Below are 130,786 nucleotides of genomic sequence, written 5' to 3' on the forward strand. Positions count from 1 at the left end.
ATGTCTTTGCAGAGAAAATAAACCCCCAGCATCACTCATCCTCATCATTCGTATCTCATCACACGATAGTTTCTAAAAAGACTTTATGATTTTGGTTTAATTCTAGCAAAGCACACAGCTCCAGTTAAAGTCTCAGCAGCATTTAAGCGAAGAAGGAAAGCTCCCCAAAAACAGAATGAAACAAACTGATATTATTAAAACCTACATTAAAATATAACATATAAACAAATGCAGTGAAATAAAAAAACATTAAATATGGGTGTAATTCCAGGCGTCAGCGGCTCAGTGGTGTCAGATGCATGTGGAAGGTTGTGTATACCAAGCCCCCCCCACAGAGATGCTCAGCAGGCTCTACCTCGCCACATCCTCCTGAGGGAGAACGCTGTAGACCGTCATCATATCCAGAGCGTCGGCATTCTCCCAGCCCGTCTTCAGGAAACGTTCCCTCTGCAAACACAGCAGAGAGCTCGTTAACAGGTGGAACAGCTCGTTATCTAGCTCCTTAACGAGCTCTTTTTAATTAGCGGCTGCGGTTCTGTGTGGTTGGAGAGAAGCTGGAAGTTACCTGAGAGTCCAGAGACTGACAGGCCTCGACTCCAGCCAGCGAGCACTGGCGCCTCTGCAGGTTCTCCACCATCACCTGGCCGAAGCGGTCGCTCATGTTCACCTGGACGACAGAGCAAAGGTTCCACACGGTTCCACACGGTTCCACAGCAAAGATCTCACATGCTGCTTCAAATCCTTTCAAGACACAGTGCTGTGAAAAAGTATTCACTCCCTTACTGGCGCCTCCCTTTCTGCCTTGCTTCAATCTTTCAGATCTTCAAACAGATTTTAATATCAAAGAGAAACTGACTAAATACAAAAAGCAGTTTTCAAATGACCGTTTTTTAAATAAAAATAGCTCCAAATTAACGTGTCCCTGAATGGAAAAGTTATCACACCCCTTGCAGAATGCTGAATTTCCTGATTAAACATGTTTTTCTGGTTCTACTGAGGTCAGTTAGTGTTTTCCCATGAGGCTCAGCGCTTTATACGCACACAGTGAGCGCCCCCATGTGGTCAGATAGCGGTTAATGGAGGGCACGGTGTGATCTGAAAGCCCCGGTCACCAGAGAGCAGCCGGGATGCGTTTTTACCTGTTCGTAGTTTATAAACATGGCGGTGTGAAAGGTTTCTGCCGCCCAGCGAATCAGGCTGGAGGACTGCGCCGGGGTCATGTAAACCAGCACACACTCTGATAAGAGCAACGTGGGCAACCTGCAGCCGAGGGAAACATCATTAGATCCCATTTCACACACGGCCCGCGTTTCTGCCGCCGCCGTCACCCAAATACAACTTCCTATAAATAGTTTCCAAATGGGAATAAACCCATAAGGCCTTTCCTAAAAGAGCAGATTGAGTTGCATTTTGTTTAACTATGACTCAGCACACAGGAGGTTTGGTGTTTGGGCTGAAAACACACAGAGTGGGTGTGGCATCGCCTCCAATCAGCCTCCAGATGGCTTTGGACCATCTGCGCTGCAGCCAGTCGCTCCTTCCTTACTGTGAGCGTTATCTGCAGCTGCTTACAGCCAGAGATAAGCTGCAGTTCCTGGACCTCTGCAGACGTGCTGAGAACCCGTCTGACAGCTAACAGGCGGCGGCAGAGACGCGGGTTCCATCAGCCGTGACTCAGCTCAGCGTCATTTTAGCTTCTAAAGGTCTTCACACACTCCGGGTCCAGCTGGAACTTCTTCAGCTTTTCATCCAGGCCGGAGACGTCTCTGAGGTCTGCGCCGATGATGCAGTAACGGTCCGAGTCGAGGGCGTGCGGCTCTGAAGGGAGGCGAGCACAACCACACGTTAGGTCCAGAAAACACGGCCTTTAAACCCACGCAAACCTTAGATTCACTGCAAGAAGAAGTCACACCTAGCAGCAACGTGTCGCTGGAGTGCTCGTCGATGATGGGTTTGGACAGCGGTGGTTTTGTCCTAGTCAAAGACCGAAACAAAAGCATGAGCTGAGACCGAGAGAGAAACCGGGTCATAAACCATCACAACACCAACATTCTGCTTCCAAGTGTCAGAAACACGTCACCTAATTATAAAGTTTATAGACTTAGGGCTTTATATCTACAGCAGAAACTGCTGAGAAAATGTCAGTTACTGACTCCTGGCAAAAGTATTCACACCCCTTGAACCTTTTCACATTGTATCACATTATGCTGATGTTTCTTAACATCAGGATTTATTGAGAAGACCCCACCAACATGCCTGAGGAGGAGGGAGAGGACACACAGTGTGATGTGAATATGTAGAAAGTCCCTTCACTATGAAACCTCTAAATAAACAACCAAAATAAATTAAAGGATTCAAAGGAGTCCTGCTTGCAGTTTACCACAAGTCTACTGGAGACAGAAACACGGAGAAGAAGGCGCTCTGCTCAGACGACACCAAAATCAGGCTGACGTGCAAAACTAGTCTGAACACGCTGCACCTCTGCAAATACGGCGGTGGAGAAATTTAATTTGTGTATTTAAACCACCGATTCACAACATAGCCTCAACATTTCTGCCTCTAGATGAGCAACGCTGCTAGAAACAGAAACCTGTGACTTAAATTACATTTAAAGGTGAATCTACTACGGAATAAAACACGTTAAAAATGAATCTAGAGGGCTTTTTATTTTATTTACTGCCACATAAAATGCAGGGAAGCCTGTAGAGTCTAGCTATAACCTGATCAAATGTGAAACAGCTCAAAGGGGTTTGAATAATCTTCAGGACACCATAGAGGAGAAATTAATAATTTTCATTCATGGTTATTAATTGCTTCACGTTGCTATAGAGAACTACTGAATCACAATCCTAACCCTGGTGTTCAGGACCTCTGAAGAACTGGATTGGTCCATCTCCTCCTGCAGCCTTTGCTTTGCACCACAGCCAGCAGGGGGCGCTGTCGAGCTGCTGGTTGGAAACCAGGGGGATGTGCTAGCTACCAGAAACACACGCCCATCAGTCCTGGTTCTGTGAGCTCAGCCTGTTTGGGGACGATGTCACACCAACGTGATGCAAAGCGTTTTGGTGCCATTAGCAGTAACAAGACGATTCCAGGGCGTCTCTCTCCACTTTTAGCTCCTCTAAAGTTGAAATATTTAGATTTTAAATGACTGCAGGCTGAGGGACACCAGCTGGGGCCTTATTCCTCACTCAGGTGCAACCAGAGATGATTCTGATCGGATGCATTCAGCACATCTTGACAACCAGAGGCAGGGCTGCAGACTCTCATCCCGCCTCCCTCACTCTGCTCAGATAAACCTCCAAGATAAGGAAGTTGTTGGTGCGACGCCCTGCCCTCGTTTCTGGTGATTTTCCTCTAAGCGTTTTAGCTCAGGATGCTGCAGAGGCTGAGCATTTTAAGTCTCTCTGGGAAGACCGGATGCTGCGTATCTTCCAGGAGGCTCACCTACTGACCGTCTGGCTGGGTTTTCTCACACATGCTGGGTGGAGTGGCAATAAAAGGAAAACAGAGGGACCAGCAGCAGCAGCCTTACTTTATGTAGTGTATTTTCCGGGCCACAACGGTTGGAAAGTCAACTTCAAAGAACTTGCGTGGCAGCAGGTTTTCCTCCTGATGCACAAACACACAGACGGAGTCGGATGAACAGGAGGATGTGGCTTTCAGCAGCCAAGCAGGAGATGATGACGAACCTTTAGTCTCCAGAAGGTGGTGTCCAGGCCGGCACCAAGGTTGATCACTTGACAGAGACATTGGGTTTTCTTCAGAAACGCATCGAGCAGAAGGTTGACGCCTTGAACGCGGGCGTAGTAACCTGTCAGAAAGGGCACTGTGTGTTAGCCTCTTTATATTTACGCAGCTAAAACTGTGATGATAAACGGACGGCAGTGGTGCTGGGAGGAAACAGGAAGAAGCTACTTGCCTCTGTTGATTTCGGGCGCCTTCCGTTCCCCTACGTTTCTCACAAAGTACTGGAGACACGAGTCCTTCCAGTAGCCTTTACTGGTGGCAAACCTAAAAAAGGATCATAAAGCAGATCAGTTTATTTCACAACACGACGTCTCTAGGCTCTTTATTTTAGGTCAATCCCATCAATGACTTGAAAGAGCGTGCCGCCATAGTGGACAGTTGCTGACATTGAGTGGTTGACTTTGCAGCAATCCCTCGTAGCGAGCATACCTGTAGCAACAGCAGCTTCCTGACTGGCTGGCAGCAGCCGCTGAGGCTGGGGAGCATCGTCTACCGCTTATGAATCACTTCAGATTACTTCAGAATAGTTTAGTTTAATTTGATCTAGTTCAGGTTTATTTAGTTTAGTTCAGTTCACATTAGATCAGGTTACGTCAGTTTAGTTTAGTTTGGTTAATTTCTGTTCAGTTAAATTTTGTTTAGTTCAGTTCATTTCAGTTTAATTTAGTTCTGATTAGTTCAGTTTAATTTAATTAAATTCCGTTCGGTTCACATCAGTTCAGTTCAGCTCAGATTAGATCAGGTTACGTCAGTTTAGTTTAGTTAATTTCTGTTCATTTTAATTTAGTTTAGTTCAGTTCAGATTACTTTATTTTAGTTCAGTTAATTTCAGTTTAATTTAGTTCAGTTTAATTTAATTTAATTCAGTTCAGCTCAGATTAGATCAGGTTACATCAGTTTAGTTTAGTTTAGTTTAGTTTAGTTCATTTGAGTTTAATTTAGTTTAGTTCCGTTCAGATTACTTTATTTTAGTTCAGTTCATTTCAGTTTAATTTAGTTCTGATTAGTTCAGTTTAATTTAGTTCTGACTAGTTCAGTTTAATTTAGTTAAATTCAGTTTATCTTAGTTCAGTTCAGCTCAGATTAGTTCATAATAGTTCAGTTCAGTTTAATCTAGTGTCGTTTAATTTAGTTCAATGTAGTTCTGTTCAGATTAATTTAGTTCCATTTAGTTAAATTCAGTTCAGTTTAAATTAGTTCTGATTTGTTCAATTTAGTTAAATTCAGTTTAGTCAAGTTTAGTTCAGTTCAACTCAGATTAGTTCTGAATAATTTAGTTTATTTTAGTTCAGTTCAGATTAGATGAGATTAGGTCAGTTTAGTTTAGTTAATTTCAGTTCAGTTTAATCTAGCGTCGTTTAATTTAGTTCAATGTAGCTCAGTTCAGATTAATTTAGTTTAGTTCCATTTAGTTAAATTCAGTTCAGTTTAATCTAGTTCTGATTCGTTCAATCGAGTTAAATTCAGTTTAGTTTATCTTAGTTCAGTTCAGCTCAGATTAGTTCTGAATAGTTTAGGTTAATTTAGTTTAGTCCAGCCCAGTCTATTGCCTCTAAGGGGAAACTTGTTCTCAGCAGGTGAAGTTGCACTAAATGTAGAAACAGTAATAATTGTGCTTTTCAAAAATCAAATAACAGTAAAAAAAAAACAGTAAAAAAAAAAAAAAAAACAGTAAAAACATACATAGATCTAAATATTATTCCAGCAATTTAAAAACATTAGAAAGTATTGTAAACAATTTTACAAATTAAAATATTAAAAATAGAGGAAAACCTGCATACTAACCCTGTTCAGAGTTAAATAACTCCACTCTCTGGGACAAAGGAGTTTTTAAAAAGGTTTAATTTTTTTCCAGCCTGCATCTCTTATGTGAGGGAAGCAGCTCCTATAATATACTCAGGACTGATGATCTTTCATATTTTAGAGCAGGTGGTGTCCAAACTTTTAGATGAATGGGCCAAAATTGTCAAGTCAAAGGAACTCGAGGGACAAAAAAAATAACAAATTTTTTAAACCAAAAAAAATCATGTAAATTTTTTACCTTCTCTGTAAAAGATGATCATTTTAAATAAATAAGTCAGATTTTTTGTAGAAAATGAATGTCTAAATCAATTTAGATCCAATGGTTTAAAAAGAAAAAGAGTTATGCTCATTTGTTGAATTAAAAGATGGTCATCCAGTTTGCAAATTATTTTGAATAATTTAATTTGACTCTTTAACAATAACAAGAACCGGCGCTCATTAGCAGGATGGCAGATATTCCATCTGCACCGGGGATCCTTAGGTTAGGCTAACCCTCCTGATAGACTGTAGTGGTTTTCCTTGGTAACATCCTGGTTCTCATACTGCAGCAATATGTCATTTAGTTAGTTGGTTTTATCTGCTCTGACTGATCACGTTTTCTGTGGAGTTTAATGTTTTTATTCCTTTGCTAAAGTGAAATTCTGTTCATCTGTGGCCTGTTGTCTCTCCCTGGCCCCATTCAGCAGCTGACTGAGTTGTTTTTCTGTCTATTTTAACTGGGCTCCATTGTTGTTCCTCAAGTACTGTTTGTTTTTGTTTGTTTTTTTAAGTTAAGACAAGCTTTCGACAAGCCCAGGAAACAGGGTTATCAACACAGAAAGTCATTTCAGCCTAGGCTTATCTGTGGGATGCTCGCCTCTGTTAAACATCTCCCACATTTGTCCAGGATTTTATTGTCTCCTGTTTTACATGAAACATATTGATTGAATCAAGGGAGGAATGTCTCCAGCTTGCAGTGAAAGGATGAAGGTCCTGGTGTCCTCTGGAGCTGCCAGTGGACACAGCAATGGCCTAGTCAAAGTACAGACCTAAGTCTATTTAAAAGTTTGTGACAAAATGTTAATTACTTCTCACAGACGCTTTCTGCAGCAGCTTGAACAAGTGACGCATTCTAAAAGAAAAATGTTGGTCTCTGCTGGAATGGTCCAGTCAAAGTCCGGACCTAAAACCATGTTTCCTTTATAATTACGCTGTACTTTGATCTGATCTGTTGCATAATCCCCAATTAAGTAAGTTAACGTTTGCGGTTGCAACGTGAAACAATATGAATGATTAGAGAAACGCCTGAGAAGCATAACTGTTATATTTGAAGCTATGAGCGGATCAAGGTGACAGCATCTCCTGCTGCTTTGCCGTCTTCTTACCTTTTGCAGATGGTTGCATCGTCACAGGTCGTCCTCACCGCTTCATCCGCAGTGTCAGAGTCTGTGAAGGAACGCCGAGCTGCCATTGGTGATCCTGGGGCCACAGTTATGGAGCCAGCATTAAGATCCACCTGCTCGGTTACCAGCCGCTAACAAGCTAGGTGGCTAACAGGCTAGCAGCTAACTAGCTGCTGCAGCAGCACAGCGGAGGGCCGAGGAGCTGAGAGCAGTCCTGGAGGCAGGAATTCCTCCCGAGACGCGATCTATCCACGAAATGGACCAAAATCACTGCATCAGGACGGAAATATTAGTCCAAGAGCTAATAAATAACATTCTGTTAATGAAAAACAGCAACCGGAAACACAACATGCTGTACTTCCGGTAGGCGAGTTTTCATTTCAAAATAATAACTCTTATTTCTATATCGTCAATAAACTCAGTAAATATTAGTATATGTTTGGCTTTTTGTTTTTTAAACTGCCAGATAAAAGCTGGCTTTATTAATTAATCATGGTTATCGTGACTGTGAAAACGAGTCGTGTTTTTAATATACGTATAGGTCTTTTAATCTGAAAATACCCTCATTAAAAAGAGAACACGGAACAGTTTATTAAAACATTTTTATAAAGTGTAACATGCATTACTCCGAATTATTTCCCTACTTTATCTGCAAATAGACTATGAGCAATGATGTCTCTTGATATTTGAGGCAGAAAAATATTTACCTTGCATTAATTAAATTGTTTTTTATTATGCTAATTTGTGTTCTTAATTTCGATATGTATGCACCATTTACTCTGAATATTTTTAGTAAGCATTGTATACCCAACTATCGTCGTCTTTTCTAAAATGTTCATTAAATTGTTAAGATAATAGTGAGTTATAGGAAGCACGCAGGTTTACTAAAATCAACCATGTTGAAATTTCTCTCAACAAAGATTTCAATGGATTGAAAACTGTTGTTTTAATAATTTAGAGAGGGAGAAATAATCTTTAACCGCAAAACATAAAATATGCTGTTTGATTTAAATAAGTGTATTGTACATGAAATATGCGTTTATTGTTTACATGAAATAAAGTGGAGCCAACAGCCTGTTAAAATGTCTGCTTAAATAAAAAAAATGTCATGGTAAAATTTTTATGTCACAAAAAGCTAACATTTTAAGAAGGGTGTGTTTGGGTTTATGATCCACAGTCACAAAATAAAAATTTTATAATTTAAAAAAAATATTTAAAATAATAGAAATCGAGCAAAAATGACTGAAAAAGTACTGTAATGTAGGCAAAGAGGGCCGGAGAGGCAGCATGGAGACCAAAGGTCACCATGAAGGAGCTGCAGAGGTCCACAGACTGGACGATCTGTCCATAAAACCACAATAAGCCGTACGCTCCATAGAGCTGGGCTCAATGGAAGAGTGATCAGAAAAAAAGCCCTTAGTGTTAAAAAATAAGAAGGCACGTTTTGAGTTTGCCAAAAGCCACGTGGGCAACTCTAAATATATGAAGGAATGTGCTTCAGTCAGACAAGACTAAAGCTGAACTTTTCAAACATGGCGGTGGCAGCATCATGCTTCGGGGAGGTTTTTCAGCCGCAGGTACTGGAAAACTATCCTGGGTGGTTGAAGCGATGGATTGTGTTGAATACAGGGATATTCTGGAGGAGAACCAGCGCCAGTCTGCCTGTGATTCGAGACTGGGATGGAGCTTCACCTTCCAGCAGAACAATGACCCGAATACTGATAAAGCAACATTCGATTGGTCTAAGGGAAACCTTTAAATGTGTTGGAATGGCCTAGTCAAAGTCCAGACTTCAATCCAACTGAAAATCTGTGGTTAGACTTGAAGATTGCTGTTCATCAGTAAAAAGAAACATCCAACATGGAGGAGCTGGAGCAGTTTAGCCTTGAGGAATGGATGGAAATCCCTGAAGCCAGTTGTGACGAGATCATAGAGATCGATCCAAGGACACTTGCAGCTGGAATTGCAATCCTATTTGTAGTTTGCTTCACAACAATAATTATAATATAAAACCTGGTAAAAATCTTATGTTACAAAAACTCAGTGTCTAATTCTGCTAAATGTCATTGTTTTGTTAGTGATGGTTATTGTTACTGACTTTTAATTCATGTAACATACGTATACGTATGTAAACTATGACATTTATTAGCTGAAAAGAGAATTTGTTAATTAACCTTAAGCCTTACCCTATGTCAAGAATAAGGTCAGTAGTTTGAACTATAATAAGACTCATTCATAATGTATCTGAAGAACCTAATTTCCACCTTCAAGCAGCAGAAGTGCAGATAAATTTTGAGACGTTTGTAGAAACTTGTGGTGCATTTTCCTTTCTGGCCAGTAGATGGCAGTGTACTCCTAAACTAGCAACGCTCAAAGCCAAGCATGCGTCTAAAACGTTTTCCAATGAAGTCTCCATCTTCCATACCCGCTTGTCCTTGCAGGGCGCGGTACACCCTGAACAGGTCACTGGGCAACATCAAGTCTTTGTATAAAAATTAAAATGTTTAATCAGATAAACTTGATGGAATTGGCCTACAGGTGCTTTACAAAAACACTTATCAGAGGGCTGTTTCACAAAACCAAGATAGAGGATTAAGCCGGGATTTAGATTAGAATAAATAGAACTTTATTGATCTCACAATGGAGAAATTCCCTTGTGACATCGTCTCTATTAGGCAACAGAAGGTGCACAAAGTAGGAAAAGGTGCATGAAGTATAGTGGACAGGGAAAAAGAAGAAGATATTTAAGGTGATTTAAATACAGTAAAGATGTTCCTGGTATCCTGGTTTAATTAAGAAGCAGCACATCAGTAATCATGGTGATTTATTCTGTGCAGATATCTGCTCCAGACCAGACTAACAGCTAGGTTTAGTTAATCCTGCTGCCTTCTCTGTTCAGTCAGCAGTCGCTGATCAGAAACCAACATGGTTGGTCAGTAAGAAGACTGATATGTTTCTAAGTTTGACAGAAAGCTCTTCATTAGACTACTGCTTGTATTGAGGGATAAATGGCTGATAACAAAGCAAAGGTGTTGTCAATAAAGCCTGATAATGCATCATTTTCCTGGAAATTCTGCAACTCTAGGGGACGCTTTTTTACTGACTCCTCCGGTAAACATATTTCTCCTCAAGTGCACAAAATATGTAATCTCACAGCCCCAAAAGGAAATAAATAAATTAAATAAAACTATACAAACCATACGGTTCAGTGACTTAACAACTGTTAAGGGAAAGAATGTCGTTATGTTTAATATATTTTATCATGAACAGGTAATTTCATTGTATATAAGGTGTCTTACATTAATTCTTTCGATTTGTTTTAAAGCCTATGTTTAATGTTTTAAAGACAAACAATCCTTGCATTAAATATTAGTGCCACTATTAAAATCTGATATGAGATGCTGAAAATGTTTCATCCTTCTACTGCTTTTCTTTCAGTTTTGAAAGGGTCAGTGAAACAGCGCCTTGTAGAGTTATAGAATCGGATAAATCAGAATAAATGGTTTAACACTTTTTTGCCATATAAGTAGCTCCAAACACGTGTCTTCCAGTATAATAGCAGCAGTCTTCCTTTCTTCAGTCTGATGTGCTTCGGTTACTCATAAGCCTCCATTAAAGGACGTTGCTTGCTTAGTTTTAATTGTTATGCACATAAGTCATCTTTTGTAACATCAGTGAATCTGTGATCAACCTCATGGTCTCCCGAAAAAAGCTGTGGGCATTTAGCTGAATTATTCAAACCTGACTTGATGTAGTCGGACCTCCTGACCCGGGATTGGCCTTCATTAAACGGATAAAGCTGGATGCACTGATCGCTAGTTAAAGCTGAGCTTTATCTCGATGTTAGTGATTATAGATCCTCAACTAAACAATAGTTTTACACATTACCTTTCTGTTCAAATGTCTTTTTTTGGTTTACAGCTACATTCATGACAAATGACAAATACTGTCAGCAGGTAACTTTACATCAGAGAGGACATAAATCACATGTGGGGTTCTCCAAGGTTCCATCCTGGGTTCCTCCTGTTCTAGATCTACATGCTCCTCCAGCTCAGATCATAAACATCATCAGCTACCATCACTATGCAGACGACACACAGCTCTACATCACCATGTCACCAGGTGACTATGAACCAGTTCAGCCTCTGAGGAAATAGAAGAAATCAATGCAGGATGAGACAAAATGTTCTTTAACTGAATAAAAACTAAAGTGAAGGAATAATTTCTGGACCAATAGAGGAGAGATCCAGAGTTAGCTCACAGCTTCAGCTGCTTCAGCTAGGAACCACTGATCAGGCCTGAAACCTGGGAGTAGTGATGGACTCACACCTGAACCTCCATCTGAAGACAAAGTGGACCTTCTAGAACCTGGAGAACATTTCCAGGATTAAAGGACTGATGTCTCAGCAGGATCTGGAAAAACTAATCCATGTTTATCTTTAGTAGAATCTGCTCTGCAGAACCAGAACCAGAACCAGACATGGAGAAGCAGCATTTAGTTCCTATGCTCCACTGATCTGGAACAAACTCCCAGAAAACTGGAAAAGTGCTGAAAGCCTGAGTTCCTTTAAATTAAAGTTAAAAACATGTTAGTTTAGAGTTGCCTTTAAATGTTAATGTTTATTTAAAAGGTTGTAGTTCCATGAAACTTCATTATATTTAGTTTGTAGCTCAACTGCTCTGATACCTTTACCTGCTGCTACTATTCCACTAAATGTGTTTTCCTCTCTCTGTTTTCTAAGTTCTGTTCATGTTCAGCACTTTGAATCATCTTGTTACTGAAACCTGCTACAAATAAACTGGCCTTGCCTTATAGTTATAATGTTTTTACTCTGAGCTTATTGCAACGAGGTTTTTCTCAAATGAAGACTACATTGTGAATGTGCAGATGAATGACAATAAAGTCTAAGTCTGAATAAAGACACCATGACAGAAAACTCAAAGCAGTGTCTCCTTATAATAAAATAAAAAAATCACAGCAAGACAAGGGAAGTCAGTGTTTGGGACTAAAGAGTGTAAACCTCCATCAGAGGAAAACCAGCTGACAGGAGGAAATGTTGGACACTTTTCTCATATGTCCACCCAAAAGTCCAACCTGGGGCCAGCAGGGAGGACATCAGGACGTGTCCTCCAGCATGGAGACCATAAAGGTCTTATGAGAAGGTTTATCTCTGGACAGTGATGGGTATAAATGTCCATCTATGGGCAGCGCCGAGGGTCATTTCCAGGTGTGGGAACCGCCGCCGCAGCCTTGTCCCCCTGCCTGAGGAAATGCCAAGCCTCCCTGCGCCTTAGCCGGTTCCTCCTGCTGGGCTCCAGAAGGAGGAGGTGCTGCCTGCACAAGCCGAGGAGCACCGAGGCCACTTCCTGCGGTGGAACCCAGCCGAAGCCCCCCTCCTCCCGCTCGGATCATCGGGCTCATCGTCGCTAGCGCATCGGCTAACGGTCTGGACGGCGGCCATGGAGAGCCGCTGGAGCCAGTGAACGCGGGCCGCCTCTGACTCCTGGACGCTGACGTACGTAACGATGCCCGAAAGGAGCCGCTGCCTTCGGGCTGAGAGCGGGAACCTTCCCCCGACTTTCTCCTCCGGGAGGAGCGGCTAGCGGCGCCGCTTCTAACGGGCTTTAGCTCCAATGGCTGTCGCTTGTCTCTCCCTGTCATAGCGGCGGCTGGGCGAGGTTCTGGAAGAGGTTCTGGGAGAGGTTCTGGAAGAGGTTCTGGAAGAGGTTCTGGGCCCTTCAGGAGCCACCAAGGCCTGGTGCCGAAGCGCGACGTGGGAAGATCGGCTGGCGGAGCAGCGACCATGAAGAAGCAGTTCAACCGCATGAAGCAGCTCGCTAATCAGACGGTCGGCAGGCAAGTAGCCGCTCTCCTCCCCGCAGCTGGACCGGGACCAGAACCGGGACCAGAACCGGGACCAGGCGCGCTTTCTCTTTGTGTTGGGCAGAACAGTCGCTCAGGTTTATCTTCCAGTTCTTACCGTCCCAACATAAAGTTAGAGAGCAGCTTCTGATGAGTTTTAACCAGGCAGATTCATGGAGATGACCTGACCAAGATGGAGGGATGGTTCACTAAAATGTGTAAAACTGTCCCTGGGTTCTGATGAAGCCCATTTAGGGGACTGGTTTCCTGGAGCTCTGCATCCCAGCATCATCCTCCTGCTGGAAAACTGGGATTTTATCAGAACATTTTTAGACAAGTTTATTAGTAAAGCACATTTCAGTACAATGACAACACAAAGTGCTTTACATGATTAAAACAGAGGAAAATAAAAGCAAGTTGGAATAAAATGTAGAGAAATTGAACAAAATAGAACTTGAGAAAATGGAAAGTAAAAGCACATATTAATGATTTTAAAAACAGTTGGACTACAAAGTTGAACTAATGATGTTTCAGTAAAAAAGTTGAACTAGAACAGTTAAAATCCTAAATAAATGTGTTTTTAACTTTTATTTTGAGGAACTCAGGCTTTCAGCACTTTTCCAGTTTTCTGGGAGTTTGTTCCAGATCAGTGGAGCATAGGAACTAAATGCTGCTTCTCCATGTCTGGTTCTGGTTCTGGTTCTGGTTCTGCAGAGCAGGCTGGAGCCAGAAGACCTGAGTGGTCTGGAGGGTTGATGCCCTGATAACAAGTCTGTGATGTATTTAGGTTCTAATTCAGGGATTTATAGACTAACAGAAGGATTTTAAAGTCTATTCTCTGAGATCCAGGGAGCCATGGAAGGACTTCAGAACCGGGTCCATGTTCTCTACGTTCTTAGTCTTAGTGGAAGGACTTCAGAACTGGGTCCATGTTCTCTATGTTCTTAGTCTTAGTGGAAGGACTTCAGAACCGGGTCCATGTTCTCTACGTTCTTAGTCTTAGTGAGGACTTCAGAACCGGGTCCATGTTCTCTATGTTCTTAGTCTTAGTGAGGACTTCAGAACCGGGTCCATGTTCTCTATGTTCTTAGTCTTAGTGAGGACTTCAGAACCGGGTCCATGTTCTCTATGTTCCTATAACCTTATGGCGTTACTGTTGTTTCTTCCAGCCCTGAAACGATGATCTAGAATGTGAAGTCTGTATCAGTGTTGAAGCTCCAGGACTAGAAGGATGCAGGTTTAGCAGACGAGGACCGTTTCTGCTGTTCAGCCATCGTGCTGCAGTGAGAAGTCAGATCTCCCAGTGGAACCGGGAATAGTAGCAGACTTCATCCATTCTGTCAGAACATGAAGGCGAGGCGCGTCAGAGGAGGTTTTCATCACCGTGTTTGGAGCCACGTCTGTGTTTGGTGGAGAGGTGTAGACATAAACAGGGTTTGGCTCTTCATGCAGACAGGCGGTGCATCCTCAGAGACAATAGGCTGCTCATTATCACTGGAGGCGCTTTGGTCTCTTTTTATCCATCAAACATAAATATGCCTCTGAGCTTTTTCTTTAAGGAACATGTGCAATATCTTGGTGATTTTATTGAATCCTTCAATTGACTTTGAGAACCAGATAAAGGACAAAACATTACTGATTACAATGTAGTTTAACTCATTTAATCTGTTCGTCCATCTATCTATTTAATGCAGTACAGTTCATCACGTCATCTCAAGACTCTTTGCCTATAGAGGTAGCTCAGGGTAACATGAGCCGCTCTGACTAGAAGCTTTGTCACAAAGGAAAGTTTTAAGATTAGTCTTAAAAGTAGACGGGGTGTCTGCCTCACGGACCAAAACTGGGAGTTGGTTCCACAGGAGAGGAGCCTGATAGCTAAAGGATCTGCCTCCCATTCTACTTTTAGAGACTCTAGGAACCACCAGCAGACCTGCAGTCTGAGAGCGAAGTGCTCTGTTAGGAACATACGGGGTAATCAGAGCTCTGATATATGATGGAGTTTGATTATTAAGGGCTTTATACGTTAGAAGGAGAATTTTAAATTCTATTCTTGATTTAACAGGAAGCCAATGAAGGGAAGCTAAAATATCCATCTAGCATCTATGAGGTTAATGGACTAAACCACAGGGGATATCTACAAAATTAAATTATAATGTAAGATGAAGAAACGTTGCTGCTAGTCTGAGGCTACCAGGATGGCGCCTCTGATTTTCTATGTTGAACTCTTTTACCAAAGGTGTAGAGAGAAAAGCAGCTTCCCAAAGTTTCCCAACGTTAAATCAAACACCAGCAGAAGGTGAACATCTGGAATCCTCATAGTTTTTTTTTTTTTACCAGCAGTAAATTACAACAGGAGAGCATAATGCAGAAAACAGACGCATGTTTTCCTGCAGCAGCTCTTTGCTCCTCTGTCAGCATTAGTGGGGTTAACGTCTTTCAGCAAACGCTCCTTCTCAGGCTACATTCAGGGCAAACGGGCTTCATCCATCATGTAGCGATGGCCGCCTGTCTCTCTGCGCAGCGAGAACGGCCCTCCTCGCTGCCCCCTGGGTTCCTGTGATTGTGCGAAGGCAGAACATTGTGTCCAGAGAGCAGCGGCTCGGAGGAAATCTCTCCTCTTTCTTCCACAAACAGGAAGCTGTCTCCCAGAGACGTGTTTTCTAGGGAGAGGGGGGGGGGGACTGGGACGCCTGATGTAAGCAGACATGGAAGTTGACGTGTGTGGAAACAAACGGCCTGTGGTTGAGATCGGCCAACATACGAGGATCGTTTTGATTTCTCCATGTGAGGCTGCTGTGATTTCCTGCGTTTGAACTCTGCTGTGATGGCGGCGGGTTGATGTAGTCGGCTTGTAACGGCTTTACGGCCTAGAAGCACCATCTGCATCACCATCTGCGTGGTAATGAAAGCCAGAAGTCATCTGCAGCGGAGTTTCAGAACGCAGCAGTTTACGGCACGTTTAATGGCCTCTGGCTGTCATGTGGAGGCTGAGGGGACCGGCTGTCTGGGCCTCAGAACCGCCTCAGAACCGTCTCAGAACCACAGTCGGCTTTACGGCTGGAGAGCAAACCTAAGCCTGTGTGGACGCAGCCCCCTGAAGGACTCGCTGAAAGCTCCACATGTGAGGACGGAGACCTGAGAGCTTCTCAGCATCAGCTCAGCGCCTCAGAGTGACCAGACAAACCCATTTCCAGCTCGCTTTAACCGACACTTTCCACTCAGACTGCCAGTTCTCACCGCCAGCAGCTTCCTGCTTTATACACGACTTACTTAGAGAGAAGAAGAGCTGTTTTGGTTTCCTTTTCCCTCTGATAGAAACGATCCAAATGTTGAGAACAGCAGATGTTTCCTCGCTGTCTTTGTGAAAAATAAGCGTTTTATTGGCTCTTCTTCTGCAGGTGATCCTACCTGCCGTCGTTTAGTGTCACCGTTTGGGCCGCAGGATTATAGCCGCGGTCACTAGAAGCTGGGCTTTGATTTCACCGTCCAGGATGAATTTGGCCGTCCAGCCCAATAAGTGCTGATGCTGCATAAGTTGGTCAATGAGTGGCTGGAAAAAGACGAAAATCTTTGCGTGATCTCTAACCTTTGTCTGGTTTTAAAGGAAAAACTCAAGTGTGGATAAGATCTAGAGCCCCAAAACACACAAACGGCTTAAAAAATGAAACTTACCCATAATCCAGTGGGGCTCTGAGGCTTCTGGCCCGCGTAATTTTCAAACATGCAAACCGCCTCAATGCTGCCGTGGAACAAACGGTGAAAAACTGGCTAAAGCAGACCAAACTATGGGATTTCTACGTTTATAAATGATCAGTTCATCGTTGTCGCCGTTTGATCGTTTGTTTTTTCATGTTTTGCCAAAAACTGATGTGGATGTTAATCAAAGTTAGAATAATTATCAGCTAGCAGAGCTGCTTCTAAATGCTAACAGAACAAAGCGAAGCCCACCAATGACCCAAAAACCGCATTTCAGCTCAAACATCCCGTTCTTTTCCTGGTTTAGGTCTTTTAAGACAATAACCTGAAACAGCCCAAATGTGTGCGTCAGTCTGGCCGTAGCGGTACTTTCTGCATCTTTCGTTCTCACACGCCGTCCTCCTGTTTCCGTTATCCGCGTCAAACTTTCAGCACCAGCCAAATTCTTTCTTCGCTTTTAAACTCTGAGTAAAATGCCCAGAATTGCCAAGATAGGAGGGTTACTTCTATTAGACCAAATAAAAAAAGTACAGAAAAAATAGATTTTATTAATGGGTAGATCTCTACAGTTTTCATCAGATCCTGCAGCTGATCAACCCTTCAGAATAATTCGCTGTGATCTCTGCTCCTCATAAAAGCCTTTATGCTCTGACACGTCAGAAAGTCGTCTGCTGGCCATGACGGGGCTCCAGCTGAACACAGACCCCCCCCCCCCCCCCCCCAGGCCTGAGGGGACGGCTGAGATGTCAGGCGGGAGCTGAAAGCTGATGCTGGGCGTTCCCGTGCGTCCCAGCGGACCTGGCTGCTGCTGCAGCAGAATGACGTCCATGATGCAAAGCTTCAGACACTCTGGATGTTCTCTGACACCAGCAGGACGTTTTCCTCGTGACAATTACAGGAAATTATTCACTGCTGGAGAACTTTGACTCATCCGACATAATTTAGTTTGAGATGCCCTGAAATAGTCGCAGTTCTTTGGGAAACTAAGGATCCTGATTGGAAACCAGCTTTCTGAGCTCGTTTTCTCCACTTTCTAAAGCTTTACCATCAAACATCTGGATTAGTTTTAATTGAATGTAACAGTATTGATAGTAAAGAGACACTCATGGTTTCTGTCTCCTTTCCTAACATTATCTCCTACTTGGACTTAATGCTATCTTAGCAGCTCGTATAACCAGTGGAGTTACTCCTGTTATCCTGCTTTGATCCGGGGCCAGGATCATTACCTCCTACCTGAGCTGTTGGCCACAGAGGAGAATCTTTCTCTTCAGCTGCTGATTAGAGGGCAGCAGGCCGTCCACCGTGCCTCAGTATTCACCGCCTGCCTCTGTAGCTGCACCATGGTGCCGCTCAGACCAGGCCAGGCTCAGAGTCTCTAGCTCAGCATGGCGGCGCGCTTTCTGCAGAAGGTGCTGCTCCGCTGAGGCGTGACGTGTCGGCCATCTTTTCTCTGCATCAGCTGACGTCTCTGAGCGTTTCACAGCGTTGCATCCGAATGTTTATGGAGGGGATTTTGTTCCAGTATCGTTGCAAACATGTTTTGTAAATTTGAAGATGTAAAATGAAATCCACAATTTAAACTTTGAAAAACCTTTTTGTTAAGTTTTTCAGAGTAACTTTGCTGTTTTTCTATGATTTTATTTAAAAAATAATTGTTTTCAGATTTAATTTTTTTTTATTTTTTTCACATTTCTCTTTTTCAGATATAGTTTTTTTTTAAAATTGCATTCTCTTCATTTCTCAGTGTTGACCCTCATTGACCAGTAGAAACGCTTCTTGGCTCCTCACGCCTCAAACCTGAAGAGAATGCAGTTTGTAAAACTATCAGGAAAATTTTAAAAATGAAATATGAAACTTTTTCTAATTGATTTATTTTTTAATAAAATCATAGAAAAACAGCAAAGTTACTCTAAAAACCTTTTTTAACTATTTACAAAACGTGTTCTTTGCAACAATGTTGGAACAAAATTTCTTCCATAAATGAGTTAGATTAGTGAGAAGAGCCTGAGATGGGTCACCGTTAGCATCGCAGTTAGCATCGACGTTAGCATCGCCTAAAATAAACATTGCATATGATGCATGTTTATTTTAGGCCTCTTTACTACCACCCTTAATTAAAATCTGGTTCAACTAACTGGTTTCAGAAGTTAAGCTGATTTAGTCAGACTGCAGCGGTTCTGGTTCTGGCCTCAGAGGTTCTTCAGGGAACAACCAGCATGAACACCCAGGAACCCAGCAGACGGGTCAGGGAGGAGGTTCTGGTCCAGTTTACAGCATGTCAGGTTCTACAGAACCTCCCAGAGTTCTGATCATCATGTGGACCTGGAGAAAGGATGGACCACCTGCAGACCTACCAGGACATGGACGTCCACCTGGACTGACAGGCTGGACCAGGAGAGCATTGATCAGAGAAGCAGGAGGACCATGGTGGCTCTGGAGGAGCTGCAGAGATCCACAGCTCAGGAGGGAGGAAGAAGAAAGACGTTAGTCGCGTTTGTGTAAAACGTTGCTCTGGTCTGATGACGGCGAGTTTCTCGTTGTGGCGGTGAAGTAATTCTGCTCATCGACATGAACACAATGTCCCCACGTTGAAACACGGTGGCGGCAGCATCATGCTGTGGAAACGCTCTTCTTCCAGGAAGCTGCTCAGAGCTGAAGGGGAACTGGATGAGCATGACGACGAGGCTCACTGCTCAACACCTTCTGTCCATTCCTGGCATGTTTCCGTCTGTTTTCAGGGAGCTTGCAGCTGCGGATTAATCCCACGCTAATCAGTGGTGCTGGTGCAGATCAGAGCAGTGGAAGGGGTATGAATACTTTAGACCATAGAACTGAAGTTGTTTGGCTGAGTTCCAGAGAGGAACAGAAACATTTGTTCTGAACTGAGGCGCTCTGGTTTAGATGAACTGGACCTTGTAGTCTGCAGCAGAACGTTGGTTACATGCTGGGCTTTAGTCACCCCCCCACAGCTATCTGAAAGTCTCATTTCTGTGGTTAATAAGAGCCTAGCTGCTCCTGAGCGTAGCTGTGCCTCCCTCTCATCTCTAAGCTGCAGCTCATTGCTGGGCACGTTCTGCAGCTTCCTCCTAAAACACACGGCGTCTCTTTCCCTCGCCGTCTCCAGCCATGAAGGCTCCTCTATCAGCCTCTCTGCTGCTCTGTGTCTGTATTGTAATTGGAAGCAGCTGTGAGGGGTTACTGCAGTTCATGGAGGCCGGGCCGGCTGCATGCAGAGCTGCAGCACCAGCATGCAGGCAGGCAACCGTCTCCATGTCTCCAGGATTAAAGTGGGAGGTTTGCACAGCGGTTAGCTGCAGGGATACGGCCCAGCTTCCTGTAGAGAAGGGCTAGAAACTCAAGTGTTTCTTTAGGGAAACCTCCTTTTCTAATTTAGGCATTCATTAAAACACATTCCTGTTGGTATGCTCATTCAGTTTAACCACTATTGCATCAAATGTTAGAAGTATGAGACTTGGCTCATGGCGCACTAACAGCTGCCTGTCAGAGGTCTGCAGCACGGACTGCAGTGTTGATGAGCAGCTGAGAGGAGCCCGGCTTTCCCAGCCCGCTGCTTTTAACTGGATCTAATCTGTCTGACCTCTTCAAGTTCAGCCGTTAGTTTACTATTAATAGGTTCAGGCACGGCTGTTTGGCCGCTGTGTGCACAACACCGAGAGCGTGAGTAGCTGCTGCTTACTGCACCCACAGCCTGTTGAATATGGAAACAGCATCTGTGCTCTTTTCTCTGAAAATATCCCTTTCATTTCTTCCTTTTAAGCTTTTATAAGTGATGAGAAAAATGCTCCCAGACCCTTGAGGACGTTGTTGGTGTTTTCCAGCTGGCTGTCAGCCATGCAGCAGGTTCAGTTAATGCCATTAATCATTTCTGCTGCCGCTGATCTGAATCCTCTTCGTCTTGTTTGCCCCACAGAGCAGAGAAGACAGAAGTCCTCAGTGATGACCTCCTGCAGGTAAATCATTAATCACACATTAATCACACTCCTGGCCTCCTGGCCTCTGAACGCCGCCGTCTCTGCACTTCCTCTTTAGGCTCCCTTTCTGCTCTTTACTGATGGGAGTTTAGAAGATGAGAGAGAGGATACCTCTGTAGAGCCTTTCCTCCTTTATTAATTAGTTTTTCTGTATTAACATTTGTTAACCACCTGTATCTTACACTTTGTTGCTTTGCCACTTTAAATAAGGAGTCATGTCCTAACAAGGTTCCTCTTCGTCTCTGTTTTACCTCAAAGCGTTTTATTTCTCATGTTCTCTTTATAGATGACTATATTTTTATGAAACCTTTCCTTATCTGGACAAAAGCAACCTGAAAACCCTCGTTTCCTAATGTTTTCATCGGGTTAATTAACTGTTGCATTGTCCCAGATTGGAGCCGTGGTGGAGGAGCTCCGTCTGTCTGTCTGTTTTACTGGGGGGGGGGGGGGGGGGGGTAACTCCAGCACTGAGCGATCTGCAGCTGTGCCAGCATTACCACGCCGTCCTCTGATCAACAGACATAAACCAAGATAGTGTCCATTATTTGTGTGACCCCCCCTGTCTGAGGACTAGCTGGACCTTTCAGAACCTCGGTTCTGCTGACTACAGAGAAATCAGCCGGATGGAAGCTCAAAGATCCCAGCGTTGGACAGACCGTTGTCTGCAAAGACGTTCCACTGATCAGGAAGTCATTGTGATCTAAACACACACCTGTGTTTGCATTATCCCTTATTCTAATATCGGTGCTGGGCACTCCCAGCAGGACCTGCTGTGGTGCAGACGGACCGTTGAACAGAAGCAACTAGGAGGAATGTTTTCACTGAAGGAAGGATTTTAATGTCATGATTCCTCATATTCAATTGTGCTGATTATAAGCAAATCAGTCTAAAGCAGTTAGAAAACGTTAGATAGTATAATGATGATGATGATGATAATTAATAATGAATATCTTATTGGACTGAAAGTGGATCAGGCCTTCAGGTACACTAAGTAGCACATAACCGTTTTAGTTAATCACTCTTTATAAAGCGTTAGACACGTTACCGGTATCCGTTAAATTAAATCAATTAATCCAGAATGAACGGGGGTTCCTCAAGGATCACATCCTGAGCCCTGGCTGTTTCCATCCATGCAACAGGAGCCATCAGACCTCCTCGATGCTGCAGGGAGCATCCCTCCCCCACTTGTTGCTGCACGCTACTACAGTTTCTGGCTTTTAGCAAATATCTCTGCTCATGAACAACAGATGATGACGGTGTAGAAATGAGGCCTGATCATCATCAGTGGTATTAATGTTACGCTGCTTTAAAACGATGAGCGGCGTGTCTGTCGGCTCTGCAGCTTTTACCAAAGCAGAACCAGATCAGCAGCTGTTGCTCTGTAGGAGCAGAATAACAAGCCTGTTTGGTAGAAAACTGTTTCTGCATTTAGCTGCTAGTTTTATTTATTAATATCTGTATAAAAACAGTTAGCATTGCTGTAATAATCAATGTTTCATTACTTTAGGTCCCGTATGAATATTTGCTGCTTTTCCATTTTAGATCAGAGCCGGTATGTTTAGTGCATTTTTGGTTTTAGGTTTTATGAACATGGTGAACTCTGATAATTTTCCCCGGGTTGTCACACACATCCTGATTCTGGGCCTGGACTCGTTCCAAACAGATAAAAGCAGCTAAAGGGTTCTGCTCACAGCTTTGTAGGTTCTAGAGGTTCTAGAACCTACAATCCTGCAGCTGATTGGTGCTGGTTGGTGCTGTTGAAGGTTTCTGACCCCCACCCAGTTATTCCTGCCTCCACCTCCCCGTCCCTGCGGCGTCGCACCAACTGTCTGCATATCTGATGTAAAGAAGTAAAGAAGTAAAGACGTTTATCTTTGTCATTTCTGCTCACTTGTTCTTATTTAACAGTGGAGAGACCAAACGTACATTTATTACCACTAAAATAGTTCTTTGCTGATTCTCTCTGTGGTTTTTCCACTTCATGGTAATAAAAAGACCTTCTGATGTTATATTGGACCATTTAACATGTGAGGTGGGTTTAAACAGCAGGACAGGCCGGCCCATGCTACAAGCAAACTTTGCTACTATCTATGGCCCCATACGTGAATTCCCATTGGACAGGTATAGTTTAAAGGTAATTTTATGGAGGATCTCCGACCCATCAGCTGTAGATCAGGATCAGAGATTCCTCCTTTGATTGGCTCTAAACAGCAGCAGGTAAATGCCTCTATTACATCCATCCTTTACCTTTACCTGCTGTCTTCAGCGGTGATTGGACGAGAGGCGGGGTCCGACACAAAGACGCACAGAACAACCATAAACACTCACCTAACTGCACTTTATTAATCTCACAGTGATGTTCTGGACTATGGAGTCACTGAGGAGAAGCAGAGGGAGAGGAAGCAAAGTCTAGTCAGAAAGACCCGGTCAGCATTTGAAGGTCAGACCTTCTTGCTGCAGGGCGACATGTTTCCTTAGCCGCTCGTTATCTTCAGCCAGAGCTAGGGTCTCCCATCCATCCCTGGTTAGGAGCGACTCAGCCAGGCTGGGCACAGCGTAATCTGACCCGACGCTGACGTTACGCTGGAGGTAGAGGATGGAGCCTCGTCTGAGACGAAGGTTTCCAGCAGCGTGTTGCTCCTAGTCCAACTTGTAATTGTTCTGTCTCGTTAACTCGTGTCCAGAGACGTAGAGGAATGTGATTCTGTGAAGATGATCAGTCATGTGAGGTAGATGCTGCGTCAGGACTTTCTCCATCTGCCTTTCTGGAGCCTAAATAACCACAAGCCACGTAAAAACCTTTTAGTGAAGTTAAGGAAGTTGTTTGAACATCAACCTTTTCTAACGCGATACTTTAAAATGCTTTTAAGGCGCTGATGGAAACGCTGCTGCTGACTTAATGCATCAAACAGCAGCATGTTGGTGAAGGTTCATGAAATGTTTCCTCTCTAAAACTTTATCAAAGCACCTGATGCACGTTTTGCTCCTCCTGGTCTCCTCACACCACCACAGTCTCCAGAAACACCTCCTGCCACGCCTGGAGGCTAAATCCCTCTGATGCAGCGACCAATAACAAGCGTTTCATTTTTCTCTCCTTTGTGACACACTGAGCCTGATGCTGTCGGCTCAGTTTACATCCAGACGTCTTTTAAATGTTTTAAACGTTTTAGGTGAGAATAAAGCAGCTGCTGGGATTCCCTGTCCTCTGACTAACCTCATCACGCAGCGTGAGGAAGAACACGCCCTGCCGCTTTGGCTCAGCGTTACTCTCTGCGTGTCTGAGCCGTTTATCGTCACAATGAGAGGAAGAGGAATACGGCCATATCTCCCCCCCCCCCACTGGATCTCAGAACCGCCTGAACGGGTCGGTGGATCCTATGCTGCCATGTGTGTCTGCGGGGCTGCAGAGGTTCCAGCTGTTCTGGGAATGCAGGGCCGGCGTGGGGGTCAGGAATGACTTACGCCGCGGGAACAGAACCGAGGAGGGGGGGGGGGGGGCAGTGAGCTGAAATTCCTGACTTCAGACTGTTTTTGGACACAATTGTCTGGTGTTCAGTTGATCCTCCCTCACCATTCCTCCTCATCCAGTTTTCTCAGGACGCCCTCTGGACTTTGGTGTTCCCGTTTATATTTAGAGGCCGTTTGGTCCAGTTAGCATGTTAGCCGTTAGCGACTGTAACACCCCCCCCCCCCCCCCTCCTCTGGCCGGACCTCTGTTCATCAGATGGTGAGCGACGCCCTGGCAGGACGGAGACGGCCATTTATTGAGCCGGAACTAGAACCTGGTGCCGGTCCAGCCTGGGAACACTTCTTTACTATTCTTTGTAGTTTAGCACAGACGGACGTTCTTCTTCTGTGGTTTTGTGATAAGTGCATGTCAGAGCGGTTCTGTTCTGAATGAAGGTGCATAGAAACGCACATTATGATCAGATTGATTGTGTGCCTGTATAAAGGGTATAATCAGATTATTTAATCTGAATCCACTTTAATCCGATGGTGGAATGTCGTGCATGTAAACGTGGCTACAGGCCTCAGTGTCTCTGGTCCTGCAAGCTGTTTGCTCTCCGCTGTGTAAAACATGATGGAGCTGGAAGATGCTGGATACCTTGGTCTCCTCCACCTCCGCTCTGAGGGTTTAGGTCAGGCCAGCAGCTCTGCCCTCAGCCTCTTTAGCAAGGCTAATGCATGCAGGTTATATACCCGTCAAAAGGATTCACCCCATGTATCATTATAATATGACTTAATTACATCCCACTGATGTAAAATCCCTACAAAATGTGCTGAAGCTCCAGGTTTAACGAGGGAAAGGTGAATATTTAACACTTGGTGAAGCTCCTTTGTCTCCTGAAGCGTCTCTGTGGCTCGTCTCGTTGGCAGATTGAGCGACGCATGGAGTTGGTGCGTGTCGTCTCCCACAACACGCACAAAAAGATGGCGTCGTGCCTGCAGGGACACATCGGCGCAGAGGCAGAGAAGAGACACGTAAGTTATCTGGCAGCAGCTTTATTTATTATTTAGTTCAGAGCGCCCGGCACCCTGCCGTGTTTTCTAGATGATATCAGCTGCCACAGCTCTAACGATGATGTAAAGCTGCTCCATGATGTCTGTTCTCTTTGTTTTCTGACCCTCCACCTCCCAACAGTCTGTGCCACGCCTCTATACAGGAAACGGTCAGGTAAAAAGCCTTTCTCAGCGCCTCGCTCCATTTCCTCTCAGCGTCTGCTTACCATGCATGACACTCTGGGCTTTGGGAAGCTCTGGATCAAAACGTGGACCTCCTGAATCCTCTCCATCATTTGACTGACTGTCTTCATCATGGCACATCTCAAAGCTCATTGGCCACCTTGTTTCCTCCTCTGCTGCTCTGCTCAGCTGTCCAGTAGAAGCTCTGGGAGATTTCCTCACCGTTTATGTCCTGATGTGAGTAGTTTCTGATGGCTGCCTCTGTTCTCTCACCGCAGAAGAAGCTTCCTCTCACTGCGCTGTCCCAGGCGATGGTGGAAGGAGGAAACCAGCTGGGAGAAGACTCTCTGATCGGGTGAGTTGGTGAGGGAGGGGCCGCCGTCCGTCCGTCGCGTCTCTTCTGCTGCAGACGGAGTCTCCAGGTTCAAACGTCTGCCAGCTGGGGTGTCGGGTCGGGGCTTTCAGCATATTTAGACTTTCAGGAGCTCCAGTGTGTCTGGAGAAGGAAGAGGGAGTACGATGTGCCTCAGTTCCCCCCCCTGTCCTGTGCGCAGTGTGATCATAAGCCATACCTGCCTCATTTCCACAGCGCCAGCTTAAACGCCGTCGGCTAAAACCTTTGTCTCCATTCTTATTAGTTCTGGTTTCCTTTGGAAACTCGACTCTAATGAGCACATTTTGTCATTTTTTTCAATCGATTAACAAAATGAGTGAAAAGTAGCCAGAGCAGCAGGTGACTCTGACCTAACGGCGTGGATTTATAGTTCATCATTTTCATTTTAAATGTGATGTTTCTCCTGACAGAATCGTCCATCTGGCTCTAGACTGGGGCAGTTTATAGCCACTTATTTAGCCATTTCCTGTTATAATGGTCAGCCTCCTTCTGCCTTAACGGGTGGTGGTGTTATCTTGTCTTTCCCGTGTTGAAGAGTGGCTAAAAATGGCCTCATCTTGTATTTACTGCCTAAGCAAACAGGAAATGATGGACAGCTGCCTAAAGCTTCACTCTAGAAAGAAAGGATCCAGGTGATGTAGGACCGGTGAATAAATGCCACCTGGGGTTCTGTAAAGGCACATTAATAACCAGGTTGTCTGAGATCAGAGCTTCTGATTGGACTCGGTGGAGGAACCAGTAACACAGACTGTAGCGCTGATGTTTTTCTCCGTCTGGTGTGTTGCTGCTGCTCACAGGAAGATGATGGAGGTGTGCGGAGAGGTGGAGAACCGTCTGGCCACGGAGCTGATGCAGCACGAGCTGCAGATGGAGAAGGAGGTTCTGGACCCACTCAGCCAGCTCGCAGAGGTCCGACTCGTTAAGAGCGTCGTTAAATACGGAGGCGCTGGATAAAAGCAGGCGCTGGCTAAGCCGTGTTTCTGTTTGGTCGTCGCAGGTCGAGATCCCCAACATCCTGAAGCAAAGGAAGCAGCTGGCCAAGCTGGTACTGGACTACGATTCTGCCAGAGCGAGGTTTGTCTGGTTCTGTGCAGAGAGCCTCATTCTGCTCCAAACGCACCATAAAGTCTAGATTTCACCTGTTGCACCTGTGGATCCAGGTGGTTGCAGGCAACCAAGTCGATAATCTCAGGAACAAACACTCAAGCACTGACGGCCAAGGCGGACCTGCTGAAGGAGGAGGTGGATGAAGCCATGAACAAAGTGGAGCTCTGCAAGGTAGCCCGTCCAGACCCGCTGATTTTAACCTGTAATATTACAGAGTTATTATTATTATTATTATTATTATTATTATTATTATTATTATTATTATTATTATTATTATTATTATTACTTACTGTCAACTTCTCATCTGAGGGCTCCAGCCCTGAGGAAGCTTCCTAATGATGCAGGTTACCTTTTAAAGCTTTCTGGCATTACTAAATAATCTCCTCTGGAAGCTGAAGGACTTCTCTAGCCTCCAGGATCTGTTGGCGACACAAACTAGAAATCCTGCCGGCTGTTGCAGATTTTCCCAGAACTAAAGCAGAACCCTGACGGGCAGAAAGGACTGAGCTCTGTTTGGTCTGAGGCATCAGGAAGTTTAGCGTCTGAACGGTCAATGACGCCGTGTTTATAGATGCTCCACTTTATTCACAGCTTTTAAACTGTTTTTACGTTTTGGAAACGAACGCAGAATAGCAGAAAATTGTGAAGTGAATGAAAACGTTAAATGTTTCTGAACCTTTGGTTAGAAACTGTTTATTTTCCGTAGAGCGGCTTCTCCCTGCTGGTCCTCCATTATTTATCACCAGTGGTCGTCCCCACAGCTGCTCTCTGATTGGCCATCAGGGGAGAAGTCTGAGAAATCCCTGTAAAACAGGCTGTAAAAGTTTTGAGTTTAATGACCTTTGCAGTAAGGCCGCTATCATCTAGGATGAGGCGATTTGTTCACGATACACAGATCAGCTTGATTTGACTCCAATATCCATATTTCTTACTTTCATATTAATGCTCAAAGTCATTCAATCACCAAAACCAGCCAACTATTATATTTATTGAACACTGATATATTAACAGAAACATAAAGTGCATTTGGTTCAAAGCATTTATCACAGAAACCAAAAATGTGCCAAACTTCTGATTTTAAATGGTAAATACACTGAACTTATATATATATATATATATATATATATATATATATATATATATATATATATATATATATATATATATATATATATATATATATATATATATATATATATATATATATATATATATATATATATATATATATATATATATATATATATAGCACTTACTGTCAACTCAAATGTTGGCTGTTCTGCAAATTCGTCTCACTTCCTCGCTGTGAACCGTAACGGCTGTAATAACGCCCCCTAGTGGTTGGGAGGTATATTGATATTTAAAGCCAAAATATCGATATTAAATCATTTTTAAAAACATGGATATTAATCTTTGTATGGATGTTTATGCACAGCCCTACTTTACAAGGCTCTCTTAATTGGAATTAGGCATTTTTCTGGTATGGTATGTTTAGATTAATGATGGTGACTTCTGTCTTCACCAGGACCAGCTCGCTGCAGATATGTACAGCTTTTTCTCTAAGGAAGGCGACTATGCCCACTACTTCATAACGGTGAGTGCTGTGGGTGGGCGTGGCCAAAATGATTGTGCAGCAGCTCATGTGGGAACATTTGCAGCTGTCTGTCCTTCATGCTGCTGTTATTCTGCGTGGCCCACTCATGGCTCTGTCTGCAGCTCCTGGAGGCCCAGGCTGATTACCACAGGAAGTCTCTGGCTGTGCTGGAGAGCGTGCTGCCCACCATCCAGGCTCAGCAAGGTAGAGCAAACGCTGCAGCTGCTCTTATTTAACAGCCTGAATCCTCCACTTTGAGCTCCTAAAATAGACAGAAACATTTTTATATCCTCGTTCAGAACATAATGGCTGATTGTCTCTGTCTTTGTGCTGTTTTCTCTGCACCGAACACATGTGGTCCTAACCAGACCCAGCATGAAGCCATGACTCAAAAACTCCACGCACACTTAAACCTCGGCTTTACTCACATTAAACCCACCTGGTTTTCCAGCACCCCCCCCCCCCCGCTCATTCTTTGCACTAAGGTCCAAACATGGAGCTAATCTGGCTGCGGCTGAAGGGCGAGCCTGCTACCCAGACGCCTGCTGCAGATCTACAGGTGGACAGAAATGATCTGCTGCTGCTCTCATGTTTCTGCTCAGACTCCTGGATGGAAAAACCCGCCTTTGGAACGGCGCTGGATGATCACCTGAAGAGGAGCGGGAGAGAGATCGCTCTGCCCATGGAGGCCTGCGTCATGATGCTGCTGGAGACCGGCATGAAGGAAGAGGTGAGGGAGGACCGGGCCTGCTCTTCTCTGGCCTCCTCTGTGGTTTCAGAAAAGCTGAACTTGTGAACAGAAAGGCTCCAAACTTTAGTCAGAGCTGCTGCTGGTTTGGCTGCAGCTTTTATCCGGTTCAGCGTTCTGCTCAGAATATGGACCAACAACTAACACTGCCTCTATAAGTAGTGCTGCACACAGAAACCAGGCCTGGATGCTGTAGCTGAGGGAAAACGCTGACGTTTTACAGCCTCTGTGAGGCGTTTCAATCACAGTCAGAGGAAGAGCAGAGATGCCAGCGGCGGCTCTTTGACTTGCAGAGTCATCCAGCCAATAATCAGCTGCTTTTTAATTAAATAAAAAGCATCTGCCAGCAGCTACGTCTACACAGACAAAGGTAATCATCGGATTAAAAGAGCGTCACGTAAACAAGGTGATGGAATTAAACTCAATCAGAGTGAAACTATAATCTGAATGAGGCGTTGGTTTATGCCGGATGATAATCTGATCTATTTGCATATAAACTCTGGTTATTCAGAATGTGCACCTGACGTAAACGTGACGTATTTCTGCTTTAACTGGCAAAAACACGTCGGGAAGCGAAACCATCGGAGCTTCTGATGCAACCTTTCTGCTTTTAAAAGCTAAAAATGTTGCTTAATTTCAGCCGTAATTAGAAGCTGGTGTCAGTCCTGTCTGGGCGCTACGAGGACAAATGAACTTATAATAATCCGCTTTGCTATTTTTGTTCTTCAGCAAAGATGGAAGTTCTTCTTCTGTGGTTTTCTAGGGGAATGTGATAACTGCACATGTCAGAGTGGTTCTATGCTGAATAAAGCCAGATGCATAGAAACGCACGTCCTGATCAGATTAATTGATCCGTTTCTATGGGTAAACGATCTGATTATTTAATCTGAATACATCTTAATCTGACGGTGGAAGTGTGTGCAGGTAAACACAGCTGTAGACTCAGCCAGATGTGGAGACCCAAAGGGATAAATATATAAAATATATAGATTTACAGCGTTTTGTTTTCCTCCCAGTTCAGCAGAAACAGTCGGTTTTGCAGGTCCAGCAGCAGCTCTCGCCTGATACCCCCCCCCCCCCCCCTACTTTCTCATGATAAGATCAAACTGAACAGAGGAGCTTTTTCATCAGAACAATGAAGGAAACACTGTCCTGTTCAGCGCTGGCTCTGCTTTCAGCAGATCTGGACATGATCTACAGGCAGACTGGAGAGTTAAACATGGCTGCAAACGTTTTATAAAGATTAAAAATAAATAAAAAGAACAGATGGTTTGTTGAATCTTCATTGAAAATAATATAATTCAGATTAGATTAGCCTGCTTCAGGTTTCTAAATGCAGATGTTTGCTACTAAATTGGTTATTTCAGTCAGCTGCTGCTGCTTCCTGCTGATCTTCAGTAAATCTCCTGTTTTAGACGCATTAAAGCAGTTTTATAAACTCTGACCCGTTTCTTCTTTAAAGGTGAAATACATGCCAGCAGACCTATAAGTTCTCCCCCGGCTCTCTGCTGTAACTGGACCTCCTTTGTGTTCCTGATCAGAACCTCTGACGTAGAAAACGTCCTAACGCGACCCATTAGCAGCTCCATGGAGCAGCGCTAAGCGGCAGCAGAGATGCTGACGGGTTAAAAAGCAGCTGGAAATGTTTTCAGCCTCACACTAAAGACTAAAGTCAATGAAAAGGAGGCAGACGTGACGCTGGAGCCGAGGATTAATGTCTGCGACGTCTCCTCTCTGTCAGATGCTCCCGTCAGTAAATCACATCCCTTTGTGTTGTGTCTCACAGACAGAAAGTGAAGCGGGGGGGGGGGGACCGCTGTATTTGTTGCCTTCCTGTGTCCCGGCCTATCGCTCTCTGTCTTTATGACGGCAGCACAGAGCCGCTCTGTGTGAAGGCTGCAGGCTGTTTGTTGTCCTGATGCTTCATTATGAGCAGCTGCAGCTCACAGCACAGGTCCAGACTTTATCTGTTCACAAAGTCAATGTTGGTCTGTCTGCACATGGATCTATGCTTCTGCTCATTTTCTCTGTCTCTCTCTGTGTGTGTTAGGGTCTATTCAGGATCGCAGCTGGGGCGTCCAAGCTGAAGAAGCTGAAGGCAGCCCTGGACTGCTCCACGTCACAGCTGGAGGAGTTCTACTCAGACCCCCACGCCGTCGCTGGTACGTCCCACACTGACCACACAACGCTGAGCTTCAGCTCACCGCACCGCCGGGTTTAAATAGTCACAGCTTTGGACGTTTTCATCTTTATTCAACCAAAAACATCACAATGTGAAGCAGAGTCAGGTTAGAAAACGGTGGAAATGTAACTCTGGCCTACAAACAGCTAATTCTGCACATTGACCTGAGATAGTATCCCTACGCTGAGACACGGTGGAGGCAGCATCATGCTGGGGGACGATGGATGGAGCTGAAGCAGGACCATCCTGCAGGAGAACCTGAAACTGAGGTTCTCCTTCCAGCAGGAGAACCAGCCTGAACCTGCAGCCTGAGATGTTATGGGTTAGAACGGCCTAGTCAAAGCCCAGAGCTGAATACAACTGTTAATCTGTTATTGTCATCTGATCTGACTGGGTTTTTTTGGGGGGGGGACTACAATAAATTCAGATTCACTAACTACAGTGAAAAGTGGTTCTAAAGTTTATTATCTCCTATTTTAATGTTGGTTACAGGAAAATGAGGAAAACGTGAACCTATATTCATATTTCTGTGCAGACCTCATCCAGAGTTTAAAGGTTTTAACTAAAATCAAACATTTCTTGTGCTCCAGGAGCTCTGAAGTCTTACCTGCGGGAGCTGCCTGAGCCTCTCATGACCTTCCAGCTTTATGAAGACTGGATCCAGGCCTCCAGGCAAGCCTCAGCTCAGCCCACATCCTCACCTTTGCTACGCTGACACATGGTTTCAGGAAGCCTGGCTAACTTTTCCCTTTCCTCCCGCCGCAGCGTGCCGGACCCAGACAAACGTCTGCAGGCGCTCTGGCTCGTCTGTGATCAGCTACCAAAGAGCAACAGGAACAACCTGAGGTCGGTGGCCTCCTCCTCTGCGTTGCCTCCTGGTTCTCAGCCGTCTCTCACCTCTGCATGTCGTCTCCACGCAGGTATCTGGTGAAGTTCTTGGCCAGACTGGCTCAGGACAGCGAGGTCAACAAAATGACGCCGAGCAACATCTCCATCGTGCTGGGACCCAACCTGCTGTGGGCCAAGACGGAGGGGTGAGGCTCCTGTTGGCGTCTGAGCCGGCTTGCTGCTGCGCTGCAACGTGTCTGATCCTGCTTTGTGTTTCAGGACTCTGGCTGAGATGGCTGCAGCTACTTCTGTTCACGTGGTGGCCATCATAGAGCCCATCATCCAGCATGCCGACTGGTTCTTTCCTGAGGGTGGGTTCTGCTGCCAGAGAGCAGCTGGTTCCACCATCAGGGCCGTTTAGAAGCTCCTGCGCAGTGGTGGAGAAAGTACTCATACAATGTACTTAAGTAAAAGTACAAATACACAGACAAAAATGTACTCAAGTAAAAGTCAAAGTACCACATTATTATTTTACTTAAGTAAAAGTAAGAAAGTACAAGCTTTTAAAACTACTTAAGTATTAAAAGTAAAAGTACTTGCCAACCATAGTACCTAACGGCTTTTATAATGTCATTAAGTGTACCTATCGTATTTAGTTTTAATAAATCAGTAATGTACCATTTTAATGAGCAATGCTGCAGATAAAGCATGTTTTTATTGTGTTGACCCCCTGTGACAGTTTAGATTTAGATATTTTATTCTATGCATCAGAATTCCAGGGATCGATAGCGTTTAGCAACTTAACTTACCTCAATATGTTCTTTCAAATTTGATGGTGAATTTTTGAAAGATAGAATTTCATGCTTTCGGGGAAGGCAAAGGCGGCATTGGAATCTCCAGGAAGCGTTTTTTGACCCAGTTATTTGAAAGAAATCTTTTAAATAAGGCCATGGGTGGGGCAGGTCTTCTGGAGGATGACTATCCTTGGACTCCATTCTGGGAGTTAATGATTCTGCAGGTCCTGCGTACTGTGCTGCTCTTCTTGAGGGAGGGCCTAATGGTTATTTCCCGCTTTGGATTGGTTCAGCGGACTGATTCTGCTCTCGCCATTGGATACTTTCAAACTAACGAACAAATCAAAAAACCGAAATGCGTCTTGGATGTAAGGAGTAACGAAACGCTGCATAGAAATGTAGTGAAGTAGAAAGTACAGATACTTACTGTTAAATGTAGTGGAGTAAAAGTAGAAAGTATCCATTATTAAATCTACTTAAGTAAAGTACAGATACACGGAAATTGTACTTAAGTACAGTAACGAAGTACTTGTACTTACCAGTAACGAAGTACTTGTACTTCGTTACTGGTAAGTACAAGTACTTCGTTACTTCCCACCACTGCTCCTGCACCACCATCTGCTGGGAAATGTTTTCTACATGGAGCTGACACGCCGCTCAGACATGATTTGACCAGAAGCCGTTTCTCTCCGTTTATTCTACAGAGGTGGAGTTTAATGTCTCCGGCATGTTTGTGATGCCCACGCCGGCCTCCAACCTCAGCAGTCAGCTGGACTACGACTGCAGCAGCGTGGAGAGGAAGAGGCCCGGCAGCATGGTGGGACCGGAGAACGACGCGCCACGCAAAGACAAGTAACCGCCCAGTCGCCTCCTTCCTGCAGACTTTTTCTTCTTCTGCTTCCTCTAATCAAATCAGTTTGCTTTCATTTCTTCCTCCTAAATTGTTAGAGACGACCAGATTAATGGAATAATGAGATCCACTGCTTTTAACTCCTGGGACTGTGGGTTTGGTGATCCTGGGCTAAATCTCTGGTGTTTTCTGTCTCTTCTTCACGCCCCCCCCCTGCTGCCGCCTGTAGCACCTCTAACAAGCACTCGGACCACGCCCTCCGTAGAGGCAGTAACACCTTAGGTAGAAAACAGCACACCTCACCTGCCTTCCAGCCTCCTTTACCCCCCGTGGAGGCCCAGATGTTGGCACCCGGGGCCGGCCAGGCCCCTCAGGCGCTGGCTGAAGCCCCGCCTCAGCCTCAGCCCTGGGCGGGGGGTTCAGGGCCGGACGCCGGCCAGCATAGCTTGGTTCAGGGTCTGGCTGCTCTGGCAGCGGCTCAGCAGCTTCTAGCCCAGCACACAGAGGAGCTCAGGTAAGCCGTGCTGCCTGCATGTCTGCTGCTGCCTGCTTCTAGACAGACCTGCATGCCGTTATCCCCTCAGATGAACATCTGGAGATCTTTGAGGTCCACTTTGGTATTAATGAGGTTAAAACTTCTGCCGTTTTGTTGGGATCTTCTGGGACAGACCAACACAAAATGGGGAAGGAGGAGGAAAAAGATTCATGGTTTAAAATGTGGAACAAATAAAAATGTGACGAGAGTCTCTTTCCATCTCTGCGTCAGAACTTTGGTCTTTCCTCCACCAGCGTCTACAGATTAACTTCTGTGGAAAACATCAGTCTTCAAGCTACAGATGCTTGGTTGAGTTCAGGTCTGGGCTTTGACTAGGCCATCCTAACCCATGAATCTGCTCTGATCAGAACCATCCTGTCATCTCTCAGGCTGGTTCTGCTGCTGGAAGCTGGACCTCAGCCTCAGCCTCAGGTCTCCTGCTGGCTTCTTCTGGTGTTTAGCTCCACCTGCTGTCTCTGTGGTGGTGACGGTGAATTCAGATCAATCGTTTCATTTTGTACCCACACACTTAGCAAAGTTCTGGTTCTGGTGTCATTCCACCAGAGAACCTTCTCACATCTCTGCAGAAAGCATCAAGTGATCCCACCTGAGCGGTGGACGTCTCCAGCTCCCCCAGAAGTAACCAGTCCCGTTTCTCTGCGGCACATTTCAGCAGCGAGGCGGTTCTGAGCGCTTTACATCATAAACGCGTCAGTCCCTGGTTCTGGTTCTGGTTCTGCAGAAAAGCCCAGAACCAGAAGACCTGAGTAGAAAACGTAGAAGATGAAGGGAATCCTTTCTTTGTGTCGGTTTATTTCAGAAGATCCCCATAAAGACGGTGAAGTTTGTGTTTGTAAGCTAAAAATGTTAGCGGAGTGGTTCTGTTGGGTCGCATTGGACCCGCTGGGTGTTTCTCACCAAAAGCCCGGTTCTGCTGCAACAGAGCAGACTTGACTCGGCCCACAGAACGAGTTCAACAATGGCGTCAGTCATTCACCTCAATCAGAGCAGAACCTGGCAGCTCCTGGTCGACCCGCCCGACCGGACCCGGCCTCCCAGTCGGCACCTGTTGATCCGGGTTTTGGTTCTGCTGCTGGTTAGAAGAATGAATCTAGATGAGATGTTGAGATGTTTGTTTCTTCTGAATCAGCCCGAAGCTGCGGGACCCGTCTGCGGCGCCGACGCCTGTGCCCCAGAGGAACGGTTCTGGAGGAGGCGGGTCGTCTGGAGCGTCCGGCGCCGGCTCCATGGGGCCCAGCCCCCACATGATGCGTCGAGGTGAGAGTTTGAATCCCAGCATCTGGTCAGGAAATGGTGCGGCGTGTCGTCAGCGTGTCTTTGTGTCCTGTCAGGTACCAAGAAGCAGGCTCCTGCACCTCCCAAACCATCCAACCCCCCTCCCTGCCACCCCCCCAACCCCTCTGGTTCTGGTTCCACCCAGTCCCTCAGCCCCCCGTCCAGACCCCCCTCCAGCCACTCCCCCACTTCCCCCACCTCTCCCACCCCGTGTGCCACGCCCCGCCGCAGCTCCAACAACCAGCCTCCCATCCACGCCCCCAACCATCCGCCCCCGGAGCCCCCGACCCATCCCAGCCCCCCGGCGCCGCCCGCCTGCGGGGACCGGCCCTCCTCTGAGCCCTCGCCCCCAGGCACCCCCACCCCTCCGGACTCCCCTCCGCCTCCTGCCTCCGCCGGCCAGGACGCCGCCGCTCCTCCGACCCATTCTCCCTTCCAGTCCGGATCTCTTCCGCGGCCGCGGCCCGTCCCCAAACCTCGGAACCGGCCCAACATCCCGCCGCCGCCGCAGCCCGGCGCTCTGAGCGGCGAGCCCAACGGGGTCTGTGGCGCCGCCTACAAGCTGACGGGTGGGTATCTGCTGTGACCCGGTGTGACACGTTAACGGCTCGGTACTGGGGGGTGGGGGGGGGGGGTGTGTGCGGGTTCTAACGCTGTTGCCTTGTGATGCCTCCGCAGGTTAGAGCAGCACTGCTTAGAGGTTTGTAGAAAGCTGACGTTTGTTCTGGTTCCTCCTGGTTCCTCCTGGTTCCTCCTGGTTCCTCCTGCACTTCCTCTTGTCCTCCATCGGTCACCTCTGTGGTTCTTTTGTCTCCCGGCTCGGTCCAAACGCCTCGTCTGCTCGTCAGAATCAGACGAGGCGTTACAGCTGCCGTCTTCTAGCCTTCAGCCTAACGAGCAGCAGACGTTCTGATCAGAACCGCCACCAGAACCGGGTCATTTAAAGCTCTGGAACAGGCAGAACCCGACCTTCAACAAGGCCGCGTTCTGCTTCCTTACCGGCCGTCAGGCTGGACCCGCTCATTAATCACTTCTTCATCTTCATCTTCATCAGCGCTGCTTCAGGGTTCCTGAATATTATTCACCGTTCCATTTCCTACAGAGCGTCCTTCCTCCCTTGTCACCTTTTCTTTCTTTAGTCCTTCCTCCTTTGCTCCCATCCTTCCTCCCTCCTTTTTTCTTCCTTCCTTCCTTACTTACTTACTTACTTACTTACTTACTTACTTACTTCCTGACTTCCTTCCTCCTTTTACTTCCTTCCTCTTTTTACTTCCTTCCTCTTTTATCTTCCTTCCTTATCTTCCTCTTTCCTTCCTCCCTCACTGACTTTCTTATTTCCTTCCTCCCTTACTCCCTCCCTTACTTTCCTTCTTACCTCCCTTTGTTTCCTTCTTTCCTTCCTCCCTCACTGCCTTCCTTCCTTCCTTCCATCCTTCCTCCCATCCTTCCCTCCTTTTCTTCCTTCTTACCTCCCTTTCTTTACTCCCTCCCTCCCTTGCTGCCTTCCTTCCTTCTTTCCTTCCTTCCTTCCTTCCTTACTCCCTCCCTTCCTTCCTCCCTCCCTTCCTTCCTCCCTCCCTCCCTTCCTTCCTCCCTCCCTCCCTGCCTTACTCCCTCCCTTGCTGCCTTCCTCCTTCCCTTGCTGCCTTCCTTCCTTCCTCCCTCACTGCCTTCCTTACTTCTTTCCTCCCTCCCTTCCTCCCTCACTGCCTTCCTTCCTTCCTTCCTTCCTCACTGCCTTTCTTCTTTTCCTTCCTTCCTTCCTTCCTTCCTTCCTTCCTTCCTCCCTCACTGCCTTCCTTACTTCTTTCCTCCCTCCCTTCCTCCCTCCCTTCCTCCCTCACTGCCTTCCTCCCTCACTGCCTTCCTCCCTCACTGCCTTTCTTCTTTTCCTTCCTTCCTTCCTTCCTTCCTTCCTTCCTTCCTTCCTTCCTCACTGCCTTTCTTCTTTTCCTTCCTCCCTCCCTCCCTCCCTCCCTGAAGTCTCGTCTGATCAGAACTTCCTGACAACCAATAAAATCAGCGCAGTCATGTGAGCGTCCTGATTGGCTGTCCTAATTAAATCTCTTAAATCAGATTTAGCAGACAGGAAGTACTCGTGACTTTAGTCTGCAGCCGTCAGATGATGCATCACAGCATCCGTCCTCTGAAACCAACATCATCTGAACGTAACAAACTTTTTATTCAGGCAAACTTTTCTTTTCTGACCCGCTTTCACTGCTCCTGCGGGAGAACACCGCCCCCTGCTGCTGGCATCACAGAACTGCACCGCAGCAGGAAGAAGCTCCAGGCTGGTTCTGGTTCTGCTCCATCATCTCTGACCTGCTTCCCCCAGCATGATGCTGCCTCCACCGTGTCTCACTGTGGGGGTGATGCGTTCAGGGCCGCGTTTCCACCTCACTCAGCGTTCTCCACACAGACTGCATGTGTTCTCACCTTCCTGCACATCATCTCCTCCACGGCCTGTAGTGACCCTGATCATTAATGATTTAGGAATAAACCCGGCTGGACACGTTGTTGGGAGTAAAGGGTCTGCCATCACGTTTAAGCCCCCCCCCCCCCCCCCCCCCCCCACATTTATTAATGTAATAAAATGCTTTGACCTTTCTGTCTGTTAGGGAACATGAAGCGTCCTCACTCTGCTCTCCTGTGTTCTGCTTTAGACCCGGCGACGTCTCTGAGGGGCCCCGCTCGGGTTTTGGCCCCTGAGCTCGCTGTAGACCAGCAGCCAGGGACGGCTGCCTCTTCCTCCTCCTCCTCTTCCTCCTGCCTGCTCCTCCACAGAGACTGTGACCTGGACACTGAGAGCACGGCTCTGTGAGGACACCTGATCCGCCACACCTCCAGCTCTGCATCAGAACCCAGGATGTCACACTGCCCCCTGCTGGCTGCTGCCGCCCAGCGTCTTAAAGCCAAAGTTTCTGCTCTGACGTGACGTTGCCAGGTTGTTCTGTAGATTCCTTCTGAATCATCTGGAGACGATCATCAGCACGCAGCGCCGCGTTAGTTTTCTACAAAAATGGCCTTAGAACAAGAAGCGGGACGAGGGGAAGCAGGTGACTGCTGGTTTTCAGTCATCGCGCTCCTCTTCTTCCTCGTCTTTGTATTTATTTCCCGTCTGACCGTCCAATCATGCCTTATGGGTTCCTCTCAGAACCTCCTTCAGTACCTACTGGAGCTCCTCACAGCCTTGGAGGCCCGGCGCTTTGATCCGCTTTAAGGTCCATGTTCTGGTTCTCAGAGCAGAAGCTGCCGGGTCCCCCCCCCCCCCCCCCCCCCCCCCCCCAGCCTGGATGCAGCAGTCAGTATTGTAGCCCTCATGTTTCTGCCGCTTGCATCAGATGAATGTAGAGAAAGGTCTGGTTCTGTCCAGGACCGTCGGGTTCTGTCCAGGACCGTCATCCTGAGCAGGAAGATGCAGCAGCAGCTGATTTTGCACAGATTTAACCAGATGGTTCTGGAGACCCGGTTTCTGGACCTTCCCTCTGAGCTGAGCCGGCACGCTGCCCGGAGCTCAGTAATGATGCGGGGTTAGGTTCTGCCGGGTCAGAACTTTTTTTAAAGAAGTTGCTTTGCTGCGTTGTGTGTGTTTGCGGGCCTTGGTTTGTTTGGGCTCAGACAGAACCCAGAGTTCTGCTGAGGGAACGGAACCGTACCTCGCTGCCTTACGCCTGATTTTCTGTTGCTGATGAGCTGAAATCTGGGAAATAATCCTGTAATATGAACGCTTCCCAAAGAAAATAAAGTATATGAAGATTAAAAACTGTCTCCTGGTCTGACTGATCACGATGCAGCAGCCGGCCCGAAGGTTCTGATCAAACGGGTTTCATTTCAGACCCGGTTAAAAATAAAAACCCGTCTTCAGATGATCTTCATCTATTAAGGGGAAACCTTCCTGGGCTCCATGTGGGATAATAATTTACTGAATGACCAGATTCTTTTGGGTCAGAACCAGCAGAACCTGTCGGGCCGCCACACATCATCGCTGAGCTACAGAACTACAAGAACATGAGAAGGCTACAATTCTATAGCTGTGGCCAGAACCACTGCTGACCCAAAAGAACACAGGGCCCGTCTCACATGTACGGAGAACATCTTGATGATCCTGAAGAGGTTCTGTGGACCTTTGTTTAGGTTTGTGTGCCGTCACATCTGGTGTGAAGCTAGCAGCTTTTCAGAACCAGAACCTCATACCCGTCGTGTGACGGCCTGAGCTGCTTTTCTGCTTCAGTACCAGAACATCCAGCAGGAGAAGGTCCGATCATCAGGTTGTGACCTTCAGATCGTTTCGGTTCTGCAGCAGAATAACAGTCCCAAGAAAACCAGGAAGTCCACCTCAGAAAGGCCAAAAAAAAAAGAATGTTTCAGAGTGGCCTAGTCAAAGTCTGATTCTTAAACGGGTCCAGATTCCTCCTCAGAACCAGTGATCAGCTACTGCTGCAGAGGCAGAACCACAAGCTATCGGGTTTAAGGGGATTTTCTCCTCAGGAATATCAGCAAAATTAGAACATTCTGTCCAGGAGTGATGCTGAAAAACTAGTCCATGCATTTGTTACTTCAAGGCTGGACTATTGTAATTCTTTACTATCAGGAAGTCCACAAAATGCAGTTCAAAGCCTTCAGCTGATCCAAAATGCTGCAGCAAGAGTTCTGATGAAAATCAACAAGAGGGATCATATTTCTCCAATTTTAGCTTCCCTTCATTGGCTTCCTGTTAAATCAAGAACAGAATTTAAAATTCTCCTAACGTATAAAGCCCTTAATAATCAAGCTCCATCATATATCAGAGCTCTGATTACCCCGTATGTTCCTAACAGAGCACTTCGCTCTCAGACTGCAGGTCTGCTGGTGGTTCCTAGAGTCTCTAAAAGTAGAATGGGAGGCAGATCCTTTAGCTATCAGGCTCCTCTCCTGTGGAACCAACTCCCAGTTTTGGTCCGTGAGGCAGACACCCCGTCTACTTTTAAGACTAATCTTAAAACTTTCCTTTGTGACAAAGCTTCTAGTCAGAGTGGCTCATGTTACCCTGAGCTACCTCTATAGTTATGCTGCTATAGGCTTAGGCTGCTGGAGGACATCAGGGTCTGTTTCTCTCACTCTGCTGAGTTCTCCTACTGCTCTCCAATCTGCATTGTTTGTTGTTATTTCAGCTTTTAACTTTTTGTTCTGTCATTTTTCTCTTCATAGAAGGTACACCTGGTCTGACGTTCTGTTAGCTGTAACATCATCAGGGGAGGCAGATCATCCTCTATTACCATCTACCATAGAAAGTACTCCTGGGTCAATGTGAGCTTCTGTGCTTTCTGTGTCTCTGCTCTGTCTTCTCTAACATAGAAAGTACTCCTGGGTCAATGTGAGCTTCTGAGCTTTCTGTGTCTCCTGGGTCAATGTGAGCTTCTGTGCTTTCTGTGTCTCTGCTCTGTCTTCTCTAACATAGAAAGTACTCCTGGGTCAATGTGAGCTTCTGAGCTTTCTGTGTCTCTGCTCTGTCTTCTCTAAGCCCCAGTGGGTGGAGGCAGATGAGCGTTCACACTGAGCCTGGTTCTGCTGGAGGTTCTCCTCCCTGTTAAAGGGGAGTTTTCCTCTCCACTGTCGCTTCATGCATGCTCAGTATGAGGGATTGCTGCAAAGCCATCAACAATGCAGACGACTGTCCACTGTGGCTCTACGCTCTTTCAGGAGGAGTGAATTCTGCTTGGAGAGACTTGATGCAACCTGCTGGGTTTCCTTAGAGAGGAAACTTTCTCACCAACCTGGAGGATCTGATGGAGTTTAAAGAACCTTGAGATGATGTGATGTGAATTGGTTCTGTATCATAAAATTTAATTGAATTGCTCTTCATAGCCATGGTGGTTTAGAGAGATCAGTTCCCTTTAATAAAGGAAATTGTTGTTTTAAAGCAGCGTTGTGAATTTATTAAGGTTATCTGAACCTAATCTGGTGTCTTTGAGTTGATTTTAACCCTTTGGTTCATTTCAGAGAAGTAAACATCTAAAGTTCTGCTAGCGGACCCGGACCGGACCTCGGTCCGTCAGATTATACCCATCAGCAGCAAATAAATGTCCAAAGAGCCATCGCTGCAGGTTCTCTGGTCTCAGTGAGACTTTAAAGGTCCAAACATGGTCTTTATTTAAAAGCAAGCAGAACATCAGCCACTTTCAATGAGAACATTTAGAACAGAACCAGTACAGAACCTTACTAGAGTCACAGAGGGTGTCGTATTTACAGCAGGTCCATCAACATGCCATCCACTGCTGCTACGGTTGCTTCGGTACCGGATCTCTCAGAACATTCATGAATAACAAACGGGTTCCACGGAGCGAACGGTGCATAGAAGGGTCATAAAGCAGGAGAACACAGCACTACAGGACAGCAGAACCTGGTCCGTTCAGCAGCCACGCCGGTTCTTCAGGCCCGGTGTGTCCACGCTGACCCGCGGGCTCGGTTCTGTCCTGACAGGAGATCCACCCAGACCACGCTGAAACGGGTCAGGATGGGTCAGCAGCCTGAAAAGGAGCAAATGTCTGGATCTGAGGAACCGCAGAACAGGCGAGAATTCACGGGTCCAAACAGGATCTCTACAAGAACCCGATTACCAGAACCTTCAGCAGCTCAGGAACTTCTTCACATGCACCAACAACATTTATAGAAGCAGAAGAGGTTCTGGTTCCGGTTCTGGATGTCGGGACTGTGAGCAGAACCAGACGATGCTTCAGTCTGCAGCTGCTCCGCGTGGACCAGACCTCTGCTGGGTTTCCTGGAGGCGCTGCTCGGCTCCAGCGGAGCGGGTCGCCTTGGTAAACAGCTGCTGAGCGGACCAGAACTTGTCGGACCAGAACATTTTAGTAAGAATAGAACAGAAGGAGACGGAAATGATGTCCAGCAGATGTTTGTCGTGGACACCTAGAAGTTCGTTCGGTTCCGGCACCAGAACTAACCCTGGTGTGATCCGCTGTGGGTCGGTCCGGTTTCCTGCAGCCGACCGGACCTCCGGTTCTGTCGGTGGGATCTTGGCACTTTGGTTGACGGGGAGCCGGGGAGAAGGTCTCCTACCAGGCCAGAGGAGAAGACAGCCGGGGGCTCCGCGGGTTCTCAGGAGTCTGGGTCTCGCTGAGCGCTCTCTGAAAGACAGAACCAGAACCTTTTAGATGACTGGACCTTTACTGACAGGGACCCGATCATCTCACAGCTGACTCACCTCAAACTTGGTCATGAAGTCTGCAAAGATGCCGAAGAAGGCGTCGGTGCTGGTGGACTTGCTGTCTTCTCCGAAGTAGGAGGCCACCTTGGAGTACTCGTCCATGGCCCGGTTCTGGAGGGACTCCAGAGACTGGATCGCAGGATGGCTGTTCTCCAGGAAGCTCTGGAGCAAAGAGGTGAGAGAGCCATGAAGAACCGGAACCACTCTGGGTCCAAGAAGAACAACCATGCTAAAAGTACCCAGAATGCTTTGGCTTTCAGGGTTCTGGTTCTGTCTGGGTTCTGAAGGGTCCGACAGGTGTCCTGACCCAGTATTCAGCTGCTCTCCTCAGTTTTACTTCAAGCTCCCATTCTGCTGCGGCCCGGCACCATCAGCCTCAGAACCCGTCCAGAATCACCCATCGTTCAGCGTCATTCTGCCTGTTTGGGTCCATCAGTACACGGGAGGTTCTGATGGACTCGTTCTGATGACCACGCTTTATTCAGAGGACCCTGTTTTCATGCTAGCCTGCGTTTAGCTGCTCTGGTTCTGGTTCCTTTGACCCGGCCCAGTTTTCCACTAACAGGATGTTTTATAAAATCTAAAATCGGCTCACGCTCATGACGGAGGCGAAGCGGTCCTCGGCCGTGGCTGGGATCTTCTGGCAGGCGGTTCTGATGTCCTGGACCGTAGCGTGAAGGTCGCTGAGCTCCGTGGTGATGACCCTCTGGTTAACTGGACCAGAACACAGCAACAGAACCGCTTTACAAACACAGCAACGCGTCAGCGGGCTTTGTAAACGGTACCGGTACCTTTGGCCGCCAGCGGCACCGCCAGCAGCTCCCTGGGGAAGGAGAGCAGATCGGGGAAGTGCTGACACAGCGACTTGGCCAGGATGTGGAGGAAGGTGGACTTTCCATCCACCGTCTTGGTGGTGCTGAGCTGCAAGAAGGTGACAGAACATCTGCAGTCAGAGAAAGTCCGACTGGGAAAGGAGAGCGAGCGGGCCGGAACCGGGCCGGACCCGGGCCGGACCCGGGCGGTACCTCGGTGAGGAAGTTGATCTTGAAGCTGGTGGTGCGGTGGCTCTTGGGCTGACCGTTGTTCAGGTAGTTTCCCATGGCGAGAACAAACTGTGGGCCGGGAGACAGAGACGTTCAGAACCAGCAGAACCGCTCAGAACCGCTGAGAGAGGCTGAAGCCTCACCTCCAGGATCTTGGCCAGCTTCTTGCTGCTCCTCAGCTCCACTGAAGCCTTGTAGATGTAGTCAAAGGCCACCTTCATCTCCTCCGTCCTCTCCTGCAGCGTGCTCTTGAACAGCAGGCTGCGCAGGCGGGTCTTGTACTCCGGCACCATCAGCATCTGGAACACACAGACCCTTCAGTCCTGCATGGCCCCCCTGGTCCAAACGGGCCCGTTCAGCGGTTCTGCTGGTGTGGTACCTGGAAGATGAACTGGTCCGGCTCGCTGAGCTTGGCCGGGTCCTGCTCGAAGCGCTCGTACTGCTTGACCTCGTCCTCGTCGGGGGCGTAGAGCAGCAGCTGCTTGATGTGGGCCGGCTCCAGCCGGTCCGTGCTCAGGTCCATCAGAACCTGACGCAGCTCGTGGGGCGAGAGCTTCAGGTGAGCGATGAGGATGGCTGTGGGGGAGAGGAAGAGGAGGAGGAAGAGGATTCAGGCCTGCTGCAGCTGCTGCTTAGAAATCCTCTATAACTGCTTAAATGTGCTGCCTTCTGATTGGCCGATATGGTCAGGCCTTTCTAACCATAGAGATCATATCAGAGCATCTACCACTGTCACCTAGGGGCGCTGACGGGATCTGGGGGCGCCATCTTGGGGAGGTCGACAGCTCAGCTCAGTGTAATGTGTTGACCAGGTGCAGAATCAATTTTAATCAATTATAACTTGATGAATATTGAACTAATTTTCAAGGTTTTTTTGCTTAAAACTTTAAAACTATAGCTATCATAACAAATGGTCCAGTGCATTTAATTAATCTTAATGGGGTTAAAAGTAATAGAATATTCTGACAGGATGTACGCATGATGCATACATTTAGATTTTTTTTATTACTATATAGAAAAAATGTGTTTACTATAAACACATTTGTACATGTATACACACATACATATGTATATACATGATATGCTGTTTATTCACTAATGTCTAAAGCACTGATGCCTTCACCGAGCAGATGCAATTTTGGAGAGACTAAGTCTAAAAACTAAAAACTAGCATCCACGTGTAGACCTGTATCTCTCTACTTAATATTAGAAAAATCACATTCTAATCAAAAATATAGACAATATATTTTCATCTTAATTGTGAAAAGTTATCCCTCCAGCCCTGACGTCAATAGTCCGTTGATTCAAACAAAAATAAGACGCACAGTGCTGAGACATCATCAGTGTGTTCAGCTTGAATCAGCAGGTTAGGGTAGCAGGTCGACCTCCCCAAGATGGCGGCCATAATTCCTGCGCCATGACACTCAATGCTGGGTCTACTCTTATATAATGTCTATGTTTCTAACCAGAAGTGTCCAAAGGTTCAGTGAAAAACCTCCAATGTTAAAACGCTGCTTTGTTCCTAATGTCTGTCTTTAAATCCTAAACGACGTTTAATGCAAACTTCCAGTGAAAAAAGCTGCTGACCTCCTGGGCTGCTGGACTGGCTGCCTCCCTGCAGAACCTCTCAGCATTTATTACAGCTTTCTTCCTCTAAAACATCCTGTTGCATGAAGCGGACCTGGGTTCTGGTCCTGGTTAAGTGGTCGGTGCATGAACTCACTCCCAGCAGCTTTGATTGATGCGGTTTATGTTTCAGCTCCTAGTTCAGCTTTTTACCTGCCTGAGACACGAGCCTCTTCAGGAACTCTGTCCTGATCTGGGCCAGAACGATAAAGTTTTTCCCTCGTAAACCAGGCCTAGTTTGAGCATTTCTCACCGTAGTGAAGCTGTCGCCTTCAGGGAGACGCATGTTCAGAGTCTGAACCCGTCCTAACGCTCTCTGGACTACAGAGGCGGCTGGACTTTGGTCTGTTTTTAGCTCTGGTCCAGTTCCTGCAGCTGAACATGGAGCTTTCCCTCAGCAGCTGGCCTCGGTCTGCCAGTAGGTCCCTGATCTTCAGCTTCACGCTGCTGGAGGTTTTGGTCACTGAGTCACACTGAATCAGAACCTGTGTGGACCAGGATCTGAAGCACAGCTGCTCTGTATCCATCTCCATGAACATGGAGTCCTAACCGTTAACTGAGATGGTTTTCTCTCCTGGAGTCAGGCGGACCATCAGGTCGCCGCTGCTCGTCAGTCAGGATGAAATCCGCCACTAAAGCATCGTCTCTGAGGAAAACGTGCAGGTGCTTGGTTTTATTCCCACTTACCTGTGATCTAGTCGTGTTAACTGGATGTTACCCTGAACCCACTGCAGCGTTAGTTTTACCGCTTTCATTATTTATGTGTAACGATCCCAGGGTGGGGGTGGGGGGGGGTTCTTACAGGCGTTGTAGGCCTTCTTATGGGACAGAATCTCCACCACGTCTTTCTTCTTCAAGTTCTCTGGCAGGAACGCTGGTTCTGGAGGAGAAACTGATCATTTTAACAGAAGTGTCAATGTGTGTCCTCCAGGCACCAGGGGAGAACATGGGAGGTGTGATGGAGACGCAGCTCCGCCGCTACAGACCAAAAAGCTCCGTCCGCCGAAGCTTCAGGACTGACTGGGCTTTTTGCTTCTCTGTCGCTGGCAGAGCTGTGGTGGAAAGCGCCTTGCAAAGGTTTTCATTTTGACCTTCTCCCACAAAGGTTCTGATCGCGTATCTGGATCAGAACCAGCAGGAAGTAGAGAAGAAAAGGAACATTTTCTCATTCCTTACAGGAGCAAAGTGTAAAGAAGTCTAAAGTTTGTGGAAGCACCTAAATGTTGGATCGTTCTCCAGAATGGATGGAGAACGTTCCCTCAGCATGATGCTGCCACCACCAATAACACCACGTTCTACCTCACAGTCACGCTGCGGTGTTTTGGTCTATCGACTGGAGTTAAAGGGTCATGAAAGCCTGAGCAAGGCCCAGAGAGAGGAGGGGGGGGGGGGGGGTAATGGTGCCTGATGGAGAGCCGGTGCAGGTGGAGCCGCTCCTAACTGAGGAGATTTCAATAAGCAGAGATGAAGGTCAACAACAAAATGAAGATGAAATGAGACTGGAAGACACGATGACGTGAGGGGCGGGCCGGTCCAGAACCACTCACTGGGTCGGCGCTGAGTCCCAAAGTGCAGGTCCAGGTCCAGGTACTTGACCATGTCGCTGAGCTTGTCGTAGTCTGAATCTTCTCGCAGCTGAAAGCAAAGAGGACAGCCTGCTTAGCGTCTGCAGGAACACAGGCTGCTTCTGACTCACGACACAACACGCTTTGTCCAAATACGGGACAAGAACCGTGGGAGTGAGAAAAGTTGCAGCTAAAGTGGGAAGATTCACACAGCCGGCTGATTTTCTCCTGACGGAGCGCCGTCCCACGGAGCGGCGCTGGAGAACAACGGGTCGGGACTCACCTGACCCCAGATGGTTCCCTCAGAGTTCTCCACCTGCTCCCAGCGCAGCCTCTTCACGCTCATGTGATTGGTGTCGGCCGCGTTCTGGCCCGCTTTAGGCAGAGGAGGGGGGTCACAGGGTGGAGGCAGGGGTGGAGGAGGAGGGGGCGGAGCCTGGCAGGTCAGCACAGAATAGATTATTTTATATAAGAAACGTTTGGCTGTCAACCAGAACCACATACCGAGCCTGGTGAAGGCAGACGGCCTGATGGGTTCTAGGTGATAGAACAACAGACAGTAGAGGTTGGTGTTTTTACAAAAACAGAATTACATAATAAAGGAGGATGCATTCAGCTCCTCTGAGTCAATAGTCTCACTTTCTGGGTCCTGGTTCAGAAAGCTGGGTTATCCAGAGTTCCTGCATATCCTGGCTTTTCTGCTTCAGAAAGCTCAGAAGTTTTGATCCTGACAACAAATTAAAAACGGCCCTGCTACCCAGCAGAGATGTTTGGGCTAACTCTGAGTTTTCCTTTTCTGGAGGAGCCTGCATGCTGGAGTCTCTGTCAGGAGGCTGATCAGACCACCATTAAATGTCTCATCCTTTCTGGGTTAATAAATTTTACACTGCTGTCATTGATTTATCTTAATATTCTCTGAGCTGCACATCGCTCCTAGAACGAGGAACACTGTCAGTTCTGAAGTTTCTCTGAGCTGTTCTTCGTTTTTATGCCAACAGCAGCTATTTAATAACGTAGGAGGCAGAAAGTCTTTAGAGGCAGCTGGATGTCAGGAATGTTGCTGCTGCTCTCAGTTTTAGTTTAAAGGTGTTTCACAGTCAGAGACCCACAAGATTAATAAGAGAACGACAGAATGAAAGCAATTATTTATTCTGTATAATATTTTAAGGCTTCCAGCTCCAACTTTCAATTCAGATGTTTTCCCCCTGACTCTGTTAGGGCTACAACACTTAAATAACGCCACCTTTACTTCAACTAAAAATATAAATACCACCTGTTATGATTAATATAAAGTGAGGTTGCATAAATCATATGCCAGCAGATTGGACAACAGCCAATAACGACCCTAATGACTCCTCGTTACAGAGGAGTGGACCAGTTTTGGTCCAATCTGCTGCCTTAATGGCTTTAACGACCGCCCATTACTAAGGAGTGGAGCTGTTTCTGTTGAATCTGCATGTTATCTAAGCCATTACAAGGCCTTTGTTGGGCAGTAGTATAAAGCTTGGTACTCATCATTACTCCAGACTTTTTGAATTGAGAAAGCTTCCTGGAGAGGAAGTGAAACGTCTTCAACTACAGAAAACAAGTCCAGTTGCTTTGTTTTTTACTTTTTTTTACTTTTTTGGGATGAACATCAGTAATTTCAGTAACTCACCATCCCATCATTAATTGCAAATGTTGATTATAACCAATTAATGCTTTAGTCAATTAAGGTTAAACAGTAGAATAACTAAGAACTGGACCTGTTTAAACTGTAATTTCATACTTTATCGTGATTTGCTGCCATGTCCTTTTTATGCCTTTTTATGCACCCCCCCCCCCTTGTGTGTTGAATGAGTGCAGTGTTAGAAAACAGCTTTAAATCTCCATCTTCACTCATATCAATCATGCCTTGGCTTTTTCAGCAATTCTCTGCCACTAACTCACTTTTTTCATCATTTCTTTGTGTTAATTATGCTTTAATATTCTCTTTAAAGATTTCTGATTCCAGGCTTCTTATTTCCTGCCATGCTGAATCGTGTTATCTGCGCTCCATTGGTGAGGCCTTTTCCTTCCTGCTTGGGCTGAACTCCGGGTTGATTGGACGCTGAGTTTAGTTACCTGGCTGTAATCACCTGTTCTGAAAGTGAAAACACTGAGTGTGACAGAGTGAGGTGGAACTACTCAGAGCAGATCGGCCATTATTACGGAAACGGGGCCCAGGAGGACCTGCAGCCTGAGATATTATGGGATGGATTCATGGGTTAGAACGGCCTAGTCAAAGTCCAGACCTAAACTCAAATCAGAATCTTTAGAAAGACTTAAACTGATGTTCTCAGACGTTCTCCGTCCAACCTGACCAAGCTGCTGATGTTTCATGGAGAAGAAGCTCCAGCCGCCCAGAGCTGGAGGAGATAACGTCCAGAAGACCTGCAGCCAGAGGAGGTTCTACAGAAAGTTCTGCCAGGTTCTACGTAGAGTTGTTCTATCAGATCCAACCTGTTTATAGTGTCAATGTGACTAAATGTGGAAACCTTTAAATGCTGCAGCTGCCTGACGAGCGTTTGGCTGGCAGGGCTTCTGGTTCTGGGGAGGAATCACGGCGGAGAGAGATGCCTTACCTGCTGTGACTGCTGGTCCTGTGCTGCGGGTTCAAAGCTGGTGGTGTGGGGGGGCAGGGAGGAGTGGGAGGCCGGAGGCTGGGGGAGCTGGCTCTGCGCGGAGCCGGGCTCCTGCAGGGACGCCGGCAGCGGGCCCTGGTAGCTGTGCTGGTGGTGGAGCTGGTGGTGCCTCTGCAGGACCAGCTGGCTGGGCCTGAGCGGCTGGGGGGACGGCTGGGGGGACGGCTGGCGCACGGGCTGGGGCTGGCTGAGCTGGCGGGGGAGGTAGCTGGCCCGCGACGGCTGGGAGGAGCGTAAAGTGGAGAAGGTCAGGGGGGCCACGCCCTGCGAGAACCTGGAGGACGTGGCTCGGAAGCGCTGCCGAGCTTTCTCCACTTCTTCTCTGGTGGGTTTGTGCAGAGGGGAGCGGCTGGACAGGAGCGTCCGTGGGGGAGGCGGGGGAGGAGGGATGATGGGGTGATGTGGCTGAAAGGGCATCCGGCTGCGGGGGACGTGCTCCGGGGAGAAGCGCACGGGCGGCAGGGGGTCGATAAATTGCACCGGAGGGGGAATGAGAGCCTGGAAAGGCGGGGGAGGCGGGGGGCTCTGGTTGGGCGGCGGCGGGATGGGCTCAGAACCGGAGGAGTAGGTGGGAGAGGAGGCGTCGTCGCTGCTGCTGTGGTCCTCGCTGCTGCCGCTGCTGAGGCGGCGCGACATGAAGCCCGCCTCCTGCTCCTCTGGGAAGCTCATCTGGAGGGAGAGGAGGGGAGAAGACCTGAATCACAGCTCAACGCCGAGCAGCGGTCCCATCGGACCGTCTGAGCGCGCTCCGTAAAAACGCCGCTCAACTTAATCTGCTGACTAAACATGTCTGCTGCTCACTTCAGTGCTTTACTGGGATGATCTGAGATCTGAGGACGACACCAGCAGCTCAGCTGTGACAGGGAAAAACTAAACCTCTAGACTTCTGGATTCAACCCTGAGTCAAGACTAAAGATCTAGAAGTCCCACTGAGACCAGCTTCCTGTCGCGCAGCATGATGCTGCCACCACCGTGCTCCACTGTGCTGTTAATTACCCTTCAGGGACCTAAAACAGGAAAGTCTAGACTCTCAGATCCTCCACCTGAGCTGTGGGTCTCTGCAGCTCCTCCAGAGCCACCATGGTCCTCCTGCTTCTCTGATCAATGCTCTCCTGGTCCAGCCTGTCAGTCCAGGTGGACGTCCATGTCCTGGTAGGTCTGCAGGAGGTCCATCCTCTCTCCAGGTCCAGATGATGATCAGAGCTCTGGGAGGTTCTGTAGAACCTGACCCTGCTGTAAACTGGACCAGAACTTTCTGACCCGTCTGCTGGTTGTTCTCTGAAGAACCTCTGAGGCCAGAACCAGAACCTCTGGGTCTGGTAACGTCTGACTTATTCAGAGAACTGCCGCCTTGTTCAGATTCTTGTCTTGGTAAAAACTTTAAGCTCCTCTGTCACATAAAATCCCAGTAAAATACAGGAGAACTGCTTCATGTGTGAATAGTTGCTGAGGGTGTGAATACTTCTGGGACATGCATCCTCAGGTATTCATGAAGCTCAGCAGAACCAAAGCTGGGATGAAAAAGCTTGAATGACCAGAAAAACAACAATTTCTCCAGTTTTTATACCCAGTCAAAGTGAAACAGTGATCAGGCACAACATTATGACCCCCGTGGCTGCAGGGACACCCAGAGGAGTGCTGCGGATCCTTTAGGTCCTGTGAGCGCTGAACCCTTTTTGCTGTAAGGGAGGATGCATTAGGCCACGCCCACCAGGGGGTCAGCTGGTCGGCAGCATGCAGCTCCAGATGCCTGCAGCTCATCAACCATCAGGACAAAATGCTCCTGCTGTCTGTGGTGGTGTTGTTGTGCCTGATCTCTGCAGATGCAGATGTGACTGGTATCCTGAACCTGCAGGTCTTATCAGCTTCTACTGAGTGACGAGTTTTACTTACGGCCCCCGCTCTTCTTCTGACACCGTGCCATCCACCTGCATCAATCTGCAGCAAACAGCAGAGCCGCCGCGGCGTGAGCGCGCCGCACTACAGGAGGTGCTGCTGCATCCTCAGCACCATCACATTGTTACTGACGCGTTCACAAAATGTACAGAGTTTACTGCCCTAAAGCTAAACCTGCACACACTGCAAAAAGGGAACTAAAAGTCAGTCAAAAATGTCTTAAAATTAGTTTATTTTTCCTTAGTTTGAGCAGCTAAATGACCCTATTTTCCAATAGAATGAGTATTTTTAGACATCCTGCACTTGAAATAAGTGCAATAATCTCATTCCATTGGCAAATAGTCTTATTTAGCTCCTCAAATCAAGGAAAAATACTCTGATTTCAAGACAATTTCACTTACTTTTAGTTCCCTTTTTGCTGTGCATTCACTTCTGGCTACAAAACAACCCATTCTTACAGAAAGCCTCACATACAGAGCCAGCGTCTGATTTCCTCCTCACCTCCTCGTAGTCGTTCTCCCCGGGGACAAAGTCGTCCACCAGGGTGACCCGGTGGCCCAGCTGCTCGCTCAGGGCATTCAGGAACTTGTCGGTGTCCCGGCTGCGCGGCGGGCGAGAGAAGGTGAAGAGCTTCTTGCGGCGTGTGAGCGTGTTGGGGCCGCTGTCGGGGGGCGGCGGGGAGGCAGGCGGGCTCTCCAGGCTGACGTAGGGGTTGGACTCCACGCTGCTCTGGTGCTGGATCTGGTAGACGGTGGTGGGCAGCGGCTCCTTCCAGGAGAGGGTCAGGCCGGACTTACGGCTCCCTGGAAGAGAGCGCTGCCATGAAAACACATCCTGCTGTTTATACGTCTGGTAAAAGTCTTTCTGCCAGGTAACCGTGTCATGTTAGCAACGGAACCTGCAGCGTTCAATGGCTGGGAGCTCCGACTCATTCAACAATCAGCGCTCATCCAGTCATAATGACCCTGAAACATTTCACATTTAACTCTGACTGGATGGCATCAGGGTCCTTCTGCCGGGTTTCAGGAGTCTGGGTCCAATTTCCCTGATTAGCAATTAGACCTTAGTGGCTAAAGAAGTCCAACCGCTGATGAAAGCATGCATGAGAACATGTGACCTGTGTGTTACTGTGTGTTATTGTGTTATTGTGTTACTGTGTGTGTGTGCGCCCCGGGTGTACCTGTGAGAGGGGGCAGCGTGAGGGGGGAGAGAGAGCGGCCGTAGGCCTCAGTCTGCCCCGCCACCTCAGGCTCGGCGGGGGACACGCTCTTCCCTGCGTACATGTTCTCCAGCTCCGTGTACACACCTGTCATCTACGGGTGAAGGCATGATCAGCGGGTTAGCACACGGCGGCGGCTTTGAAGGTTTGCAGCGTGTCGCGGTTCAGATGCTGAACGGCAGACCTTCAAACCCTGTGAGGGCATAAAAACCTCCAGCGCTCTGCAGACCTACTGGCAGCCTGGGAGGATTGTGCAAAAGCCGTGGAGAAGATTCATCTGGGCTGATTTAGTCAGTGGAGTTATTTTTCTGCTGCAGCTCTAGGAGGTCTTCCTCAGCCTTCCTCCCTCCTGCTCAGCGATAAGCCGGGTTCTGCTCCAGCCTCACCGGTCACCCGTTCTCTGACTAGCGCTCTAACTTTCATCATCAGCTCGTTAAACCCTCTTCTGGGTCAAAGTTTCTGCTAATTCAGAACCACGGGTCCACATGTCTCTGAATGTTTAGGCAAGCAGCCATTTCCTCCTTTTTCTGGATCTGTGAAGATCAGAAACCAAAATCTCTGGTGATAAAACATTAAAATTGTTCTTTTTTTATGTGGATTTCTTCGCCAAATCAAACGTGAGGGACCAGAAATGTATTTCTCGGCTTTTGCACATCCTTAGCCTTCCAGGGGTGCCAGTAAGCGGTGAGGCAGCTATAACTAGCACCGTAGAGCAACATGCTGAGAAGCTGCAGGTATACCTACATGACTGAGGTCGGGGGACTCGGGGAAGGAGGTCCCGTCTCCTGACTGCCTCTCCTCCGGGCTCCCACATTCATCCACATGAATTCCTAAAGCAGAGCAGAGGATGGAGAGAGACAGATGGACATGAGCCTCCTCCCACCATCCACCTGCAGCCAGGAGGAGACGATGAGACGCTGCTGTGGGCCGCTGCCATGGAGGCTTATCTACAGCCTGAAATGGCCTCAGCAGAGCCGTGGAGCATGAGGTGCTGATGCAGGCAGAGCTGTTCTGCACTGCATCAGCTGAGCGCTGCAGATGTGGCTTCTTTAGGGTGGAGAAGCACCTCAGTGAGAATAAAAGCTCAATAGAACAGAAACTGGAGGAGACATCCTGCAATCAGCGCTGCTGGTCTGAGTAAACATGAAAACGATGCGTAACCCGTCAGATAAGCGGCTTAAAGCTCCTGCAGAACCCTTTGGTTCTGGCCTGCAGGGCAGCAGAACCTGAGGGCAGCGTACCCATCCCCAGGTGAGTCCCGATGATGCAGTCGTCTGAGCTCCTCTCTCTGACGCTGCTGCGGTAAGACGAGCCGGTCACACGCATGGAGCTGCTCCGTCTGTGGTGTTCTGGAGCGCCGTCAGGATCCAGCAGAACTTCAAAACACACACACACGGGCCAAGTCAGAACCTACGGGAAGGTCTCAGGTCATCTGAACATTCCTCCAAACCCCCAGAATGGATCCAGAGAAAATAATCGACTTCAGAAATCACCTGAACCAGAACCAGAGTCCAGCTGTGGGTCATTCAACCCGAATCTAACTGCTGCGGTTCTGGTTCTGGCCTCAGAGATCAACCAGCATCATGGAGACCAGCAGACGGGTCAGGGAGGAGGTTCTGGTCCAGTTTCCAGCAGGTCAGGTTCTACAGAACCTCCCAGAGCTCTGATCATCATGTGGACCTGGAGAGAGGATGGACCTCCTGTCTCTGAACAGGACTGCTACCTGGTCCTGGATGCTAGCAGCATCTCCATGTAGGAGAGATGAGGGAGAAGGTCTCATCAGACCAGAACTAAGGACTTTGTCTGATACTAAAAACATAATTTGAGTTAAAGAAAAAATACTAAACATTATCCTCCACATGTCACTATGAAGCACGGTGATGGCAGCAGCATGCTGGGGGAAGCAGGTCAGAGCTGATGGAGGATGGATGAAGCTAAATCAGGACCACCCTGACTGAGGTGGAGGTTCTCCTTCCAGCAGGAGAACCAGCCTGAGGTATTATGGGATGGATTAGATCAGATTCATGGGTCAGGATGGCCTAGTCAAAGCCCAGAGCTGAATCCAGCTGGGAATCTGTGACCAGACCTGAAAACTGACGTTTCCAGAAGTTCTCCCTCCAACCTGACTGAGCTGGAGCTGCTTTACTATGAAGAACAACCAGAACCTTCAGTCCACAGAAGCTCGCTGTTCCTGTCCCAGTAAGACTCACAGAGGGTGATACATTAAAGGATTATTTTTGTTCTTTGACAATGTATTTTGGCAAAAACTGGTTAGTTTTAAACTAAGAGCAACATATCAGCTCGTGCCTGTTATGTTGCTCACATAAAACTAAGAACATGTGTTATTTTGTTGTAACTTGTTTTAACTTGTGGTGGGAACCTATGACAATGTGTTGTGGGAAAGACTGATTCTGTATTCCTTATTTTGCTTATATTTGCGCTATTATCTGAGTTTGCAATATTATTTTGCTTCACACGCTGCTGAGATGCTGGAAACGTTTTTTGTTTTGGAAACGGGACGAACAGCTCAGATGGGAGGGAGAAGTGGCCACTCTCGCTCCCATCTGATACTTTGTTTATTGGTATAAAAGGAGGGAACCACCCTCAGTCGCTGAAGTCAGCCGTGGGTTGAGCTCTAACCGGACTGACCGACTTCCCAGTCCTAACCATGGTAAGAGAAGAAGGAACAACACGCCTGTTTGAAAGCTTGTCAGGCTTTAAGTGCTTGCTACTTTGCGTGTGCGAAGTGCTTGCTGTTTTGTGTTGCTGTATTCTGTGGGGAATAATAAATGTGTGCCTTATATTCTAACAGAAACAGTGTTTGAGTCCTTATTTGTGTTTGCCGATCTCTCCCGATCCTGAAATAAACATTTCATAAAACAGAGGGTCTGTGTGGTGTGAGGGTGTGAAGAAGCTCATTGAGGACGTTCATGGTTCTGGCTCACCGCTGCTCTTGAAGCCCAGGAAGCGTGACAGCTTGCTCTGGCAGCGCTCCTGCTCGTCGTAGGTCAGGAGCTGGTAGATGAACTGCCAGATCAGCTGTTTGGCCGGCGTGTCCAACACGGGAAAGATGTCCACTATCAGGGTGTCCACGTTCCTGCAGACACAACACGGTTAACAGGCTCCTCCTTCCTGAGCACATTATACCGCAGGGCAAAGGTGCAGCTTTCTGCTGATTGGCCGTCCAGAAGCAGTCAGCTGCTACCTTTCATCCCCCATGGTGACCCGTTAGTCCAACCTTCTCCTGCAGCAACCTTCTCCTCCAGCAACCTTCTCCTGCAGCAACCTTCTCCTCCAGCAACCTTCTCCTGCAGCCCATCCTTCCACCACGTCTTTCACCCTCTGAGAATCTGTTTCTGTGTTTTCAGCCCAGCTTGGTGCTCACCTGTGCTGGAAGAAGGTCTCCAGGGCCTTGCAGATGGTGTATCTCTCCTGGATGGTGAGCAGGTGCTCCAGCTGCTGGCTGAAGGTCCGTCCGTGCACCTTGATGCTCGGCGGAAGGATCTCTGCCACCCACTGGAGGGAACTGAGGGCTGGAGACCTGTGCAGCAGAGACGGAGGACTATCAGGCGTAGCTGGTGGACGCAGGAAGCGTGGGTCTGAACCTCGGCCCCGCCCTCACCTGGAGCGAGGCACCATAGTGGGAGCCAGACTCGGGGATTCCTCTGGGTCGGTTTGGTCTGAGGAGAAGTCTGACGGGCCCTCCTCCACCACCATGGTGGGCATGGCCCCGCTGCCCTGCAGCATGGACACCACCTTCTCATGGGAACAGTTTCTACAGCAGAGAGAAACAGAATCAACTTCTTCACAGCAGAGAAACCAGGATGGAAAGAAGGAGCTTCCCAGGTTTTCACATCCAAACACTTTCCTCACTTAGTGCTTAATAAAGCTAAAAAAAAAGGTCTGTTAAATACAACAAATCATTAAAATCATGGAACATTTGCTGCAAAAAGGAACTAAAAGTAAGTTTTTCCTTGATTTGAACAGCTAAATAAGATCATTTGCCAATAGACTGAGTATTTTTACCCTAAAATAAGATAATTAGATATCCTACACTTGAAATAAGATAATGGAGATGAATTGTTCTTATTTTAAGTGCAAAACTCTTATTCCATTGTCAGATAATCTTATTTACCTGCTCAGATCAAGGAAAATACGCACATTTCAAAACTTACTTTGAGTTCCCTTCTTGCATGGCTGGAATTGAACCTTTTTACTTGATAAACCAAACAGATTTGATTCTTACAGTGAGTAAGAATTTTTCACGTCTCGGTGAAGAAAAGCCTTCAGATAATTTTATTCCTCATTGCAGCAGCAGAATCATTGTCTGATTTAATTCTGATGTTAGAAGGTAGCAGCAGCAGAGGTGGCAGTAAATCTAGAGGATGCTGTTTATTAAAACAGGAAATCTGCGTCATATTTCTGATTATAAGTCCATCTGATGAGGCTAGAAAAGCAGTTTCCATCGTTTCACCAGAGGAGCGCAGCAGAACCATCTGTGCTGCTGTTCAGCGCCGTATGTTCTGTGTGACGGTGCTCAGCTTGGCTCCAGCTCTGCAGAGCTCCGCTCACACGGCCGTCACAGCGACTCCTTTATGGATTTAAGTTCTTACGGCTAGAAGTGGCTGTGATGAAACACTTCTGGACCTGCAGGTGAAGTTCAGTCCACAAAGGGACGACTGGGACCCCCGCAGGCCGGCCGCGGTTCTTGGTGCCGCTGTTGTAGCTCCGCTAGCGTTACGGCTCCAAACCAAACACCGATTCCACGGAAACCGTTTATTAGTGAGAAAAGCTGATCAGGAAATGAAAACCGGACCAGAACCGTTCTACTGTAGACGTAAAACCATCTCAGACTGGAAGGAAGATGCTGGAGGTCCAGAGGGAACTTTCCAGTGATGGTTTGTGGCGCCGTGTCTTCTGCTGGTTCTGCTGGTTCTGGTCCTGCTTCGTCCTGCTTTACAGAGACATGGACTTTATGTCCCAGCAGGACTTGGTACCGGCCCACGCTGCAAAGGTACCAAAAGCTGGTCCAACAACCGGTGGTACTGTGCTTGAAACGGGCCTGAACAGAACCTGGTAGAGAATCTATGGAGTCATCAGAACCAGCAGATGACTTGAAGACAAATATTAAAGCAACCTGGGCTCCAGAACACCTCGTCAGAACCGCAGGTGGATCGTCTCCTAACCGGAGCCCAGACCCGGTACTGAGAGCAGAACCGTTCATTAGCCTGAGATTTCTGCTTATATTTTTTATTTATCTGATGTAATGTTCTTATTATCTGAGAGCTTTGGGTTTTCCCTCTCTGTGGCCAGAACCTATTTTAGAACCTATATTAGAAATATTTCTCTGTCTGTGGCAGAAATCTACTTAACAGACGAGGTTCCCTCTCTGTATAGAACATTTCCTGCTAATGTTCTGGTGTGGAGCTGCGGTCCTCGTTAGCGTAATTAACGGTGTCCGTGCAGAACCACTTCACACGGACAGACGTGGTTCTGCACGGGTCCGAACAGCCGGGTTGGGAACAACAGAAGGTTCTACAGAACAAAAGGACATAACGAGTGGCGCTGGTGCTGCGTCGGGTTCACTGGTTCTGCTAACGCTGGGAGGAAACCCAGTTCTGAAAACACATCAGCAGTGAACTGGTTCTGATCCGAAGGCTCTGATCTCTGAGGCTGGAGTTTTCTCTGGGTGTGGTTTAGAAGTTCTCCTCCTCTAAATGGAACAAACTGCAGAGAGGAAGCTGTGATGTGAGGAAGAGGAAGAGGAAGGTACGCAGGCAGCGTTAGCACCTTCAGACGGCGCTGATCCATCCCCAACAGCAGCAGAAGCTATTAAATCTTTTGGTACCAAATATAGATTCAAACCTTAGAACTGAGATGTTTGATTTTATCTGGAGTTGTTCATACAGCTTGAATGCTTAATTATGCTGTGATGTGATTGGCTAAGGAGATTATTATGTTAGAAGAAGGTCTGGTCCTGTTTGAATCTAAAGTTGGATCAGAGGAGCAGACGTTCCAGATTCCAGGATCTGGCTCGGTTCAGGAACCGATAAAAGACAAAGTCAGACCTTCTGGCTGCTGCAGCTGAAGCTGAGACTAACCTCATGTCCAGTCCATTGAGGAAGAGGATGCGGTCTCCTGTCTTCAGTCCACATTCCTCAGCAGGACTATCTGAGAGGAACACAGCAGAGAGCAGGTCAGTCCCTGGAGGCTAACACAGACTAATGTGACGCTGTCAGCCTCGGTCTGAGCGAGACGCGGTGAAGCCCATCAGCAGACGAGATGAGCTGCGTGTTAACCGCCGTTACGTAAGGACAGCTCGCTGTCAGCTCGCCGTCTTCACATCAACTTCACCAACGCTCATTTCAGCTTCTCAGGCTTCACCAGCTTCTATTCTTCTGGGAGGACCGGTGTTGGGCTCACGATGACGAGCCGTGCCATCCGCCCCCAGCATCCATTCCATCCTCCATAAGGCCCACTGAGTCAGTGCGCTGCAGCACATGTCGGTGGGTGATGCTGGTGGGCGAGCTCAGCGCCGTCATCGGCCAACACACCAACACAGAGGCTAGAGGAGCGGCGCCCTGCTCACACGGGAGCCTGCCGGCTTCATCGCTGCTGCTGCTGCTGCACACGTTAGTTCATTAAAGAGGCTTTAAAGTCGCTTATTTAACCACCGTTAGTGTTTTAATGACTAACGGGTTCAGCTTTCCTCTGTAGGACTCGTTAAACAGAAACGAGCTAAAATGTTGAGACAACAGCAGATTAACTCTTTTCATTTTCATCTAAAGTTGCTTTATTCTCAACCAAAGTGGCGTCCAAACATTTCTCAGGCCTTTTATGTGACGGACCAACAAAAGATAACCGTGAAGAAGACGTCTGTGAAGTGTGGCATGCAGCTGTGTCCTTCAGTCGGTACTTTGGAGAACCAGCTCCTCTGCAGCTCCTCTGGCTCTCAGCTTCTCTGGAAGGTTCTTCACGTTCTTCTCTGTAAAGCCGCTCCAGCTCAGTCAGGTTGGATGGAGAACATCTGGGAACAGCACTTTTCAGGTCTGGTCACAGATTCCCAGCTGGATTCAGGTCTGGACTTTGACTAGGCCGTTCTAACCCATGAATCTGATCTGATCTAAACCGTCCCATAATATCTCTGCATGTTCAGGCTGGTTCTCCTGCTGGAGGAGAACCTCCACCTCAGTCTCAGGTTCTCCTGCAGGATGGTCCTGATTTATCACCATCCATCTTCCCACAACATGATGCTGCCACCGCCGTGTTCAGCTGTGTGAGTGTCTGACAAATCTTTTTAAAGGTCTGTTTTATGGAACCCACCACTAATAGAAACACTCTCCCACCTGAGCTGCTGGTCTCTGCAGCTCCTCCAGAGCCACCATGGTCCTCCTGATTCTCTGATCAATGCTCTCCTGGTCCAGCCCGTCAGTCCAGGTGGACGTCCATGTCCTGGTAGGTCTGCAGGAGGTCCATCCTCTCTCCAGGTCCAGATGATGATCAGAACTCTGGGAGGTTCTGTAGAACCTGACCTGCTGTAAACTGGACCAGAACCTCCTCCCTGACCCGTCTGCTGGGTTCCTGGGTCTCCTTGGATGTTCTCTAAGGTTCTCTAAGGAACGTCTGAGGCCAGAACCAGAGCCGCTGCTTTTAGACTCAGAACCGATCTAAAGTGTCACGATGCTAGAACAACAATTTCCCTCTGGGATTATTAAAGTATATCTGATTCTGATTGTAATTCTGATTCTGTTTGTTGGCCGGTCACATAAAGCGAGGAAAGTTCAGGCTGTAAACGGAACCAGGGAACCAGACAGGAACCCGACAAAAGGCTTTATTGACAGAACGTCTGCGTGGCGTTCACAGAGCGGCAGCATTGATGGAAACAGCCTGAACATTTCATGACTCACAGGAACACCTCCTGATCTCTCTTTCAGTCCTTCAACCACGCCGACCGCCCCCCCCCCCCCCCCTCCTCTGCAGCCCATACATAACAGCGCCCGGGTCCAGCCCCCCCCCCCCCGCAGAGCGAGGAGCTCCCCGGGCCGGGTTCCAGCAGCAGTACCTGGGATGACGGAGTCGATGCAGACGGGAGCGTGACCTCGCAGCGTGAAGCCGAAGCTCTTTTTGCCTCTGTAGACTCGGATCAACCTGAGAACGCAGTGCAGATAGAAAACAGGATAAAAACGTCAGCTGGAGACGCACAGAGCTACTTTATTCACCTGTTCTGGAGCAGTTTGTAATTATTCCTGCAGGAAAATGCTCCAGGATACCCTGGAAAACACTAAGACTGCAGAACCCAGCGTTTATATTAACTCATAAATCATTTTTCCTTAACCGAGCAAAAAGCATGAACTGGTTTTATCACAATATAATAACCTTGAGTAAATGTATCACTGTTATACGATACTACGATACTGTTATACCCCTCCCTGGGCTGCCACCTTACCGTGGTGGAGGGGTTTGAGTGTCCCAGTGATCCTAGGAGCTATGCTGTCAGGGGCTTTAAGCCCCTAGCAGGGTCACCCAAGGCAGACAGGTCCTAGGTGAGGGACCAGACAAAGCGCAGCCCAAAACTCCCCTTATGATGAGTACAATTGTTGGACCTCGTGTTCCCTCGCCCGGACGCGGGTCACCGGGGCCCCACTCTGGAGCCAGGCCTGGAGGTGGGGCACGTTGGCGAGCGTCTGGTGGCCGGGCTTTTGCCCATGGAGCCCGGCCGGGCTCAGCCCGAAGAGGCAACATGGGTCCACCTTCCGAATGGGCTCACCACCTGTCGGAGGGGCCAAAGGGGTCGGGTGCAATGTGTAACGGGTAGCAGTGGAGGGCGGGGACCTTGGCGTTCTGATCCTCGGCTGCAGAAGCTGGCTCTTGGGACGTGGAATGTCACCTCTCTGGTGGGGAAGGAGCCTGAGCTTGTGCGCGAGGTTGAGAGGTTCCGACTAGAGATAGTCGGACTCACCTCGACGCACCGCTCTGGCTCCGGAACCAGTCTCCTTGAGAGGGGCTGGACATTCTTCCACTCTGGAGTTGCCCATGGTGAGAGGCGCCGAGCTGGGGTTGGCATACTTGTTGCCCCCCATCTCGGTGCCTGCACGTTGGGGTTTTCCCCGGTGATCGAGAGGGTGGCCTCCCTCCGCATCCGTGTGGGGGGACGGGTTCTGACTGTTGTTTGCGCTTATGCGCCAAACAGCAGTTCAGATTACCCACCCTTTTTGGAGTCCTTGGAAGGGGTACTGGAGAGTGCCCCTCCTGGGGACTCCCTCGTTTTGCTGGGGGACTTCAACGCTCACGTGGGCAATGACAGTGGGACCTGGAGGGGCGTGGTTGGGAGGAATGGCCCACCTGATCTGAACCCGAGTGGTGTTTTGTTGTTGGACTTCTGTGCTCGTCATGGATTGTCCATCACAAACACCATGTTCAAGCATAAGGGTGTCCATATGTGCTCTTGGCACCAGGACACCCTAGGTCGCAGTTCAATGATCGACTTTGTTGTCGTTTCATCTGACCTGCGGCCGCATGTCTTGGACACTCGGGTGAAGAGAGGGGCGGAGCTCTCCACCGACCACTACCTGGTGGTGAGTTGGCTCCGATGGCGGGGGAGGAAGCCGGTCCGACCGGGCAGACCCAAACGTACTGTGAGGGTTTGCTGGGAACGTCTGGCGGAGTCCCCTGTGAGGCGGAGCTTTAACTCCCACCTCCGGGAGAACTTTAAACACGTCCCGAGGGAGACGGGGGACATTGAGTCTGAATGGACCATGTTCCACGCCTCTATTGCTGAGGCGGCTAGTCGGAGCTGTGGCCGCAAGGTTGTCGGTGCATGTCGCAGCGGCAACCCTCGAACCCGCTGGTGGACACCAGCGGTGAGGGAAGCCGTCAAGCTGAAGAAGGAGTCCTACCGGGCTTTTTTGGCCTGTGGGACTCCGGAAGCAGCTGATGTGTACTGGCAGTCGAAGCGGCAGGCGGCTCGGCTTGTCGCCGAGGCAAAAACTCGGGCGTGGGAAGAGTTCGGAGAGGCCATGGAGAAAGACTTCCGTACGGCTTCGAAGCGATTCTGGTCCACCATCCGGCGTCTCAGGAGGGGGAAGCAGTGCAGTACCAACACTGTTTACAGTGGGGGTGGTGTGCTGCTGACCTCGACTCGGGACGTCGTGCGTCGGTGGGCGGAATACTTCGAAGACCTCCTTAATCCCACCAACACGTCTTCCATTGAGGAAGCAGAGCCTGAGGACTCTGGGTCGGGTTCTCCCATCTCTGGTGCTGAGGTTGCCGAGGTTGTTAAAAAGCTCCTCGGTGGCAAGGCTCCGGGGGTGGATGAGATTCGCCCTGAGTACCTTAAGGCTCTGGATGTTGTGGGGCTGTGTTGGTTAACGCGGCTCTGCAACATTGCGTGGACATCGGGGGCGGTTCCCCTGGATTGGCAGACTGGGGTGGTGGTCCCCCTATTTAAAAAGGGGGACCGGAGGGTGTGTTCCAACTACAGAGGAATCACACTCTTAAGCCTCCCTGGTAAGGTCTATTCAGGGGTTCTGGAAAGGAGGGTCCGTCGGATAGTCGAATCTCGGATTCAGGAAGAGCAGTGTGGTTTTCGTCCTGGCCGTGGAACACTGGACCAGCTCTACACCCTCAGCAGGATTCTTGAGGGGGCATGGGAGTTTGCCCAACCAGTCTACATGTGCTTTGTGGATCTGGAGAAGGCATTCGACCGTGTCCCCCGGGGGATCCTGTGGGGGGTACTCCGGGAGTATGGAGTACCGGACCCTTTAATAAGGGCTGTCAGGTCTCTGTACGACCGGTGTCAGAGTCTGGTCCGCATTGCCGGCAGTAAGTCGGACTCGTTTCCGGTGAGAGTTGGACTCCGCCAAGGCTGCCCTTTGTCACCGATTCTGTTCATAACTTTTATGGACAGAATTTCTAGGCGCAGCCAAGGTGTTGAGGGGATCCGTTTTGGTGGCCCTAGGATTGCGTCTCTGCTATTCGCGGATGACGTGGTCCTATTGGCTTCATCAGGGCGTGATCTACAGCTCTCACTGGAGCGGTTCGCAGCCGAGTGCGAAGCGGCCGGGATGAGGATCAGTGCCTCCAAATCCGAGACCATGGTCTTGAACCGGAAAAGGGTAGAGTGCCTTCTCCGGGTTGGGGAGGATGTCCTGCCCCTAGTGGAGGAGTTCAAGTATCTTGGGGTCTTGTTCACGAATGAGGGGAAGATGGAGCGGGAGATCGACAGGCGGATTGGTGCAGCGTCTGCTGTGAAGCGGGCGCTGTACCGATCCGTTGTGGTGAAGAGAGAGCTGAGCCAAAAGGCGAAGCTCTCGATTTACCGGTCGATCTACGTTCCTACCCTCATCTATGGTCACGAGCTTTGGGTCGTGGCCGAAAGAACGAGATCCCGGATACAAGCGGCTGAAATGAGTTTTCTCCGTAGTGTGTCTGGGCTCTCCCTTAGAGATAGGGTGAGGAGCTCAGTCATCCGGGGAGGACTCAGAGTAGAGCCGCTGCTCCTCCACGTCGAGAGGAGCCAGTTGAGGTGGCTCGGGCATCTGGTCAGGATGCCTCCTGGACGCCTCCCTGGAGAGGTGTTCCGGGCACGTCCCACCGGGAGGAGACCCAGGGGAAGACCCAGGACACGCTGGAGAGACTATGTCTCCCGGCTGGCCTGGGAACGCCTTGGGATTCCTCCTGAGGAGCTGGCCCAAGTGGCTGGGGAGAGGGACGTCTGGGCCTCCCTACTGAAGCTGCTACCCCCGCGACCCGACCCCGGATAAGCGGAAGAAGACGGACGGACGGACGGACGATACTACAGTGTTTGGAAAAATATTTCAAGCAAAAATGTAGAACCTGATCTGACTGGGTTCATCTAAAACAGAAAAAAAATATTAAAAATGCTACAAATATATATTATTACAGATATAATAATGTTATTTACAACATTTATTCATTGTTATTTTGATTTCAACACAGCGACTCAAGCAAACCTAAGACCTGCTAAAATGATCTGTTGTTTTCATGTGCAGAATATTATCATTTATTACCATTTAGCTCTTCTAGCCTTTATAGAGCAACAGTGGCAGTAAGCTAAGCAGATATTAGCAGCTTTCCACACTATCCATGCAGCCCTTTTTCAGCCAGCTAGCTGGCAGTGTGCAGGAACACGTGGGGGAGGGGCAGCACTGCCTTATTCTGTTCTCAATAAAACAGAAGGAAGATATCTGCTCACTTTCTTTTTGACAGGACTTTTCTCTTAAGAAATGCTATGGAGCACATTTACTCACGTGTTACTTCAACAAGGGTCTCAGCACATCTAGCAGAAGTATATCTATTGGCAGTTCATAAATGTTTTCTTTCAAAGTAAAACATAAAATGGACAATAATACTTCTATCAGCTTGTTAAGTCACTAAAACAAAGAAAGGAGCCACAGGCAGAGCAGGAACGGCTGAAATTTATTGACCTGTTCACTTTTTATCAGGAGTCCATGTTTTTGAATCTCAAGTTAGAAAATTAAAAGTAAAATTGTGTTAAGTTTACAAATCAGAAAGCGTAAACTACCCAAAATCCAACATGGCTGCCTTAAATATAAACATTAGCAATAGCCAAAACAATAATTCTGCCTAATTTAATCTTTAACATATGATGATATCCTTTTCCGTTGTTGAACATGTTGCCACAGCGTTTGGAAATAAATTATTATTGTTAGCTTGTTTTGCTAGCTGTAGTTAGCGTGTTTACTGAGCATCCTAATCCACAAACCACCACGTAGATTTGAAACCCAGCTATAAATAACTGAATAAATAAGCTAAACACGGATGAGGAGCAACCGGTGTTCCACGTTCTCTGGTGAAAAGTTTGTGATGAAGCTGATCAACGTGTTTGAACATCATGTTTTTAGCTGTTCTGCAGCGGAGAACAACTGCTTAAATACAGAGGGAAGTGTGGAGAAAGACATGTGAAACTTCTGAGTTAATCAGAGGATAATGAGGAGGCAGGAGACAAGCAGGGAGGCTGAGGGAGGGAGACTAATTTACACAAAGCAGCTGAACTGAAACACAAGGAAAACCAAGAGAAAAGACAAATACTAACCTAATGCAGATAAACTAGAATACATAGAAAACCGAACAGAGAATAAACTAAGAAATCAAACTAATATGGCAACACCTTAGAGAACATAATAGGGTGAGCACACAAACACATGAAGACCCCAAAGATCCTGAAGATTACATTATGTTTTGTGATAATTCTCATATTCTAAGTGAAATGTAGATTTCCTGATGCTTCGACGTCTGAATGTAGAGGTTCCTTGAAATCTGTGACTGGACCATGAAGCGGTGCAGAACCTGACGCAGATCCATGTGGGGGGGGGGGGGGCATTCAGTGGGCGAACAGGGAGCTCAGCAGCTTCTGGAGTCACTCGCTGCTGTTTAAAGCTGTTTGTGCCTTTTCTCTTTTCATCTGTCACTTCCTGTCAGTGGGAGTCAGAACAAGGGGAGGCATGATGTTCTGTTTACCGCCATCAAACTTGGAGATGAGGACATGTGTTCTCGTTAGTCATCAGTTCTGGGTCTCCTTCGGTCGGGTTCTGGTGCAAAGTAAAACAGGCTCTTAACATTTTGAGCGCAGATAACTGCAGTGGCATTTCCATCATGGAGGGGGGGGGGGGGTTGCCATGGAAATGACTGAATGCATCACAGCCTGAGCGTGTAAACAGAGGGAAGCCTAAAAAGGTAAACTGCGGAGGGAAAACGTCGACATATTGTCGGGTAGCTGCAGCCCGGGGATGTTATGTAAGAGCAGCTGAATGCAGAGGAGCGCCGCGGGTCGTGTGAGATGGAGGTACCTCCTGTTTCTGACAGAACCACCAGCTGGACTCAGAACACGATGACTGAGCTATAGTCAGTGGTTTTCATCATGATCAGATTCTCAGGCTTTATTTTTACAGCAGCTTTCTTGTTCCTCCGTTCTCTAAACTCTTTTCCTTTTCTCTGATTTTACCCGTCATGTGTCGTCTCCAGCTCTTCCTCTTTCCCTCCTTGTTTCTCGATGGTTCCTAATTGCTCGGTTCTGTTACCCAACACGATCACGGTGTGACCGGCCCACATGATTTCACTCTTTTATGAATAGAGGCGGTTAAAGTGAGTTTCAGCGTGGGAGTTCGTCACCAGCCTTGTAATCCTGCTGGTCCATTGTTGCGTTATTCTCTGGCCGGCTGTGTAATCAGGGAGTTAGTGGGAGCAGATGTTCAGCGGTCAGTAAGGATTCAGGTAATCAGGACAGCAGGTGATCATCATTTGGTGCTTAAATATCTAACAGAGAAAGTGATCAGTCCTCCGACATACGTGACTTTTTTTATTCAGATAGAACTAAAATACACCGCTATATTTACCCAATTAGAAAAACTATGTATGTAGATTTGTTACAATGAATATTTAACATACTAATAAAATCTATAGTATATGGTACTCAGTAATTCAGGATTGGACTTATCTACATATTAAACTATATTGATGATACACTTGTGGTAAAGTTAAAATAGATTAAATCCCAACAACACGATCTAAACTAGACTTTCAGGTTTTCTTCTAATAATATATTTGAACCATGTTGGCATTTTTATTCCAGTTTCTTTGGTTTATTTGTTAAAAACTGAAACAAACTCTAACAAAATACATCTGAATGCATCAGAAAACTACTTGTAATAGAGGTTGTGATGAATAATTATTAAGAATTATTTAAATATTGATATACATTGATTTACATATTGATTATGATGGATAATCAAGCTGTGCAGATAAACAATACATGACAGTAATACTAAATGTAATATTTGTCAGACCAGACATCACAGGAGTTGAAACATTTTAAACGGAGTAAAGAGTTGGTGTGGAAATATTATTTGTGTTTAATGCTTTCTGTGTCGGTCCAATATATTGTCACCATGGTAACACCTGGTGACAATAAAGACTTTCAGCGCAGCATTACAGAGTTTGATCTTTTCTTTCTCTGGAAATGTGATTCTGCATCAAGGAAAAGTTAAATATGTAGAAATCTTTCTGTTTGGTCACATTTTTTATCTCTTCAGGGTCGGCTTTTGTTTTTGTATAAATATTAAAATAATGAGTAAAATACACATATTTCAATTATATACATGTGTGTTTATTTTAATAAAATACATTTAGATCTAAACTTAATTTCAATCAAATGTAAATAATTTTAAGTAAAGGAAAACCAGGCAGGACGCGTCATTATTCAGCTCTCTGTGTGGTTTTCAGGCTTAATCCCAGATTTGGGATTGAACGCTAATCCTAATCAGAGAGTTTAGGATGCAGGAAATAAAAACACAGCAGCAATAAAACCAAAGGAGGATTTCAGCCTCTGCAGGAAAACTGAATCTTCTGCAGTCAGAGAAGAACTTGTTGAAAACTTTGGACCAAAAGCTCCACATGAAGCATTCTGCTCACCTCTGATTGGGTCCCAGCGGGGGGTGTGTGGGCACCCCAGATCCAGACTTCTTTAAGCCCCTCTCCCTCTCTGCTTCGCCTCCATCCCTCGGCACCGAGCTGGCCCGTTTGGACCCGTGCCGGCGGTCGGAGTGGTCCTCGCTGCGGCTGCGGCGGATCCGGCCCTGCGGCTCGCTGATGCTCTTGCTGCGGCAGAGGCGGTTGATGACGTTGTGGGAGACGGCCTCGTCGAAGCGCTGCCGGTGCTTCTTGGGGACGAAGATTCTGGCGAACATGGCGGCATGCGAGGAAGACAAGAGTAAGTTTAGATGTTTGTCCACAGGAGAAGGAGACGGAGGATGGATCTACATCCACAGGTCCAGATCAGTCCATTCTGAAAACCAAAGCTGGGTGTTCAGCAGGTGATTGAAGGAAGAAATGAAGAAATCAGCTGGAACTAATTCAGCTCTACAGGCTTCCCCTTCATGTCTGAGCGCACAAAACAGGAGAAAAGGAGCTTTTGACTGGCAGGTGAGAAGCCGTCTCCCCAGGGAGAGAAGAAGCTGAAGAATGTGAAGCCAGAGGAGAAGAGGAGGAGGAAACTCTGCTTGCTGGAGTCAGACTGCGGCAGTGAGAAGCAGCTCTGCCTGAACACAGCGAGAGGGAAAAGGTGTGGGAGTGAGCAAGCCTGGGAGTTCTCCTCTATCTCTCTCCATCCACGGCAAACCATCCTCCACTTCCGTCCGCATCTGACCTCCCTGTCTGTGAGAACAGAGCGCTCAGCCACCATTTTGGTAAATAAACCCCATGTTTACCTCTTTTTAAGGCTTCACATGTTCAAGCACACGGAAAAAACAGCTACGGCCTTTTTAGCAGAGAAAACAGAGCAGAAGCTGTGATGCTGCAGCAATCTGTGATATTTCACCTCTGGAACGCAGATTTACACGAAAACAGGTTTTACCTGGAAGAGCCAAACTTCCAGAAGATTCCCACTTTTCTACTAGATGGATGGATGGATGGATGATGCATGGATGGATGGATGATGGACGGATGGATAGGTGGATGATAGATGGATGGATGATAGATGATGGATAATAGATAGATGGATGATGGATGGATGGATGGATGGATGATGGATGGATGGATGGATGATGGACGGATGGATAGGTGGATGATAGATGGATGGATGATAGATGATGGATGAATGATAGATGGATGATAGATGGATGATAGATAGATGGATAATAGATAGATGGATGATGGATGGATGGATGGATGGATGATGGATGGATGGATGGATGGATGATGGATGGATGGATGGATGGATGATGGATGGATAATTTTCCAGACCAGGAAAACGACTCAGGTTATAAAACAGAATCTGATTTAAATGAAACGTCGTTTTAATCCAACAATGAAATCAATAAAGTTTTAACTTCTAGAGACAGAAGACCAGCAGGTTCCTGGAGGACCAGCAGGTTCCTGCAGGACCAGCAGGTTCCTGCAGGTCCAGCAGGTTCCTGGAGGACCAGCAGGTTCCTGGAGGACCAGCAGGTTCCTGGAGGTCCAGCAGGTTCCTGGAGGACCAGCAGGTTCCTGCAGGTCCAGCAGGTTCCTGCAGGTCCAGCAGGTTCCTGGAGGACCAGCAGGTTCCTGGAGGTCCAGCAGGTTCCTGGAGGACCAGCAGGTTCCTGGAGGTCCAGCAGGACAGTGAGATGATCGTCCAGCAGCTGTCCTGCTGGATGCTGGCGCCGCCTGGTGGGAGGAGCCTGACACTCTAAAGCATGAAACCCAATCCTCCTGTTGGTTGAACAGGGAACGCCACCAGATCTCTGAGTTTAGCTCCAAGCTTATTTATCATCATCGCTGGGAAAGTTGGGTTTTTAAATTAAATTAAATTAAATTAAATTAAATCAGTCCTTTAACAGGACTTAAAGGGCTCAGGATCAAGACTAAACACACGTGGCCGTTATCTGGATAAATGTCTCTGAGCTAATTTGGACCGCCCTCCCCCTCAGAACCACTTGGGTTTCTGCAGCAGACCCAACCTGTAATCATAGCCCAGAGTTTGCAGAACCTTCAGAACCAGCCTCCTTCAACTGGGCCAGAACCAGTTGAGATGTTTCCCTGTTGGAACCGTCAGCGGTTCTGGTCCTCCATGTGTGCCGGTACCGCTGGTGGCGGAGCGGCCCAACAGCGCCGTTATTTTCATCATGCTGGGCTCTGAATGAGAGAGAGTGTCTGTCTGCACCAGCAGGCCTTCTGTCTGCCTCCCACTCCAGCCTGCTTGGTTCTGACTCGATCCGCCGTGGCCCGCATGAATCAGAGTGTGGGCTTTGAGAAAAACAACACCAGGCGAGCGATTAGCAACGGAGCCGCTATCAGATCAGAGGGACAGGCTGCAGACACGGCTTGGCTGTTAGCTCATTAAGCTGCGTCAGCGGTTTCAGCTGCTGGATAAAGTCATTAGGACACATTTATTCTAGAGAGCAGAACACTCTCTGGAGCTGGTGGAGCACGTTAGTAAAGATCAGATGTTCCTTAAACCCTGTTCTCTTTGTGTAGTTTGGAAAAACAACATTGTTATGGTTCCAGTGGTGCTTTCTCCTGATGGCCTGCGCTGGTTCTGAAGTCTCGGGTTAGTTGGACCACAAAGGGAAGCCGTCACATTTTCACAGGCCTGCTTGGTTTGGAAAGCTGTTTCCCTTAAGAAATGAAATAATTATTTAATTTTAAGTTTTTACTTAATTTTGTTTGATGACCGGAAACATTAAATTTGAAGGAAAGCACAATAAATATGCAGTTAAGACAGAATATTCCACCCAGCGCTGCAGATGTGGAAAAGCCCAATTCATCCAGAACTAAACCAGATGTGGCTGAAAACTGCAGGAGCAAAACGAGGAGGAAGACTTGGCGCTGTAAAAGTGTAAAAGTCATTTTACAGCGCCAAGCCGCTACACGGCTTTTCTGACGTCTATCGTCCATAAAGAGAACAGGAGCACCTCAGGGCCGTGTTCTCTCCCAGTCCTCTTTTCTCTGAACAGCCGTCTGTCCTCCTCTGACCCAGCATGGTGGTGAGTCGGCATTCAGACGGGAGGCGGATCAGCTGGTCCACTGGCGCCGTCAGAACCACCTGGACCTAGACCCGCTCAAGACAGTGGAGATGATGGTGGACTTCTGGAGAAGTCTCCCCACACTGCCTCTCTTCACCATCCTCAGCAACACCGTGTCTGCTGTGGGTCACCTCTGGTTCTGAGGAAGCAGCCTTTCTCTGGACCTGAGCCGGTCCTGTTCTGAAGAAGGTCCAGCAGAGACTGGACCTCCTGCAGAACTCCAGAAGTCCAGCCTTCCCCAGGAGCTGCTGCTCATCTTCTCCACCACCTTCATCCACCCTGGCCTGTGTTTCTCCATCACTGGGTGGTTTAGATCATCCCCAGAACAGAACCGGTCCAAACTGAAGCAACCAGTCAGGTTTGAGAGAGGATCCTCAGGACGGACATTCCCTCCATCCAGAACCAGAACAGGTTCAGGGTCAGGAGAAGGTCAGCTAACATCTCTGTTACTACTTTAAAAACATGTATGGACCATTTTCAGTGACATATTGATAAGTAAAATGTGTCATATGTCTTATAAATCAGAAATTGCAAACATATGCATTCCAGATTTATTACTCTCTGAAACTATGTTCGCCCCCTGCTGGCAGCATTGAGGAGTACAAGCAGGAGCTGTCCATTCAGCACCGCAAGAGAGAAAACAGGAAAGTTTCTCTGCTTGAAGTCGAGAGGAGAGTTTTAATAAACCGGAGCAGAACTGAGCAGCTAAACATATAAAAACAGGTATAGCTGTAGCTAATTAATAATCCATGGTCTGAGCCTTCTGAAACTGATGGGAGGTCACAGTGAACTGACAGATGGTAGCGTATATTTCTGCATCACTTTAAAAAAAAGTGAACCATTTTCCAACAAACGGTGCTGATCAGAAGTTTGCATCCACTTATCATGATCAGGAATCTCATTTATTTTAGGCTCAAACTTAAATAACTTGAACTGGTTTGTTTCCTTTGTGAAATAATCATACAACAAAGATTATTTACAGAATTTTAGAAACAAAAACTAGTTTGATCCTGTTGTGAATTTTCTCTAATCTAGTTTAAACCATGAGATTCAAACATTTGCAGGTAAGTGATTAATATGATCAGGAACAATCCATGAAGCACCAGAGTCACCGTCCACAGTGGAGAGAGTTTAACCAGCGTGGACGGAGAGGCAGCATCATGCTGTGGGCTGGTTTTGATGCCAATGGTACCGATGCAAAGCAGATACAATAACCAGAAAACAACTTCACCTCATCTTCTAAGATGGTAAACCTCAACCTTACAATATCAAAGGTATGTAGACTATACCTCTGTGCCAGGAGATTACAGCTGCAGAATGTATTAAATAGCAACCATCAATGCAATATCAGTAATATCAGTAATATAAGTAATATTGCATTTGGTAAGGACAACTTGGATGCAGTTTCAGGACATAATATTTCATGCTGTGCATGTCTGTAGTATATCTGGCCTAAACATCCCTATCTGCCCTCAGCATGTGCCTTTCTTTAGTGGCTGAGATGCTAAAGCTTAGAGAGAACTGGGAACAATGAAGAAAGAGAAAGGCCTGAAAAATTTAAGTTGATCATAATAGATTTTCAGCAATGACATATTTTATCATCTCTACCAGGAAGAGAGATCAAATATGCAGCCAGGATTGTGTTTCTGATGGATGACTACGTTACAGGACTGAGCTGTAAGTATAACTTTGACCTGTGATCAAACATGTGCACCCCCCCCCCATTCATCTATAAATGGCAACAATAAATATAATACATTTAATCTTCTGATCACAGCGGCAGCATTTTGTAGTAAAGTGCATGACTTCAGTTGCAGAGGAGCTAACAGGATTTTCAACCAACAGTCCAGATTTAGCAGCAGAGCAGTCGTCTGACAAATGCAGTAATAACATGCATTTAAAAACAGGCGCTGTACCTTTAAGTGACTCCTCTGTGATTCTGGAGACGCTTTTTGAGCACTTGCTTTAAAGGAGCTGTCACTTGTTTCACAGACATTTGTTTTGTGTCTTTTTTCGGTCTGTTCAGGTTTAAATTAGGTTGCACGTTGTTGGGCTGCTGTCAGTGTCTATGCAGCTTTGATCAGATCCCAGGTTTCACATGTATCTGCAGCCTGAGCGCAGCCTGCTGGCTGCAGTAAGCACACTCCTGAGATATAAATAAATGTTCTGTGGTTCTGGAAGCCCAGCAGCCCACACACTCCCCCTCTGCTTGCTGTCTGAGCTCCCCTGCTGCTGGCCAGATGTTCGTACCTAGATACCAACACCTCTAAGACACACACTCCCTCCGTGTGAGGAGGATTTGTTTGTACGTGCAGCGGTTCCTTCCAGCATTACCCATTAATTAAAACGCCTATTACTCTGCAACCGACTGCACAGTTGTTGAAACAGCCACTTCATCACAAAAAGTTTTCTGTGCCAACTCATGGAAACTTGTCTGTTCTGATTTGACCTCGTTTGAAGGAACGGAGATCTATAATTGTCTGAAGGAGGGTTGTGGAGGAGGAAGCAAGCAGGGGACAGATTTCTCAGAAGGGAGGAATGACAAGCAGAAAACTGCTCAGAGTAGACCTAATTTCTGTTGGCAGTCTGCATCGGCGGCCCGGATGCAGGGAAGGAGGTTTGCTGGACCGAGCGACACGTCCAGAGATAAATTATTGATGGACGTGTCTCAGAGAATCTCCTGATTTGTCCCGTTTCTCTGTAACATCATCAAAATGACGCTCCGGGGATTTGTTCCCCATTTAAGAGCAAATCTACTCGTCTGAAAATGTCCAGCAGGACCGGGTCTGCTGCTAAACAGCCACACATGCAGGAGGCACAGAGGGGAAAAGTATTCACCCCCTCAGAGGCTTCTTCTGATGTTTCTTTGTTCACTTAAATGTTTCAGATCATCAAACTGATTCTGGTATCATTCTCCCTGGTGGCTCCAGTCCCTGCAGCAGCAGCAGATAGCTGGTTCTGAGTCTTTAACGTCACTGTAGAGGAATCTGGACCCGCTCTGCTTTTCAGAACTGGTTTAATTCAGACACATCAGAGGTTTTTTTCAGCAGAAGAACCTGTTTAAAGTCAGGCTGCTGCGTGAGATGGGCTTAGATCTAAGTCCAGACTCATTTTGTTGGTTCTGAGCTGTTCTAAAGTGGACTTGCTGGTGTTCCTTGGATCATTTTCCTCCACAGAACCAGTCAATCTGAGCTTAAGGTCACAAACTTCTGGTGGTTTTTACCTCCTGAATGAGTCGCTGATACACTTTTGGAATAATTCTTGTGGGTCGGCCTCTTCTGGGAAGGTTTTCCACTGTTCTATGTTCTCTTCATGTGTGGATCCTGGTTCTAACTGTGGTTCTCTAGAGTCCAATACTGTAAAACCAGTAAAGGACTGTCTGATGGTTCAGATACCTTTTCCACCTAAATGAAAACTGCTTTTTGTATTTCTTCAGCTTATCTTTGATTAGTTAAAAATCAGTTTGGAGATCTGAAAAATGTAAGAGTTACAAAAAAATCTAAAACTTGAATAATTTAATTAAATGACATTTTCTATATAGCACCAATTCACACGTCATCTCAAGACTCTTTAAAAAGTTAAATTCAATCAAATATAAATCAAATATGTATCATATTCCCACATAATGTTATTTTCTCATTATGCCAACCATCTGATGAAGTGCACCATACCAACACAGCATGATGCTGCCACCACCGTACTTCAAAGTCGGGATGCTGTTTTCCAGCTTCCTCCGTTTTTCTCCAAATGCAGTGATGATCTTTATGTCCAAACCTTCAGTTTCACTTTCAACAGACCATCAGATTTCTCCTAACTATAATCTGGCTTCTTCCTCTCTGAGCGGCCGTTCAGCCCATGTTGGCCCCCAATTGTTTCTCTGTGGACAACGATGCACTGATGGGCTTCAGAAGCATCTTTATGGCTTGTTTTGTTCCGGGTTGATTCATACCAGAACATCACCTTTGTGAAAGTTGATGGTTTTCCTTTCTGAAGTGTACTTGTTTATTCTCACCTTCCTGCATTCAGGCCCGCTCGGTCCTGTCTCATGACAACAATTCTTGAATCTACGATCAATCTTATTTGTTTTCCAATGCCAGTAATAAATAATAAAGTGGTTTGTTCAACAATGGAAAGGTCCAGCTCCCCGTTTTGCCTGTTCCTCCAGAAGAATGGGGAATTGGCCTAAAACCCGCTGTGCTCATGACCTGCAGCTCAGACAGCATGATTATCAGAAGGGAAGCTGACTGAGCAGCATGAGGCATTGATGACGAGGGAGACGGTAATAAAAGCAGCTATGATGAGATCATGTGCTTGCTGATCAGGCACTGCAGCCTAAACTCAGGCTGATAACACATTGTCCATCTGTCTTTGAAAATATTCTTCATTTATAAATGAGTAACCATCTCATCAAGTGAATTTTTTTTTTTTTTTTTGCTCCTGCAAACATAAACTAGAAAAGGAAACAGATCCACTCAAAGAAAGGCGATACATGATAAAAAAATACTTTGAAAATATGAATTTGAAGTAAAAAACAACCAGTTCGGGTAATAATTTCCTCATTGTAGGACGATCCTGTCTGAAATAATGGAGTAAATCTCAAAGAGCGTGATGAAACAGACGATGCTGAAAACGCCTGAAAACCTTCTCCCTGGCTGGGAGTCGAGATGTGCTCACTAGCAGTTTTTGCAGTTTCTTTCCTTCAAAGACTTGTCAGACTAAACATCTGCTCCACATCTGTAGACCTTCACCAGAGCTTTGCAGGAAGCCGAGAACATCCCAGGCTTTGTCCTTTACAGGAGTCCTCAAAATGAGGAACAAACACGTTTCACACAATTTTAAAGAAGCCAAGACAGAGAAGAGAAAGCGTAACTCACCCTAAGCAGTCCATGGCTTCACCTGTCACCTAGCACCTGCTAATCATCGTATCCACAGATGGCAACGCTGGGGTCCGTCCTGTTCTGTGGTAGAGAGGAGGACCTTCACCGCACCATGACCACAGAGAGATGTCTGAGCTCTGAGCAGAACCAGGAGAAGAAAGTCCCCCGAGAGACGGAGAGAGGTAAGAAAGTTCTGCCCTAGGTGGACTGTGTTAACGCTACCGATGAGGAAGTCATTCAGGAGATAAACTGGCCCGCCTCTCGCTGATGGAGATCCTTCTTTCAGGATATTTATAGAACTAGAAAGAGCTGCAGGTAGACTCAGTAGTAGTAGTGGAGGAGGACGCCAGCTCAGGGAGAGAATAAAACAGACGGAAGAGCAAATCATCTGGGAACCAGGACAGAATCCGGCTTATTTTGGCGTAAACAGAACTGGCAACAGGATCAGTTGTCCATGTTCAGCTTTCTGGCGTCATTCAGTCCCATAGGAAGACTCTGCCACATGCCTACGAGCAAAACCTGCTGGACGGGTCCGTTCTGTCATCTGATTGGTCCGCACAGACAGAGCGGCGTGGTCATGATGACCGCCGTGTCCACGACACCAGGAGCCTCTGTGGCTCATCATCAGACGCCTTCATGCTGCTCCCTCTGCCAGCCGCCGTTTTACTGCCGGAAACCAAAGCCTGTTCCTTTCTGCTCATCCTCAGCACAGTGAGAGCAATATTCACAAACTGCCTAGTAAAAGAATTCATACCCGGGGCCAAGCATGCTCCCAATCTACCCCAGGACCCCCAGCAACGCCACTAGTGCCACCGTATTTCAAAAAGAGACAAAGTATTCATAGACCTTAAACTTTCACACATTTTGTCACATCACAACCAGAAACTTCAGTGTTTAACTGAGATTTTATGAAATCAGCAAACCAAAGAAGCTGACCGTTCTAAAAGGATACATGGGTTTGAAATGTAATAGTATAATATGAACTACTTAAAGCACGCCCAGATTAAGATTTCTATTTGAACGAAAAGGAAATCATGATCCACTTTCCTTCTGATTTATAATTAGGTTCAACTTTTTGATTTTAACAATTATAACAGATTGAATCTTGGCTGTAATGTGACCAGCTGTGAAAATGCAGCAGAGGTTGAGCAAAGCGTCCTGATTGGTGGTATTTTGGCTCAGCGGGAGCACATTATAACAGATTCTTCCTTCTCTTTGCAGACTGACTGGAAACAGGCTGACAGGAGCATCTGTTGTCAGGCTGTCAGTGAGGGACTGCAAACTGGGAACCGCAGAGCAATGAGGATCCACCGGCCAGACATGGTTGGGTTTTCTAGAGAAACGCTTTCAACACGCTTCCTTCCTGCTTCTTGCCCTCCTGAGTGCGGCGGTGACGAGCTGAGACTCGTACCTGATGCTGGAGATGAGCTGCCGGTGCTCCTCGGTGGTGAGGATCTCTGGCAGCACCGACGCCAACCACTCCACCCGCTTCTCTGCTGCGTACTGCTTCAGCACAGAGAAGAGCTTCTCCTTCACCTCCGGATCACTGCCCAGAATCTGCTCCACCTGATGGAGACAACCAAGGTGGAGCTTGAGGACAGTGAAGGATGGAGGCACCGCTCCTGACTCCAGCGTTCATCAGAGCTGATAATTACTGGTGGTGGAGCCTGATGTCCACCGAGCAGCAGCAGCTTCTTTAAGCTGAGCAGGGGCTGAAAGTCTGGACTTTTTACAGATTTTAAAAACATGAACACCAAAACAAAAGATCAGATTTTTACTTTGAATATAAAAGAAATCTCACATAAATCATGATAGTTTATTGAGAATAACTTTCCTCTGATAAGTGAGAATATTTTAAGCCCCAGTAATGGGAGGAAACGTGAGCAGCCAGCGGGTTTTACTGCTGCAACCTAATCAAGTCCAATCTTAACTATATTCAGGAAACCAGAACCTCAAACTGAGGTGCTGAAGATTCTCATACTTGATTCATTTTATAAAACTTTACAGAGTTTGAAAAGGTTGACCAGAGAGGAATCCAGAGTAACTTCTAGACAGCTGAACTCCTCTGATTACACCGATGTTAACTAATATGGAAATAACTGTGATTTTAATAACTATACGACAACTGTCGTCAAGTACTGTAAAAAGTGGAGGGAAGCGTAGAAACATACTTCCTGCATTTGTACATGTAGGTTTACTAACTCCATCCTTCAGCTGTAAAACACGGCGGTGGCAGCATCATGATTTGGGCCGCTGCTGCTCTACGTTCTGAATTAGGAGCCAGCGGTCAGGACGTCAGTCAGTTATGAATAAATACGCTTCCTCCCTGCTTTTTACCAGCAAACAGCCTCACAAATGCAGATAATACTCAACATGTGGCTCTGATGGAAGAGGCTGGAGGAGCTGGTCATGTGGGAGATTCCTCATCATCCCACGACTAGCTGCCTGCAAAGAAAAACGACTAAAACCTCATTAATGAGACTGATTACAAGTTGCTGCAGTCACTGATCGGCTGTTTATGAGGCTCCGTGCATCACGTCTATAAGCTGATGTAATGAGAAGGCTTCACCAGTCGGTAGCATTTCTAGTTAAATTGTAATAAGAAGAAATATTTAATAAGACACTGCTTCACAAAATGAGCCAGAAATCGGCGTGACTGTTGAAACTGAAGGATCCCTCTGTGCCTCAGCCGGTACCTTCCTGTTGAACTCCAGAGCCTTGTGCTTGCGGTCCAGCCGGGCCCACTCTCCTCCCACCTGGCTGTCCTCCAGGCTGGTGCTGCGCTTGTGCCTCGGACCCAGACTCAGCACGCCCAGACGCAGCGTCCTCCCCTGGGAGCCCTTGATGAGCGTAGCGGCCATCTCATGGTGCCGGACGGGGATGCCGTTGACCTCCATGACGTAGTCCCCGGCCCTCAGGCCCGCCCGTCCAGCTGGAGAACACGGGGAGCAGTCCTCCACCAGCAGGGGGCAGTCTCCCACGATGGTAAAGCCAAAACGACCATCTGGTCCTGGTATCACGTCCATCTGTACAGAAACAGAAATGATTGACCACTGCATAAAGTCTGACTGATGAATCTCCTGCTGTCAGATCCTCAGGATCTTTCCCTCTCAGTAACAGAACCCAGCTTTCATGGATCGCTGCATCCAGATACAAATGTTATTGTGATTTAGATGCACAAATTAAAGCACAACTACAAAATAACCCCTGTTATCACTAGTTATCAGGATTTCTGTGCAGCCATTGGCGCCTTTAACACATATTGGACCCACTGTGCTGACGAGCTTCAGCTGTTGGACAATTGCAGCAGAACCAATGAGCTTCTGGATAAAACGGGGTTGAAAAGGACGAGTGGAGGCGGCGCCGTGGACGCCACAGCTTCCTGGTGGGAGAACCGGCAACCTTTGGGGCCTCTAACCAGTGGGCCACCCCTCCCTCAGCTGTTAACACAAGAACATCAGGCTATCTGCTCCACCAGAGCCTAATCACTCACCTTTATCAGGTACACCTGTCCAGCTGTTTGCTAACGCAGGTAACATATCAGCCAATCACATGGCAGCTACTGCATCTGGGCATCCAGGTGTGATCTAGACAGCTAGATCCATCAGAATGAAGAAGAGGCCTTTAAGTGACCGAGAACCTAGAATGGTTGTTAGTGACAGACGGGCTGGTCTGATTATTCAGAACCTGTGATGAGATTCTAACCCACAACCATCTCTCAGGTCTACAGAGAATGGTCTGAAAATCAGAAAATATCCAGAGAGCAGGCGGCGTGGGGAGGAACACGCCGCGCTGATGTCAGAGGAGAACGGGCCGACTGGTTCCAGGTGATGAACAGCAGCTGAGAGAACCACTGGCTCCAACAGTACCGGTGCTGACCGGGTCCATCGTCTGATGGTTCCTCCCAGCAGGATGATGCTGCTGGGTTCTGGTCTCCATGGACCTTACCAAGCTCCGCCCACAACTGACCTAAAATTCTGAAGTCTCACAAACAAAGCCTCGCAGCGCTTTAATTCTACGGAAGTTTCTATGTAAACATGGCGGTTTCCACTTGGACTGATTCTTTGCGGAGTATTCCTGACTCGATTAGTGCGTCATTTCTGCCTGATTTTGAAAAAATATCATCGACAACAATGGACAGAGGAATTAACAAGTTCATGTCATCATTTTTGGATGAGTTAAAGGTATTTGAGCCACGCGATGCCTCCAAAGTTGTGCAGGTCACAGCAAAATGCTATCGGTCGATGAGGAAAACGGCAGACCCTCACACCCTCAGCATTAATATAGATGTGGACAAGATAACTGATGCCTATTGTTCTTGCAAGGCTGGGTAAGTTGTGCATTCATCGTTTTGTCTGTTACTTTTGAAATCCGTGGATAATTCCTGTGGTTTGTTGGCAAATGTTTGTGTGGCTAGCCTGATACGCTGTACTTGGTGCTAGAGTGGCTAACACGAGGAACAGTTTCGTCCAAATTGTGTGTACTAATAAGCTCTCTGCTCTAATCGATGGTCTCTTGTCTTTGCTGTCCTGCCTACTTGCACTTTCCGATGCTCTTTTTGGTGCGCGCCTAGCTTTATGCACTCGCGCTCTGTCTGCTGGTGTCGGATAAGGATGGGACGCTGTTGGCCCATCCCCGCCGACAAAATGCTAATAAATAAATAAATAATAAGCAATAAGTATTATTGCTTTGCTTTAAGTATTAAAGCAAAGCAATAATACTTACACCAGCACACACTCCCTTGTTCTTGTTGATCCTACGAAGGTTGAGCTGCTCGTGTGGTCGTGCACAAGCTTTGATCCAAGCCCGGCATTCTGCACCTGATTTTGGAAATCTGTGAATTTTCCCACCACAAATACGATCAGGATATCTGACATCACCAGTACAGATACCCCACTGGCAATGGAGAACCATTATTTTTTATTATTTTTCGATTATTAACTCGAAAACTTTATGCCGGTATGCTAGTACAGCAGTAGTCTAGCACTACATTAGCTTGTGTTTGTGAGACTTCTTCGAACGTTGTAGCCACTCTATGACGTAGAATGGGCATCAGCCAATGAAAAGCGGCCCCTCTGGTAAGGTCCATTGTCCCCAGATCTCGGAGGTTCTCATCATGGATGCTCAGCAGAACATCTGCAGCAGCTGTGATGCTTTCACCTCAATATGGACCAGGAGCTCAAAGAATCAAGGCAGAACTGAAGCCGCGTTACTTGACCAATAAACCCGATTCTGGGTTCAGCCAAGTATCTGTGAGGCGTACCTAACAAAGAGTAGAGAGGCTTTAAACCTGAGTTTCCCTAAAAGGAGAGACCTTTCCACACCAGGACTGTCCGTGTTTTAGTGGCTGAAGATGTTTCAGCTGAACGTGACTTTCCTGTAAATCTGTTAAAAATGCAGCCGCCTTCCTTCAGCCCGCTGAGCGGCAGTGCAGCAACAGGTGGGGGCAACACGGTGCTGTGTCCGAAACATTCTCTGCTAAATCTGTAAAAAGGGATTTAACCAGAGGACCAGTAGGGCGGACAGTTTTAAAGGTTTTCATAACCTGGGACCCAGCTAATGCCAGTAAATAACCTATAATGTAGATTTTAAAATAAGTAGCCGCTGCTTGACCTGCTGGACTCGAGACACCACTCCAATGCTGGGCGGGATGTTCTTCTGGGTCTGAGCGATGGCGATGACGGCCTGCGGAGCCAGAGTGGACACGTTGTGGCCCTCGATCTCCAGGACCTGATCGCCTGCCTGCAGCCCGGCCAGGTGGGCGCTGCTGCCCTCCTCCACCGACAGGATGTAGCTGGGCCCGGTACCGCCGAGCTGGAAGCCAAAGTCCTCCGGCCAGCCCTGGTTGGATGTTGGCATGCTGAGGACTTGATGGAGGGAAAGAAAGAGACGATGAGCTGGCAGGTTACCCGAAAACTTCACAACGTGAGATCCTCTGATGCAACGCTGCTTTACTCTCACAGATGGGCTCTGAAATAAAAACCTACAATAAAGAACTTCAACACAAACTAAAAGCCACTTACCCTTTGCAGCCCACACATTCAAGTCTAGCTCCATTAAAATGACCTCTGAAATATATAAAGGTATAGAATCTGATTGTTTCCTGCCGTTGTCTTCCTGTCATCTCTGCTGTCTCTGGATATTAAAAGCTTAAGAACCCTTCACCCTGAACCGTGACATGCTCCGCGGTACCTGACCTGGTTCTAAAAGCCACCGCAGCCAATCACATGAAGGCATGACAGAGATTATGACCTTAATTAGCCTGAAAGACAAACGTTCCTGCAGAAATTAGCACACCGCCAAGACATTTCCATTAAATGGTAATTATGCTGCAAATGAAACCAGAACAGGCTGAGCTGGAGGTCGTGTTGAAGACAGGATTTAATTACGATTAACTAAAGAGGAACATCACAGAGAGCAAAAGTCTCACAACAAATCAGCCAAATACAACAGGCTTAGAAATAATTGTTAACATGACAAAACTGCCTGATCCAAACTGCTTTCAGCTGCTAGAAATGAATCCAAAGTCCCATTAAAGTGGCCGGATTCACAGAGTTCTTGAAGCTGGCACAATAAAACTTACAGAAATCTTTAGATGGACACCGAGGGCCACGTTTGTTTTGCCGAAACGAGTATCTGCCCTTTTTATTTTGCAAAAACTTCTTCATCTTGCTTTTTGGTGAACCTGCCGGCAGGCGAGAAACCGATCTGTCCACTCAATGGCAGCGAAGACTTCAAAAAGATGAAAATCCCAGCTCACTGAAGTCAGGCAGAAAAGGTGACTGATTGAAAAGATTTCCCCATTCCTCCACCCTAAAAGCAGAGCAGCTTTGTCATGAGCGAAGGGTGAGTGAGCATGGAGAAGCAGCGCAGTCTCCCTGTGAGTGTGTCAAGGAGTTAGTCCCGCGTCTCATCCCTGATTCATCCTACGGCTAGCCAGCTTGCACACTGGTAATCAGAAAACTGGGACGCTTGCACCCGTGCACCTCAGTTCCTTAATAATTCGCTCTCCAAAAAAAGGCTGTTGTAAGGCCTCATTTTTCTATAAATACACCACAGTGTCTTTCTCCTCCTCCTCCTCTCTCGACTAGGTGGCTCTCCGAGGGACCGCTCCTGGCCCAGAATCACTCTGCGTCGCTGCAAGGAAGCCTGGTGAGGACTAAGTGGAGCATATGCTTGCCTGGAAGTCTGCGTGAGTGTGTGGGCACGCTAGAAATGTCCGGCCCATTGAGACAGAGTGGGGGCAATTTAAGCCTTCAGCCTGTAGGATTAGTAGGATTATCATCTGAATCTCCAGCCATCCTCCACCCCCCCTGTCATTAATACAGCAGGCCCCCCATGAACAAACTGGCTCAACTGAAACCCTGTCCTGCTACTGAAATGCATAATGATCCCAGATTGGCTGCAATAAACTCAAACATATATGATCAGGACAGCCAGAAACATCCTTGATTAAAACCAAAGCTTTGAGTTCATTTGTTTCTCATTTACCAACCGTAATAACCTCTGAGCCACAGTTAAAATTAATCATTTAAAAGTAAAAGAGGGAACTAATGAACCTATACTGTGCAGCTAAAACATATTTAAGTTAGGTATTTTTTGCATTTTCGATTTATTTGTACATAATAACTATAAAAATATTGCAGTTTACTCACTCGCCACTCATAAAATATAGAATCTACATCTTGCTATTGCAAAAAATATTTTCATTATCAGCCACACTTACCAACCTTCAAATTGGGTTTTCAATTAAACTTTTAAACAGCAAAACTTCAGGGGACACAGCAACCTGCTAGCAGTTAGCCTAACCACTGAAACAAGCCCTGATATTTATCCTAAATAACATTTAGCAGCTTTTTAATACTAAACATATATTGTAATAACAGACAATAAGTAAAGTTAAAAAATTAACCTCAACAAAAGTTAGTGTTTTAACTGCACTTAAAAACTGGTGCGTAAGCAACTAGCTAGCAGAGATAGCTAAGATTTGCTAACAGTGCAAATATTTTGCCTCAGCAATATTTAGCAGTATTTGATTTTTTTTTTTTTACAAAATAAGAGGCATTAAGTAATTACTAAGTAAGAAAAATTATTAATAAGATAAATTCAATAATTTTCACCAGATGAAATATGAGAGACATGAATTAAAAGAAACGAAGGAACTGTGATTAGCAACTAGCTAGCAGATAGCAGAAAACTTAACTGTTATAATTTGGTGACATTTCCTCTCAGAAAATGATAAAACTGTAACACTGTGTGTTGAATATCGCATAACTAACTTGTTCTAAAGCTGGTTCATATCTCCAGCTAATCGGGTTTTATTATTACATAAAATAACTTGAGATTTTTTATTAAACCTTTATTTAACCAGGAAAGACTCCATCGAGATTAATAATGTCTTTTTCAAGGGAGACCTGGCAAAAAAATAACTAATTACATTACATATAATGCATTTTATATAAAAAGCATCCACAAAGACCAACTAAAAAATTAAAACTGTAAAATCTTACATCAGACAGAATAAAAACAGTTAAAAGTAGTCATCTGAAAGAAGTCATCTAAAAATGTAGCTTTAAAATAATTCAAGAACGCAACCAAAGCCGCATTTTGAGGTATTTGAGTCTTGAAATACTGAAATAAAAGACAGCAAAGATTTGCTCACATTATTTCTGAGAGGTTGTTAAAAAAATATAACACAAGATGTGTCACAAACCCGTTAGTAATTTCAGAAATACTGAAATAAGTTTGTAAACTCACTCAAAATATAGCCGGGTTCAGATGATTTAGCAACAAGGGCTTCTTTCTCAGAGTCACATCAGCCATTAAGCATTTATTTGCTAAAACTTAGCTTTAATAACTTTTAGCAAAAAGCTACCTGTGGCCAAAATTATGATTAATTAAACTATTTTTAACATTAATTGTCCTAAAATTAGCTGAGAAAAACCTAAGGATCACACTAAAACTTTTTAGTCGGTGGACTGACAGCTTCATTTACTCTGGCACCAACAATTATCAGCTGGTCAATAGCTTTGCAGTTGGGTTTGCTTTAATAATATTTTACAAAATCTTTATTATATGTGTGTTGGGAACGTTATACTGTTATTTATCCTGTAAGTTTGTAACGTAAATCCTACTGTTAACCAGGAGGTGGAGTTCACCAGACTGATTACAGATGACCCGTTTCAGTAGGACAGATAAACCTATATTATATATAGGTTATATATAACCTGTATTTGTGGTAAATATCATTTAATGTTATTGAAGGACATAATATATATTAAGTCACGTAAAAAGTCCTTATAGGACAAGAGAAAGTCTTGGGGAAGAGTTGTATGGCGACCGGAGAGTAAAGTTATTAGTGGCGGAGAACACGGTGTAAACAGGAAGTGCGTTAGAAACTGAATAATTGAACAGGACGAGCTTCATAATCAAAACTTCAAACTAAGCTTTCACTCATGCCTCAGGCAGGACGGTTCACACGTACCAACCAGCAGACTGATACAGCGAGCATTATTTAACTGCTTTAACTCTCAAACTGTGCCGGTACAAACACTCACAGGATCAGGAAGTAAACGTTAGCCAGAATCACATTTAAAAACGGTTTTCCCCACCAGCGTTACCTTTTTAAAGAGCAGCCACAGATGTGCACGCAGCTCCTGAGGGATGTTCTCCTGCCAGACCGGAGGGATGTAACCGGAGCTGTCGGCCAGGTATGCAACCAGATCCAACAGGTGTTCTGTGATGCTCCGCGGCTTTAGGAGCAGCCGTGGACGGGAGAGACAGAACAACAACCTGTATGTGTGTCCAGACGGTGGCCTTCACCCTGCAGCGTACCCAGGGTACATATACAACTTTTTATAGTAGTGAAACACAACAAACTATTTTATTCATGCAGCTTAGCCATGGCAACAGTTGCCTTGGAAGAATATTATGGGCTGGTTTGATGCTGTTGTCATTATCATTACATGACCACGTATTTCACGCTGACTAATGCTTAAGGTAATGTAACACACCGTACACAAACACGGTTTCTTGATATCACTGTAGTTTCTCACACAATTTTTTAAATAAAAATCTATAACCTGATTTAATTACTATTACTTCTTCTGCTAACAAACCTTCCATTTTCTACTAGTATTCTTCCAGTGTTCATTAATTAATATTTTTGGCCAATAAGCTCTGGAGAAAAAGAACCCAGGTGTAAAATGTTGGTTAATTAGCCGGGCTGCAGACTACTTTTAAAACCCCACCTTGACAGGAGTAATGGATGGCGCTCCATCAGCTTCCACAACGTGTCTTTCACAGGCAAAACACCAAAACGATTATACTGCGTGTCGTATGGTGTCATGCTACACATGTATTAATTGTTCTGGACCTGGTCAGTCTGTGTCTCAGTCAGTGAAACAGTCTGGAGTTTAGAAACACAATAAAACAACCACAGCTGATCCAGACGTGACCTGCAGCGTTGTTTGGGGCGGACAGACCCTCAGAGTTTAGCCCACAGCAGCCCTCACTTCCACCATCAGTGTTGCAGCATAACTAGCGACCATCATGTTTCTTTAGACTGGAGGTAGCATCAGAGTTTTGGAGCAATCCAGCCAGAGTCCTCACTTCAATCTGATGGAAAAATGAAAGAGAAAGTTAAAGATTAGGGTGATGGCAAAGAGGCCTTCCAACCTGAAAGACTAGGCGCTCATCAAAACCATCATCAAAACAGCTGAGGAAAAATACTAAAAGCTGCGCTAATTAGAATGATTTAATTGATGTAACACAAATAAGGACTTTCCTTAGAAAGTAAACCAGTACATAAATAAATTTCTTATATATATATATATATATATATATATATATATATATATATATATATATATATACATATATAGATAGATAGAGTTAGATAGATTTATACATATATACATGCTATGTAATATATATAATATATATATATAGAGAGAGAGATATAGAGAGAGAGAGAGGAGAGAGAGAGAGACATAGAGAGAGAGAGAAGAGAGAGAGAGAGAGAGAGAGAGAGAGAGAGAGAGAGAGAGAGAGAGAGAGAGAGAGAGAGAGAGATAGAGAGAGAGATTTATATCTATGTATAGTTTTTTATAAATATATGTATATATGTTGCTATAAATTATATAAATCTAATTTATAATAATATGTAATTATATATTATCACTATATATATATATATATATATATATATATATATATATATATATATATAGAGAGAGAGAGAGAGAGATTTATATCTATATCTATATATATGTATATATATAGTTTTTTATAAATATATATTTATAAATGTTGCTATAAATTATATACATCTAATTTATAATAATGTATAATTATTTATATATATATATATATATATATATATATATATATATATATATATATATATATATATATATATATATGTGTGTGTGTGTGTGTTGTTTAAATATCTGGAGTGTGCAACATAATTTCCCTCTGGGATTAATAAAGTATTTCTGATTCGGATATAGATGTCATATATACATGTCTGCATGCAGCTCCTTGGCTGCTGACGCGCCCTCCTCTACACACGTGATCATGTCACACGTGATCATGTTAGCATCAGGCTAAGGAAGTAGCATCATTCACGGAGTCTGTAGGTGGGCATGGACTGCAGGTAAGAGTTGGCCATGTAATGTTGGCCAGGAAGAGGAGCTAAGGAGCGGCTGAGGCCAGCAACACCTGTGGGAGGGGCAGCAACACCTGTGGGGGGGTAAGAGGGGCAGCGGAAGCAGGAAGTTGTCTCCTAGCAGCGGTGCAGGTGTGTTTCTGGTGGCCAGGCTGACGTCGGTGATCCTCTGTGACTTCCAGAGAACCTGGCATACCTGGTGGAGGCTGTGAGGCTGCGCCAGCAGTGACGCCGCTCCGTGTCAGGACAGGTGTGACACCTGTTGGCTGCTGCCAGGTGAAACATGGATTTCCTCACCTTGTTTGGGATCTACGTCGCCGTGGTGCTCACCTGTATATTCCTGGTGTGCAAATACTCAGGCCAGCAACACAACCCCTTCACCACGCTGCTCAGTTACGTTACAAAGGTAGGAGTCCTGTTCGCTCATTCGCTCAAACCACCGCTGAGGGGCGCTGCTGAGCCACATCTACGTCATTATCTTCCCAGGTAGTCGCACCTGTGACTCCTCAGTGGCTCCAGAGGTTTTCACGCTGGATCTTCCACAGACTGTTCCATCAAAGGTTAGCTTTTAAATCTGATGTTGTGGCTTTCATGCCTCCATGTTATTTAATATGTTTCTCCTTTTTTTTATCTCAGGAGCAACTTTTTTATATACCTGCACCTGTTCCTGGAAGGCGCCGTGTATGCAGAGTTCACCTACGAGGTGTTTGGCTTCTGCCGGGAGATGGACACCTCTTTGACCAGCTTGTCAGTGCCTTATGTCCTGCTGGTCATCAAGACCTTCTTCTTCTACCTCTGCATCAACACAGACCCAGGTGCTCAGTCCATCTAACGCTCTGCAGCTTATTCTAGCCTAACTTCCTGTAGCTTCTGGAAGGACAAAGGCCACACAGGGTCGCCTCTTTAGATTTGTCTGCTGTGTTGCTGTCTCAGCTCTGCTCTCCACCCACCAGGCACGGTCACGCAGAAAAAAGTCTCCAGCCTGATCCACGTCTACCCGTATGACAGGAGGCTGTTCCATCCGGGGGTGTCCTGTGAAACGTGCCGCCTCGTTAAACCGGCCCGCTCCAAACACTGCAGTGAGTTCTGCTCCTCTAAACTGGACCGTTCAGAATAAATTCAGTTTATTTATAAAGCATCGATTCACAACACGTCGTCTCACGGCTCGTTATCTCACGGCTCGTTATCAAGTCAATTAAATCCTCCAGACAGGTTTCTCTCCCAGGAACCCAGCAGGTCGCAGCGTTCGCTCCTCCTGGAGGATCATGGAGCCTCAGAGGACAGTTGCTGGCATTGAGTTGATGGTTTTGCAGCAATCCCTCATACTGAGCATGCATGTAGCGACAGTGGAGAGGAAAACTCCCCTTTAGCATTTGTTTTTTTTGGGTTTGTCTCGCTGACATTTCTGCCCATTTTCATCACAACAGCTCCAGCTCAGTCAGATTGGGTGGAGAGCATCTGCTCTTTAACTTTAAGGGCTTGCCACAATTGGATCTTAATTGGATTTAGATCTGGACTTTGACTAGACCATCCTAACTAATGAATCTGCTCTGATCTAAACCATCCCACAATACCTCAGGCTCTGTGTTCAGGCTGGTTCTCCTGCTGGAAGGAGGCTCCATCCTCTCTCCATGATCCAGATGATGATCAGAACTCTGAGAGGTTCTGTAGAACCTGACCTGCTGTAAACTGGACCAGAACTTTCTGCTGGGTTCCTCGGTCTCCATGATGCTGGATGTTCCTCTGAGGCCAGAACCAGAACATCTGCCGTTAAATCACAGCTTGTCTTTAGTTGTTAGACCTCTTAAGGCTCTTGGTCACTCTATTTTATTCAGGCTATCAGATTAAAGGACGCTGAAAATAAATGCGCTAAAGATTTTTATTTTTAACAATGATTTAATATATTTTATCATTTTCCTTCCACTTTACAATTAAACATTACTTTGTGTTGATCGTTGACATGTAATAAAATCTATTGATCCCTGTAACGGGCCAAAATGCAATAAAGTTCAAGTGGTATGAATACTTTTCCCTCAGTAAGCCTCTGCTCCTGTCCTCTCTTTCTATCCTGTCCTCATGCTTTCCATCCTGTCCTCTACTTTCTATCCTGTCCTCTGCCTTCCATCATGTCCTCTGCTGTCCATCCTGTCCTCATGCCTTCCATCCTGTCCTCTGCCTTCCATCCTGTCCTCTGCTGTCCATCCTGTCCTCTGCTGTCCATCCTGTCCTCTGCTGTCCATCCTGTCCTCTGCCTTCCATCCTGTCCTCTGCTGTCCATCCTGTCCTCTGCTGTCCATCCTGTCCTCTGCTGTCCATCCTGTCCTCTGCTGTCCATCCTGTCCCCTGCTCGGACTGAAACGTCCTCCCTCCTGATTTCAGGGCTCTGTAACCGCTGCGTTCAGCGCTTTGACCACCACTGTGTCTGGGTGAACAACTGTGTCGGCGCCGGGAACACCCGCTACTTCCTGCTGTACCTGCTCAGCGTGTGCGCCATGGCCCTGGACGTGGCCCTTCTGACGGGGGACATGCTGCTCCACGCCGTGCTGCGTTCAGGGCTCCTCAGAGCCAGCTACATGGACGCGTACGGCCAGCAGCAGCCCACTGGACCTCTCTTTGTTGTTCAGGTACCGCCTCTGCACCCCCCACACGCCGCTGCTCCATAAGCTGCTTCACACCTTGCTGCTCCTGTGTGTCTCCAGCACCTGTTCATGACCTTCCCTCGCATCGTCTTCATGCTGGGCTTCGTCATCTTCGTCTTCTTCCTCCTCGCCGGTTACACCTTGTTTCATTCCTTCCTGGCTGTTGTCAACCAAACGTCCAACGAGTGGTACAAAAGCCGGGGCTTTGTTTGTCGCCACTGCCACCCGGCGCCCGGAGCCGACGATCTTTGTGGGCCGGTCCCGGATCACTCCAAGAGGTTCTACTACAGCCGAGGGCTGCTGGGGAACCTGCGGGAGATCTTCTTCCCTCCACAAGCGCCCCAGAAAAAGGCCAACTGAAGCTGCTCCAGCACTGCTACAGCGGAGAAAGTAAACTGCTTTACCTTTTATGGACTAATTATGTTAAGTTTACCAAACTGTATCTTTATTACTGACCGGCAGCTCAAACCTGGTGCTTCTGACAGTCAAAGAACCAAAATAAACTTTATACTTGTTCTGCTGAGGTTAATTGGTTTTTGTCTAGATTAATGTTAATTGGCCTCTCCAACTTTTCTAGTTTTCATTAGCTTTCAGTCAAAAACAAAGAAAATTGGTTTTTGGATTTATTTTTTTAAGCAATAAAACCTAAAAAGTGCACATATGTGTTCATCCACCGCCCTTTCTGTTTTTATTAAAATAAAAATACGTTATTTTCTGTTCGATTTACATATGTCAAAAATAAGTTGTTTTTTTTGCTTCATGATTTATTTATTTTTTCAGCTGACAAGTTGATTTATTTGAGGATTTCAGTCCATGTTGCAGGAAGTTTGGACATGGCTGCTTTAGTCCTGTGGCTTACAGCAGACGTGATGAAGGTCCGTGGGTCGTGTGGGACCCAGAGTTGACAGTTTTGGCCTGCAGGCAAACGCTGCATGTGGTGGAATGAGGAAAGATGTGAATCTTTGAGGCAAACAGGCTGCAGAGGATTGTGTTCCTGCAGGAAGACACTAAATATAGAGCCAGAGCTACAAGGAATCAAATTTTAGAGTGGCCTAGTTAAAGTCTTAACTTGGATGTTGCTGTTCATTTATTCTGAAGGGAAAAACAATGTAGGTGTTGAGGGCTTGACATGCCTCCAACATCCTGGATCTATGATTGTAGTCAGTGGTTGTTCTATATAAGGACTAACTTAAAAATAAGCATTCATTTTTAAGTTACACATAACGGACTGTGTTGGTCAGGCGTGGGTGTGAATACTTTACAACAGGACGACAAGCTGACTTAGACAACTTTATTTGTCATTTTGTATGCACAGAGTGCCTACAGAACAAAATTTTGTTGCATACAGCTTGAAAATTGCAGTAAAATTAAATTACAGTATAAGGTGCAGCGGTGATTTACAAGTAAACAATTTAAATGTAGACAATGCAGGAGAAGTCACAGTGTACAGGTGAGTATTTTTTAAAAATCATTTTTATGTACAGAATAGGGCTGGGTATCATCTAGGATGAGCCGATTCGATACGATTCTCGATACACAGCTCACGATACGATACGATTCTCGATACATAGCTCAGCTTGCTTTGATTCCAATCGATATTTATTACTTTGAATTAATGCTCACTGATTCAATCACCAAAATCAGCCAAATATTATGTTTATGTTCTATTTATTGATCACAGACATATTAACAGGAAAATAAAGTGCATTTGCTTCAATGCATTTAACGTGTCACAGAAACCAAAAATGTGCCCAAACATCTGATTTTAGGGACAAAGGAGCTTCTAAAATCCTGTCGGCCGTTCCACAAATTCGTCTCACTTGCTCTCCTTCGCTGTGAACTGTAATGGTTGCGCTGTGATAACGCCCCCTAGAGGTTGGGAGGTATATCGATATTGAAAGCCAGAATATCGATATTAAATCGTTTTTAAAAATATCGATATTAATCTTTATATCGATTTTTATGCACAGCCCTAGTACAGAATTGGTTGTGCAAGAATACAGCTTGTAATTTACAGTATATTTAAAATACAGTATAAGGTGCTAACCTGACAACAGCCAGCTGCATGTATCGCTCCGCCTAGCTCCACTCACATACATCTGGGACACGGCTGATTGAAAGTGATTTCCCCAACCAAATTTATGGTCTGGCCAATCAGGACGCAGGGCGGGTGTTTCATGGATGTGACGTAGTGGAGAAGCCACCGTGAGATTCCAACAACAATGGCGGCTCGCATCGAGGAAGCAAGCGTTAGCATTGATGCTGCTATTTCTTCCGTGTTGTCCAATCTATCTGATATTGTTTCATTAAAAGAACATCAGAGAACGGCTCTGAAGGCTTTTGTTGGTGGAAACCATGTTTTCACCCTTCTCCCGACCGGATTGACAAGTTTTGTTTTCCGGGGCGCGGACGCGGACGCGCCCCGGAGCGGTTAGCGGTTAGCGCGAACCATATTGGGAGGCCTTTAGTCCTCAACGCGGTCGGCCCGGGATCGACTCCGACCCGCGGCGCTTTGCCGCCTGTCTTCCCCCTCTTCCTGTCAGCTCACTGTCAATAAAATACGTGCCACAAGAGCCGCAAACACATAAAAAAAAAAAAAAATTTTTTTCCTGCGTCGGTCTCATCAGCGTCACGGGTTAGCTTCGGTGTGAGTGGTTGAAATAGCACGTCGATAAAGATGACAGACAAGTGGCTTATCCAATCATATGCAAGGAGTTTTGATAAGGCCCAGCCTTCAGTAAAGGCAATTCCTATGGCGGTGTCCCAGATGTATGTGAGTGGAGCTAGGCGGAGCGATACATGCATCTGGCTGTCAGGTTAATAAGGTGCAGCACTGAATTTAAAAGTAAAGCAATTGGAAATGTAAACAATGCAGGAGAAAGTCACAGTGTCACAGAATTTGAAACTGGTTCACAAATTATTGTGACCAGAGCAACAGAAACAGTTGAACTATTTTAATCTTGAACGGAAAGCTGTTTCTGCTGCGCGTGCGCCTCCGGTGGCTGTACCGGAAGTGGGCGGGGCGTTTGAAATTGCGTAACTGTTCCTTTAAGCCGGTGCGGAAGTAGCCGCGGCAGCACGGGGCAGAAGGTCAGGTCGGTCCTCCGGTGAATTTCCACAGCAGAGAGCTGCGCTGTCAGCCGGGCATGCCGCGTCCTCTGTAGGGTTCTGAAGGTTCCGAAGATGTCCGGGTCCGGGTCCAAATGCGTCCGGCTGAGCGGGCCGCTGGTGAAGCCGCTGCTGGACTCCGTGGACTGCGTCCTGTTCGACTGCGACGGCGTGATCTGGCGGGGGAACCAGGCGGTGGCCGGGGCCCCGCAGGTCATCAACCTGCTGAAGGAGCGCGGAAAGCGGGTCCTGTTCGTCACCAACAACAGCACCAAGACCCGGAGCATGTACGCGGAGAAGATGTCTGCGCTGGGCTTCAACGTCACGGAGGACGAGGTGTTCGGGACGGCGTTCTGCTGCGCCGCCTACCTGCAGACGGTGTGCGCGCTGCGGGGCAAGGTCTACCTGCTGGGCAGCGCCGCCATGCAGCAGGAGCTGCAGGCCGTGGGCATCCAGCACGTCGGCGTGGGACCCGACCACGTCTCCGGGACGCAGCAGGACTGGGCCAACGTGCCGCTGGACCCGGACGTCAAGGCGGTGGTGGTCGGCTTCGACGAGCACTTCAGCTACATGAAGCTGAACCGAGCCCTGCAGTACCTGCTCCAGAACGACTGCCTGTTCGTCGGAACCAACAGGGACAGCAGGCTGCCTCTGGAGGGGGGCAAGGCTGTTCCAGGTACCGACCCACGGCGCGCTGACCCCGGGTTCTGACCCGCTGCATGGTACCAGTGGGTCCAGGTTAAGGTTAGAGGTTTAGCTGCTTCCAGTCTTTCTGGCTCCGTGCAGATGGGTCAGAGAAAGTTCTGGAAGTTATTATTTATTATTATTATTTATTTAATGACTCGAACCGTGAAGAACCTCCAGGCATCTCCAAAGCGACACTCATCCAGGTTCTGCTCCATTTTGGGTTTGGGCTTCAGCAGAGAATCACACCGTGGTTCTGGTTCTGGTTCAGAACGCAGTTCAGAGAGTGCAGGCGCAGGTTCCCCGGTTCGAATCCCACAGACTGCCTCTCTGGGCCCCTGAGCAGGACCCTGGGCCCAGAATGGCCCCTGAGGGACGGGTTAATGCAGCTGAGCCGTTTCACTAAATGTTGAAACCATAAAGATAATATTATAGAGTATGAATGAGATATTATTTAATCTACCAGAACCTTTGGTTCTGATCCATAACTTCTGGACATAAAAGGCAGTGAAAGTCCATCAGAGGGGAAAGTATAGCAACATAAATATTACAGCAGAGCTGAACAATTAACCACATTTGCAATATAATTAAAATGTAATTTTCAAACAGTTATGTAACAATTAATGAATCGGGATTATTTGTTTTAGAGTTTATATAATCGTAGTTTTTACCGTAAACTTTCAGGAATCTCTTCAGCATTAAGTTCTGGTCAGACTGTTTAACACACAGACTGGTTAGTTTAAATATTCTGTTTAATAAAAGCAGTTAAATTTCTTGTTTTAAATAGTTCTGGTTTACAAACATCTTTATCTACAGGAAATATCGCGTTGCTTGTGGTTAAAGCAGAGAAAAGTGTAAATTAAATTATAGCTGAGATATAATCACAGTTTTTGTCTAAATGGTCCAGCTGTCACAGTCCTGATGCTGCCCCATGATTCAGCTCCACCCCTGATTTCTGACATTAACTGGATTTCTAAAGTCACATTTCTTAGCAGTGGACGTCTATAACTTCTAGAAACGTAGTTTAAATCCCTTGCTGTCAAAGCAGGAGGGAAACCGGCCCAGGCGTGTAGAAGCCTGAGAAAGACGGCTTCATGTTGAGCCACAAAGGTAGAAAGTGACCGACAGCCGCTGTGGTCTGCAGATCTGAGTTCAGAACCTGCACTCAGTAATTTAGCTCCGCTTCTGTAGTTCTAATGCAGTAAAAGTAAGAAGTAACCACGCAGGAAATGACACAAGTGGTAAAAAAGCAACTCAAGCATTGAGTAAAATCTAAATATTTTGAAATGATGTAATCAGACAGAAAAATGTAAAGTTCTGAGCAGATTCTAAAGTTAATCCAAATAAAGAAGAAACGCGTTTCATCATGAATCTGCAGCAGGTGAAGTATCTGCATCAGATCAGGGTAACGTTAGTTTCTGGGCTGTAACAGCTGATCCTGCCAACAGAACCTCAGGGAAAGTCCAGCCAGTGACGATGACTTTAATTAACAGATGGTTAATGTCATAAAACACACAACTCTCAAAAAATGCTGCAGTCAGCTGACGTCACTGATGTGTTTACCTGTAAGTGTTTAGCATCATCCTGAGGGGTGAACTTACAGCGGATGCCCAGTAGGTGGCAGTGTGCGCAGCGACCCCTAGGAGCTGCATTTAGGAAGCGTGTCATGATCCCTGCTCCCTGATTGGTTCTGTTTCTGGAGGTGATCTGGTGCCGGGGCCCAGGCTGTGCTGGATGTCGGTTCTGGTTCTGCGGGCTGCTGACCGGCTCTAGAACAAACGCGGTTCTCTGTTTGCGTAAAAGTGACGCAACATAACATGGACAAAGACATAGATAGCTTTATTTGTCATTTTGTATGCACAGAGTGCGTACAGAATGAAATTTTGTTTGCATACAGCTTGAAATATCACAGTAGATTTGTAGATCTTTTTCAGGATAAAGATGCAGCAGCGATTTATTTAAACAATTGAAATGTAAGACAATGTAAACAATGCAGGAGAAATAGACAGAGTGCTATTCACGTGTGGTACAGAGTCCATTTTGTGGCTTCAGCAGTTCAGCAGCATGAAGCATGTGTGTAAATGTGTAAATGTGCAGTTATGAAGGTGTGGTGCAGTGTCCATTTAACGCTCACCTGTCCTCCTCAGGTACGGGCTGCTTGCTGCAGGCCGTGGAAGCCGCAGCCCAGCGCCAGGCCCAGACGGTGGGCAAACCCAGCCGCTTCATGTTCGACTGCCTGGCGGCCCGCTTCGGCGTGCAGCCGGAGCGATGCATGATGGTCGGGGACCGCCTGGACACGGACATCCTGCTGGGCTCCAACTGCGGCCTGAAGACCCTGCTGACGCTGACGGGGGTCAGCACCGTGGCGGAGGCCGAGGCCCACCGGGCCAGCGGCTGTGCGGGGAGGCAGGGCATGGTACCTGATTACTACGTGGAGAGCATCGCCGACCTGCTGCCAGCCCTGCAGGGATGATGCCAGAGCCGTCTGGGTGCGCCGCCTCCAAGAAGGGAATCTTTTATCATTTGAGTCGGCTCTGGTCTCTTTTATTTAACCCGTTGCTTTTAAGCTGCTGTCCAGTATTGCTTCTGTGGGTTTAGGTGTTAATGATGCTCATTTCAGGAAGCACTTTGCCCCGCTGGCCTCCCTCCGGCCTGTGATGTCACTTCCTGTTCAGTAACTCTGTGTTGGTGTGTAACGTGTTCAGAAATGTTCTGTTTGCTCTGATCAGCGGGACATTTCCTCACAGGTTCTGTCACCCATTCCTGAAACGGGCAGTAAAGAGATGTTTGTGTGTAAAGTCTTAGCATCCACAATAAAACCAACTATTTTCACTAAAACCCGCCTCACCGTCTCTGCTTTCAACTCTGAGGGAAAGTCACCTTGGGCTGTCGGCGGCTGGCTGCAGGCCGACCCGACTGGCGCGATGGCCTCTGTGCCGATGACTGAAGCTCTCCGCCTGCCTGCCTCTTTGTCCTTTGTGCGTCTGGAGCACGTCTGGCAGCGCAGCGGCACAGAGGCGCGCTGCGCTCCGTCAGGTGGAGAGAGGAAGGCTGACTCTGGGTTTTTTTGCTCAGGTGTTGGGAGGGAAGTGTTGGGACCAGAGGAGGGGGGGCGAGAGGGAGCGGGCGGACCGAGCCTCAGTGGGAGCGGGTCATGACTGCAGCTTGATGCCGATAGCTGCGAGCAGGACGCTGACAGAGAGGAGCCACCGAGGACACAGGATGGGGACGTGCTGGAAGCGTTCAGAGGAGGGCCGGCCCACGGTAAGGACCGCTTCTCCTCACCGCCGCTTTGGCTTTCAGGGACGTTCAGCCGCGCTGCTGCAGAGAAAAGCTGCTTTAGCACAACTTCACGGCGTCTTTGAGCTTTTTCACACGCTGCCATTTTAGCCGAGAGCTGCAACAGCGGCTCAGAGCATAAAATCTGAAAAGTGTGGTGTGCATTTCTGTTCCGTCCTCCAGAACCACCTTCAGCTGCAGGTCCGTTGGGTTTTTCTCCACCAGCGTTAAACGTCTTTATTGTAAATCAGCTCCAGCTCAGTCGACCCAGAACTTACTTATTTAAACAGTAGTTCAGATTCTCAGTTGGATTGATGTCTGGACTTTGACTAGGCCATTCTGACCTATAATACCTCAGGCTGTGTGTTCAGGCTGGTTCTCCTGCTGGAAGGAGAACCTCCACCTCAGTCTCAGGTTCTCCTGCAGGTTCTAACAGGTTCTAGGATGTTTCTGGTTCGGCTCCATCCATCAGCTCTCCCCCAGCATGATGCTGCCTCCACCGTGTTTCTCAGAATGATATATCGTCATGTAGCTTCTTCTCCCTTTAGTGAACTGTGACAAACTTTTCTGGTTTTCTTTTGCAACTTTAACTAAAAGGCTGATTTCAGGAGTAGATGACAGATCAGCAGCCACTCCTACCTGAGCTGTGATTCTCTGCAGCTCCTCCAGAGCTACATGGACCTCCTGCTTCTCTGATTAATGCTCTCCTGGTCCAGCCTGTAGGTTTAGGTGGACCTCCATGTCTTGGTGGGGTTTCAACACATTCCAGAGAATTTTTCTTTCCCATTCAGATAATTTTTATTTAATAATCCTGATCAGTTTATGCCATAAAAGGGTGTGAATACTTTAATTATCAGTGCAGATGTTTTTAAACATGCTAAAGGCTTCATATGTATGAAAACATCTCAGGATGGAGGTCCAGAGTCGTCCCGCTTCCCCTGGAAGGCGTTCTGGATCCTCTCAGCACTTCTGCTCCTGGCTGCCGTTGCTCTGGGCCTGGCCGGGCACCTCGCTCTGGTTGGCTCTGGGTCTGAGGTATTACGCTCAGATCTCATCCGTCCTAATCCTGCTCCGCTCGGTCTTCTGCTCGTTGTAACCGGCCTGTTTCTACCACACTAGTCTGTGCAGACGGTGAGAATCACGGCGCCGGGTCAACCCGGAGTCCCACTCAACCAGTCAGCCGTGGTGGACCTGCAGAACGAGCTGGTGACGTTCTCCATCGCCTCGCCAGGAAACCAGACGTCCACGGTGCTGTTTGACGTCAGACACGTACGTCCCACAGACGGGCTTTGGTCGCAGCGTGGTGAGGAGGAACGCTGAGTGTTGTGTTGTTGCAGGGCCTGATCTGCTACCAGCCTGTGGACCGGGACAGCTGCTTCCTGCAAACCATGGAGCAGTCCGACTACGACCACGTGGGCTCCCTCCTCAAGGTACCGGCGGCTCCACGGCCGTATGGCTGAGCTGCCAGCTGAATCCAAAGCTACGTCCTGTCTGCAGGACCTGAACCTGCCGGGACTTCAGGGTCTGCAGCGCCACCAGAGGTGAAGCACACGGGGCCTTAGGGTGCCTCACAGCCTCCCTCTGTGGCCTCCGCCGCTGAATTCCTCAGCACATCCGATCCGTCCGGCCCCCCCGGCCGGCTCCGTTTACAGGAGGCTACGGCAGCGAGCCCCACGCCTGCAGCGGGGCACAATGGTCGCTCTGTCTGAGAGCTCTCTGGCTTTTAAGACGCTTCGTTTAGGATTCAAAGGGCCCGAGTGTTCCTGCCGTTTGTCAGAGAGCCGGATCTCTAACGCTGATTTAATACTCTGCCAGCTCTGAGTCCAGTCACATATGATTTGTTCCATTATCTGATCTCTAAACAAAAATCTGACGTCGGTTAAACAGAGAGGAGAGGCAGTGGCTCCTTGCTGCTTTGTTTCCTGGCATCAAAAGCTTCACTTGTGGTTATTTAATCTGTGTTAGCTGAGAAAGTGGTTCTGTGGAGCTCATTCTGTACCGTGCAGAGGGAAAGGTGACCTGCTGGTAGCTATCGGGGCTAATTAGAGGGGGAATTGCTGCAATTACACGCAGCCTTTGTGATGAGATCTGCTTCGCCACTGAGGATGGCAGCTGGAGTTTCCATCTTGTGTCTCGTCAGTCATCAGCAGCCGTCTCAGGTCAACATGATTCCTGCTTTCTCGGTCGGCCTTGGTTTGTAGATGTTTGAAACGGCGATCCTCTCCTTGGCAGAGAAACACTCGGCGGTCTGGGAACGAGACGCAGAGGCGGACGCAGTTCCTGGGAGTGCTGGCGGCCAGCCAGGTGGACGCGGCGTCCCTGGAGGAGCCTCTCTGGACCCTGTGTCAGGACAGGTCCGTCCACTGGACCCGGAGGACCGACGGTGAGAGCTTTTCAGCTAAACCACGGTGAACGAGCGTTAAGAGGAGCGGTAATCATAATGCGGTATGGGCTAGAGTCTAACGGTCTAAAGTCCTATTTTTTCCTTCCACTGAACTTTCCACTGAAACACCGGTATACAGCGACGACTCTCCTCACAGGGGGAGTGTCTGTGGGCGTGTCTAACGTGTCTGTGGGTCTGTAACACTGAGCTATATTATACACTGGAGTGCTAATCACCGTCTGTTAGAACGAGTCGCTGTGAAGCCACCAGCCGCCATATTGGTACTCCCTATTTTCCTCCAGTAACTAGGGAATATGTGCGCTACAGCATCGAATAACGAGGATTTTCTCATGTTCAGGGGGGGCTTAAAACTTAAAATGTCAAATGCCATATACTTTTATGTTATGTTTTAAAACTATCACGTAATGAAAAAGTCATGTGCTGAAATATTTTGCATTTTATTTATTTAAAAATATATATAAAACATTTATAAATTTATAAATAACAATATACAAAGACATATATTTACATATATGTATATACATATATACATACATATATATATATATTTAAAATAAATAACATGTAAAATATTTCAGCACCTAATTTCCTAGTAGTTGATAGTGTTAGTACATCCACTGACTGTAGAATTACCTGTGAAACGTTTTCACTCAGCCAGAAAACTGCTTGTTGTTGCAACCAAATCCTATGGGATTCTGTGAGAGTAGGGAGTAGCAAGATGGCGGCCAGTGACTTCAGTTTTTAGGGCAAAATCAGCACTCCAGTGTATAATATAGCTCAGTGATCTGTAACGTGTCTGTGGGTCTGTGGGTGCGTAATGTGTCTGTGGGCGTGTAACGTGTCTGTGGGTCTGTAACGTGTCTGTGGGTCTGTGGGTGCGTAATGTGTCCGTGGGCGTGTAACGTGTCTGTGGGTCTGTAACGTGTCTGTGGGTCTAAAGTGTCTGTGGTGTCTCCTGTGGGTGTCTGTGTGCTGCAGGCCCAGGCGAGCAGAGGCTGGTCTACTTCTGCATCGACATCTGCTTCCCCAGCAACATCTGCGTGTCTGTGTGCTTCTACTACCTGCCTGAGTGACTTCAGAGTGAACTAGTGGAGCTGCCATCTCTCAAAGACGGAAAACACTGAAGAGGAAGTCTTCACCCCCCCCCCCCCTTCATGTAATACGCCCCCTGGTGGCACAAGTTGGAGATTCCAGATAAAATCCTTTTCTTGTTTAGACTGGAGCGTAATTATTTGCATTCACTGTCGTAGCGATGTTTTTACCTAATAAAACACATAATGTGGGATTTATTTTGAGAAAATGCTTTTCATTGAACCACAAACGACAGAGACTTATATAGAGGATTAAAATAATGTTCACATCATTTATTTCTAACTCAACCACCAGGAATAAATCTGTACATAGAGCATGAAATTGACTTGATCGCATTACAAACACTTCATTGATTTTTTTTTTATTTATTGATCAGCACAAAGTAGTTATAATTATGATGTAAAATGATACAAACTTTAACATTTTTTGCAAAACGGAATCTGAAAAGTGTGTCATCTATTATATTTAAGCCCCTTTAATCTAATCCAGGATCTTCAGGAGGGCCTTTATGTGGTAGAAAAGTGGAAAAAGCCGCGTTAATCTCTCTGAACTCGCCCTCTGCTCTGTGAGACACGGCGGTGGCAGCGTCATGCTGAGGGAAACATGGATGGAGCTAACGGGGAGAAGCTGCAGGAGAAGCTGCTTCTTCTCTACCTTCTGTCTTTCTACAACATAAAGTTCCCTCAGGCTTGCTGTGAGGGGATAAAACAGAAAAAGGTAGATGACATTTTTCCTGTGGAGCACATGAGAGCAGCACGTCTGAAAGTATAATTATTGTGATTACGAAGGTTCCTTTAGGCAATAAATAGGATGAGGAACAGAGAGATGTTAAACGGTTTAAACTGACGACTGAGTCCCGGCTGGAAAGAGGAGAACCTGAAGCTCTTCAGGGAAACGTTCTGCTGAAGACCTTCAGACCTTCAGACCTGTGGTTGAGGGAAACCTTTTGGTCATTTCCACTGATCCTCTTCGCCTGTAAGGAGCCGCTCCTCCTCCTCCTCCTGTAAGGAGCCGCTCCTCCTCCTCCTCCTCCTCCTCCTCCTCCTCCTCCTCCTCCTCCTCCTCCTCAGCTGAGCACGCTGTCGTTGAAGGCCAGACACACCACGGCCTTCTGGTGGCCGCTGTACTCCCTCTTGATCTCGCCCGTCTCCACGCACCACAGGCGAGCCAGGTTGTCTGAAGACGCTGAGGGAAGAAATCAAATATGCAGGACTTTCATTTAGATAAAGTTCACATACGACATTATTGTTAGTCATTTGGAGTTTTTACAGGCCTACTGGAATCATTGCTCTGGTATAATAAACTAACATAAAGATGGACTTCCAGCCCCGATTATATCTGGATAAATGTTCCTCAGCGGGATGCAGAGAAGCTGCAGGCTTTGTGTCGTAATTAAGTCCTAGTTTTCCTAGTTTGCTCAGTCCAACATGTTCCATGTGGGTCAACCTGGCTGTTAACCTGTTTACCCATTAAAAACATTGGGATCATTGTTCTGTTCAAACTGTGTCCAAGTTTCAACCGTCTGACCCAAACTGGCGTTCTAAGACGAAAGGACGCTGGCTGGCAGCTCAGGAACGTCCCAGGAACCACCAGGTTGGTATAAACCACCAGACTGTGAATTAGGACGGGTCAGAACCAGCAGGAAGTTCCTGTTCCTGCTCATCAGGCTCAGCTGAAAGCTACAATGACAGAATTATGTTAGATGAAGCTTTTAAACCCATTTTACCTGCTGTACAGTACGGCAGTGGCCGTGTGATGCTGCGGTTAATCTGGCAGCCACATTAAAAGTCTTAAACTTCACTATAAAACAACTAAGAGGGAAACATTTATTCCAGCAGGACAAACACGCTGAATTGGGTTTAGGAATGAAACTAATTACATCACACTGTGTGGAACAGAGACACTCATCAATAGATTTACAGCCCTGCACCTTATTCCCTTAAAAAAAAAGGTCTGAATCTGATCTGATGAGTGATTAGCGTAATTAGAGGTCAAAGCTTCTAATTACTGACAGATGAGGCCAGACGACATAAATGTACGGCTGATGATAAAGTCTGCCTGTTAGCTCCTGGTCTCTGACTGAGCAGACGTTCTGCTCTCTAAAGCCACGCTGGTTTTAGAGACCACGCTCTCTGAGCAGACGTTCTGCTCTCTAAAGCCACGCTGGTTTTAGAGACCAGGCTCTCTGAGCAGATGTTCTGGTCTCCAGAAGCGGCACACGGACCAGTGACGATGTACTGGGAGTCTCCAGAGAAGGCGCAGTCCCACATCCAGCCCCTGGACGTCTCTCCTGGGTTGTTGCTCTTGATGCTCAGCTCCGTCATCAGGGAGAAGTTGGACGTCCTCCAGATCTTACAGGTCTGGTCAGCGGAGCAGGTGGCCAGCAGCCTGTGGGGGGGTGCAAACAGATCATGTGACTCATACAGAGAGCAGGACGCTGAGGTTAACGTGGAGGGGCGTTACCCACGTGGAGTCGGGGCTGAACTTGCAGCGCAGGGAGTAGCGCTTGTGTGCTGGGATCTTGGTCTTGGGGATGAGCTGAGTGACTTCGTCTCCCATGCCTCCTGCCAGGTTCCAGACGTAGCAGTTACCCTGCGGGGGAGAACCCAGGAGCCAGTGAGCAGACCCCCCCCCCCCATCAGCCACAGGCGGGGGGCGCAGGCCCACTGACCGAGCTGTTGACGGCAGCCATGTAGCTGGCGTCCGGGTCGATGTGGACGGCGTTGACCGACACCTCGGGCTCGGGGATCAGCTGCTCGTTGTGATCCGTCTTCAGGTCCCAGACGTGGATGACGCCGCTCTGGTCGCCCACAATCAGCTCAGCCTGAAACACACGCAGCCGCTACAACAGACCAGGACTTGTGCAACCCGGCGAGCAAACACGACGTGACTCTGGACAACGGCAGCAGCGTCGGCGTATCTGGAGGCAAACGTTGCTCAACGCGGGCCTCACCTGGTTGGGATGCAGGCACACACAGTTGATAGGAGCGTTGACCTGAAAGATCCTCTGGCACTGGAGGTTTCTGGACCTGAGGGGGAGCAGAAGGAGCAGAAGGAGCAGAAGGAGCAGGTGAGCCCGCTGAGGCGCGGCTACGCGGCAGGGGTCCGCGGCCCGGCCGTACCTCAGGTCCCATATGCGCGCCATGCAGTCCTCTCCTCCTGTGTACATCCAGCGGCCGTCCTCATGGAAGCCCACAGACGTGATGTTCTTGCTCACGCCGTCGTAGTTGATGACGGGGTTTGGGTTGTTGGAGTTCAGGTCGTACAGCCGGATGTGCTGATAGCCTGCAGAGCAGAGAGACGGCGGGTCAATCGGCCGTGGAGACGACGTGTTTTCACCCGTCAGGCTGAACTGAACATTATTTATGTGATAGACCGTCACACAATCAGAGCAAACTACTTCTTCACTAAAGTAGAACAGAAACGTGTGGCGGCCACTTTAAATGTTTACAACTCTTTACTATGAAACCTCTAAATAAAACCCACATTTTTTCTTCTCATGATCAAATCTGCTGATGTCAGACCAGGCTGAGCTAGGAGAGCTTTAATCAGAGCAGCATGGTGGCTCTGGAGGAGCTGCAGAGATCCACAGCTCAGGTCCAAAGGTTATTGTCCAAAGAAAGCCATAAAATCTCTGTCTGCCTTCTACTAACATTTATGTGGGAAATTCAGCAAAGAAGTGGAAAAAAATGTAACTTTTATGTGACAGAAAACTATCAAATACACCAGGGGTCTTCAGTTCTGGTCCTGGAGGTCCGGTGTGGTTCCTGGTCCAACATCATCAGGTCCTCAGCAGGACTCTGGAGAACATGGAGACAGGCTGAGGACGTCCTTCAGCCATTTGGTTCCTCCGGACCTCCAGGACCAGAACCGAAGACTCCTGCTCTACACCATCCACACGGTGGAGGCAGCATCATGCTGCCTCCACCGTGTGGAGGCAGCATGATGCTGCCTCCACACGGTGGAGGCAGCATCATGCTGCGGGGAGCAGGTCAGAGCTGATGGAGATAAACCAGGACCATTCTGGAGGAGAACCTGAGACTGAGGTGGAGGTTCTCCTGCTGCCTGAACCTGCAGCATTATGGGATGGTTCACATCAGAGCAGATTCATAGGTTAGGACGGCCTAGTCAAAGTCCAGATCTAAACATGTTTTTGATCCAATTAGGTTTACAAAGACGGAGCTAAAGCATCCCTGGATGCTGAGAACCCTGAGGACCTGCAGCAGTGAACGCTGCTCCATCAGCTTTCCACGCTCCTATTTCACATTCTACAAACTAAGTCCTTCTACGTCACACCGTCACCACAGACATCCTGAAATGAAACGCTGCCCACTGCGGTTTCTCAGTGGGAGATGTTTACGGCCACGGTCTCCTCCGCGGGAAACACCTGAGCTCACCTGCAGCAGCGATCATGCTCCTGTCAGGTGTGACCTCCAGAGAGTTCACCTGCTGCAGGTAAGCGTTAAGGAAGCTGCTGTCCGCTCATGTCCCCCGGCCCCCCGCGCCCTGACCCGCGGTACCGAAAGGATACGGAGTCCTGGTGCTGGACCGTCCTGGTGCAGATCCCGCTGTGGGCCTGCCAGAACCGGACGGTGTGGTCGTAGCCGGCCGTGGCCAGGATGACCGGGTCGCTGCCCACCGTCCCCTGGTTCACGTTCATGTCTCTGCTGCTGGCTGCACGGGTCAGCTGGGAACAAGCGGTGACGTCACTTCCGCCTGGCTCATCTGGGATCAGAGAGGATTGTACAATTCAACACCTGGAAAGGAGCACACCTGTCCGGCTTTGCTTGCGCATGCGCACTGCACTAACCCAGGAGTCCGTTTGTGCTGCAGATGTTCGGATGTGTGCAGGATTCCCGGACCTGGAGCCTCTGCTGCCGGTACCTACACTGGTACCGAAGCGGTTCTGCTGTCGCTGCTGACCGGACGCGTCCCCGTAAAGCCTCCGCCAGAAACAGAGAGCTGCGGATAAACAGTTCCGCCTGCTAACAGGGTCGCTGGCGCCCCCTGCTGGTGCGTCTGGACACAACCACGCAGGCCTCCGTGTGAAATCTTCCTGGTTTTAAGGCGTTTTAAAAGTTAAATTAAACACCTGATCGGTGCAACTTTCAGCTCAGGAAGAAATAAAAATAAAACCTTCCTGCATACTTTTCTTTAGCTGCACCTGAAACTCGCTCTCAGCCGTTCTCAGGCTGCAGAATACATACAAACATAATATGTATATATATATATATATATATATATAGATATATATATATATATATATATATATATATATATATATATATATATATATGTATGTTATATATATATATGTATGTTATATATATATATATATACATATATATATATATATATATATATGTATAAACATATATATATAGACCACTAAGAATGTAAATGAGACATCATATGCCCATTCCTATTTCCTTTTTTGGTATTCTTTTTGATCCATTGTATATATGAAGATTCACTGTATATAACTGAATGCACCTTCCCTACTCTGCACCTTCTTGTATGAGCCGATGTGACGAGTGAATTTCTCCATTGTGAGATCAATAAAGACTATCTTATCTTATCTTATAAAAATATCCACATAATTCACACTATAACTATAAAATATTTAAAATAGTGAGGTAGCGGTAACCCTGAGAGGGAAGGAGAGGACCAAGGAGGATTTATCAGATCATTTATTTAATATGTTTCAATCGTCCAACAGGTTTTACACAGTTACTGAATAAATACATTTAGATAAATAAGTTAAATAAATATTAGATTTATAATAATTAGATGTAAATGGCTGGTGTGCTGCTCACGGTCCCTGAAGCAGCTGAGCCATGTGCTGCTTCACCTCTCCTGGATCTGCCAGCTGGCAGCCCAGGACCAACGCCCTGATGCCGCTCTTGGTCCTCGCACACGGGACGATCTACGACACACAGCTGGACGTTACAGACGCTGATTTGTTTCCACAGCGGCACCAAGAGGCCCACAGCCCAGCCTTCAGTACCTTCACGTGTATTTTGCACCTCTCCAGCAGGAACCTCCACTTCAGCGCGGTTCTCTGGTCGTCGGTCAGGCGGGTGAACTCCTCCGTCTGGAACACAGCAGAGCGCCGTTAGTCGGAGGTCCAGGAGGGACAGCAGCAGGTTCTGGACGGAGACGGAGACGGAGACGGACCGTGCAGCCGAGGGTCTGCTCCGCCACCGGTCCCCTGAGGCTGCAGGCCTGCAGCGTGCCGGTGTGGTCGGTGAAGTCCACCAGCAGGTCAAAGCCAGTGGAGGCTGAGAGAGGCTGGTCCCTGGCTGGACACAGCTGGTTGCTGCACGTCTGCAGGTCCTCCGTCACCAGGAGCCTACACCTGCCACTAAGAGAGGAGAGGCCGGTCAGAGCGGAGACCCACGCCACCGCTGCAGCTCAGGAAGCGCCTGTGGTCCTACCAGCGGGTCTTGATGACCTTTGAGACGGACGAGTCGAGGTCCAGCCTGGAGATGAAGCTGTAGGTGAGGCCGAAGAAAGGCTGGGGGTGTTCCTTGGCCTTCTCCTTCAGCTGGCTGACCGTGTAGACGTCAGAGATGGACTCCACTGCACACACAGACCGCTGCAGTCATGCAGGAGGACAGGAGGTCCAGGCTTCATCACATTCTGCTACTGGGCTTTATGTGACAAACCAAAGTAAAGCAGGACGAAGCAGAAACAGGGAAATAACCAGGAATCTGATCTGAAGCATCCCATAATGCCTCAGGCTGCAGGTTCAGCCTGCTTCTCCTCAGCCCCAGCTTCTCTTGCAGGTCAAAGTGTTTGAATGTAGGATAAAAAGTTACATTTCACCTCATCTAATCACAACTTCTCCTGTTTATGAACAGTTGTCCTGTCAGCAGCTTCTTCCACCTGAGCTGCTGGTCTCTGCAGCTCCTCCAGAGCCACCATGGTCCTCCTGGTTAACCTCCACCTGAGCTGCTGGTCTCTGCAGCTCCTCCAGAGCCACCATGGTCCTCCTGGTTAACCTCCTCCTGAGCTGTGGGTCTCTGCAGCTCCTCCAGAGCCACCATGGTCCTCCTGGTTAACCTCCACCTGAGCTGCTGGTCTCTGCAGCTCCTCCAGAGCCACCATGGTCCTCCTGGTTAACCTCCACCTGAGCTGCTGGTCTCTGCAGCTCCTCCAGAGCCACCGTGGTCCTCCTGCTTCTCTGATCAATGCTCTCCTGGTCCAGCCTGTCAGTCCAGGTGGACGTCCATGTCCTGGTAGGTCTGCAGGTGGTCCATCCTCTCTCCAGGTCCACATGATGATCAGAACTCTGGGAGGTTCTGTATAACCTGACCTGCTGGAAACTGGACCAGAACCTCCTCCCTGACCCGTCTGCTGGCATGTAGACGTTTATTTTCACCTCAAACTTAAATGCTTCTAAGTTTTGGTCTGTCACATAAAATCCCAATAAAACCAGATTAATGTGTAATCTGATGAATTGAGGACAATTTAAAGGGTAAAGGGGATAAAAATCTGTGCACTGAGGTTCTGCCAGCGCGTCCAGCCTGAAGTCCAACAAGCCTGAAGTTCTGGGCTGTGGACACGTCAGCAGGTTCTGTCCATCAGCAGCTGTAACCTAATCCTGCTGTTTTTAACCTCCTGGCTGCTTCTGGCTACCTGACTCTGTCTGATGAAGCATTTTATCGTTCCCATGGAGACAGAAGGACAATAAGGACCGACCGGTTCCACGTCACCATAAACCCAAACAAACCAAAGGAGCAGAACCAACCAGGAGGATCTTCTGGGGCCTCGTCTTGGTCCACAGCTCCAGACTGACACATTTCTTTAGCGTAGCTGAACAACAGGCTGGCCTCTCTGGTGTCTGAGGACAAATGAGAACATTTAAAGGTGTCCTGATGGACCTGTGGTTCTGGTCCAGTGGTTCTGGTCCAGCAGGTGGCGCTGCGCTCTCCTACCAGGGTTTACGGTAATGATGCTCTTGGAGCTAAGTGTCGCCACCATGCTGCTGCGAAAGCTGTCGAAGCTCATCTTGGCGTCAGCGATGAAGAGCACTAGAACCAGATCAGTAGAACCAGATCAGTAGAACCAGATCAGAGGTTCAGGCTGGGCCAGTCTCCCTGGAGGAGGGGGGGGGGGGGGACCTACCTGTCTCTCTGGGTAGCAGGCCCTGCAGCAGCTGAATGGGCTCCCTGTCCCAGCTGTGGAGAAGCAGAGGGGAGATTATCTGAACACCTTCACCATCCAGACGGAGCAGCTTCCCTCAGTCACACATTAACGCAGGAGGAGACGGACCTGATGAGCGGGAAGGAGGAGACGGAGTCATCGAAGAGCTTCACCTCCAGCCTCTGTCCTCTGCGTCCATCAGACGTGACGAACTGCTTCACGTCTCCCACCTGAACACGGAGAGACTTCTTCACTTCCTGCTGATCCTCACATCCTCTGACACGTTTACCCACAAACACTTTGACCGTTATGAGGCAGCAAGAGGAAGACGAAGGCGACGACTACCTCTTCCTCAGCCTCCATTCATTTTCTATAAATAAGAAAAGCAATATCTTGTCTAATCATCATTATTGTGTTTCCACCTGCAGATGTTTAAGGGTTTGAGCTCAGAAAGGCTGCAGAGGATTATAGTCTGGTTCTCTCAGGAACCCAGAGAACCACAGAGAACCACAGAGAAGGTTTAATGGCCGGAGCAGAGCTCAGCTAAGCTGCTCCCACTGATATAAACACAACTTGGATTTATTCTGACCTTAAAGACAACTTTAACTTTCAGTCTTCTAGTTCAAGATGAACTTTCTGTCCCTAAACAGATCAGATGGGAGATTTATTAAGCGCTGCTGTGTTCTAACGCACATAAAACTAATTAAGTTAATAATATTTAGACTTTTGTGAGTCAATTTATCAAAATGAATCATTTAAAGTAACTTAGAAACAGGAAGTTACATCCTCATATCAAATGAACTAAACTTAGAGTGTTTTTAGTACCAACCACTCAAAGCGCTTTGCATTCATTCACCAACTTGGGGTTAAAAGTGCCTTGCCCAGGGGCACAGGGCAGGGTTTCCGACTATATTTACTCATATCATGTAGAGCCTATATTTCCACTCTTATAACCATAATCCTAGTTTGAAATGAACTTAAATCTGACTTTAAATGTACTTTATTTTGAAAAGCCCTGCCGTTACTTCCTGTCTGGCTGAAGCTGCTACTGAGCCTCAGGAGGGAAGGAAATCTAGAGTGTTGCCCATTTAGCGTCTTTGTTGCTACATTTAGCAACGTTTCAGACAACAGGAACAGTTTTCTCTCACAAAGTGACTTTCTTTGTGTTAAAGTTAAAGACCGTAACGAAGCTCCAGCCGTTCTGGAGTCGCTGTGCTGAGGCAGCAGTGAGAGCTGCGATGAGACTTCCCCGTTAAATGATGACCCCCAACAGAAAAGCCAACAAAAGCACCACCACGGTTTAAGAGAATCTCAGAGGAAACGCTGAAATCAAACCCACAACTCCTCCACCCACTGAGCCACGGCCTAGTTGTGGACCAGGAACGAAGATCAAGCTGAAAAGCTGCAAAGTTGGATCCACTTAAAAGGCGACTAGCTTCAGGGCACTAGAAGAAGAGCCAGTGGTCGTCTGAGCGGGAGTCAGATTAGGGCTGGGCGATAAATCGATTTAATCCATTAATTCGAATTTACAATTCTTTAAGATTTCATTTTTGGAAAATCTGGATTTTATTTTGCCAATACACTCATTGGGTTTCCATGAAGAGAACAGCATGTGATGCTGAATATATGTTTAGGCAAATAGATTGTCAATATATTGTTAAGTAGAAACTTTTTTTTTACCATAATACGAGGTACTTCATTTACTTATTTACTTTTTTTTTTAACTTAGTTTGAAGTTCACAAGTGCAGTGAAGCCTGTTCTTAGCTCAATGTGTAATACCACTAGCAGCAAATGTTATATTTTCATTGTTTATAATGGCACGGCTGCCATCTTGTTTTTAGTTGCACTTTGAATTCAGGTCAACTCCCTGACGAAATGCTTGACATAAAAGCAAGGTTTTAAAATAATTTCTTTAATTTCTTTTTATGAAACAAAAAGGAGGAAAAAATCCATTAATGGGATTTGGTATGATAAAATCTGAGATTTATTTTTTAATCCATATGGCCCAGCCCTAAGTCAGACGCCTCCTACCTGTTTCAGCGCTGCCAGGATGTTTATGACGCTGCCCTCCAGCTTCTGCCCGTTGGCCACCACGTCTCCCAGCGAGTAGAAGTCCCTGGAGTCCTTGACGGGCAGGTGAAGCAGCGGCAGCAGCCAGTCGCTGGCGTCGCCGTCGGCGCACAGACACACCTGGGAGTGAGTCTCTGTCACCAGCAGCCTGTAGAGGCTGAGCAGCAGAGACACGCTGACGCTGGTCGCACCCATTCCCAGGAGGAGAAGGTCTCTGGGTCACGGCTGTGAAAAGGGACTCACCTCGGTGTGGTGGGACAGAACCTGTCGCCTTTCTCTGGGTCCTTGGTGGAAACTAAAGGACTCTCGATGGTCACTGAGAAACAAGCAGCCGCTTTGTTACACAGTTAAATCAGGATTCCACATTTTAAAACCTCCCAGACACACATTACATTTCTCAACTTAATGTTTAATTCAGAATATAAAGAGTTTACTTCAGCGATCCACAAAAAGCACAGGAAGGAGGGAAGGAAGCAAGGATGAAAGGGAGGAAAGTAGGGATGGATAATTAATCGCATTTGAAATATAGTCGTAATAAAAAAAAAAAAAAGCAGTTTCTAAATCAGAGATCTGCAGTTTTTGTCTAAATAATTAACAGATCAGACCTTTAGGTGTCGGTAATTATGTCTAAAATGGGTTTGCTCCTCATGGAAGTGAAGAGAGCTGCAGCAGAGAGATAATCTAGTTTTATTACTTTTAGAGTTTATATAATCATAGTTTTTACCAGAAACCTTCAGGAATCTCACCACAGCATTAAGTTCTGGTCAGACTGTTTAACACACAGACTGGTTAGTTAGTTTCACTTTATGTTCAACAAGGATTGATGTCCAACTCTACAAACTGTTCAGTAATAATATTCGGATTAATAAAAACAGTTCAATTTCTTGTTTTAAATGATCCTTGTTCACAAACATCTTTATCTACAGGACATTTTTGTTGTTTGTGGTTCAAGCAGTGAAAAGTCTAAATAAAATTGCAATTGTTGAAATTTAATCGCAGTTTGGATGGATGGATGGATGGATGGATGGAAGGATGGATGGATGGATGGAAGGAACACTGACAGTGAAGAAGGAAACGAAATGAAGAATGGAAGAAAGTGGGAGGAGGTAAAAGAGAAAAATGGTGAGAATAAATGAAGAATATAAGGAAAGAATAAAAGAACCATGCACAATATTAGCGAATACAGTCTGGACATTACATACGCTATTTTATTTTACCATACTTATTCCTGACATGAAAAACATTAAATAAAATATCGATTGTTTTCCACACTGTGTAGAAACCCTGTAAAATAAAATGCAACATCTTTTTCTCCATAAACAGCCCATAGTAACATTTAGTCTGATGTCCCTGTAGTTACTATATATGTCTGTGTGTGTATTAAGTGACATCTAAAGCGATGTTTCGGGTTGTGGTAACTAAACCTTCTCACCACAGTCTCCGATGCTGAAGCTGTCGGCCAGCCCGTTGATGTACGCCTCCGTCCCCCAGGCCGTCACGTTGATGAAGAAGTCTGGGGAGTCTCTTATGGTGAAGCCAAAAGTGAATCGGTTAATCTCAACATCTGAAACCAGGGGAGAAACAAAGGCTTTAGTGCTTTCTGCAGTTAGAAAACACAGAGGGCCAACATCCAGACCACCAGGGGGCGCTGAAGCCCAACACAGAGAGCTTAGGAAGAAACTCACTCTTTCTGTCAGGGAAGCTCCTCACATCCGTTTTTCCTATGATGACCCCTAACACTTTCTGAAAAACATTAAAATAATGACACGGAGACAACAATTAAAATAATTCACCCTAAATTACAAATGAGATGTTTAGTAAGTAAATGCCTGAAAGTAGCCGGTGTTTCAGTGAGTTTCAGCAGAAACCAGAGGAAACGTGCCAGCCAGAAAACCACAGAGGGTTTAATATAACGTGTCATAATATAATATAAATATATATTATATAATGTCTATGTTTCTAACGGGGGCCATGCAGCAGTAGATGGTGTGAACTCACAGGATGAGAGAAGTTGGGATGAAGCTCAGAGATGGAGATGAAGCCCTGAGCCGCCATTAAACCTGCTAGCACGGTTAGCTTCTGCTAGCACACAGAAATAAAACCTGCTAGAACACAAACTAACGAGACACACAAAGTTAGTTTAACACAGTAACAATTACTTCTTTCATATTGCTTTTATACTTATTTTTTTTAATGAAAATGTGACAATAAAACAAGCTAACACTTAGCTTAAAAGAAAGGTTTATCTGCTTAACTGAAAGTAGCAAGTTTAACTCTGACTACCTAGAAGCTAAAACTGTTAATAAATGTTGGTTAAAATACCGTTAATAATATTAAACAAGGTTGTTTTACCAGACGAGTGAAAATGACGGTTTTTACCTGCTGACCAAGTTTAATTTTTTACTTTTCGCGCTGCTGCACGCGACGGAACTCCGATGATGCCTTCAATGTCGTCGGAAAAAAGAGCTCCACGGCGGCCGTCTAGTTTTTATTAACTAATGGAGAATTTTAAAGATTATCTACAGAAAGTGTTCTAAATGTGAAAACTGGTTACAGAAGCAAATATCTTGTATTATGAGTGCGACATAGTTGCTGTTACTTGTGGGCCACATGTTTACCGGTATGATTTTAAGGGTCAGATGTTAAAAACGTTGGGAGACATTATATTTATAAACATAGATATCCATAATAAAGGCTAGATGTCTCGTCCGCGCTGCTGGCCAATGGGGGTCGACGTCCGCACGTGGCGGCCATCTTGCCACAGGCAGCTCGCTCATTCGTAACATTGTGTTTCAATGGCGCATGTACTTAAATAACCATACTTCCCTCAATTGTCTAACGATTCTCAAACTGTTTGGTTTGTTAAACAAAAGTCAGACATGTATTTATGACACTGCACACTTATGAATAATTATAACCATGGAATTTTATATGAAAAGAACATTGAATAGAACATACAGGTGCAATAAATATACACATGCACAAGGTACTTATGTTAAATCAATATATCCTATTAAAACTCAGTGTACAGAATGGCAACATGATATATATACACACATATATATATATATATATATATATATATATATAATATATATATATATATATATATATATATATATATATATATATATATATATTATGTGTGGTGTATATATATATATTCATATACATATATATAGTACATTTCTATATATATATATACATATATATGTACGTAATATATATATATATATATATATCTATATATATATGTAACCGTATAATATATATCAGATATATACTATATATATATATCTATATCTAGGTGTGTGTGTTGGTGTCTATATATGTGTATGTATGTATATGTATATATATATATATATATATATATATATATATATATATATATATATATATATATATATATATATATATACACACATATATACACACATACATATATATATATATATATATATATATATATGTGTGTATATATATGTGTATGTATGTATATACACATACATATATATATATATATATATATATATATATATATATATATATATATATATATATATATATATATATATATATATATATATATATATATATATATATATACACTTTTATTTGGGTGTGATTAATTATTTCACAGTCCTAATTTATTTATATTTACATACATACTTCTATAACATGAATATTACTGTTATAATAAAATATGAAATACTGACAAAAAAGGCTTATTGTGTGGCAACCTCTTGATGTAGAAGCATAATCCAGGTTTCAAATTAAAGGTAACACTTTGAAGTTTCATGTAGACTATTCGGATTATATATCAGGAGTAATTACACAAAAGTTCCTATTTTTAAACCATTATAAAAGTGACATTTATTTGCTATAAAAATTGGTACAATAGTCCCCTTCACAAGTATATATAGATGTAGCATGTTGAAATCCCCACCTACACTACTGTGATGGTATACACATGGAAGACAGAGATTTAAAAAATGACCCAAAAAACATAGCTTGGCTAATGCCCTTTGAAAAGGACGGTTTTATTGAGCTTCTGCTGCATGTTGTTGCTCTGTAAGCTAAGGTTAGTTATTTTGGCAATGTGGTGCAGCCTTAACTTAAAAAACAAGGACACAACCAACGTTAACAGCGTATGGTGGTGGCTGTCTTTGCCATAGACAGGTCTGACGAATGACCCACTCTGCTGCCCTGACTACCATCACTGTGCCTTCTGATGGAATCACCAGATTTCCATTGTTTTTTAACTTCAGCAGGTGGTAGCTCTGGTCCTTGATGGCAGATGCAGCATCTGTTACCAAGCTGGCACGGCAGACATCACAGGACAGCTTCTTCAGAGCCCGTCGCTCAACAAATCCTGAAATAAGAGTTGGTATATTAAAATAATTTATAATAACCATGGGGAAATTAGGGGAACATTTATTTTTTTGGACCATTGTGAGATTGATTTCCCTCAAATTTACACCAAAGATTAATTGTCATACAATCGTTATTGGTGTCAGTAAAACCTATATAATTGACCAGTGGTCTCAGCCTTGATAACTTGCGCAAGTAGCCGTGATGCACAACTATGCTGCATGATTAAGTCATTTTTCAACAAGAAAATCTGCAATTTTGACATGTTCAAGCATCAGGAATTATAGCCACGTTCATAACGTTTGTAAGAAACCAAACTGTTTGTAAATCCGTCAAGAATTCAATGAGATAAGAGTATTTGTGTTCGTGCTGATCACTCACCTTACATTAGGTACCACAGAGCACGCCAGAAAGCTTGCCTGAGGCAAGATGGCCGCCGGTGATGACGTTTGAGACTCCGCCGTAAGACATCTAGCCTTTATTATGGATATCTATGTTTATAAATGCAGCTGGTTACCCAATAGATAAAAAAACATCATCCACAAAAAAAATATGAAACTGTCCATTTCTCTATTTTATTTTAATAAACCAGAGATGCAAAAGAAGACAGAAAACGCTTTCTTTAAATATAGACCCGTTTAATAAATGACAATAATTTATAATAAAGTGAATTTATTTCAATAACTCTGTTATTGCATAATCACATTATATAGATTAATTAAACACAGTTATGTTTTCAAGCCTTAATTTCTGTTAATTATGATGATTTTCTGCTTCCCGTTAATGAAAATATGACATTTACGATTCGATTATGACATCAGAGCAATAAAAAAAAGATTGTAACACAGAAATGTGGACTTTATGAAATGTATAGTTCAATGCCTGCTTAAAAGTTATTTTTAAAGCTTTAAATCTGACAAACGAGCCTCATCAGAACACATATTCTTATTTATTGAACATGATTGTAGTTATTTTTTAAGACAAAATATTTTTCTGTGCATAATGAATAAAAGCATAAATTCTGTATTTATATTTATGTTTCTAAAATGTTTGTTTCAATGCAAGATTTAAAGATTTATCAGCAAAAATACATAACTCATATTACATTTTTAACTTAAAAAGCTGTTAAATACTGTGTTAATAAAGTATTCATACTCCAATAAATATCTTTATACAATATAGTCTTCCCAGTTCTTTTGTTATTTGACGGCCAATTTTTGTCTCTAAAGACATACCTGACATGTTTCAAAGTAAGCGTCTGTGAGTTTACAGTCAAGACATCAGATATATCTTTAGAGACACAAATTGGCCGTCAAATAACAAAAGAACTTTAAGACTTGTTCAACCTCTTAAACATTTTGATATTGTGAGTTATTTCTGGGTTTTTGTGACAGATCCACACAAAGGAGCATCTAACTATGAAGAGGAAGTAAATCTTGAATCTTTTACAAATAAAAACCTGAAAGTGTGCCATGCATTTTGAAACAGCTTTCTTTACTCTGAGTCTCAAAGGTTCTTCGGAGATCCTGCAGCATCATGGAGACCAGCAGACGGGTCAGGGAGGAGGTTCTGGTCCAGTTTCCAGCAGGGTCAGGTTCTACAGAACCTCCCAGAGTTCTGATCATCATGTGGACCTGGAGAGAGGATGGACCTCCTGCAGACCTACCAGGACATGGACGTCCACCTGGACTGACAGGCTGGACCAGGAGAGCATTGATCAGAGAAGCAGGAGGACCATGGTGGCTCTGGAGGAGCTGCAGAGACCCACAGCTCAGGTGGAGGTTAACCAGGAGGACCATGGTGGCTCTAGAGGAGCTGCAGAGACCAGCAGCTCAGGTGGATGACCTACTGACTGGAAGACTGTTAGATTTACGCTTGACTGACGGTCTCTAGAAGAGCAGAAGGAATACTCAGCTGTAGTTGCAGTAAAAGCTTGTTAAAAGTTTCCGTATACCTCCTTTCAGATTCTATTAATAATCATCATCATTTTCTTTCCTCTGAACAACAAAAACAAACTTTGTTCTTTTTGTTTTAGCGATAGATCCACCGGCTGGAGGAGCCTGAACCCCACACTGATGGTTTCCTGCACTGGAATGGACCTCACACTGATGAAGTGGGAGGACCAGTTTCTGGGTTTGTCTGGAAATCACAAAGATACATTGGATTCATTTTTAGTTAAGCAGCTTTAGTTAAAGATGAAACCTAATGTCACATTAATTTGCTGCAGAATATGGCAAAACAAAGTCAACTCTTTGCAGTTATTCCTACGTAATCTGATATAAAAAAAAATTGATAATGTAGTGACTGACAGCAAATATTTCCCTAAACACCTGGACTGATCTCCTACTTAATTTAACTTAATTTAAATGAAACAAACATTTTAAATTCTAATTTCATTACATTCTCTGGCTACATTTAGAGTCCATTAATCACAGCTGCACTCTGAAGATTCATCAGATAAATCAGGTGAAACTTTCTTTTGGTTCAATAATTTATTCATAATGAATTCAGAGCTGTCTGCTTCTTCAGACGCGCCTAATAAATCATTTTGTCTGAATCAACGGCGCTCAGAGGAAAAGCTGCTTGTCGCTTCTTAAAAGCAACTCTAGAGATGATCGGCCATGAAGGAGTGCTGTAGGATCCACTTGGTCCGCTTGGTTCTGTGATCCAATGGACTTTTAATAATAAAAATCAAGTTTATTCATAATGCAGTCAATAAAATAATCAATATAATAAAAAGAGGAACCGTAAAATGCTGATAAAATAGACCATGAGTACAATTAGAGCAAAAGGACATTTTAAAATGATGAAAAACGTCTGTAGATACACACACAGCGGTGTTAGGGGATAACTTTTTTAGTGATACAACAGAAATAAGAACAAGAGTCTATTTAAGGTTCTTATTTATGTCCCAGTCTGAGAACTGAAGAGAGGAACTTCCATTTATGGACCCGCCAGTGAAGCCCTGAAGTCAGATCAGCTTCTACTCCCACACTGACTATGTTAGGAAAAGCCAACCTTTCATTTCAGGACATTTATTCTGTTAAGAAATATTTGATGTAACATAAAAATCATTAGCAAATAGTCCTGGTACCAAAACAATTATTTAAAAATAAACCAAACAGCAGATTTTTGTCTAGGAACTTCTAATTAGTCGTCACTGACTTTGTTTCTTCCAGGTATAAATAGAACGTGACACTCAGCTTCATTTGCTTTAACTAATTTTCCAAATAGAAAAGAGCAGAGAACATGGCATCCATGCTGAGCACATGTGTCGTCATAAGTCAGGAACAAGAAAACTGCTTCTCAAATAAGCCTTTTAACAAGCAGTTTCAATATTTCTGATCATTAAACTAATTGTAACATCAGACAAAGAAAACCTTAATAAACACATAAAGCTGTTTTCACCAAACCAATCCACCCAGAACAAAACGGGCCCTTTGTGAAAAAGTAATGGCACCTGAATCCTGATCACTGGTTCTGAGTCTTTAGCATCACTGATGAGGAATCTGGGTTTGCTCTGCTGTGCAGAAATAATTTACTTCACACCCATTGGACGGTGGTTCAACCAATAACAGCCGTGCAGCTCCTGAAGCAGCAAATCAGCAGCAAATCAGCCCAGATCATCACTCTGCCACCGCCAGGTTGGACTGTGGGAATGAGGTTCTGGTTCTGACACATCTGTTAGGTAAACTCCAGATGTAACAGGACATGCACATTCCTAAAAGATCCACTTTTGTTCTGTCAGACCCCAGAATATTTTCCCACAGGTCTTCACCAAATAACATCATCAGGATGTTTTTAGGTGAATCTGAGACGGGCCTTCGTGTTCTTCTGGGTTAGCAATGGTTCTGGTCTTAGCTCTCTCTCAGTTTCTCTTTGTGATCATGACCTCTGACCTTCCTGAGGCAGAGCGGCCTGCAGAGATTAATATGTAAAGAGTTGCTGTAGAGAACGGACTCGTAGGTTAATTTCAGGCCCTTATGTCGCATAAAACCACATAAATATCAGTAAGGTCCTTTCAAAAACAACATTTTCAGCAACAAGACTATGTAGCTTCACAATAAATCCTCCTTTGTTACATGTGGTTTCTGAATCTCTTAAAAATCATGTTTATTTTCTTTAAGAAGAAGATTTTTCTCAGACCGCGGTCCTGGTACGGGCGTGCTGTGTTCTGGTTCTAAGACGATGGATTCATGGTCCAGCAGAACATCCTGAACAAAAACACCAGGGGAGGAAAGAAGCAGACGGTGAACGCGTAGAAACATAGAAACTCTGCTCATCTATAAACTGAATGGTTGATAACTTCCTTTTTGCTCTGCTGTGTTTTCTGGTCTGGATCTGATGGTAAATCCTGTGAACACGTGTGATCAGGAAGTGAAGGAGCTGCGGTTTATCCACGCCATGAAGGACCCGTCTCTGCTGCCAAGGAAACGAGCGCAGCAGTTGTTATCCGGGCGGTTTTGGTTCTCACGCACACGTCTGAATGAACGCGAGGAAAAACAAAGGAGCTTTTGTTGGAAATCCAACAGGTTTCTGCGCACCGTCCTTCAACAATCTAATGAAAGCAATCTGCATTATTTTATTGAATCAGACCAATAAAACATAGTGTCCCGTGCACGGTGAGCAATATCCTGGCACGGCCCACACTTCCACATCCAGCTATGGCTTTCGCAGTCGTTGGCAGGAGAGCGCGAGGCTTTATTGGCTTCCCCCGACATGGAAGACATCCAGACTAGCCGTGGACGCTGTAATTTCCCTGCCACCTGCGCGCCTGTCTGCTCTGGAGCTGCAGCAGCGATCAGCCACTGAGTCCAGCCGGCCTCCATGGGCACAACACACTCCGTCTTTTGTTAGGAAGGGACATGACTGCAAAGGAGACGTTAAATTAATTTAATGATATGCTGATGAAAGGTAGAAAAAGTCAGTGGCATGGATGCATGAAGTCACTTCCATCGTTGTGCCGCCATGAGGAGGTGCTGGGAGGACCGCTGAGGCGAGGGTTGTCCTCTCCGTGGTGGGACTGACTTTTTCATCGACTGCTAGATGATTCAGCCGTCACACAACAAACCTGACATTTTAAGAAATAAAAATTATTCATTTAAAGTGAAAACCCTTCCAGGCTCCATGCAGTGTTGCTCTCATTGCTGCATACATTTTTATTATAATGGAAACTTTCTCCTGAGCACTCGGATTCAATCTAAAGATTTTCTACATTTTCTATTGTACTGCTTTCTAATTATTAAATAAGAAAAGTTTCAAGTGTGCTCAAATAACCTTTAATTTGCATCATAAAGAAAATGGCCTGAAAAAAGGTCTCTCCTCCCCAACATTACCCAGAGGAGCGTCGCAGAGACCTGTGGTAACTCTGGAGGAGCTGCCTCAGCTCAGGTAGGACAATTATTATTGGTCCATGTGAAAATGTGTGTAAAAAAGTAAGTCTTAAAAGTCCCGTTTAAAGTTTACCACAAGCTGGAGACACAAGCCAACTTGTAGCAGAAGGCACTCTGGTCAGATGAGACCAACATCTGATCTTGTTGCAGAATGAGCAGCAGAAAAGGAACCCTGCAGTTCCTGAACACATCGTCAGCACAAGGGAAACACGGTGCTGGCAGCGTCATGCTGTGGGGGGGCCATGAAGGCTGGTCTGAGTTAAAGAGACACGACGGCCTGAAACATGGAGTCAGATCTATGGGTGGACGTTTTAGATAAAAGCACAGCCATGTGATACTTTATTGTGATTTCTTCCACTTTGTTCTGTTCTCTTAAGCTGCTTCCACAACTGAACCAGGATCAGTAAAGTCTGACCTTTGCAGCCTTTACAGTCAATTTGCTGAAATCCTGAGTTCTTTTAAATGAAGATTAAAACACATTTGTTTAGGACTGCCTTTGACTGTTAAACTGGTAACTGGAACATTCATTGATTCTAAAATCATTAATTTTTGCTTTTAGTTTCCATTTTTTCCGTTGTTTTATTTTGTTTCAATTTTCCTACATTTTATTCCGGCTGTTTCTTTACGTCTGTTTTCCTGTGTTTTAATCATGTAAAGCACTTTGCATTGCCCTTGTGCTGAATTGTGCTGTAATAATAAACTTGCCTTATATTTCATTATGCAGCTTTCAACCAGTGAGGAACTGGTCCGGGAGGCCAGAACCAGAACCCGTGTTTGATCCCTTATAAATCAGAATAAAACAAGACGAGGGTTCAGGTTGTGTCCTTTCCTCATCGTATTAATGTGCATCATGCGTTCATCTTTCCTCCTGCAGGGCAGAAATCCCGCCGTGTCGCAGAGCTGCACATCTGGAGCTGAGCGTCCAGCTGCTGCTGAGTGTTTGCAGCATCCAGAGTCAAAGTAGTTCCCTCTGACAGGCCCCGCCCCCTCACCTGTGACCTCAAGCGCCTCTTTCATCGTTTAAAAACGGCTGCTTCAACATCTTTACGTCAGGTCAGAAACACATTTCTTCACTTATCACTGGATGATTTATGAAACAGCAGCTGTCAGCTTTTTGTCAAACTTTTTCCACTGAACAATGAGAAATGATATTTTTCCAGCTTTAAAAACAGTGAGAACTGATGTTGTGGACATGTTCAGCAGCTTTGGGTTAACATACTGGATGCTGACAAATAGTAGAAATAATATCTGAGCTTCAGCACTCACTGATGATAAATGTCACAGTTAAACCTGAGCATGGGAAATGTTTTCTAGCATGAAAGACTTTGATGCTTCTTAGAGTTTTGGACAGAAAAAAATAAATGATTTCACTTTATTTTGTTCTTTAATTCAGGTTGATTTCCATCAACTTGACTTTTATTGTAGATACCTGGCAACAGCCTTTCTCATCATTTCTATACATCTTAAAGACAGAGGAGGCTGCAAGGTGGGACTTCTGCCTTACAGTGAGGAGGTTATGAGTTCATCTCAGTTTTTTCTGTATATGTATTATTGGTTTTATGTATGTGCGTGTGTGTGTGTGTATATATATATATATATATATATATATATATATATATATATATATATATATATATATAGAGAGAGAGAGAGAGAGAGAGAGAGAGAGAGAGAGAGAAACAGAGATATTTGCCTGTGCATAGTATTTTTTATTATTTATTATTATACATGGATGTTGATATTTTCCTCAAAAATGTTTGTTGGTTTATTCAAACATAGACAATTGTTATGACATTGCTTTATTAAGGCTGGAGCCACTTAGCAAAGTTTTTTTGACAAGGGGAAGACAAAATAAGATTTGATCTTCTTTCTGCTTTCTTTTGCTCATGGGAGTGTAAGACAGAAAGTGACTGTTTTTTGATTTTTGCCACGGAGCCATAAATAAATGTAAATCTTAATGTTTTTTCACCATTAAAATTGTACGTTTTTCACAAGAAGCGGCTGAGAGAACCAGTCTAACCCAGTGCAATAATTTAGAACAATCAGGTTAATTGACCAGAACTTTTTTTATAGGTGTCCTATAGCACTTTTTAACGGACACCCTGCAGCCAATCAGAATTGAGTATACACCAGACCCTGGTGTAATTGGACCTAATCGGTACAAAATAACTTATTTACTAGAAAAGACGTGATGCAACTTAAATATGAGCATCTTTTGATGATTTAATGCGTGTAGAGGCCTTACCTAGATTTAAAGAAATAAAAACCTCTAAGCTGTTGTATAATATTAAGAATAAGCTAGCTGTGTTAACTAGATAACCTGGCAGTGGCTCCGTTGAGTCCTGTAAATTCCTGCGGTTCTGTCGCTGTTGCTCAGATAAAGATGTGACCCAGATAGTTTTTCAGAGTGGATGTTTTTCTCAGCGCAGCATGGATGGCCGTGGCTGAGACGCATCAGAGGCGTGTGAAGGCAAACCATGCTGCTCTGATCCTACGTCCAACTGGACGTCATTTACGTCCTGCTCAAGCCAGACTCTACAATTAGAGGGAAAGACTTTGCTTCATCTGTCTCTTTCAGTCTGGGGACGCGGTGCTGGGCCTTGGGATGGTAGTAACATCACATATGGAAGACATCATGCTGCTACAGAGCAGCTTCTCTCACCAGGCACTAATAACAGTGTGGCTACGCATTTAATAAAAAGGAATGGAACGAATTATGGCTCCATGCTAGTCAGGGCCGACGTGTTCTGCAGCGCAGGAGCCCCGGCCGCCAGCTCAGACCAGCAGAGACAGGGGGGGGGGGGACCGGGTTCAGGCTGCGGTACCGAAGGAGGAACACACAGAGAGATCCGGAGGCTGTGGGGAGCCCAGATCAGGCTGGGTCTGATGTGTGGTAATGGGACAGTAAGAGCAGCTTGACAGGGTTAAACTGGGTCTGAAAACCCAAACTAATGTTCTCCATGATGAAGAACATGTTGAGGAGTTACAGGAAAACAGCCTGACTGAGGTCCTGAACGTCTCTGTAGCCAAGATGCAACTCTAATGGAGCTTCAGCGACATCCAGCTGATCATAGTGCTCATGGTTGTGAATGTATCAGAACATCTTTTGGGAATTTCCTTTAAAGAAAGTCTTTTTAATTAAAGAAGTCAGGAGAAATCTTCACAAATCTCCTGGAACCTGTGATTTTTATTCAATCCATAAAACAGAGACACACGTGTAGCTACTGTACATGATTCTCCCTCAGCCTCTTTTACAGGGTTTTATTTGTCACATTTATTTAATTTAAAAAAGCACACAGAATATTAGAAACGAAGCTAAACAGAAGAGAAAAGTTCTCTGTAAATCTACAATTAGATAAAACCTTTTTACTCAGCCTAACTAAACCTGTTATAAGTCTGCAGATTCTAATTACATTAATCTTATGAGATCTATAATTATTAACACCAGTCTACATTAAATCCAGCGTTATTACTGCGTTCCCAGAGACTGAAGTGGCCTTTTCTGTTAGAGGAGAAGGCAGACGCAGTGGAAGTGGGTGTTTTTCCTTCATGGGTGGGCAGAGCTGCTCCTAAGCCGTCTCTCTGGATGCAGAGACATGTCTGATCCTGGATCAGCTGCTGGAGGCGACAGGTTAGTTCAGACCTACAGCATGCAGGGAATCCTGATGACCCCATCAGGAGGAACGGACGCTGAGCTGCAGGCCGTAAATCTCCCTCCTGGTGGACCTCCTTCAGTTCATCTTTAGGTGTGAGCTTCAGCTTGGAGCTTAAAATTCTCATTATTGCAGTTTTACTGCATTATCGCCTGACAGGGACTCATGGCTGTTTCTGATTGGACGGAGAGCATTTTGGGACAGAAACTCAACGTCTTTCTTCTTACCACTCCTCCATTAAGAGCAGATTTGAACCGTCTGGATATAAAGTTGGTCTATTAGATAAAACCAATTTAAGGTTTTTGGTGGTAATGTGGAAAAGTTCTGCAGAGCTGTGTGTTTGGACCACCTAGCAGTTTCCCCTGCTTCCCTGCTAATAATGTTGCAGTATAGGCTACTTTAAACATCCACTATTTCACTTTAGTCTCGGGTAATTCTCACTGTATGTGAGCCATATTCGTTCCAGAGGAGTTTTCTCTGAGATGGTTCTGTGCTGACCCGTCCTGCCTCCTCAGTTATCTTTGATAGATGTGTTCATTCTAGGCTGAATTGCAGCCATAACATTAAGATCATAGTAAGTCTGTCATTGATTCTCTGCAGCCCTGATGCTCGCTGCTGCACACATAGAGACACGCAGACTGGAAAAAGATATATTCGTGTTGTGAAAAGATGAATTAACTGAGGATTAGGTGTGCATACCAGGCTGCTCTTCACTCACATACTCCCAGACACAAAATCAAATACATCTGCTAAATATCTTAGTAATTGCAGGTCCATCAATATCATATTAGCCGCTCCTTCCTTGCCTGCCTATTGATCCGTGCTGCAGTGGGCGTTCATGCACTGCTTTCAATGTGCTCTGTTACCTGTCTGTTAGAGGCGGGGGGGGGGGGGGGGGGGGGGGGGGGGGGGGGACTGACGATGCATCACAGCTGAGCTGAAGGGTGGGAGGATTACTGCTTGTCCATTGATCTGGGAAAGTGAAGTGGCTCCGTCTCAGATGGACACTTTATGGCCCGCTGAGCCTGTTCTGGGTCCGGGTGTTAGGATGGAGGGTTTGGGTTTTCAGACAGTATGGATTTCTGCAGGAAAGGCCGTGGGCTCATATTAAAGATGGCATTGCATTCAATTAGAGCATTCAGAGTGTTTTAAATTGGCTTCTGGAGAAAAATGCATATCAACATGTGCAGGGAAGAGGAAAGCTTGAACTCATTCTTTGTTCTGTCTCTGACAAATGAAATTAATTTCTCTTTATTATAACAAGCACATGTCAGTAAGCATGATAACAGGTGGCATGGTGCTCCAAGCTAGCACAGCGCTTTGAGCCAGGCGCTGCGTCCTAATCTGCAGATATTCTCACATCTAGAGGCCTTGTAGAACGTGATCAACCCTCTGTTAGCTTTCTGCTGCTTCTCATCGGGTCTGCAGTTCCTCCTCATCTTTCACCTGGCAGCAACACACAGAGCCTAAAGTAGGAACATTTTTACCATTTAAAATAAAGAGCACAAAGTGGTGCAGAATTACCCAAAGGGAAAATAAACCATAGATGTTTTAAATTTGTTATTCAGCTCCATTTACTCTGATACCCCTACATAAAATCCAGGCCAGCCAATGACCTTCAGAGGTCTGGGTGAATGCTCGATTCTGATTGGCTGCAGGGTGTCAGTTAAAAAAGGGTCTATGACAAATATAAAAAGTTCCAGTCAAACAGCCTGATTGTTCTAAATTGTTGCGCTGCCTCAAACGTTAGCTGGATACCTTAGCAATGCCTCACAACAAGAGATGTTCTTTCAGCCGCTTTTTATGAAAAACTTGTGGAAAAAAACATTAAAAACTTGTGAAGAAAATATTAAAACATTAATAATTGATTTAGTATTAATTTCTTTCATAGGTGGCCATGGTATAAGCAGGATAATGCCCGATGAGGTGTCTATTATCAGAAATTAATATCTAGAATGTAGTTTAATCTCATTATTAATACAGCTTTGCTGGGACAGCCTCAGATTTGTCAGAGAACGTTAAATTGTGTTTGAAAATGAAACGTCTCACAGAAGACTGGAAATAGAAAGAGAGACAGAAGCAAACCCACCCAGAGATGAGCGCTGCTGCCTTGCTGCAGGAACTGGTTTCAGCTCCCAGCCTGGAGTCGTTCTGCATCAGGTTCTCCGTGTGCATGCGTGGATTCTCTCCAGGTACTCCGGCTGAGCGGTCTCTGTGAATCGTCCTCAGGTAGGACTCATGGACCGGTTACCTGTCCAGGTGTCCTCCACCTCTCAGCCAGTGATCTCTGCAGACAGGGGTCTGCAACCTGATGCTCCAGAGCCTTTCACAGCGCCTCATAATAACCTTAACCAAAAAATTATAACGAATCAAACTATCTTTTTAAACATTGATATGATAACAAATGCAGATTTTTGTAAAATCTCTGTTTTTTTCATGCAGTAATTACATTGAGAATGACACTCAGAGTACCAGCAGTATTTGTTTTACTTTTCTTATCATTAGGTTGGAAATCAAGTTCTTTTTAACATCATTCTCCTCAAATATCAACATCCAGTAATCAGAGGTCGGCGCTGATGTCAGGCCGCCTCTGTCAGTCTGCCTCAGGGCAGCTGTGGCTGCTAGCATAGCTCACCACCGTCAGTGAATGACTGACTGTGGTGTGAAGCGCTTTGGGGTGGTCGGACGAGTTAAAGCACTTTAAATACAAGACATTTAGCATTTCTACCATTTAAATTATTAAATTATAGATGGAGCTTCAGCTTTCAGATGTTTGATCCATGGAGCATCCTTTCTTAAAGGCAAACAAAGCTGGAAAAATGTCCAGTTTTTTTCTCTTGTCATCGTTGTTGTTAAAGTCCTGACCTAGATGCAGGACTGGTTTTCTTTTTTCTTGGTTCTCTGTTAGCCGAACCCCCCCCCCCCCCCCCCCCCCATCCTTTATCTGTACCCCAGTGTCCCTGCCTCTCTCTCCTCCCTGTGGTCGGTCAGCGTTAGCAAACTACAGTCTGATGTTTCTCTGCATTCACCTTTCCTCCTGAGTGCGTCTTGCTTCTTGCTGGCCATTAATCCCTGACCTCTGCAGCCTCTGAGGAAAGCGCTCGGTTATTAAACCATGAGACTCCTGCAGCTCATCCGCTTCTCTCTGGCCCTGCAGAGAGAAGCGGATCAGCTGCAGTCTCAGCTACTTAGAGTGTAGCTGGAGGATGTGGTTAATTCCTCAAAGTTTAATTTAATATCTTTCATATTTGCTGGTGGTTTTCTGCTCTGGATCCGGGGTCCAGTCATTCAGAACAAGTTCGGTTCTGGAGAGACCAGATTGGATTCGCCAGGTTAAACTGATGTCGACCACTTCTCTAACCACTTTAGTTTAATATCCCAGGAGAACAGCTGAAGCGTCTGTTAGCTTGTTTCTGAATCTTGACAACCTGTTGCAGATGTGGGGTCACCCTCATTAAGAGTAAAGGATCCTCTCAGAGTGCTGCATTTCTCCTCAGCTTCCTGTTTTTAATTCCCAGTAACCGTGTTTCATAGTAAATTAAACCCAGACGTTGGAAACCTGGAAATCACTGAAAAACTTCTTCACAGCAACAACTAAATCCCTCGGATCCAAAGCAGAGTGAAAACTTCTCCCTGCCGGATCTGGAGAACATCTGTTTGAATCGATCTTTGGTATATTTATTAAACTGTCACCACCAGGACATGTAAGATGAGATCCTGGATCTTCATCCCAGCGATTAGTGATGGGGTCTGGCTGAAAGTCTCTGTTCTAGCCTTGATCTGCTAATTAAAGAGGAAACATGGGTGCTGTAAATTCTGACGCTTGGCTGCATCTCTGGATGTTCGCTCTGGCATCGGTACGAGCCGTTATGATCTTAAAGACATCTGCAGGAAGCGAAGATCTGAAGGACTCGTTTTTAATATTTAAAGATTTGATTCCAGTTCCCTTTTAAGATGATCCTGTTCTCGTTAGAGAGCTGGTGGAAAAACTGGGTCACTTTTGTCTCTCTGGAGCAGAAAATCTGCGTTTAAAATGCATCCAGAGGATCTTTAGACGGAGGCGAGGACGGGGAACCCTCAGAGCCTTTCTGTTTCGTTATTATTAAGTTTGATTACTATATGTTCTTTGTTTCATGGTGAACTTTTTGTTGTTGTTTATGTTCTTCAAATGGCCAAATCTGTTGTAAAGAACATAACTTTCTACATTTTAAACCAGTAAATATCTGAAAAATGTGGAACGCACCATATTGGTACCCTAATACTTCTAATTGAAATCAATTAAGCATGAACTGTTGCGATCCCCAGAGGTTTGATTATTTTAGCTTTAGGCTCTGGGGATCCTGCATCTCTTAGTATTAAACTTTTAGTATCGTTATTAATCTGTAGATTTGGTTCCTTTCTGTTCCTGTTGTTAGTTTTCTGCTCATTATGATTCTGTTTATTCTTGTTTCTGTTAGATCTTTATTTTCCTGCCTGCCTGTCTTTAGTTTAGCTACTGAGTTTATTTTGTCATATTCTGTTTACTCCTTGTGGTTTCTGTATTCTTGTTAGGTCCTTGTCTCCTAACACCTCATTGCTCTCCTTCAGCTCAATTAGCTCAGTAACCGTTTGGATCGAATGGTCAGAGTTCTGGTCCTGTTGTTCTCTCTGTGGTATAATGTTCCATAAAATCCTCATTATTTCCTTACGATTAGACCCAGAAAACTAATTTCTCAGGTTCCCAGCATTGGTGGCCTAACAGCAGTCCAACCACATTTCAACCATGACATCCGGATTTCTTGTCATCTTTTAAGTTTTGACCATTTTCACCTTTCTAAGTAGGCAAAGCTGTTTTTCTATTTTTTCAGTTAATTTTTTGCTGAAAAAAAATTTATGTGGACATCTTGAATATAAATAATGAACCTAAACCTACATTTTTGGCACACATTCTTCAACTAAGGGTGTAAATGAGTATTATAGTGGAGCTTTTAATTTACCCCTGATGATTTTTTTTCAGATGACCCAATCAGGAATGTCAGTTCTGTCTTAGAGAGCCGGTCCAGTTGGCTGGAGACTGAAGGATATTGACATCTCTACTGAAATTAAATCAAAGCTTAAATGACTACAGTGATAAACAACAATATAAATGTCAAGAAAGCACCAATCTGACTGTATAATTGGTTCAACAGCCACATTCAGGTCTTAGATCGATTACACGTACAAGGACGGTATATCAGGTGTTAAATAAAATTTTCCAAATATACGACGGCGACCCGTGCTTGACCCAAGCATTAAATCAGAATGACAGTGGGACACGGTACCTATAAGCACATATCCCGACCGCCTATAAACTAAACAGACAGTTATTGATTCCCACCTTCTCCCCTCCGCGGCGCTTCGACAATATTAATGGATCAGGAGAGTCGCTGCATGGCCCTGTGTGAGATCCCTGATGATGATCCACTCGTAGCTCATGCAGCGCGACTCCATTAACCAGCATGGCCGGAGCGGCCGGCGCTTTATGGCCGCCTGCGTCAAAGGTCAAAGCAAGGAGCCGAGAAGTCAGAGACGCGCCGATGAATGAAATGCTTACACATGAGAAAAGCTGCTGTCTGGTGTCAGCTGCACATTTGACCGTCCTACATTCCACCATTTGACCTATAAAGCTAACTTTGCTTAGTACAAGAAATGTTGGCAGTCTTTGAAAGCGAGGAATAAATGTATAGTTGGTCGTTTTTGTTTGATTCAGGCTCAGAGAATAGCAGTCGTGCTCCTAGATTTAGATTCTTTCATGCAATCAACAGCATATCTGTAAAAACTGACGGTAGCTATGTTTACAGGGACAAAAGTAATCGGAATAAACGGCCGAATGGAATAAAAAAGCGTCATGTAAACAAGCCAATCTCAATATGATGATTGGATTAAACTCAATCTGAATTGTAATCTGAGTGAGAGAGGTGGTTTATGCCGGTTAATAATCTGATCAATGTGCGTATAAACGCTGGTCAGGATCAAGTCCAGCCTGGACGAGATTAACGAAGTCGTAATAAACTGCTTTCTTTACTATTTCTGTAGTTTAGCAACAAGAGCTGTGAAAGCAGGAAAAAACAGCCCAACAAGAACAAACTGCTATACTGGATGTTTTGACTTTATGTTCGCTCTGTGCGG

The 130,786-nt window shown here is 46.1% G+C and overlaps 8 protein-coding genes across 19 annotated transcripts in view; 4 read left to right on the top strand and 4 right to left on the bottom strand.

Moving 5' to 3' along the window:
• lcmt1 (leucine carboxyl methyltransferase 1) overlaps window positions 1-7,307 on the bottom strand; it is a 9,350-nt gene extending 2,043 nt beyond the window's left edge. The window contains exons 1-9 of the mRNA XM_012866381.3: window positions 6,918-7,307; window positions 3,923-4,014; window positions 3,693-3,814; window positions 3,536-3,612; window positions 1,913-1,974; window positions 1,716-1,818; window positions 1,140-1,260; window positions 566-667; window positions 356-447 (exon numbers count right to left, since the gene is read on the bottom strand). Of these exons, the coding sequence (XP_012721835.2) occupies window positions 356-447; window positions 566-667; window positions 1,140-1,260; window positions 1,716-1,818; window positions 1,913-1,974; window positions 3,536-3,612; window positions 3,693-3,814; window positions 3,923-4,014; window positions 6,918-7,003 (857 nt within the window). The 5' untranslated portion in view covers window positions 7,004-7,307. The remainder of the gene's footprint in view (window positions 1-355; window positions 448-565; window positions 668-1,139; window positions 1,261-1,715; window positions 1,819-1,912; window positions 1,975-3,535; window positions 3,613-3,692; window positions 3,815-3,922; window positions 4,015-6,917) is intronic.
• Window positions 7,308-12,046: 4,739 nt separating this feature from the next.
• On the top strand, window positions 12,047-39,260 carry arhgap17a (Rho GTPase activating protein 17a). Of its 4 annotated transcripts, XM_036132095.1 has the most exons (23): window positions 12,047-12,451; window positions 12,600-12,792; window positions 20,426-20,465; window positions 24,864-24,968; window positions 25,129-25,161; window positions 25,448-25,524; window positions 26,361-26,472; window positions 26,561-26,637; window positions 26,724-26,841; window positions 28,196-28,264; window positions 28,387-28,468; window positions 28,867-28,994; window positions 31,063-31,174; window positions 31,785-31,866; window positions 31,960-32,040; window positions 32,115-32,228; window positions 32,302-32,393; window positions 33,521-33,668; window positions 33,896-34,180; window positions 35,352-35,479; window positions 35,554-36,066; window positions 36,176-36,197; window positions 38,161-38,272. In XM_036132095.1, exons 2-22 carry the CDS (start codon window positions 12,740-12,742, stop codon window positions 36,178-36,180), a joined length of 2,454 nt encoding a protein of 817 aa, XP_035987988.1. In that variant the 5' UTR covers window positions 12,047-12,451; window positions 12,600-12,739; the 3' UTR covers window positions 36,181-36,197; window positions 38,161-38,272. The 4 variants fall into 4 exon arrangements, with proteins under 4 accessions (XP_035987988.1, XP_035987989.1, XP_012721825.2 ...); XM_012866371.3 differs by lacking the exon at window positions 36,176-36,197 and having other exon boundaries at window positions 12,048-12,451; window positions 38,161-39,260; XM_036132096.1 differs by lacking the exons at window positions 33,896-34,180; window positions 36,176-36,197 and having other exon boundaries at window positions 38,161-39,260.
• A 2,315-nt stretch (window positions 39,261-41,575) lies between these two features.
• grid2ipb (glutamate receptor, ionotropic, delta 2 (Grid2) interacting protein, b) lies at window positions 41,576-86,291 on the bottom strand. 6 transcript variants are annotated; one of them, XM_036132092.1, is made up of 26 exons: window positions 85,750-86,291; window positions 81,743-81,996; window positions 78,826-79,155; window positions 77,541-77,695; window positions 68,161-68,424; window positions 60,773-60,858; window positions 58,812-58,881; window positions 56,333-56,485; window positions 56,096-56,251; window positions 55,656-55,807; window positions 53,952-54,086; window positions 53,455-53,540; window positions 52,672-52,804; window positions 51,993-52,294; window positions 51,489-51,533; window positions 49,536-50,264; window positions 47,216-47,368; window positions 46,915-47,002; window positions 46,170-46,259; window positions 44,121-44,317; window positions 43,885-44,040; window positions 43,724-43,810; window positions 43,490-43,619; window positions 43,294-43,412; window positions 42,696-42,860; window positions 41,576-42,618 (listed from the first exon to the last, which is right to left on the bottom strand). In XM_036132092.1, exons 2-26 carry the CDS (start codon window positions 81,986-81,988, stop codon window positions 42,547-42,549), a joined length of 4,299 nt encoding a protein of 1,432 aa, XP_035987985.1. In that variant the 5' UTR covers window positions 81,989-81,996; window positions 85,750-86,291; the 3' UTR covers window positions 41,576-42,546. The 6 variants fall into 6 exon arrangements, with proteins under 6 accessions (XP_035987985.1, XP_021174171.2, XP_035987981.1 ...); XM_021318496.2 differs by lacking the exon at window positions 85,750-86,291 and adding an exon at window positions 82,713-82,800 and having other exon boundaries at window positions 46,170-46,247; XM_036132088.1 differs by lacking the exon at window positions 85,750-86,291 and adding an exon at window positions 82,713-82,800.
• Window positions 86,292-87,733: 1,442 nt separating this feature from the next.
• Window positions 87,734-96,499, top strand: zdhhc4 (zinc finger DHHC-type palmitoyltransferase 4). Of its 3 annotated transcripts, none has more exons than XM_036132105.1 (7): window positions 87,734-87,881; window positions 87,980-88,203; window positions 88,284-88,357; window positions 88,434-88,612; window positions 88,751-88,876; window positions 90,177-90,421; window positions 90,497-91,093. In XM_036132105.1, exons 2-7 carry the CDS (start codon window positions 88,081-88,083, stop codon window positions 90,794-90,796), a joined length of 1,047 nt encoding a protein of 348 aa, XP_035987998.1. In that variant the 5' UTR covers window positions 87,734-87,881; window positions 87,980-88,080; the 3' UTR covers window positions 90,797-91,093. The 3 variants fall into 3 exon arrangements, with proteins under 3 accessions (XP_035987998.1, XP_035987999.1, XP_021174661.2); XM_036132106.1 differs by having other exon boundaries at window positions 87,739-87,785; XM_021318986.2 differs by lacking the exon at window positions 87,734-87,881 and adding an exon at window positions 96,376-96,499 and having other exon boundaries at window positions 87,900-88,203; window positions 90,497-90,826.
• LOC105929454 (phosphoglycolate phosphatase) lies at window positions 93,464-97,066 on the top strand. Its single transcript, XM_012867248.3, has 2 exons — window positions 93,464-94,220; window positions 96,376-97,066. The coding sequence occupies exons 1-2, from the start codon at window positions 93,620-93,622 to the stop codon at window positions 96,699-96,701; spliced, it is 927 nt and encodes a 308-aa protein (XP_012722702.2). The 5' UTR covers window positions 93,464-93,619; the 3' UTR covers window positions 96,702-97,066.
• Window positions 97,067-97,280: 214 nt separating this feature from the next.
• On the top strand, window positions 97,281-101,193 carry bricd5 (BRICHOS domain containing 5). The gene is made up of 6 exons (XM_036132109.1): window positions 97,281-97,492; window positions 98,417-98,542; window positions 98,627-98,776; window positions 98,845-98,937; window positions 99,740-99,890; window positions 100,890-101,193. Exons 1-6 carry the CDS (start codon window positions 97,397-97,399, stop codon window positions 100,982-100,984), a joined length of 711 nt encoding a protein of 236 aa, XP_035988002.1. The 5' UTR covers window positions 97,281-97,396; the 3' UTR covers window positions 100,985-101,193.
• Window positions 101,194-101,760: 567 nt separating this feature from the next.
• On the bottom strand, window positions 101,761-105,956 carry mlst8 (MTOR associated protein, LST8 homolog (S. cerevisiae)). The gene is made up of 10 exons (XM_036132108.1): window positions 105,814-105,956; window positions 105,535-105,728; window positions 105,401-105,452; window positions 104,126-104,288; window positions 103,957-104,032; window positions 103,675-103,827; window positions 103,471-103,595; window positions 103,228-103,391; window positions 102,055-102,188; window positions 101,761-101,987 (listed from the first exon to the last, which is right to left on the bottom strand). The coding sequence occupies exons 2-9, from the start codon at window positions 105,661-105,663 to the stop codon at window positions 102,070-102,072; spliced, it is 981 nt and encodes a 326-aa protein (XP_035988001.1). The 5' UTR covers window positions 105,664-105,728; window positions 105,814-105,956; the 3' UTR covers window positions 101,761-101,987; window positions 102,055-102,069.
• A 769-nt stretch (window positions 105,957-106,725) lies between these two features.
• meiob (meiosis specific with OB-fold) lies at window positions 106,726-113,677 on the bottom strand. Of its 2 annotated transcripts, none has more exons than XM_036132104.1 (14): window positions 113,602-113,677; window positions 113,221-113,339; window positions 112,908-112,965; window positions 112,655-112,786; window positions 111,466-111,538; window positions 111,184-111,379; window positions 109,281-109,381; window positions 109,134-109,186; window positions 108,944-109,039; window positions 108,757-108,849; window positions 107,441-107,585; window positions 107,181-107,367; window positions 107,011-107,097; window positions 106,726-106,929 (listed from the first exon to the last, which is right to left on the bottom strand). In XM_036132104.1, exons 2-14 carry the CDS (start codon window positions 113,275-113,277, stop codon window positions 106,816-106,818), a joined length of 1,392 nt encoding a protein of 463 aa, XP_035987997.1. In that variant the 5' UTR covers window positions 113,278-113,339; window positions 113,602-113,677; the 3' UTR covers window positions 106,726-106,815. The 2 variants fall into 2 exon arrangements, with proteins under 2 accessions (XP_035987997.1, XP_035987996.1); XM_036132103.1 differs by having other exon boundaries at window positions 113,575-113,637.
• Between the last annotated feature and the right edge of the window lie 17,109 nt (window positions 113,678-130,786).

This window comes from Fundulus heteroclitus, unplaced genomic scaffold (assembly GCF_011125445.2).
Source record: "Fundulus heteroclitus isolate FHET01 unplaced genomic scaffold, MU-UCD_Fhet_4.1 scaffold_47, whole genome shotgun sequence".
Taxonomy (NCBI): Eukaryota; Metazoa; Chordata; class Actinopteri; order Cyprinodontiformes; family Fundulidae; genus Fundulus; species Fundulus heteroclitus.

Excerpts from the sequence above, each read along its gene's own strand:
- arhgap17a (XM_012866371.3), top strand. The coding sequence starts at position 12,740 with ATGAAGAAGCAGTTCAACCGCATGAAGCAGCTCGCTAATCAGACGGTC. Across the intron at positions 28,469-28,866 it reads CACCATCCAGGCTCAGCAAG|ACTCCTGGATGGAAAAACCC; the intron begins GTAGAGCAAACG and ends GTTTCTGCTCAG. Across the intron at positions 28,995-31,062 it reads AGACCGGCATGAAGGAAGAG|GGTCTATTCAGGATCGCAGC; the intron begins GTGAGGGAGGAC and ends TGTGTGTGTTAG.
- grid2ipb (XM_036132088.1), bottom strand. The coding sequence starts at position 82,797 with ATGAAGAAGTTTTTGCAAAATAAAAAGGGCAGATACTCGTTTCGGCAA. Across the intron at positions 56,486-58,811 it reads CTCAATGGACTGGACATGAG|AAACTGTTCCCATGAGAAGG; the intron begins GTTAGTCTCAGC and ends TCTCTGCTGTAG. Across the intron at positions 44,041-44,120 it reads CGGACCAGTTCATCTTCCAG|ATGCTGATGGTGCCGGAGTA; the intron begins GTACCACACCAG and ends TGTGTGTTCCAG.
- zdhhc4 (XM_036132105.1), top strand. The coding sequence starts at position 88,081 with ATGGATTTCCTCACCTTGTTTGGGATCTACGTCGCCGTGGTGCTCACC. Across the intron at positions 88,613-88,750 it reads CTGCATCAACACAGACCCAG|GCACGGTCACGCAGAAAAAA; the intron begins GTGCTCAGTCCA and ends TCCACCCACCAG. Across the intron at positions 88,877-90,176 it reads GGCCCGCTCCAAACACTGCA|GGCTCTGTAACCGCTGCGTT; the intron begins GTGAGTTCTGCT and ends TCCTGATTTCAG.
- LOC105929454 (XM_012867248.3), top strand. The coding sequence starts at position 93,620 with ATGTCCGGGTCCGGGTCCAAATGCGTCCGGCTGAGCGGGCCGCTGGTG. Across the intron at positions 94,221-96,375 it reads GGGGGGCAAGGCTGTTCCAG|GTACGGGCTGCTTGCTGCAG; the intron begins GTACCGACCCAC and ends TGTCCTCCTCAG.
- bricd5 (XM_036132109.1), top strand. The coding sequence starts at position 97,397 with ATGCCGATAGCTGCGAGCAGGACGCTGACAGAGAGGAGCCACCGAGGA. Across the intron at positions 98,938-99,739 it reads ACGTGGGCTCCCTCCTCAAG|AGAAACACTCGGCGGTCTGG; the intron begins GTACCGGCGGCT and ends TCTCCTTGGCAG. Across the intron at positions 99,891-100,889 it reads CTGGACCCGGAGGACCGACG|GCCCAGGCGAGCAGAGGCTG; the intron begins GTGAGAGCTTTT and ends TGTGTGCTGCAG.
- mlst8 (XM_036132108.1), bottom strand. The coding sequence starts at position 105,663 with ATGAACGTGAACCAGGGGACGGTGGGCAGCGACCCGGTCATCCTGGCC. Across the intron at positions 104,289-105,400 it reads GAGCATGATCGCTGCTGCAG|GCTATCAGCACATCCGGCTG; the intron begins GTGAGCTCAGGT and ends TCTGCTCTGCAG. Across the intron at positions 103,596-103,674 it reads TGGCTGCCGTCAACAGCTCG|GGTAACTGCTACGTCTGGAA; the intron begins GTCAGTGGGCCT and ends TCTCCCCCGCAG.
- meiob (XM_036132104.1), bottom strand. The coding sequence starts at position 113,277 with ATGGCGGCTCAGGGCTTCATCTCCATCTCTGAGCTTCATCCCAACTTC. Across the intron at positions 112,787-112,907 it reads GAGCTTCCCTGACAGAAAGA|ATGTTGAGATTAACCGATTC; the intron begins GTGAGTTTCTTC and ends CCCTGGTTTCAG. Across the intron at positions 107,586-108,756 it reads GGCCCCAGAAGATCCTCCTG|TGGAGTCCATCTCTGACGTC; the intron begins GTTGGTTCTGCT and ends CTGTGTGTGCAG.